Source organism: Malus domestica, chromosome 06, assembly GCF_042453785.1.
Source record: "Malus domestica chromosome 06, GDT2T_hap1".
Lineage (NCBI taxonomy): Eukaryota > Viridiplantae > Streptophyta > Magnoliopsida > Rosales > Rosaceae > Malus > Malus domestica.
This window is the reverse complement of record NC_091666.1, coordinates 26233084-26377262: the sequence shown is the minus strand read 5'-3', so window position 1 is coordinate 26377262 and position 144179 is coordinate 26233084. Positions and strand designations below refer to the sequence as shown.

The 144179-nt window shown below is 39.9% G+C and overlaps 9 protein-coding genes across 17 annotated transcripts; 3 read left to right on the top strand and 6 right to left on the bottom strand.

Annotated features, from left to right (window-relative positions):
• Positions 1–29092: 29092 nt before the first annotated feature.
• Positions 29093–31659, bottom strand: LOC103437482 (uncharacterized). Of its 3 annotated transcripts, none has more exons than XM_008375951.4 (4): positions 31475–31659; positions 30972–31258; positions 30234–30422; positions 29093–29354 (listed from the first exon to the last, which is right to left on the bottom strand). In XM_008375951.4, the coding sequence occupies exons 2-4, from the start codon at positions 31233–31235 to the stop codon at positions 29271–29273; spliced, it is 537 nt and encodes a 178-aa protein (XP_008374173.1). In that variant the 5' UTR covers positions 31236–31258; positions 31475–31659; the 3' UTR covers positions 29093–29270. The 3 variants fall into 3 exon arrangements, with proteins under 3 accessions (XP_008374173.1, XP_008374174.1, XP_017188188.1); XM_008375952.4 differs by having other exon boundaries at positions 30972–31253; positions 31475–31620; XM_017332699.3 differs by having other exon boundaries at positions 30972–31286; positions 31475–31616.
• Positions 31660–31767: 108 nt separating this feature from the next.
• On the top strand, positions 31768–35726 carry LOC103437481 (pentatricopeptide repeat-containing protein At5g61990, mitochondrial). Its single transcript, XM_008375948.4, has 2 exons — positions 31768–35157; positions 35284–35726. Exon 1 carries the CDS (start codon positions 31852–31854, stop codon positions 34930–34932), a length of 3081 nt encoding a protein of 1026 aa, XP_008374170.2. The 5' UTR covers positions 31768–31851; the 3' UTR covers positions 34933–35157; positions 35284–35726.
• A 13744-nt stretch (positions 35727–49470) lies between these two features.
• On the bottom strand, positions 49471–55039 carry LOC103437480 (ADP-ribosylation factor GTPase-activating protein AGD3). The gene is made up of 20 exons (XM_008375946.4): positions 54796–55039; positions 54178–54254; positions 53738–53838; positions 53591–53661; positions 53392–53454; positions 53177–53221; positions 52959–53024; positions 52792–52839; positions 52602–52697; positions 52484–52525; positions 52146–52361; positions 51925–52056; positions 51622–51846; positions 51430–51516; positions 51010–51345; positions 50787–50932; positions 50618–50711; positions 50353–50518; positions 50025–50274; positions 49471–49916 (listed from the first exon to the last, which is right to left on the bottom strand). Exons 1-20 carry the CDS (start codon positions 54838–54840, stop codon positions 49802–49804), a joined length of 2421 nt encoding a protein of 806 aa, XP_008374168.1. The 5' UTR covers positions 54841–55039; the 3' UTR covers positions 49471–49801.
• Positions 55040–56117: 1078 nt separating this feature from the next.
• LOC103437478 (uncharacterized) lies at positions 56118–61711 on the bottom strand. Of its 5 annotated transcripts, none has more exons than XM_008375945.4 (14): positions 61495–61711; positions 61301–61381; positions 61144–61210; positions 60914–61024; positions 60536–60731; positions 60269–60354; positions 59756–59951; positions 59533–59644; positions 58642–58769; positions 58303–58509; positions 58068–58177; positions 57386–57515; positions 56961–57113; positions 56118–56544 (listed from the first exon to the last, which is right to left on the bottom strand). In XM_008375945.4, the coding sequence occupies exons 2-14, from the start codon at positions 61362–61364 to the stop codon at positions 56323–56325; spliced, it is 1782 nt and encodes a 593-aa protein (XP_008374167.2). In that variant the 5' UTR covers positions 61365–61381; positions 61495–61711; the 3' UTR covers positions 56118–56322. The 5 variants fall into 5 exon arrangements, with proteins under 5 accessions (XP_008374167.2, XP_070680119.1, XP_028959624.1 ...); XM_070824018.1 differs by having other exon boundaries at positions 56961–57110; XM_029103791.2 differs by having other exon boundaries at positions 56961–57110; positions 61301–61403; positions 61495–61704.
• Positions 61712–62230: 519 nt separating this feature from the next.
• Positions 62231–71055, bottom strand: LOC139197205 (probable alpha-mannosidase At5g13980). The gene is given in 28 exon segments (XM_070824016.1): positions 62231–62565; positions 62667–62735; positions 62816–62863; positions 62968–63174; positions 63177–63279; positions 63473–63585; positions 63711–63776; positions 63879–63998; positions 64108–64155; positions 64299–64373; positions 64447–64506; positions 64593–64658; positions 64759–64889; positions 64996–65215; positions 65364–65420; positions 65518–65583; positions 65714–65803; positions 65885–66052; positions 66153–66246; positions 66336–66436; positions 66523–66636; positions 66750–66821; positions 66907–66993; positions 67147–67266; positions 67392–67566; positions 67663–67751; positions 68821–68904; positions 70780–71055. Coding segments are annotated over 28 exon segments (3054 nt in total). The 5' UTR covers positions 70996–71055; the 3' UTR covers positions 62231–62370.
• Positions 71056–71989: 934 nt separating this feature from the next.
• LOC103430729 (alpha-mannosidase At3g26720-like) lies at positions 71990–86095 on the bottom strand. 3 transcript variants are annotated; one of them, XM_070824013.1, is made up of 27 exons: positions 85747–86095; positions 85481–85653; positions 85207–85381; positions 84954–85077; positions 79169–79245; positions 78985–79056; positions 78777–78890; positions 78581–78681; positions 78391–78484; positions 78122–78289; positions 77945–78034; positions 77787–77852; positions 77641–77697; positions 74830–75049; positions 74582–74721; positions 74418–74492; positions 74275–74334; positions 74115–74186; positions 73974–74021; positions 73749–73868; positions 73546–73611; positions 73302–73414; positions 73107–73191; positions 72810–73016; positions 72661–72708; positions 72506–72574; positions 71990–72404 (listed from the first exon to the last, which is right to left on the bottom strand). In XM_070824013.1, exons 1-27 carry the CDS (start codon positions 86053–86055, stop codon positions 72210–72212), a joined length of 3138 nt encoding a protein of 1045 aa, XP_070680114.1. In that variant the 5' UTR covers positions 86056–86095; the 3' UTR covers positions 71990–72209. The 3 variants fall into 3 exon arrangements, with proteins under 3 accessions (XP_070680114.1, XP_070680116.1, XP_070680115.1); XM_070824015.1 differs by having other exon boundaries at positions 79169–79255; positions 84960–85077; XM_070824014.1 differs by having other exon boundaries at positions 79169–79255; positions 85747–86084.
• Positions 86096–97138: 11043 nt separating this feature from the next.
• LOC103437475 (magnesium protoporphyrin IX methyltransferase, chloroplastic-like) lies at positions 97139–98857 on the top strand. The gene is made up of 2 exons (XM_008375941.4): positions 97139–97807; positions 98224–98857. The coding sequence occupies exons 1-2, from the start codon at positions 97244–97246 to the stop codon at positions 98629–98631; spliced, it is 972 nt and encodes a 323-aa protein (XP_008374163.1). The 5' UTR covers positions 97139–97243; the 3' UTR covers positions 98632–98857.
• A 175-nt stretch (positions 98858–99032) lies between these two features.
• On the bottom strand, positions 99033–100413 carry LOC103437566 (trihelix transcription factor ASR3-like). Its single transcript, XM_008376051.4, has 2 exons — positions 99638–100413; positions 99033–99446 (listed from the first exon to the last, which is right to left on the bottom strand). The coding sequence occupies exons 1-2, from the start codon at positions 100371–100373 to the stop codon at positions 99157–99159; spliced, it is 1026 nt and encodes a 341-aa protein (XP_008374273.2). The 5' UTR covers positions 100374–100413; the 3' UTR covers positions 99033–99156.
• Positions 100414–102359: 1946 nt separating this feature from the next.
• Positions 102360–103905, top strand: LOC103437476 (protein MHF1 homolog). The gene is made up of 4 exons (XM_008375942.4): positions 102360–102594; positions 102684–102755; positions 103349–103429; positions 103609–103905. The coding sequence occupies exons 1-4, from the start codon at positions 102510–102512 to the stop codon at positions 103755–103757; spliced, it is 387 nt and encodes a 128-aa protein (XP_008374164.1). The 5' UTR covers positions 102360–102509; the 3' UTR covers positions 103758–103905.
• The last annotated feature ends 40274 nt before the right edge of the window (positions 103906–144179 follow it).

The window sequence follows — 144179 nt, the reverse complement described above, 5'->3', positions numbered from 1 at the left end:
GAATATGTCGTTAAAGTTACCTGACGGCATCAGAATATTCCGTCAACTTTGACGGGACATTCTCCTCCTTCTTCCTTGGTTTGCTGAAGTCCGGCGCCGGTGACGCTGCAATCGCCGGTTTCAGGAAAATCTTTAAAGCTTCATATCTCACTCATTTTTGCACCAAAATCCATGAAATTTGAACCAAAATGAAGCTTATGGCTAGAGGAACAAAACCTTACCACTTTTAGGCCTCGAAATTCACGAGATCTTTCCTGAGAGACCTCGATAATCTGGCCAAAATTTCAAACTTGTCAAACTACGCTTCCCAACATCCAAATCACTCCAACTTTTTTCCCCGAGCTTCATGAGGGTGTTTTAAGGCTCCCTCTAACCTTAAAACTCCTTGAAAACTTCACGATTATGTTTGCATGAACAGTACTTTAACTCGGGAATTCTGGTTCTCGGGTTTTCGAAGGTTTCACATCCCAAAAATGGTATGGTTGAATTCCTGGGCTCGCAAAGAACACATTCATTACCTTCACCGCCTTGATCCGTGTACAAAATGGTTGATTCACCAATTGACCATACAATTGTACGGAAGAGGAAGAAAAACCGAGAGGAAAGAGAGAGAAAGAGAGTCAACAAGAGGGGGAGTATGTGTGTGCTCCTGATTTTCTTACAACCAACCAAAACAATTAAAACCTTTAGTTCAAATTGGGCCCAAAAATTTAGAAACTTAACATACTGGTCCACCTCTAAAAGCATGTCACACACAACACACCTCAACGTCCAAGGGTAGAATAGACATTTCACATTGATGATGAAATAATTCAGGACGGGTTGTGACATTAGGTGCCAAAATAGAATTACCTAAGTACCCACTTAAGTTGTGATTCTGATTTAGACATAAAATAGATAATTTTCATTTTATATTTTAATAAAAATGTAGAAATTGACATGTATGGCGAAATATATGTATATTTTTGGAAGGGTTCTTATACCATTCATTTATATTCGAAGGGTTACTTTAAACAAAAACAAAAAAAACAAAAGTTGTTGTGAACCCTTATAAACGGGGTGTAAAATGGATTTACCGAAAACAAAATGAGTGAAATTAAAAAGAATCATCCTCCTTTGAAAAAAAAAAATATCCTCATATTTTGTTCCCTAGTAGGCAAGCAATTGGACCAATGTGAAAATCTCATGTTAAACGTGTTATACATGTATCACATGGTTCATTGAATACGAACATGTTCATTTGGTCTACCGATATTTAGTCTCTATTTTTTTCGATAAGATAGCTTAAGTTTCATTTTTATTTAAAATAGCATTCAACACATATCTCCATACTTTATACTTTCATCGCTACTATTATAAAACCAAGTCATCGGTTTGGGGTCACAAAGCTTCATGAAAAATAATTGAACATAAATGCCCATGAAAATTATATGATTTTCAAAAATGGTTTGGAAAATCTCCCCAAAGCTATCCACTAACGGTAGGTGGGTTAAGGTTTCGTCCACTTTTTCACCCTATAAATTTTTTTTTAAAAAAGAAAACAATTGGTGACAAGTTACAGTTACCCACTCATTTCCGGGACCAGAAGACTCACAGAGGCATTTCAGTCTCTCCATAACCACAAGTTTGGCTTCCACACCAGCAACGGGTTTTTTCACCCTATAATTTTGGCTAAATTGAATTAATATTCCTCGTGGTGATAAGGTAGTCGGAAAATAGTCTACGTGGTTAAAAACTTAGGATATAAATCCTCGTGGTGATAATCATTAGCAAATTTAATCCAGAAGTGACAATACCTTATACAACCAAGATATGATCTTATACCAGTCAATTATCAAATGTTGATGAAAATTCTAGATTAGAAAAATAGAGTACAAATGTGAAAAATAAATTGAACTTTATGGCATAAGTAGCGAGCCGAGATATAAAAAAAGCGGAAGTTCGTGCAAAAAGGCTATTATTAAGTAGTTTAACAATGACTTTTCTGTATTACTTAGTATTATGGGTAAACATAAATCTAAAAATGAAAAATGTAAATTACAAGTCGATACTAATTTATTCTGCCGCCCTTTTCCGTAATAATAGCTCAGAAGGGTTTAAAGGGAGAAAGGTATTGTTTTTGGTAAAGGAGGGCAGGTCACGTGTTGGGGGAAAGGTTGAAGGAGGTAGGGGGTACCAAAGGAGTAGAAATTGGGATACAAAGCGAGTGTGGGCCCACGTGCATTGTCCAATCGCAGGTGTGTATGGTCTAAACCAACGAATGTGGCGCCGCTTTCATAATTCAATGATGAAGATGTTTCCTCCATGTTTCAGGTATTCAGTGGAGTGGTGTGTTGGTAGAACTTATAGTATTTTTTTGACACACGAATTCAAACACGTTCACTTGTTTAAGAACTCCCTCTTACATTATCTTCCTAGACCCATCTATAAGTCATGCAAAAAGCTTCATCTTTTTTTCGGATCCAAGTCCTACCTTTCATTGCAGATGAGGCCATTTGAAAATTATTGAAAAAATTGAAAGAAATATTATTGGAATAGGTAAGAAAATATGAGAAATGAAATGGTGTATGAATAGTGAAAAATATGGTGTAGGAATAACTTACGTATTTATAGGAAAAAATAAGAATCTTTTAAAAAAAAATTTAAAAAAATTTGGCCTAAATTTTTTTTTTTGCAAATTCAACGGTAATTGACGTCAACTAGCCGTTGTGTTTGAAATTGTGGCCTGGCCAAGGCTGGCTGGCTGGTTCCTTTGGGCCAGCCGGTTGGCCCTTTGGCCATTTTTTGTCTAGTAGGGCCCACGAGCCATTTGGCCTGATCCTCGGTTAGAAACGGCTTTCGGACTATTTTCAGGACTCTGACCTTCTTGACCCTTTCAGTTGGAGATGACCTTAGTGAGAATCCCCAAGCTAAGAATGAGAATCCTCTTTGTGTTTGTGAGGATCTCGGAGATATTCCAATCACTTCCGTTTATCATACATCGTGTGGTCAGAAATCATTATAATTTTTTTATTTAAAATTGAATATAAACAGTACCTGACGAAAACTGGTTGCATGATGTGCGATGAACGGATGTGATTAAAGGATCTCAGGGATCCTCACAAATTGAATCCGGAGAGGAACCTCATTCTAAAGCAACAACCGGAGGAATCCCAATCTCTGTCCCGGAAAAGGTTGATATCCTATTCTGGTTCAATAATTAAAAAAATCGAAACATTTTACTTTTATTTTACGAGTAATGTTGCACTTATTACATATTTGTATCATTATTTTGATCATATTTCTAATAAAAATAGGATCTACCAACATATATATGTCTCATCTCTATTAAAAAGATGAAACAAAAATGTAGTAACAGTAACAATCTCAATTTTTAGGGACACAAATCCATTAAACAATTCGCCCAAGAAAAAACAAACCCCTACGTTCCTTCTTGACATTCCCTTTCCCTTCACCCTTTCTGTCCATCGAAATTTTTGGGCTATTCAAGCATCTCTCATGTTAGGTGGTTATAGTCTTGAAAGAATCATTCGGTGTTATAAAGTGTGAATGACGAATAACTCGTTTGGAATTGCTTCAGAAAGTAACACATAAAATTATAAACGTTTTTTATTTAAATAATAATGCTATGAATAAAATACTTATTAATAAGAGATTTAGAACTCGTTTTGATGTACTCTTAAAATGATTAAAAGTGTTTTTGGTGAAAGTATTTTTGGAAATAATCCTTGGTAAAAATGCAAGTAAAAAATCTTGGAAAAACACTTAAAATGCTTATTGGAATAAGCATATAATTGATGTTTCTTGTATAAAACATTTCAAGTGCTTATGAAACCAAACAATATTTTCTCCAAAAGCGTTTTCAGTCATTTTAAAAGTATATCCAAACGAGCCCTTATACAAAAGCAGTTGGGAAAAACATTTGCTTCTCCAAAGAGCCTTCTACGACCTATTAGCACTTAAAAATTTCCATATATTCAAGAATTTAGCAAGCTCTACTCAAGTGTACGAATGAGATTAACGAAATGGTATGTAGATTATGAACTCATTTGGAAGTGTTTTTAAAATGATTAAAAGTGATTTTGAAGATTTTTTTTAAAACCAATATTTAGTAAAAATTCAAGTGGATTGTCAAAAAAACATTTTAAGTGTTTCTTGCAATAAGTACAAAATTTCAAAAAAAAAAAAAAAAAAAACAGTTTTAGGAATCTAAACTCAATTTCATCAAAAGTATTTTTAATCATTTTAAAAGCACTTTCAAACGAACCATACACATTCGGTTGTTCATGTAACGAAAAAATGAACTATATGTCACACTAATTTATTGGAAATTAAGAAAATGTTATTGTTCTTTAAAATTGCCGTATAAATTGCATGCGATGCACATGTAAGAGATAAATGGAACCCAAACTTGCATGTGTTCGAGCAAAAGCTTGTATAAATTGTGCGGTGACAAGTGTGTCAAGTCACCACCCAAATTATAAAGCAATAAAAGTGAATAAAACGTGATTATTTTGAGTCACACTACAAGTCATTTCTACCTCCCTCACCTAACTTATCTTTTAAGGAAATTTTAATTGTTAGCATCCCCGCCACGTCAGTCTATTTTTTTTAGACCGACAAGATTCACAGAGACATTTTAGTTTCTCTCTAACCATCATTGTATGATTTATCAGAACGATAAAAGAAATCCAAGATATGTTATGTAGAGTACATGTCTGAAATTCGTTTCCGACCACTGAACTACTTGAATGAGTTTCCCTCACCTAACTTGGAGTGAGGCTATTTACAGGCCCACATATTAAAGCGACGTGGTACTCCCATTTTTGAGTGTAGTGTCACCTCCATTAGGAGAAATTCAACCTGTATTGAATCGTCTACAAAATTATCGAAGTTTCAGAGTTTCATGCACTGAATAAATTATATAAGGGTGGGTAAGGAGATAAGTAAGGAATAAATTAAATACATAAAGTTAACATTTGAATTATATAATTTTATGATATATACTACTCATACATGTTGACAGTTGATCAGATTAGTGTTATAGTTAGTTGCTCATGCACATATGACGATATTAGGCAAAATGACTTTTAGGCAAAGTAAAACGTAAAATGTTGGTCAAGGAGATGAAGGTTATAGCAACCGCCAAATGCAATGAAGGATTTGATCTTAATTTAGATAGCAGTTAGATAGTTTAAAGGAAAAATTAGGCTATTATCCCTATTTCTCATACTCCATTGATTAAAATTTTATTCTTTTTCAATTTTTGATCAATGTTCTTATATTTTAATATACGTCATTAATTATTTCAATAATAAAATATTTTTTATTTTTAAATATATTCATTTAGTGTTAGAAATGTTACATTTGGTATATTTATATTTATGGCTAATTTTTTTATCAATATTTTTATTTTTAGTTTGTACCCATTTTTAATTTGCAATCTTTTTTTTTAATTTGTACCAATTTTCTTTTTAGTTTTAATTTGTACCTTATATTAATTCTTTTTTGTGCCCATACATTTTAAACTTTTATTATATTTGTACCCTTATTTTTTAATTTATTTGTACCCATTTTTAATTTTGCTAAATGTACCCATGCTAATTTTATGCTTTAAAATATATCAATAGTTATTTTATAAAATATGTCAATAATTATGTGGGTACACTATTTTTTTGCTATAATTTTTGTGAAAAACAATTGTGAACACGGAAAATTCCTGAAACGAAAGAGACAAGAACAAACGTGCACAAACAAATATTTGGTGTTTGATGATGGTTTTGGGTTACAATCTCTCTCAAATTTGATCATCTGATTCGATCTCCGTAAGGTGTTGATTTATGGATGTTTCGTTGATCCAAGGGCCGTCGGGGCTTGATCTTGGATGAACTGTTTGGAAGTTTCTTCAAAAGGCCGTGGGCTTGATCTTTGAAGGTGGATTTGAGCGGATCTTCAAGGAGCCGTTGGGGCTTGATTTTGAGGATGAATGTTTCTTCAAGGGCCGTTTGAGGCTTGATCTTGAATAACGGTGATGAGCGGATCTTCAAGGGCTTTTGGGCTTGATCTTGAAGAAACAGTGATGAACAGATCTTCAAGGGCTTTTGGGCTTAATCTTGAAGAACGGTTGGATGTGTGTGGATTTGTCGACGTTGTTGATCCAAAGGGCCGTTGGGGCTTGATCTTGGATGAACGGATGATGAACGATGGTGCTTTCTTCAAGGGCCGTCGGGGCTTGATCTTGAATTGGTGGATGATTGTTGATCCAAAGGGCCGTTGGGGCTTGATCTTGGATGAACGATGAACGAAGAACGAAGAGAGCTTTCTTGATTCTTCGGGAACCTGGATGCTTGAGAGCTTCGGAGTTTCAGAGCTTCAAAGCTTCAAGGTGTAATATGAATTGGTTCTTCAAATGAATGAAATGGGCTTGTATTTATAGAATTTTCCAAGGCCTAATTTTGAATATAATATTCCAGATGAAATAAGTCGTTTCTGCCAGGTGTTGACACGTATCCTATTTGATGACTTTTCCAACTTATTTCAATTTTCGTTGAGTCACACGCTACGTGTAAAATTTATGTAATACATGAGCGTTGACACTTTGATTTATCGGTCAACATTTATTTACCGAAATTTCGATGTCTACAAATGCCCCCACTTCAAGGCGCGTCGTATACATGTGATTGTCATGTGTAGGAGATGCGTTTTGAAGTCCCTTACTGTAGATGTCGATCCAAGGGCCGTTGAGGCTTGATCTTGAATTGGGCTGGAGATTTCTTCAAGGGCCGTCGAGGCTTGATCTTGAACTTTTGTTTGAAATTTCTTCAAGGGCCGTCGAGACTTGATCTTGAAGGTTGAAATTGGACCACAAGGAGCTTCATGTGGTAGATGATCTTTGGCTTTGGTAGTGGGTGAATCGGCACGTATTTTGTTGCGCTTTGTTGACTTTCCACAGCTTTGATCTTGAACTGGGTTGGAGGATTTTCTAGATTCCTCCAATTGTTGATTTTCCACAGCTTATTCTTGAACTAGGTTTTGATTCAAGGGTGGTAGACACTTAATCTTGAATCGGACTTGTGATTTCTTCCAGGGCCGTCGAGGCTTGATTTTGAATTTGGCTGGAAGCTTCTTCAAGGGCCGTTGAGGCTTGATTCTTGAAGGCTAACTCGAACACACGGCAAGCAGGCACGAGGTGAAGGTGACGACTTGTTGCTTTGTTCAATCTTTCTAATTCACACCTGAGTAGTTTGGTCAACGGTATGATCTTCGAGATTGATGGGCTCCTCTTCCAATTGGTGACTTGGTCTTTAAGGATTTGATTCAAGGGTGGTGAATCGGCACGTGCAGCCCACAACGCCTAGTAAGTCGACCCAAGAATTTGAGGGTCAAAACGAGTTCACCGTCCTCGGGCAGATGCGGCATCTTCTCGAGTTTTTCATCTCAGACTCTTTCTGCTGAGTTGACTGTGCATGCTGCATTCTTCTCTGTTTGTTTCTTTAGGCAGACGTGGCAGCTTCTCGAGTTCCTCAGTTCGGACTCCTTCTGCTGAGTTGATCGTGCAGACCGCATTCTTCTTTGCTTGTTCCTTCTGCACCTTGTCTCCACATGCTGCAAGGTATCATTTTCACTTGCCTTATCTGTCCTCCAAGCAGATGTGGCAGTTTCTTTGAAAGTACAGCAGCAGTGGGAAACGAGTACTCGAGAGCAGTGCTAGGTAGGCAATCAGGGAAGGGTTCCAAGCAGTCGGTTCCTTACCCGAGTTTGAGTGGAAGTTCCGGCATATTGTTTTCTTTATCCTTGTCTTTGTAGGTAAGAACAAGGACAAAGGAAATGACAGGTAGAACGCATGATATGAGATACTCTTGCTTTCTACCCTGGTGATATGAGATACTTTTGCTTTGGAGTCATTGGCTTGTAGAGGTACCCCAAGGAATAAGGAACGCTGAATGACTCGAGAGGTTTCGTTGGGAAAGCATTTTTGGAGATGAAGAAAGGCTCTGTATGTCTGCCTTGCTATGGAAGGTGAAGGTGGACAGTTATAGGAGGTCCCTTAATACCTGTAGAGGTACTATTCTTTCACTCGTGTCGGCAACTAACGCGTGATTAAACAGTAAACTTCACGTGCTTTCTCCTTCACCGAAAATCTTCGACAAATTGCCCGTGATTTGCGCAAAGTTGAGTGTGCATATGACAGGTGATGACGCGGTTGAAAAAGACTGGCGCCTCTTCGATATCTGGGATCGGCGCTTCGATAAATTACCCGTGATTTCCGCAAAGCTGAGTTTGCGTGTGACGGGTGCTAACGCGTCTGGAAAAGCAAGATGCTTCTCCGATTTCTGAGCTTGCCTCTTCGATTTTTGAATCGGCGTCTTCGAATTCTGAGCTTGCCTCTTCGATTTTTGAATCGGCGTCTTTGAATTCTGAGCTTGCCTCTTCGATCTCTGAAATCCCGTCGAGTGCCGATTTTTTTTTTTTATAGAGGCACGCAGTTCGTTTCAAAGCACACTTGAATTTTCGCTTGTAGAAACTCCCTTCTTGCACTTCTAAGGTCTTGATTTGTCCGACCTCTTCTTTCTTCAACACTTTTGAAAATGTCTGGACCATCCGACCGTCGTTTTGACTTGAATCTTGGTGAAGAGGCAGTCCCGCCTTCTCTAGACAACATATGGCGCCCATCCTTCATATCCTCTACTGGTCCTCTCACCGTTGGGGATTCGGTGATGAAGAATGATATGACCGCTGCGGTGGTGGCCCGGAACCTTGTCACCCCCAAAGATAACAGACTACTTTCCAGGCGGTCTGATGAGTTGTCTGTTAAGGAGTCTCTGGCTCTTAGTGTGCAATGTGCGGGTTCTGTGTCCAACATGGCCCAACGCCTATTTGCTCGAACCCGTCAAGTTGAATCGTTGGCGGCTGAAGTGATGAGTCTCAAACAGGAGATTAGGGGGCTCAAGCATGAGAATAAACAGTTGCACAAGCTTGCACACAACTATGCTACAAACATGAAGAGGAAAATTGACCAGATGCAGGAATCTGATGGTCAGATTTTACTTGATCATCGGAGGTTTGTGGGTTTGTTCCAGCAGCATTTACCTTCGTCTTCTGGGGCTGTACCGACTGCTGAGGCTTCAAACAGCCAACCTCCGACGCCTTCTCTTCCTGGAGCTCTGCCGAGTTGTGAGGCGCCACCTGATCGTCCTTGAATATCCCCTGTTGTAAATTTGATTTGATTTTTTTTTTTTTTTTTAATTTTTTTTTAAGGTATGCATAATGCAAATTTGTGTAAAATTTCCAGAAAAAAAAATAAATAAAATGGACTTTATTTCTCTCGATGCATTTTTTTTTTTGTTGCTATATACATACATATATTATGTACATACACACCATATTATCATAACTTCATTTTCTTTTCTTTTCTTTTCTCCTTCTTTTTTTTTTTTTTTTTTTATATAAATATATATATATATATATATATATTTTTTTTCTTTCTTTTTCTGCACATGGTGCCAGACGAACCATGAAACCCCTTTTTTTTTTTTTTTTTTTTTTTTTTGTATTATTTTCTGTTTCTTTAGTTGGTGCCCATGCACCATTCCCTTTTTTTCACGTGGTGCCAGATGCACCACCACCCTCTTTTTTTTTTTTTTTTTTTTTTTTTTTTGTGTGTATAAATTTGGGTGATGGGTAGAGGAACTTGCAGGGAGCGGAGCTCGAGTTTGAGGAAGAGCTTCTCGGCCGGCCAGTCGTTTGACAGCGGTCTTTGAAGTTGGTGGCAGCTGCGAGGCAAGAGACGGAGGAGGGTGCAAGAGAAGAGCGGTGCAGCCTTGATGTCGGAGACTTTGATGTCCCCGTTGCTGCTTGGAACTGATGGGCAGAAGGGGATTGCCTCTCATTGTTGATGGGCCCATTCATGTCGTCTGAAACAACACCAGCTTGCCCGTGAACACCGTATTGATGAGCCACCTCAAGCCCGTATGTAGCTTCAGCCCAACCACAGAGATGGCTTGAAGGATCTGAGTGCCGGGGATGGGGGAGAGTACGGCAAGCTTGCAGAGGTTGAAGAGGAGCTCCGCCTAGGAGCGCTGATCGTTGGCGGAAGACATGAGGAGCACGGAGGAAGATGACTTGCTTGCTGCCGACGGTGCTACCACGGGAGGTGCGAGAGCAGCTGGTCCTAGAGTGAGCGACACCATTGTTGTTCGTCTAAGAGAGACGGAGAGAGAATTACGGTGGGCTTACGGTCTCCGAATGTCACCACTTTGCTGCTGCCTTTCCGTTGCTATCGGCCGAGACGAGGGTGCACGTTGCGGTATCAGGGCTCACGGATGGGACTCTCGCTGGGCAGAGAGGAACAAGGAGCAGCCGTCTGAACCTTGAGGGAGTCGACAGCAGCAGGGAGCGGAGAACATATCTCTTTCTTCGGCTGCTCTCATGATCTCCGGCTTTGAGTTTCTGTTTGGATGACATTGGATAACCGATCTCCATGTCCAACAAACATCTGCTCCGCATGGACTTTCAAAACGAGCTGCATGCGTAAGTAATGATCTTTCCCTGATCAGCCGACTGACCATGTTTCACCGTCGAGATCACCACGTCGACTTGCTTGATCACATTCACCGAGCTCTCGTGATCGTACAGATCACCCAGGACGAAATTGACGCCCAGAACCTTGAAGTTCTCGATGACTTTGGACTTTGCTATATTGGAGGAGGGTAGCTTATCGAACCAAAACGTGGGTGGGGTACTGCTGCTGACGGTGCTGCTACAGGAGGAGCGAGAGCAGCTGGTCCTTGGTCGGACCTTTTGACCCGGTGTCTTGTTCTTGCTTCTTCTTCCACTTCTTCTTAGGCTGCCAGAGGGAGAATGCAAATTCTCGTTTCCTTGGGCAAGAATCAAGCTTTTCGTACACAATCCCTGCCACCGGCGGGTTGTTTCTTCTGTTCTGCCGGTTTTACCTGGACCGTACTAGGAACAGCAGCATGTACATAAGGGAAGCCTGCAGGTACAAGCTGGTGTGGCCCGGAGGATTGTGCTGCAGCAAACTGATCATGCATAAGAGCCTGCGAGGATAACTTACCGCCTTTCATGTTGCTGGCAGCACCATTGAGATGATGACGCATTACGCTTCGCGAAGCTGGAACAGGCCATGGCTTCGATTGAGGAAAAGTCAGGTACATGAACACGCAGGCCACACAGCTCTCGGGTATGAGGTGACTTTCAAGTTGTCGTCCTGGTCTAGGAGGAAGTTCTTCGGCTTCAGATCCTGGTGGTAACGTCGCGGCTGTGGCAGGAATCTATGGCGGAGATGAGCTGCCGGAATATCTGGCAACGTCCTTCCTGAGCCGGCCCTTGACGAATTTGGCAAAGAGCTCGTTGCTGCAGACCAGATCCATGGCGAAGTCATAACGGAGATCACCCTTTTGATCTGCTCCATCATCCCAATGACAGCCATCACCGTCCTATCTTTCAAGCGCATCCGTTGCAGCAGAGACAGCAAGGATGAGATCAAGGAGAATTTCTCAAGACACCCACCTCTCCCAGATAATGCACTGTAGCACCACCACCTGCACTATGACGCCGCCGTTGCAGGTGAAGTTGGTCGAGAAGCCAAGGGCAGTTTCGGCGAGGAGCTTGTCCGGCTGCTGTAGTTTGCCGGGACGGAAACCATCTTTCCTGGTCTCGGATTCGCATTGGCAGTTGAAGTGGCAGTTGCAGCAGAATTAGCATTAGAAGATGAGCGTTTGCCCGGTGAAATACTAGTTCGTCTCTCCCTACTGCTCGACCGTTGCTGCTGATTTCTTTCTCTGCTGGGTGTCCTCCTTCTCCTCCTCCCTTGAGAAGAAGGAGAAGAAGGCCTTGACCTCGAGGATTGGCGGTGGGTTTTCTCTTCTGCAACAAGCTCCTAGAGATGTTCGCCGATTTCAGAGAGCAAAGAGGGCCGAGCTTTCTCCATCTCTCGAAGGCACTCACACGCCAGGGCACGCGCCTGACGGTCGATGCCATGATTGGGTCGGTTGATCACCGTTAAAAGCAACTCCACCAGCGATTCGACGGCGGAGATTGGCACCATGTTATCATCGAGAGAGACGACGACAGATGTGACGGAGAGCATCATCTGCTCCTTAAGCGGGTACGTGATGTGGACCCCATCGGCCGGTGTCTGGATTAAGGCTTGGTGAGCGAGGGAGCGGTCGCCGATGAAGACGGCGGAGCGGGGGCCAAAGCGGAGGGAGATGATGGGCCCGTGTTTGGCCTGTAGTTTGCAGATGATAAGCTCGGGCTCTGAGAAGGATTTGATGGCGGATTAGACGGGAGATTTGCAGGAGGAGGCGCATGGAGCTTGGATGGGTGACTGGAATGGAGAAGGGCTTGGTTGGAGGAGAAAACCCGAAGTGGGTTTTGAGAGCTGGGCTTATTGGGATTTAGAAAGATGGGCCGCCCCTTTTTTTTTAGAAATTGTGGATGGGCCTATATTTGTATATGCACACACACATACGTATATATTTCCTCTTTTTTTTTTTTTTTTTTTTTTTTTTTAAATACATAATAACATATGTATTCATTATTTTTTTTTCAAAGAAACTGCAATTTAATTTTGTACAAAGAAAATTGCAAATTTTCTTAACAAAATAAATTTGTAATAAAATTGACCTTCTTTAATAAAACATTTATTCTTTTTTTTTTTTTTTGATGTGACTGAACTCGAAAAATTGAACATTTGAGTTGCCTACGTACCCCTCCAAAGAAGGGATCAAGTCGTAACGTAGTTCAAATACATTTTTTTTTTTTTTTTTTTGGTATTTTCTTTTGGTGCCGTGTTGCAGTTTCAGTTCGTGCAGGCAAGGAGCGTTTGGTGCCGTGTTGCAGTTTCAGCTCGTGCAGGCAAGGAGCGTTGGTGTTGCCTTTTATGCTCGTGCAGACTAGGAGCGTTTGGTGCCGTGTTGCAGTTTCAGCTCGTGCAGGCAAGGAGCGTTGGTGTTGCCTTTTATGCTCGTGCAGACTAGGAGCGTTGTGCCATGCAGTTTAGGCTCGTGCAGGCGAAGAGTGTTGTGTCTTGCAGTTTAGGCTCTTGCAGACAAAGAGCTTTGGTTCGTGCAGTTTTAGGCTCGTGCGAACAAGGAGCATGGTGAATTTGTCAAGTAATTTTGGAGAGGCGTTCCTCACAATCTTCATAGCAAGGGGCCTTGACCGAGTGATTGAAGAAGTCTTCAGGAAAGAAATCACGCATCGTGATGGGGATGGACGATCTATGTGTCGAAATTTCATCATCTTCAACACGTTCATGTTGCTTTGAAGGTTGACAAGAGCTGCTTTGCCCCCTTTCCGATTGGCGGACATGTGGAGGAAACGTATGCTTCTTGTGCAATTTCTTAGGAGTGACTTGAGTCCATCCTTCAACTTTGCTTGTCTTGGACGATGCCCCTAGCGGTTGAGGTGAAAACTTTGAGTCGGAAGAGCCAGAAGTGAAGGTGGTATAGTTTGACTTCACCACATCGTCAAGATCTAGCTCGATGATTCCTTTCTGAGCCAGCTTCATGATGAGATCTTTCAGCACGAAGCACTTTTCTGTCGGATGACTGATAAAGCGGTGGAATTTACAGTATCTTGGACTGTCAGTACGATTCATCTCTTCCGGCCGTCTGCACTCAGGCAAACTGATCACCTTCTTGTCCAACAGGTCATCTAACATGGCAACCACATCAGAGTCGGGGAATGGATAAATCTTCTCCTCAAGCTCCTTCAAAGTGCGTCTACGCATCTCTTGATCACGAAAAGCTTCGGTTTGAATCGCCTTGCCTCGTGTGGAGATTTTGACGGGAGCTGTGTTGACCGTCATCGCTTCCTTGGTGGGTTTCCATGCAGCCTTTTCCACCTTTGTCTCAAGAGCTTTGTCGTTTTTGTAGTTGGCGATCGGTTCCTTCTTCCCATGATGGGCGATGCTCAACTCCATGTCATGGGCGCGAGTGGCCAATTCCTCAAAGGTCCGTGGTTTAATGCCTTGAAGGATGTATTGCAAACCCCATTGCATGCCTTGGATGCACATCTCGATTGAAGAGGTTTCCGAGAGCCTGTCTTTACAGTCGAGGCTTAGAGTGCGCCATCTGTTGATGTAGTCAATGACTGGCTCGTCCTTCCACTGCTTTGTGCTTGTTAGCTCTAGCATGCTCACAGTGCGGCGGGTGCTATAGAAGCGGTTGAGGAATTCCCGCTCTAATTGCTCCCAGCTGTTGATGGACTCAGGCTCTAGGTCTGTGTACCACTCAAAGGCGTTTCCTTTCAGCGAGCGCACAAACTGCTTTGCGAGGTAATCCCCTTCTGTTCCTGCGTTGTTGCAAGTTTCAACGAAGTGGGCAACGTGCTGTTTCGGGTTTCCCTTTCCATCAAATTGCATGAACTTTGGTGGTTGATAACCCCTCGGCATCCTTAAGGTGTCGATCTTCTTTGAATACGGCTTTGAGTACAACCCGGAGGTATTTGAGCTCCCTTCGTACTGTGCCTTGATGGTGTTGGTGATCATCTCTTGCAGCTGCTGGATAGAAAGAGATCCCATGAGTGCTGCTGCTTGGTCTGGCTCCGGCTTCGCATCGTTTTTCTCCACCTGAGGCTCATCTTCTTCGTCATCTCTTCTCTTTAGTGGATCATTCTCTGGGTCGGGTTTATCGCCGTCCTGCGCCTCCAGTCGGTTGACTAGTGCTGCAATTTGCAAGTCTTTTTCTTCCACAGTTCGGGTTAGCCTTGCGATTGCTTCATTCATTTGAGCCAGCTGCTCATCAATTGAAGTTGCTCCAATGGTCATGACTTGCATGGTTGCACTGCCGCTTGAATCGGCGTCGGAGAGCATGAATTCGGAGTATTTCCTTGGGCTTCCCCCCCTTGGTGCCCTTAGTGAGGCTAAGGTGATCACAGGCTCGCGTCTGGGGTACTCTCGTTCCCTTGGCAGAGTTGATGCAGAGGTGAAAGAGATGGCGGAAGTAGCTCTTGCCATGCTTCGAGTCGTGATGCCCAAAGTGACACCAGTTGCGGCGAGGATGCTCTTGTTCTTTGCGCCGGTTGCGGGAACAGTTCGAGCCTTCCTTGATGCCATTAATTTTGTAAGTGCGCTTGAATTTCTTGAACGGAGAAAGAGATGAGAGGTAGAGGTGTCCCACTGGGCGTGCCAATTTGTGAACACGGAAAATTCCTGAAACGAAAGAGACAAGAACAAACGTGCACAAACAAATATTTGGTGTTTGATGATGGTTTTGGGTTACAATCTCTCTCAAATTTGATCCTCTGATTCGATCTCCGTAAGGTGTTGATTTATGGATGTTTCGTTGATCCAAGGGCCGTCGGGGCTTGATCTTGGATGAACTGTTTGGAAGTTTCTTCAAAAGGCCGTGGGCTTGATCTTTGAAGGTGGATTTGAGCGGATCTTCAAGGAGCCGTTGGGGCTTGATTTTGAGGATGAATGTTTCTTCAAGGGCCGTTTGAGGCTTGATCTTGAATAACGGTGATGAGCGGATCTTCAAGGGCTTTTGGGCTTGATCTTGAAGAAACAGTGATGAACAGATCTTCAAGGGCTTTTGGGCTTAATCTTGAAGAACGGTTGGATGTGTGTGGATTTGTCGACGTTGTTGATCCAAAGGGCCGTTGGGGCTTGATCTTGGATGAACGGATGATGAACGATGGTGCTTTCTTCAAGGGCCGTCGGGGCTTGATCTTGAATTGGTGGATGATTGTTGATCCAAAGGGCCGTTGGGGCTTGATCTTGGATGAACGATGAACGAAGAACGAAGAGAGCTTTCTTGATTCTTCGGGAACCTGGATGCTTGAGAGCTTCGGAGTTTCAGAGCTTCAAAGCTTCAAGGTGTAATATGAATTGGTTCTTCAAATGAATGAAATGGGCTTGTATTTATAGAATTTTCCAAGGCCTAATTTTGAATATAATATTCCAGATGAAATAAGTCGTTTCTGCCAGGTGTTGACACGTATCCTATTTGATGACTTTTCCAACTTATTTCAATTTTCGTTGAGTCACACGCTACGTGTAAAATTTATGTAATACATGAGCGTTGACACTTTGATTTATCGGTCAACATTTATTTACCGAAATTTCGATGTCTACAACAATATTACTCTAAAACTGATTTTTAAGTATTTATTATATTTTAAAAATATTATTTGAATTTGTTTAAATTTCATAATTTATGGAACATTAAATGCAAAAATGCATAAGTTAAATTTCTTAAATAAGGCTAAGGACCTCGATCAAAATATTTAAACACACAAGGTTTCAAACTAACAATTAGATTGATTAGGAACCGAAACCAAAATGACCATATTTTAAAAATTACACGGTACAAAATGATATCCTTGATGGGCCGATAAAATTGATCTATTTAAAGCAGAATGACATGAATATAATTATTTTTCTTTAAAGTTAGATCGATTGAATATTTAAAAAAATGAACCGAACTGAACTGAAAATGAATTTACATCGGATCCCTAAGACGAGAGGTGGTGAAGGGTTGTGTATGAAAAATATGTTTGGCCGACGGGTGAAGGGAGGAAATCCGGTTAGGTGGGTCCCACATCCAGAAGGTGTCTCCTAATTAGATTACAACTAATCCAAGTTGTGGGCCCATCGTTCCTCTGCCTCCTCTCCCCTTAGCAGTTTGGACACCCCCCTAATCCCCTCTCTCCTGACCCCTAACCCACAGACCAAACCTCGTCATGTCTTTCTCTCACATACCAAATTTATCTCTAACTTTTTCTTTTTTTATTTATCCTTTTTTATTTGCTTTGCTAAAGTCACCGCGGAAATCTCCATCACCTTTATCACAGCCCCACGTCATCTTACGGACCACGGGCCCAATGGCGGTTACGGACCTGAAACGGAACTGAATTACGGTTTCCGGAATTCAAATGGGAATTCAATCCAGTTAAGGAACTTTATGGGGGAAACTGACCGCTTTGCGTCCACTAATAACGTACGGCCACGTGGAAGTGAAGTCATTTGGGGAACACGTGGGCCTCTCGGGTGAACGCCAGCGTGCGCAACCGTCTTTTACGGTTTCTGAAAATTTGGTTGCGAGTCCTAATCCTTGCACGGGGTTTGCGTGAGTGTTGGTTAGGTGGGGATGGAACGTTCCGGGTCTACGTCATTAATCAAATGTAGCACGTCATACTTATTGTTTTTATAAACTTTATGCGGTGATTTTCACGCGATTTTTTTTGTTTCTTACACGTTCCTGTTAACAACTGATTTTCCTTGATTTTATTCGAAGTATCACGTTGATTACGAATCAGGTACTTTGAACTTGGTCTAAGCGACACTATTGTTACAATGGTGTGAATTTGCAAGTTTTGATAGGATGTGCTACGACTATAAAATTAGTGATCAATTTTAAATGTGACACTCACGAATACGACACGAAGGTAAAATAAATAACTATCGCGAATAGTAATTTTTTTCTCTATTTATAATTTTTAAAGTTCACGCATTTATCTTTGTTTCATACGCGTTCCTGTTAATCCTGACAATTGATTTTCTTTGATTTTATTCAAGGTATCACGTTGATTAAGAATCAGGTACTTTGAACTTGGTTTATGCGACGCTATTGTTACAATGGCGTGAATTTGTAAGTTAGGATAAGACGTGCTAGGACTGTAAACATAGAGAATTATCATTAGTACTCTAAAAATCTCATTTGACACTCCAAACTTTCTACAATTGGAAAGAAAAATACACTTATGAAAAATGTAGAATGAGATTTTTGAAATGCTAATAACAGTTCCCTAATCATAATGTTCAATTTTAACTACGACACTCAAGAATATGACATCAAGGTAAAATAAATAACTTTCTCTAATAGTAATTTTTTTTTCTCAATTTATATCTCTTAGAGTAAATATATTGTTATATAAAAATGAATAAAAGAAAATAAATGAAATAATTTTGTGGGAGATGAACATCAAACAACTAGTGTAATCAAGCTATTACGGGATGACCTGTTAGTTGGGGACGAATTTCAAGTTCAGATTTCACACGAGATGTACTGGGTTCGATTCATAGCGCTAGTAAATCACACGATTATGACTAGAAAAGGCTAAAATGCTTCTATGAATTTTCCGGTCCTCAAAAAAATAAACTCAATGGCGGCCCACTAGCTGGTACATTTTAGAGAGAAAAAACAACTAGTATAATCAGTAGCATAATTCAACAAAATTGATAGGAGTTTCAAAATCAGTGATATAATAACATGAATAATGGAGACAGTCCCAATGAAAATATTAGACATCTTAAGTTCATTACTCAATTTTTTAAGTGTGATTAGAAGGAGATAAACATTAACAACAATAATTAGAAAAGAAATGAAACCTGATGCATGCATATCCTTTCTTTTCGTCGTGGGTGGCCTAGTGGGGAAAGGACTATGTCACATAGATTTGAGAAATTTTTATGGCATGGACCCTACATGCATGCCCTTCCTTGTTCTTGTGAGATTTAATTATTTTTGGCCATGTTGTGTGGATTTAGCAAAGAATCTGTATTTTCATGTAAAATCATGAAGAGCGTGGTGGCAGTGAGTTTGTTTGGATAAGCTTTTAAAATGACTAAAAACGCTTTTGATGTAAATATTTTTGGAACCAATCGTTAGTAAAAATACAAGTAAATTCTGGAAAAACACTTAAAGTCCTTCCCAGAAGAGACACGTAACTGGTGCTTCTTGCATAAAGCACTTTAAGTGCTTTTGGAACAAAAAAAACATTTTCTCTAAAAGCGCTTTTAGTCATTTTAAAAACACATTCAAATGAGCCCGCAATGTCAAAAGTGCTTTCAAATAACCAACAAAAACTTTGAAATTTTTATTTTTCTTAATTGGAGTTTCCTAGATAAAGCATGTGGAGCGTCTTCAATTAGCGTTTTTGACCAAATACATAGAAAATAATTCAAGTTTTAAGTACTTTTGTGCTTCTAATAAAAACATTTTATACGTGCCATTGTTTAAATACAACAACGGACTCAAAATTTTGATTATGTGAGAGTTGACAATAATTAGTAGGATCTCGAGTCTCTACATTTAGACTTTGCGCATTTATGCATTTCGCTCAGTCTCAATCATTATAATAATCCGGTGATCTAGGTCTCGACGCATCGCCTATTATAATGATACAGATTAAGCGAAATACAAATAAAATCACAAAACCTAAATGTAAAGACTCGTGATCCATAATTTAGTACGTACAATTAAGCCTTGTGTAGGTTTCATTTTCACCAATGATCAAATAGACTCGTAAGAGACTCTCATCTGTTAATGTAAAACATGTTTCACAATGTATCAACGACCGACATACACCCACTATCGCACGCACCTCATTCAGGTACACCGACTCTTACGCGGTTCATATTCCACCTTTGATGTCATGTTGGAGCGTCTAAAGGTCAATGGCCGAAATATAGATTCCAAATATGATCAAGTCATTCAGCCCTTCTGGTTGTCTGAACATAAAAGCGAGAAAAATTTTACACATGTGGAAATTTGGAGATATATAAAAGGGGAAGGGATCCTTTCTGGATTTCTTCCTCCTAATCCATCAAATAAGAGAATTTGTACCATTGAAAATTGATCAAACGGCTACAAACAGGGGCACACTTTAAAAGTTATAATAATTTCAACCGTTTGATCAATTTTCAACGGCACAGATTTTCTAATTTGGTGAATTAGGAGGAAGGGATCCGGAAATGATCCCTTTCCATATAAAAAGAGAAGAAAAAAATACTTTTGACAAAAGCCAATACAAAAAGAATAAATACTTGGCTACTCAAATGAGGAGTACGAGTTCCAACTCAAAAATTTTCGTTGTCCATTTATAGAATTTTGTTTTTATAATCATAACTGTTTATATTATAAATCACTCTATAAAGATTTTATTTGTAAAAGATCAATTAAAATTAAGTTCATTTAATCATCGATATTGTAAAAAAACAAACGAACATAATTGGTAAAAATATTGTGAACCTTCTATGTATTTGCTAAAATAGATTGACTAAACGATTTTGGTTTTAATTCGCTTTTCTTACATAGGTGATATTTACAGTGTGATTGATAATATGAACGATTCTGATCATAAGCATAAAACTCTGTGATTCGAACACGAATAATGTTGAAACAGAGTTCTTACTCATGTTTGAGTAGTCATGCATTGTTGTTATAAAAATAACCGGCCATGAAAGCAGTCAGCTAGGGAGGCGTCTCCTCCTCCTACCATGGAAGAAACTAGGGTTGATGGTTTTGTAGGCATATTTTTTGTTATCATTAACCTTCAAATCCCATTATTATATGAGTGGTCTGTGATTAATTATATATAATCAGAAGTCAGTGACACAATACTCCAACTAATTAAATACACATTAACAATAAGATAAAAAAACAAAAATTATACACTCGACAGCCACAAGATGTGCTGGTAAGATACCATCATTGTTGAGTACTAAATTTGAAGCAAATAATTGTTTAAAATATTCATCAGATGTGTGATTTGGTATTTTTAATCTTAAAAGTTACAATGTCCCTCAAATTTCAATGTTTAAGCGAGGGCGGTTAGTTTATAAATTGTTGTCTTTCGTGCATAAAAAACTTGTTTATTAATTTTTGCTCATAAAATAATATGCAGATAGAGATTTGAACAGTCAACTTGAGATTATTAGATTAATTAGAAATTAATGAATATAAAAATAACTAGCAAGAGGTTCAATGATCCTTGAAGTGGCACGTTTTTGGTGTAAATAGTTGTTAATTAAGCATCCATATTCTCATATTTCTTGTTTGCACGTACGTCTGAAACAATTCAAACTTAAGTTCTTCAAAGACTTCTTAATTTATTCAAAATTTGGGTATAATTTCTTAAGACTTTTTAGTTCTTATTACGCTTTCTTCTCAGATTAGTCTACCATACAAGCAACACATTATAAGTAGTTAAAAAACAGAAGACGTATAGCCGTATACACCCATTTTACTCTATATATAGTATATAGCTGTTTCCAAGTATAGTTCAAAAATAATTTGAAGTCAAGTCCAAAGAATAATTAATCAAATTAATTTTAAAGAGGATAACAAAAAAGAATATCAAAATTAATTTGAAGCTTTATAGCCAAAATGGTCTTTGAGAATTTCATAACTCACTTTGGTCACAGAAATTTAAATCGATCTAAGTGGTTTATGAGATTGTCCAACGTCAATCATTTGTCATTCTATGAAAATTTTGAATCCATCGTTGTATTTAAACAATGACGCGTATAAAATGTTTTTATTAGAAGCAGATAGGTACTTAAAAGTCGAATTATTTTCTATGTATTTGGTCAAAAACTTTGATTGAAGACGCTCCACATGCTTAATCTAGGAAACCCCAATTAAGAAAAAAAAAATTCAAAGGTTTTGTTGGTTACTTGAAAGCACTTTTGACATTGCTAAATACACTTCCACCGCTCTCTTCATGCTTTTACATGAAAATACAGATTCTTTGCTAAATCCACACAACATGGCAAAAAATAATTAAATCTCACAAGAACAAGGAAGGGCATGCATGTAGGGTCCATGCCATAAAAATTTCCCAAATCTATGTGACATGGTCCTTTCCCCACTAGGCCACCCACGACGAAAAGAAAGGATATGCATGCATCAGGTTTCATTTCTTTTCTAATTATTGTTGTTAACGTTTATCTCCTTCTAATCACACTTAAAAAATTGAGTAATGAACTTAAGATGTCTAATATTTTCGTTGGGTACTGTCTCCATTATTCATATTATTATATCACTAATTTTGAAACTCCTATCAATTTTGTTGAATTATGCAACTGATTATACTAGTTGTTTTTTTATATTCTCTAAAATGTACTAGTTGGTGGCCTGCCATTGAGTTTATCTTTTTGGGGATTGGAAAACTCATAGAGGCCCTCCCATAGTCACAATCTTGTGATTTACCAGCGCCATCGAACTACGTCTCGTGTGAAATTCGAACTTGGAAATTCGTCCCAACCAACGAGTCACCGTAATGGCTTGATTACACTAGTTGTTTGATGTTCATCTCCCACAAAATTATTTTGCTTCTTTTCTTTTATTCATTTTTATATAACAATATATTTAATTACTCTGAAAGAGATAAATTGAGAAGAAAAAAAATTAATATTCGTGATAGTTATTATTATTATTTTGTTACCTTGATGTCATATTAGTGAGTGTCGTAGTTAAAATTGAACATTACACTTATAGTCGTAGCACGTCTTATCCTAACTTACAAATTCGTTGTAACAATAGTGTCGCATAAACCAAGTTCAAAGTACCTGATTCTTAATCAACGTGAGACTTTGAATAAAATTAAATAAAATCAATTGTCATGATTAACAGGAACGCGTAAGAAACAAAAAAATTGCGTGAAAATCACTACATAAAGTTTATTAAAATAATAAATTGAAAATCTCCACTAAATTGAAGAAAATCATCAATTCAAGGGGAGAGTTTGACTTGATAAAGATACTTTCAATTTAACATAAATTTTTTCACGCAGTGACCAAAATAATTGATTGTGGACAATCTCATAAACTACTTCCATCGATTTTAAATCTTAGAGACCAAAGTGAGAAGTTATGATGATCTCAGAAATCTTATTTTTGACATTTCTATGTGCTTGCATGGGAGCTACATGCAATTATTGAAATATATATATGCTTGGAAAATCTTAGCAAGAAAAGTAAAAGAAAAACCCTAACGAGCAAAAGTAACTTTGTTTAATATTTTCAAACATGGAATACAGGGTATATAAAGGGTTGAAATTATACATGGATTTTTCTTCACATTTACGACCTTCGTGGTTTTGAAAATGGAGGGAGGGCCTGGTCAAAGAAAGCGTAAATTTGCGGGCTTTTTGTTTGTTCATATTTAAAGTGATTAAACCGACGTGCATGCCCGACGTTGAATGTATCCTAGGCGAGTTAATCCATCTTAATTTACCCGAATACAAAACCCTAATCAAGATAATTTGCATGCTTTGGTACGTCTACCACATCACGTCGGGTTCTAATAATAATGGTATTAATTTTTAACATAATGGTTAATATAGGTTGATATCTAGTTTTAACGTTAGTAGTCGTTCTTGTTATTAAAGCAGTCTATGTGTCTTTTTACACTCTAATTTAGTAAAGTGATGTGTTTAAATTATCAACTTGTCATATGTTTCTTGTGTTTATCTTTTTATATATATTTTTCCACTCGAATGTTAATTTCTTGGCTGAATATTTGAATGAATATCTTACATTTGAATGTTGAGTAATGAAGAGGAAAAATAAAGTGCATATAATAAGAAAACAAAATAAAACTTGGTCATGGTTCCTTGTAGTATACACAAAAGACCAAAAAAAAATCAGATATATCCATCCAGGGAATCATGGGCAAGATATCAATATTTTTGGGAGGGGATAACCTAAAATAATATTAATATTTTTGGAAGGGGATAACCTAAAATACTATTGGAGTACAATCCTTTTTTTCTTTTTACTTAAGAATAAAAAAATACTGCATCTAGGTGTCTAAAATTTTGTTATTAATTTGCTTATTTTCCACCCACTTGTAAAGGAGAAATTTTATGGTCAGATGTGGCGGATCATGTAATTCATACGGCTCCAGACACAAATAAAACCACCCTACTTCATCTCCTTTTTTTTTTTTTTTTTTTTTCATATTTATCAGTCTCATTTGTGTCCCAACCTCTCTCACATAACATCATAGCCCACCGCGCTGACCTCAAAAAAGAACTACTTGGTAGAGCTCATTCGAGCAATTTTGGCACCTGTTGGAGTATGCTAATTAAGTGATTAAATTAAGGAGAAATTAGGTTCTCATTCTTTTTTTTTCAACTCAATTGACTGAAACCTTATTCTGTTGGAGTATGCTAATTAAGTGATTAAACTAAGGAGAAACTAGGTTCTCATCCTTTTTTTTTTCAACTCAATTGACTGAAACCTTATTCTGTTGGAGTATGCTAATTAAGTGATTAAACTAAGGAGAAACTAGGTTCTCATCCTTTTTTTTTTCAACTCAATTGACTGAAACCTTATTCTTTTTTAATTTTTAATCAAGATCCCTTGGTTTTAATAAAAATCATTAATTATTTCATAATAAAATATTTTACATATCAAGATAATTAAATTTTATTTCTAAAAAAACGTTACATTTGATATATTTATATTTATGGCTAAATTTTGTATCTTATATTTTTATTTTTTAGTTTGTACCCATTCTAATTTGCAACCCTCTTTTCAAATTGTGCTAATTTTCTTTTCAGTTTTAGTTTGTACCCATATATTAATCTATTTTTGTGTCCATATTTTTCAAACTTTTATTTGTACTCATATTTTTTTTTATCATTTATCAGTACCCATAATTTATTAATAATGTACCCATTTGTCTTTTAAAATATACCACTTTGTTATATGTAATATGTACCATTGTTTTAATATGAAATGTACCCATTTTTTTTATATATAAAATGTATCACATTTTTTGTATAAAATTTACCAACTTTTTTGTATGTAAAATGTAGCGTATAAAAATTACCAATTTTCTGTATGTAAAATATCATTAATATAAGTAATGACAAATCATGGGCTTTATTTAAGTATATATATTTTTAATAATTTCAAAAAATTATGGATTTTATTTAAAATCTCATTAATATAAATAACTACAAATATCAAATTTTAATTTAAAAATTATAATAACATACATAGAAATGCATTATTGCATTAATTTCAGGAACTTCAGTAAAAAACCGAAAATCAACAAAGTTTCAATAAAAAAACGTTGATGAATAGGGACTGCATCCAAAGTCATCCTTAAATTAAAGACGAAATCGGTATTGACTAGTAGTTTGTCATTGACATGTCCCGACCAAATCTTAATGTGAGCGGGTTACTAACCTAAACGGAATTACTGGTCTATATACCTTAAGCGTACATGATACTCATGTATTGTGGCTTTAACTTAAACCCGACCTTCTTTAAGGAGTTTATGTGCATGTCAGAATCAGTAACACATTAAAAATGGAGGTTGGTGCCGCCTTCACCTCCCTTAACCCATTCTTCCCACCGCCACTATCGGCAGGCGAAATGACATTAGTACGGTCAAGCTCACCAATTTATTTACCAAATTTGGTTGGCAATGTAATGTGAAAACATTTCATTGATTCAACTTTGGGCGGATTCTAGGTTTTATATATGGCATATTTGTTGATTTGCCTCCTAAACTTGTATGAAGTTGTCATTTTTCTCCTTAAACTTTAATTTTAGCCGATTACCCCCTTGAACTTTTATAATTAGCCAATTTCCCCATTGAAATTTAATTTTAGCCGATTATCCCCTGAACTTTTATAAATAGATAATTTCTCTCTTGGCGTTAGATTTTAAAAAAATTCATCTAATTTTCCATCAATTTGGATCACTGAAACAACTATGAGGGCAAAAAAAAGGAAAAAATGGATGGATGAAAAATTGAATGAAAAATTTTAAATTCTAACACCAAGGGGGGAGTTGGCTAATCATAAAAGTTAAGGGGGGTAATTAGCTAAAATTAAAGTTCAAGAGGGAAATTGGCAGCTCCATACAAGTTCAGGGGGAAATCAACAAATACCTCTATATATATAGGAAATCTTTAAGGAAGGGATCCCCATTTTTTTTATAAATATGGAAATTAGTTGTGGGGTCCACACTGCATAAACTTTAACGATCCGAACCGTCTATTTTTCAAGTTGCACTTCATAAATCATCCATGCAAAATATTAGCCAAATCGGAAATGTTTAAGATATCTATTTGGATTCAAAGAAATTAACGAATACTTTGTTATATAAGAAACAATGAAAATTTATCTTAATAATTAAATAAGCAAATGGTTTCGAATTAAATTGAATTTTTGCAAGGATGATCTATGAATCAAGACTTACAAAATAGACGGTTCGAATCGTTGAAGTTCGATGTGGAGTGAGCCTCACACCTAATCCCCATTTAAAAAAAAAAATAGAGATCCCCTTGCATAAAGGGCATGTGTGTATGTGCGTATATTTCTAACATATAAGATACTGACATGTGTACAGGTTACCAGTACGTATTTTGATTATAAAATTTAGTAAACATAATGTCACCGTACTTGAAGTCATAACTTTGCAATTTTGGACACCTCTTGTTGGAGAAATTTTTCTATATGCCTAAAACACAGGCGAAACACCACATATTATTATACAATTGGATGAATTGTTTTTTTTTTCTTTTCAAGAGTCCTTCCAATTGTATAATGACACATATTGTTTCGTCCGGTGTTTTGGACACACTAGAAAGTCTCTCCTCTAGTTGTATCTTAAAATTAGAATTGGAATTGGAATAGGAATATATCTTAAAATCTTGAAAGTTTCAAAATATATTGTGTTATTCAAGTTTGAACTATTTAGAATGACAAACTAGTAGTCAGTACATACCATAGCATGAATGTTGAAATTCCAAATTTGAAATAATTTTTTTTTCAAAAGTAACACTCCACTAATTATATTTCTTCTTGCAAAATGCGACTTTGTAGCTCCTGTGTAGTTTCTTCGGGGTTTCACTCAGTTTTCAATTTTGATCTTTCAAATTGTAGGACATACTCAAAATTTTGAGTAAGTAATAAAAGAATTATGAAACAAAAATGCTACTCTTATTATATTTTTCACACATATTCATAATAATGCTCTAATAAAAGTGGGACTTGTGTGTATTGGTGACCCTACCTCTAGTAGAGTAGTGATACAAATGTGGTAAGTGTAACATTACTCATAATGAAATATGTTGCTTCGAAAGATTCCAATAAATTCTGAATTTTTTGAAATTATAATGGATGTTGAAATTCCAATTTTTTATTTTTATTTATTTTTAAATAATATTGGAAGGCAATGCTCGTTCGAAATTCTTTTGATTGGATTTGAAACTCCTTTATTCCGATTCGATTTATCCAAAAACTAGGCCACAAACCATAAGGTGCTGACATGTATACGACATTTGATTAGCAAATTTAGTGATTCTCACGTTACCGCATTGAAAAACTAAATTTTAAAATTTTAACCACCTCTAGGCTCTAGCATGGGCCATATTTTCAATAGATGAATAAACCTTTTAGTGAGGGTGGAATATATGTGGTCAGGAATAGCATAGTGTAAATTGCATCACTGCCCCCACAATCTCAATTGAGAAACGAGTGGCCTTTGAGGAGCAAGTTCTAGTTCTTGTACTAAAAAGTGCACTCCAAATGCTAAAAATTGAATAAAATCTCTTTTTTCCTGTAACGAGTTGGAACACACATATCGACTTGCACTTTTTGAAAGGGCAAAAATTGAGTTCTATTTGAAAGGGTAGTGGCAAACACAAAAACCCAGTGAAAGATGTTGCAGACTGACATTCTTGGCTTTCCGATTCTTTACGACTCAATTGGCATAATTGGTACTCACCGAGCAAGTCGTGGATTGTTTTGATAATCTTTTTCTTCTCTTTGGTAGTTTAGAATAGTAATATCATTTGTAATGATAAAAATTTGGCGTAATTGGCAACCGAGGGTTGAACGTTTTACTTTTTGATAAAACAATACTAAGGAAGGGAGAGTCGAATATTTGCACTAGGTTCGGCTATTCGGCTCCTTGAGTTCTTCCTCCATGGACTTCGGTTGAAGGAGTGCTTTGGATTTCTGTGGCTGCTAAAGTGCAATTCACACTACTTGGTAGGATTATGGGAGGCTTTTAGCGCAAGTGGCTTGCGCAACCCCATTTTCTGTTCATCCTTTCGCTTCGTTGGGTTTTCTTACCAATGGCGGCGGCTTAGCGATGGTGGTGTTGGTACTTTGGTGGAGGAGGCTGACTCTCGTTTCCAAATCTAGGGTTTCAATTAGGGCATTGTTTTGGACTCGCTTTTGGAGCTTGTTTTTTTACTTTACTTTTGTAATGGGCTGCACTTTTACTTCAGTGTTGTGGATTGTCTTCGAACTTGCATCACTTTGTATTAGTGTGTTTTGTCTTTAATAGAATTAGTTGTTTCACCCAAAAAAAAAAAAACCCATGCGTAAGATAAGTGCTCTTAATCACTTAATATCAGAAGAGAAGGGTGGTGAATCAAATATAAGACATCGTGTGCAGGGGTCGCCACTCTTAATCAAATATAAGACTTCCATACAAAACTGTGGCTGTACCACAAGTTAATCACGCATTGCTTGAGTAAGTTAAAAATCATGATATTGCGTGATTGGCTTGAAATACTAACACAGTCACATCTCAGGTGGTACCAAAGGTTTTGCTTTTTCCTATGAAGATAGGAAAATGAGATAATATTTGATCAGCTGCGGCCCAAGATATCAGAGTTTGCCTTTAGAAAGCAAACATAACAGAGCAAGTAGGCCCAACAAATTGAACAAAATCGTACACTTGCCTCTGCAAGCTCTGGCTACCATCACATGGAACGTGCAAGCAGACTGCATCCTTTACCACCTGCCTTTGCAACCATTGCTTTGTGGTGGTTCTTTGAAGTATATTTTCTGCATTAAAGCATCACAAAATTATACCAGAAATCGAATCCACATGACTGCAAGATATCCTTTCAGAAGCAACTCATAGATGCTATCTTCTGGAGGCTCGTAAGTACGTAGAATTGGTCCAATGTAGGCTATGTGTATGACTCTTGATTAAAAAAATTCGATATTCACTATGTTACATAGTCGAAAGCAGGGCCGGCGCTGAGGGGGTGCAAGTGGTGCTACCGCACAAGGCCCCAAATCGGAAGAACCTCCTATTTTTCAATTTTGCATGCATTTACGTATATATAGTAGTATGTGTAGAATCTTACAAACCTCAATTTTAGCGCAAGTGGAATTGTTACATTGGCTTAGGGGATGGGTTTGAAACTCATCTTCATCATTTTTTCAGTTTATATTTTTATTAAATGCATAAGCTTCCACAAAATAATATAAAAATTCCACACAATAACATGAAAATTCAAACCCTGACCCTCTAAATAGTTAAGGAAAAACAATGCGCCACCTTTCCACTTGTTGATTTGTTAAATTTGTTTGTGCTATTAGAATTTATAGAAGCTCAATTGAAAACTAAAGTTATTATTTTGAACAAAAAAATAAAAAAATAAAATTCTTAATACTTTTTAGGGCCTCCAATTCATTTTTGTACAGGCCCCTGAAATCTCAGGGCCGGCTCTGGTCAAAAGATGGGGAACAAGTCACTTGGAAGTGTGTCTAACGCTTTCTTCAACCCGAGCAAATGCATCTGTCAGCACATCTATCGTCCAATCCTTCACATCCTCCTGCGAGAAACGTATGAACAAACATTTATTTCCTGCTCGGAAGTAAAACATAAAGGGTAGCAGATGTACAAAGCATCAAACCGTTTTCATTCGGGACAATGGAATGTACATTTCCTACTTATGCTCCTTCAGAGAAATCCATTAAAATCAAAATATTTAAGATCTATGGTTTTCTACATTCTAGTGCAGTGTAAGACCCTTCCCGTCGGCAATGAACCAAATTATGAAACAAAAAGCACCGAAGTAAAATATCACAGAGATGATACTTTCTAAAGCAGTTAAGCATAGCAAGGTCGCAACAGAAAATTTTACGCCGGTTGGAAGCTATTAAGGGTGAGAAACATGATACAACTTAAACTCCTCAGATCAAGAGGCAAATATATGGTTCAGAACTTGTGAAAATGTCAGCAAATTTGTCACCAGTGCAAGTCTAGGTACGCAAATATCCAAGTGCTAAATGGCCAATTGAAAACGAAAAATAAAAATACGTGGTTGCTAAAGCACTCACGTATGTTAGGAAAACCAGTAGTAACGTAACGTTCATGTACATTAGAAAAACCAGCGGCAACCTAACATTAATGTGCAGTAGAAAAACCAGCAGTAACCTAACATTCATGTGCATAAGCAGACCCGCTAAAACTAGACTCAAATTCTGTAAATGGCAGCTTGGGGGAGAACATCAGCTGGTGCCATTAGTTATAAAACTTGAGATGCTATACCATTTTTCATTGCATATATACCAAAATGACACTGCAATTTGATGTAGGAAAACAAGACTGATCCTAGCCTATTATCCAACGATCAGCAAGACCAAGACTGCAAAAACAATGTTACAAATATGTAGCACTGGTTAAGAGTAAAAAATAACTTATGCCTCACCATGCGTAATGGTTCTCCAGTTCTTAAGCGTGCATTTGGACGAGCAAGTTTGGATTCAAATGGAGTCCTCGGTCTTACTTCACGAATTTCTTCCCATTCCTCTCGGGAAAGCATCCTAACAGTGCCTTGCTCAGCAGGAGCATTCTTTATTTTGCGTTCAATCAATTCTTGGGACCTTGAGTCATCGTACTGCCAGCGATGAGAGGCCGTTACATAAGTCACTATATAGACTTAAAACCAACGAAATCCAAAACATTACCTACATCAAACAAGGTAAGCCATTCCCTCTATTGTCCGGAAAATAAAACCTTTACAAAAAAGCTCTACACTTCAACAAGGTATAATTCATTTACGTATTTCATCTTCCTTTGAATCAAACATGACCAGTGACAGGTAAGAAGACAAGATTTTAACTTCCAAGATCTAATCTTTTTTATCTCATTTTCGGCCTTGATCTAATCCTTTTTATTGGTACGAGAAACTAATATTCTCAAGCATTTATAACGTGCAAACAAGTAGGAAACCATTATTTTCTTGGAATACACAAGCAGCACTAACAATGGCAGAACAATGCAGTGTGCAAAAGACAGCTATGAATATCATCAAAATCAAAATTTCCACAAGATGCGATTTCTATTCGGAGATTACAATAAAGCAACAAAATTTAGGAAACAGAAAGCAAATAAACAAATGGGGTTGTGGAAACATTGATAGAAAAATGTTGTTAATTTTTCTTACCATCATGAGGAGCTTGGCGAAGAGGGCAATGCCAACTGCAGTGAGAATCTGGGGCATTGTGGCTGTGTCGAGGTAGGTCATGGACTCCGGAACCTCGACGAACACCGAATGTTTATCTTTCTTTGAGCTTCTCCTCCTCCTCATTTTCCCCAACTCTGCAATCTTCATCTTCAAGCTTTCGCTCGGCGCATCGTAAGTATGCAGCAAACGCCTCTGCCCCTGCCTCCCAACTGACCACAGCACTCTCTGCCTCACCCAGTTCATACCCGCTGGCTTCTATCACTTTCCTATGCAGCAATAGTTCAAAGACCAAAGCTTCAAAGTAAATTTCACATTTCTTATTGAACAAATTGTATAATACCCACTTCATGACTTCATGAATCGAAAAGGAGACAAAAGTCCATTGAACAAAATAAATGAAAGAAAATTAGCCATTAAATATACGATCCAAAATTGCATAACCCATCAAACACTTTGAAAAAACAGATTGAGCAAGCATGTACCTGATGTTGATTAGATAGGAAAATTACAGAGCATCCATGGATTTTTCTGCAGAATTCAAAGGAGGGTTTGTTGTTTGCAGTGCATTAATGGAGGTTACGAGTTCAAGAAGCTTTGAGGAGAAAGAAGGAGGAGGGAACCCAGCTGCAACCAACCGCAGATGAGAATTTGGAGCTGAAGAAAGTACATGGCCATTTGGGTTCATTTGGGTTTTTGAATTGGGCTTCAAAGTTCAAAACTTTACAAAATAGTCCAGCCCAATCACAATCTCTCTTCTTTCTCTCTCTTACTCATTTCACCCTGGTCAGATGACTTTGTGTTGCTCTCATGCCTCCATTGCCATAGCTGAGTGGCTCACAAGTTGGGTTATCAGGAAAAAATGGGGTTATTTTCTCATGGAAATCTCTTTGCATTTCATCTGAGCAATCGAATTGGTATTGCAAAAGCAAGACTTGCGATTCATATCAAATATTGCACCACCACCTCGCAGCAATCAGAGACGTTCAAACAGGACGATGACGAGACAGTGAGAGAAATCTCCACCATCCTCAGAAACCACAGCGACTGGCACTTGGTTCTCAACTCCTCGCACCTCCCCAGGAAGCTGAACCCACATGTGGTCCGAGCCGTTCTGCAGCAGAACCACCAGGTTGGTGACCCAAAGCGCCTCCTCAGTTTCTTCCTATGGACCGATACCCATCTGGGTCTTCCCCAAAATTTGCATTCCTTTTCGATTCTTGCTGTTGTTCTGTGCAATTCCAAGATGTTTGAGCAGGCTAATGCTGTGTTAGATAGAATGGTTAAGACCCGAAAACCGGTTTTTGAAGTTTTGGATTCTGTTGTTAGTTGTTTTAGAGATGGTGAGTGTGATGGATCTGATAAGATTGTTTTTGAGATTCTGATTAGAGCTTTTATGGCGGCGGGGCGGTTGAATGAGGCTGCTGATGTTTTTCTGGGACTTAGGAAAGTTGGGATTTTGCCAAGATTGGATTGCTGCAATTTTCTGTTGAATGATTTGTTGAAGTGTAATAAAATGGAGTTGTTTTGGAAGGTGTATGATGGGATGTTAGGGGCGAAAATGAAACCCGATTTTTACACTTATTACAATGTGATCCATGCCCATTGTAGGGCAGGGAATGCCGGGCAGGGAAAGAGGTTTCTGTTTGAGATGGAGGAGAAGGGTGGTAATCCAGATTTAAGTACCTATAATGTGGTGATTGGTGGTTTGTGTAGAGCTGGGGATGTCGATGAAGCCTTAGCGGTAAAGAAGTCTATGGTTGAGAAGGGATTGGTCCCGGATAGGTATACTTATTCGGCACTTGTTGATGGGTTATGCAGACAGAAGAGATCAACAGAAGCAAAATTGATGTTGAAATACATGTATGATGAAGGTTTGAGTCCTGACAACACCTGCTACGCTGCCTTGATTGATGGGTTGATGAAAGAAGGTTACTTGGAAGAGGCTCTGAGGATCAAAGATGAGACAATTGATCGTGGCTTTAAGTTGTGCGATTCCACATGTAATGCAATTTTTTCTGGGATGTCTAAAATTGGTAAGATGGAGAAGGCAGAAGCTCTCTTGAATGAGATGAATGTTATGGGCACTAGACCTAATGCCCAGACATACAAGTTCTTAATTGACGGGTATTGTCGAGAGCAAAATATGGTCAAGGCTTGTGAGTTACTTAACGAGATGAAGAAGAGGAACTTTGCACCCAATGTGTACACTTATGGAGCTATAATCAATGGCCTAAGCCGGTGTGGAGATATGCAAGGGGCTAATCAACTTTTGAAGGAAATGACTAGCAGAGGTTTGAAGCCAGGTGCTGTTGTCTACACAACTGTAATTAGAGGTCACGTCCAGGAGGGAAAATTTGGAGAGGCAATCAAAGTACTAAAAGGAATGACGGAAAAGGGGGTCATGCCTGATGCCTTTTGCTACAATTCTCTTATAATTGGCCTCTGTAAAGCCAGGAAAATGGACGAAGCCAGGACTTACTTCGTGGAAATGGTTGAGAGAGGATTAAAGCCTAATGTGTATACTTACGGGGCTTTTATTCATGGGTACTGTAAGGAGGGGAAAATGCAACTTGCGAATACGTATTTCCAGGAGATGTTGAGTTGCGGTATAGCTCCTAATGATGTTATCTATACAGCCCTGATTGAAGGGCACTGCAAAGAGGGTAACTTAACGGAAGTATATTCTACATTTAGGTGTATGCTTGGACGAGGGGTGCTCCCAGATATCAAAACTTATAGTGTCATTATTCATGGTCTCTCAAAGAATGGAAAAATTCAAGAAGCAATGGGGATTTTCTCCGAGCTCCTTGGCAAGGATCTGGTTCCAGATGTTTTTACTTACAGCTCTCTCGTATCTGGCCTTTGTAAGCAGGGAAATGTGGATAAGGCTTTCGATCTTCTTGAACAGATGTGCCAGAGAGGCGTTGATCCAAACATTGTTACTTATAACGCCTTGATTAATGGATTGTGTAAGTCAGGTGACACTGATAGTGCCAGAGAACTGTTTGATGGAATCTCCAGAAAGGGTTTGTCTCCTAATGCTGTGACTTATGCTACAATGATGGACGGATATAGCAAATCCGGAAATATAACCGAGGCATTTCAGTTATTAGATGAGATGCTTCTACGTGGGATCCCTACAGATAGCTTCATCTACTGCATCCTCATTGATGGGTGCTGCAAGGCAGGTGACCTGGAGAAGGCCCTGTCTTTATTTCGGGGTATGGTGGGGAAGGGCATTGCTGCCACTTCTCCTTTCAATGCATTGATTGATGGCTTCTGCAAATTGGGGAGGGTGATTGAAGCTAAACAGTTGTTGGAAGATATGGTGGATAAGCATGTGACACCAGATCAAGTCACGTACACGATTCTGATTGTTTCCCTCTGCAAAGAGGGATTGATGAGAGAATCAGAACAGCTCTTTCTGGAAATGCAGAAAAGGAATATGACGCCAGATGTTTTAATGTATGCTTCACTTTTACACGGATACAATAGCACGGGAAGCAGATTTAAGATGTTTGCTCTCTTTGAGGACATGGTGACGAGGGGACTCAAGCCTAATGAAGTTACATATTGTATGATGGTTGATGCTTATTGCAAAGAAGGTGATTTGGTAAAATGTTTAAGGTTGGTGGATGAAACTTTGGTCAATGGTGCAATCTCGAACAGTGTAGTGGTTGATGCACTGACAGGTACACTATTCCAAGGGGAAGAATTTGCTGAGACAATGAAGGCACTTGATGAAATGGGAGAACAAGGATTTGTGCTCAGTCTTGCTACATGCAGCACATTAGTTCACGGATTTTACAAATTAGGGAATGGGGAGAAAGCAGCAAGGATTTTTGAGAGCATGCTTAGGTTTGGATGGGTTTCACAGTCCACCAGTTTAGATGACTTAATTCATGAGGACCAAAGTGAGGCTAGCTCCGGAATATGCTGAAGCAAGAAAAGGTGGCGATCAGGCACAAGTCTAGTTGATTGTGACAGAATTTCTGGTTCTCTTCCTATTCATTGCTTCATGAACCAAATTCAAATGCTGGCTCGAGGGTGGACTTAGCAAGTTGTGGTGGTGGAAAAGGTCTGCTTTTGCCAATGCGCAGCTTCCTCATTCTGGACCAGTGATTGTGTTCTCCCTAGGGGATAAAGCAAAGTTGTGGATTCAATGGTTAGACAGGGAACCTCTTACCTGTGCAACTTAATAGTTTACTGCATAATGGTTTGGAATGTTTCGGTTGATTTAATTTTAACCTCGTGAATACTTGGTGCAACTTTCTTTTTTGGTTTGAAACAGATGTTGATGTAAAGAGGATGGGGAAGGGACAGCAATGGGAGGATACAAAGTAGTCAGTACACTCGAAGGTCAGTGTTGTGGGTTAATTCAGATGATACAAAGATGGGTGATAAAAGCAAGATCAGGTAGCAATGTCATGAGGTGGTTGTACAGGTAACAGACCTTGCAATTTTGCTTGTGAAAGAAGCAACTTAGTTGGCTGATATTTTCATGCTGGAAGATTTCTGCTTCTTCGTGCTCATTTGTTTAGAACTTCATAGTTCCTCCCCTTAATAACGTCTGATATTACGTAGCAAGTGCCCTTGTATTGTACAGAATGAATGCAGATTAGATACGAAAGAAAATCATTTCGAGTCAATGTAAAGAGGATCTGTTTTGAACGTTCTACTTTCTTGTATCTCAACAGTCAGATTTGATGAACGACTAAATTGCGTCTTACTCAATACTCATGATGCATCTCAGCTGTTGGCGTATTAAATCTTAATTACCGTTATGCAAATTTGCAGATGATAGAGCTGTCTGAAGCTGCTGGTGTTTCTGGACAGATTGAATTCAACAACAACAACAACAACAAAGCCTTTTCCCACTAAGTGGGGTCGGCTATATGAATCCTAGAATGCCATTGCGCTCGGTTTTGTGTCATGTCCTCCGTTAGATCCAAGTACTCAAGTCTTTTCCTAGGGTCTCTTCCAAAGTTTTCCTAGGTCTTCCTCTACCCCTTCGGCCCTGAACCTCTGTTCCGTAGTCACATTTTCGAACCGGAGCGTCAGTAGGCCTTCTTTGCACATGTCCAAACCACCGGAACCGATTTTTTCTCATATTTCCTTCAATTTTGGCTACTCCTACTTTACCTCAAATATCCTCATTCCCAATCTTATCCTTTCTCGTGTGTCCATACATCCCACGAAGCATCCTCATCTCCGCTATGATAACGCTGATAACAAACTATGAAGAAGAACTTATGAAGAACTCAAGAAAGCTTTCGACGAGAGAGAATGTAGAGAGAGAAACTGTATTATCATTATATCCAACTATTACATCATACATCCTTATAAATACAATGACACATAACTGACTTCTAGAGTTCCCAATACAATTGTGACACCTGGCAATGTAAAACAATACTAATCTTTTATCCTAACATTCCCCCTCAATTTTATGCTGGGCATTGGCTAGCATAAGATTGTTACAATGAGAACTAAACAAAGGAAAACAGAGACCCTTTGTAAGAATATCAGTAAACTGTTCAGATGAGTTAACAAACTGCAACATAATGGTGCCTTGCTGCACTCTTTCCCGCACAAAATGACAGTCTATTTCTATGTGTTTAGCTTTAGAATGGAGAATGGGATTGGTTGCTAAAGCCATGGCTGATATATTGTCACAATGGAGTAAAGGAGTTGTGGAAGGAGATAAAGATAGATCCTGAAGTAACTGTTGAATCCACACAACTTCAGCAGTGGTAGTTGCCATTGCGCGATATTCTGCCTCAGTTGAAGAACGACTAACTGTATGTTGTTACTTGGAACTCCAGGAAATTGGATTATCACCTAAAAACACAACAAAACCAGTGGTTGACCGTCGATCATTGGGATCCCCAGCCCAATCAGCATCTGTGTAAGCTCTTATATCCAAATTACCAGGTTGAAAACACAAACCAAGATGCAGAGAACCTTTGAGATACCGCAGTATGCGTTTGACAGCAACAAAGTGACTGTCAAGAGGAGAATGCATAAACTGACATACCTGATTGACAGAATATGCTATATCAGGGCGAGTGAAAGTCAAATACTGTAATGCCCCGACGATACTTCTATAAAGACCGGGATCATGGAATGGAGGACTACCATGATTTAAGAGCTTTTGATGTGGATGACAGGGAGTGGTACATGGCTTACTGTCAAACATATGTACCTTATGCAGCAAGTCCCTGATATATTTGGACTGATGAACTAACAATCCCTGAGGTTGATACTCAATTTGCAGCCCAAGAAAGTAGTGGAGGACCCCTAAGTCCTTCATATCGAACTCCCTGGTTAATTGACTGATCACAGACTGAACATGTACATCATCATCACCACTGAGTATAATATCGTCAACATATAACAGCAACACAACAAGGGAAGGACCATCACGTTTTACATATAAGGAAGGATCGGCATAAGAGGATGTGAAGCCCAAACCGAGAAGGAAGCTCGAGAACCTTGCATTCCAAGCACGAGGGGCTTGTTTGAGGCCATACAAAGACCTTTCTAATTTGCAAACAAAATCTGGATGATCCTTGTCAATAAACCCTTGTGGTTGAGACATATACACTTCTTCATCTAGAAAACCATGCAGAAACACATTTTTAACATCTAACTGCTTAAGTTTCCAGCCCTTTGTTGCAGCCAATGAGAGCATTAACCTAACAGTAGTAGGCTTAACCACAGGGCTGAACGTTTCATAGTAATCAAGGCCGGCTTCTTGAGAGAACCCCTTGGCCACTAAACGAGCCTTATACCGAGCCACAGATCCATCAGGATTTCTTTTGACTTTATATATCCATTTACAACCCACCAAGTTCTTATAAGATGGGAGAGGAACAAGAGTCCATGTATGCTGTTTAATAAGAGCATCCATCTCTTCTGTCATTGCTTGTCTCCACTGAGATGATCGAGCAGCAATACTAAAAGACTGAGGTTCCTTGACATCTTCGTGAACAACAGCAGAAAAAACCTTCTTTTTGAAAATCCCTGACTTGGACCTTGTTTGCATATGATGAGTATTAGAACTGACTACAGAAACATGTTGCAAATCTGGAACTTGAGAACTTGTTACATCAGGATGAGACTCGGACAGCAACAATGAAGATGCAGAACGTGAAGCAGAATTGCCTCCAGTAGAACCAAGATCACCAAGTTGCTGAAAATCGGACTGAGTAACTGATGGGTGAGAAGATATGTGTGGAAATGGTATTGGAATAAATGGAGGATGAGAAAAGGTAGTAGGAGGAGCTAGCGAAACTGGAATTGATGCAGAAGAGACAGTAGAACTGAAGGATGAAGAAGACAGACCATATGTACTAGGGAAGACAGATTCATCAAACAAAACATGCCTAGAGACAATTAGTTTATTATCACTTATAGCATAACAAATATACCCCTTATATTGAGCAGCATACCCCAAAAATATACACATAGTGGTCTTAGGATCAAGTTTATTGGTTCGATAAGGTTTTAAGGAAGGGTAACAAGCACAACCAAAAACCCTCAAGTGATCAAGTGTAGGTGGGGATTTATACAACACTTCAAATGGAGAGTGCATCTTCAACACGGAAGTAGGTAGTCTATTAACAAGATATGTACTTGTGGCACATGCATGAAACCAAAACTTAGATGAAAGAGAGGCTTTTTGAAGTAATGTAACAGCAGTTTCAACAAGATGCCTATTTTTCCTTTCGGCTAAACCATTTTGCTCAGGAGTGTATGGACAAGATTTTTGATGGACAATGCCTTTGGTGGTGAGAAAGTTTTGAAATCGAGTACTAACATATTCCCCTCCCCCATCACTTTGCAAAACTTTGACAGTTGCAGAAAAATAATTTTGAATATAGGCATGAAACTGAACAAAAATCTCAAAGACAGCAGCTTTATTATTCATGGGAAAAATCCATGTATATCTGGTACATTCGTCAATAAACGACACATAATAGCTATACCCTTCTATAGACTTGGTAGGAGATGGACCCCATACATCCGTATGAATGACCTCAAGTGGAACAAAAGATTTGGAAGCCATTACAGGAAAAGGTAACTTGGTGAACTTGCCTTGGAGACAAGCAGTACAAGTTTGAGATGGGGAATTACAAGAGGAAGTAATAGCTGACTTACTAAGAGCTACTTGTAGAACAGAATTGGTGGGATGACCCAATCGACAATGCCAAAGAGAATCATTTATTTTCTGTCCAAGAAAAGCTGCAGGATTAGTCTTTGGTGGTTTGAGCAGTGGAAGAGGATAGACAGCTTGGTTACTCAGTCCTTGATAGAGAACCTTGTTGGTGACCTTGTCCTGGATACACACAGAAAACTCATCAACAATACACCTACAATTGTTGTCTTTGCATAATTGATACATAGACAGTAAGTGCTGTGACAATTGTGGAACATGTAACACAAAATTTAACTCGAGTGTATGAGAAGGAGTGGATAAGCAAGCTTGACCAATATGAGAAATTTGTAAACCTTCACCATTAGCACCAGTCACAGTTTCCAATGAAGCATATGGAGTAGCAGCTTGCAGATTTGACAAATCAGATGTCATATGATTAGTTGCTCCCGAATCCAGCAACCAATACTCATGTGTGGGGGCGGATGGTGAGAAATTAGTGCGTGCAGTAAAAGCAGCCTGCGAATTATTGGGAGGAGACATCATTCCATTAGGATACTGTGATGAAGACATCATAGTAGGATGCTGCACGGGAGATGAAAATGAAGGTGAAGAGTGAGGATGGGGCTGCAACTGTGAAGAATTCTAAGAATATGAATGCTGCGGAAACATCATAGGAGATGAGGAGAAAGTAGACATAGGCAGAGATCCAGTATTGTTCCTGTCAAAGCAAGTGGCAGCTGTGTGCCCTTTTCTGTGGCAGATTTGGCAGCCATTCTGAAAGCAGTTCAAAGCTACATGGCCCTTTTTATCACATATTTGACAAATCAGCAGTGGTTGAAAAGATTGTCCCGAAGCCATTTGAGATCCAGAATTCTGAAACTGAGACTGTGACGGAAGAGAGGGTTGAGCAAAGTGTTGATGTCCAGAAGGTTGTTGAAAACCAGTGTTAAACCTTTTCCCTTTACCCTTGTTTCGATAGTTAGTCCCCCTAAAATTGTTGTAAGTTCCAGAACCAGTCTGAGAAACAAAAGCAACCTGACCATTGGGAAATGGCAATTGTTGAAACTGAGCCATTGGTGAAAATGAAGAACCACCAGTATATGGACCAGTATGAGAACCCAGATCAAAGTTTCCAGTATATGGACGAGAATTGGAAGATCCACCAGTTTCATAAGTTGTGTTGGAAGCATTAGCAAACATAGCTGCCATTAAATGTGGTTGTTTAAGACCTTCTTCCAAAGTAGACTCCTCTGCCTTCAATTGAGACCGAAGTTCCTTCAAGGAGACCAAACTTTCTCTGCCCCGAATCACAGACTTAATGGTATTGTAGTCTGTAGGTAATCCTCTTAAAGCCACAATCACAATATCTTCATCAGAAATCACAACACCAGCAATAGCTAACTGATCCCTACATTCTTTAATCCTCTGCAAGTAAGCATCAATCGATTCTGACCCCTTCTTAATGTTCTGCAGATCAATCTTCAGTTGAACAATACTAGTGCGAGACATATGAGCAAATCTTTCTTTCAAATGATTCCACATATCACTGGAGCTTCGACATCCAATAACACAAGATAAAGCAGCAGTAGATAGTGTGGCAGTTATCAAGGTCATAAGAGCTTTATCATGAATTTGCCAAACTTGATAGGCATCAGTCAGTGGAGAATTATGTACAATCGACTCATCATCAGACTCCAACTCAGTATATTTCTGAGGACAAGGAATGGTGCCATCAAGAAATCCCATAATTCCATTCCCTTCTAGTAACAAAGAAATCTGGAAATTCCAAGTAACATAATTGGAATCATCCAATTTCACAGTCACCGTGTTTCCAACACTAGGTATAAGCGACGAAATTGGAGATTGAGTGAGGGCTAATTGTGCAGCCGTAACCATAATGCAAGAACAAGAATCAATAGATCAAGAAATCAACAGAGAAACACCTCAAGAATCACTCAGCAAGAAGTACCACAAAGCAATAATTGTGATAGACAAAATCTTGCAAATATCAATACGGAGAAATCGAAAGAAAACACCTCAAGATGATCACGACGGCAGCTGCAAAGATCAACGAACAAATCAACCGTTGACGACTACAGAACAAACAACCAATAAGAAGAAACTCCACCGACTTAGAGCACCAGACTACACGAATCACGGCACAGCAGTAGCTGCACAGAACGACGAACAGATCAACAGTCTCCAATGACAGAACGAACAACCGACAAGAAGAAATGCCACCGACTTAGGGTTTGAGAAATCAACATTTCTCTGAAATTGCGAACAACCAGCAAGGATCCGATGTCGGTCACCGGAACAACCACGACCACGACCACTACGACTACAACGACGACGACGACGACGACGAGCGGAAGCACATGAATCGTTAATCACAGGTGTTAACCATGGCAGGCGAAGATACCATGATAACGCTGATAACAAACTATGAAGAAGAACTTATGAAGAACTCAAGAAAGCTTTCGACGAGAGAGAATGTAGAGAGAGAAACTGTATTATCATTATATCCAACTATTACATCATACATCCTTATAAATACAATGACACATAACTGACTTCTAGAGTTCCCAATACAATTGTGACACCTGGCAATGTAAAACAATACTAATATTTTATCCTAACACGCTACACCTATTTTGTGTACGTGTTGATGCTTCACCGCCCAACATTCTGTGCCATATAACATTGCGGCCTTATTGCCGTCCTATAAAATTTTCCCTTGAGCTTCAGTGGCCTACGACAGTCACACAACACGCCAGATGCACTCTTACACTTCATCCATCCAGCTTGTATTCTATGGTTGAGATCTCCATCTAAGTCTCCGTTCTCTTGCAAGATAGATCATAGGTAGCGAAAACGGTCACTTTTTGTGATCTTCGCTAGATTGCTCCGGTCATTAGTGTGGATAAGTATATAAATGGATAGAGATAGGAAAGCAAACACAAGATGTACGTGGTTCACCCAGATTGGCTACGTCCACGGAATAGAGGAGTTCTCATTAATTGTGAAGGGTTTACACAAGTACATAGGTTCAAGCTCTCCTTTAGTGAGTACAAGTGAATGATTTAGTACAAATGACATTAGGAAATATTGTGGGAGAATGATCTCGTAACCACGAAACTTCTAAGTACCGGAGTGTGGTATTGTCTTGACTTGCCTTATCTGTCTCATAGGTAGATGTGGCATCTTCTCTGGAAGTACTCTTCCTCCATCCAGGGGTGGTATCTGTAACTGGTGGAGATGCACAAGGTAATGTATCAATTTCACTTGAAGCTTACTTGTAGTTTCAGGCTTGGTCAAGCGCGATACAAACCATGTAGTAGGAGTCCCCCAAGTTGCCGAGCTAGGGGATCTGCTGAAAAAGGTGACAGACAAGGTAAGCAATCAGAGCTCCGGCTGATTGTTCACATTCTCCCTATCTTGCAGGCAGCATGAAGGATAAAGAGAAGAAAAATGAGAAGAGATGATATGGGATACTTTTGCTTTTGCAGAAGTAACTTTCCACAGGCTTATTCTTGAACTGGGCTGGAGGGTTTTCTGGTTTCCTCCAGAGTATAAGGCCGACTGAAGAATTTGAGGGTCAAAATAAGTCCATCAAATCTAGAGTACGTTCGACCCTGCTGATATGAGATACTTTTGCTTTTGACAGAGTAGTGGATGTATCGGCACGTGTGCTGTTATGCTTGTCTCCACATGCTTCCTTGTATCCTTCTCACTTGCCCTATCTGTTCCTCAGGCAGATGCGATATCTTCCCTGGAAGCATAAGATGTTGAAGATGAGTACTCGAGAGCAATGCCAGGTAAGTAATCAGGTAAGGGGTTCTAGGCAGTCAGTTCCTGGCTGAAAGCTTGATTCCAAGTGCTGACTGATTGCTCTCTTTCTCCTTGTCTTGCAGGTAAGAACAAGGCCAAAGGAAAAGACAGGGAAAAAGCATGATATGGGATATTCTTGCTTTTAACCCTGATGATATGAGATATTCTTGCTCTAGTATAGCTTGTTTATAGAGGTGTTATCGTGGGGAAAGAAAGCTGAATATTTCGAAAGGCTTCGTTGGGAGTGCCCTCTCAGATAAGAGGAAGGGTTGAGCATTTTTGCAGGTCTGCCTGTCCGTTGGGGATGGAGGTCGACATATATAGGAGTCTCCCTAACATCAAGTAATAATGCTATTCCTTTACCCTGCTTGGTCATAGCACGGTAGTGGGAGCTGCCAGCTTCACATGTTTTAACTCTGTCAGAGCACTTTGAAAAAGTGGTCTGTGGTATCTGGAAAGCTGATGTTGCGTGTGAAGATTACAGACAAGCTTTATCCAAGGAGATCCAGCTCTTGAAGTTGGGAAAGTGGTGCCTCTTCGGTTTTTGAACAAGCAATCCTGTCGGGGATATGGCTCTCGAGATTCGGAGAACGATGCCTCTTCGATTTTTGAGAAAGCAATCTTGCTGGGGGTCTGGCTCTCGAGATTCGGAGAGCGGTGTTTCTTCGATTTTTGAGAAAGTAATCATGTTGGGAGTCTGGCTCTCGAGATTCGGAGGGCGGTGCCTCTTCGATTTTGGAGCAAGCAATCTTGTTGGGAGTGTTTTCTCGAATGTGAGTAAAGGTTGTGCATGTTTGCTAGTCTACCTTGCCACGAAGCACAGAGGTTGACACACAGAGACTTTCCAATTATCCAGCAGTGGTATTGTTCCTTTACCCTCTCTTCGATTTTTGAGAAAGTAATCATGTTGGGAGTCTGGCTCTCGAGATTCGGAGGGCGGTGCCTCTTCAATTTTGGAGCAAGTAATCTTGTTGGGAGTGTTTTCTCGAATGTGAGTAAAGGTTGGGCATGTTTGCTAGTCTACCTTGCCACGAAGCACAGAGGTTGACACACAGGGACTTTCCAATTATCCAGCAGTGGTACTGTTCCTTTACCCTTTCTTCGATTTTTGAGAAAGTAATCATGTTGGGAGTCTGGCTCTCGAGATTCGGAGGGCGGTGCCTCTTCGATTTTGGAGTAAGCAATCTTGTTGGGAGTGTTTTCTCGAATGTGAGTAAAGGTTGGGCATGTTTGTTAGTCTACCTTGCCACGAAGCACAGAGGTTGACACACCGGGACTTTCCAATTATCCAGCAGTGGTACTGTTCCTTTACCCTTGTGGGTAATAATATGGTAGTTAAAACTTCAAAATTTATGTGTCTAAACTTTGTTAGTGTTGTTTTTTTGCTATTCTTTTACCCTTCTTGGTCAGAGCGATGTAGTGGGAGCTGCAAGCTTCACGTGTCTCAACTTTGTCAGAGAACTTTGGCAAAGTTATCTGTGGTACCCATGAGCTACTGTTGCGTGTGGGAAGTGGGTGATTGAACAGTACGATTCATGTGCTTTCTACTTCGCCAGAAATCTTCGACAGAATGCCCATAATTTCCACAAAGCTAAGTGTGCGTGTGACAAGTGCTGACAATGCTGGAAAAGTAGGTGCCTCTTCGATTTCTGAGATCGGCCCTCGTGGTCTCTGAGCAGCCCAGCTTTTGAGAAAGCAAGCCTTTTCGATTTCTGAGATCGGCTTTCGTGGTCTTTGAGCAGCCCAGCTTTTGAGAAAGCAAACGCCTCTTTGATTTCTGAGATCGACCCTCGTGGTCTCTGAGCAGCCCAGCTTTTGAGAAAGCAGGCGCCTTTTCGATTTCTGAAGCTTCGTCGAGTGCAGATTTTTATAGGGGCTGACATTAAGTTCCCAAGCACACTTGAATATCCACCAGTAGAAGCTCAATTCTTGCACTTCTAAGATCTTGATTTGTCCGACCTCTTCTCTCTTCAACACCTTTGAAAATGTCTGGCCCTCCGACCGTTGTTTTGACTTGAACCTTGTTGAAGAGGCAGTCCCACCTTCTCCAGACAACATATGACGCCCATCATTCGTCTCCCATACTGGTCCTTTTACCGTTGGGGATTCCGTGATGAAGAATGATATGACCGCTGCGGTAGTGGCCAGGAACCTTCTCACTCCCAAAGATAACAGACTACTTTCCAAACGGTCTGATGAGTTGGCTGTTAAGGATTCTCTGGCTCTCAGTGTTCAGTGTGCAGGTTCTGTGTTTAATATGGCCAACGCCTATTTGCTCGAACCCGCCAAGTTGAATAATTGGCGGCTGAAGTGATGAGTCTCAAACAGGAGATTAGAGGGCTCAAGCATGAGAATAAACAGTTGCACCGGCTCGCACATGACTATGCTACAAACATGAAGAGGAAGCTTGACCAGATGAAGGAATCTGATGGTCAGGTTTTACTTGATCATAAGAGATTTGTGGGTTTGTTCCAAAGGCATTTATTGCCTTCGTCTTCTGGGGCTGTACTGCGTAATGAAGCTCCAAATGATCAACCTCTGATGCCTCATCCTTCTAGGGTTCTGTCCAGTACTGAGGCTCCGAATGATCCCCCTCCGGTGCCTTCTCTTTCTGGGGCTCTACCGACTGCTGAGACTTCTCCTAAGCAATCTTTGTGAAGGCTCCCTCTTGTTTGTTTATTTTGACTCAGGTATATGTACATATTTGTAACTTATTGGGGATATCAATAAATAAGCTTTCCTTCATTTCAACGTATTGTGTTAAATACACCAAAGCCTTCTTCGCTAAGTTCTTTGAATTTTCTTTTGTTGAAGCTTGTATATTGAAGCTTTGTGAGTGGAGCATGTAGGTTGAGGTAGTGTTCCCTTAATTTCCCGAGTGAGGAAAACTTCTTGGTTGGAGACTTGGAAAATCCAAGTCACTAAGTGGGATCGGCTATATGAATCTTAGAACGCCATTGTGTTCTGTCCTGTGTCATGTCATCCGTTAGATCCAAGTACTCTAAGTCTTTTCTTAGGGTCTCTTCCAAAGTTTTCCTAGGTCTTCCTCTACCCCTTCGGCCCTGAACCTCTGTCCCATAGTCGCATCTTCTAATCGGAGCGTCAGTAGGCCTTCTTTGCACATGTCCAAACCACCGTAACCGATTTTCTCTCATCTTTCCTTCAATTTCGGCTACTCCTACTTTACCCCGGATATCCTCATTCCTAATCTTATCCTTTCTCGTGTGCCCACACATCCAACGAAGCATCCTCATCTCCGCTACACCCATTTTGTGTACGTGTTGATGCTTCACCGCCCAACCTTCTGTGCCATACAGCATCGCCGGCCTTATTGCCGTCCTATAAAATTTTCCCTTGAGCTTCAGTGGTATACGGCGGTCACACAACACGCCGGATGCACTCTTCCACTTCATCAATTCAGCTTGTATTCTATGGTTGAGATCTCCATCTAATTCTCCGTTCTTTTGCAAGATAGATCCTAGGTAACGAAAACGATCGCTCTTTGGTATTTCTTGATCTCCGATCCTCACCCCTAACTCGTTTTGGCCTCCATTTGCACTGAACTTGCACTCCATATATTCTGTCTTTGATCGGCTTAGGCGAAGACCTTTAGATTCCAACACTTCTCTCCAAAGGTTAAGCTTTGCATTTACCCCTTCCTGAGTTTCATCTATCAACACTATATCATCTGCGAAAAGCATACACCAAAGAATATTATCTTGAATATGTCCTGTTAACTCATCCATTACCAACGCAAAAAGGTAAGGACTTAAGGATGAACCTTGATGTAATCCTACAGTTATGGGAAAGCTTTCGGTTTGTCCTTCATGAGTTCTTACGGCAGTCTTTGCTCCTTCATACATATCCTGTATAGCTTGGATATATGTTACTCGTACTCTTTTCTTCTCTAAAATCCTCCAAAGAATGTCTCTTGGGACCCTATCATACGCTTTTTCCAAATCTATAAAGACCATGTGTAAATCCTTTTTTCCATCTCTATATCTTTCCATCAATCTTCGTAAGAGATAGATTGCCTCCATGGTTGAGCGCCCTGGCATGAACCCAAATTGATTGTCCGAAACCCGTGTCTCTTGCCTCAATCTATGCTCAATGACTCTCTCCCAGAGCTTCATTGTATGACTCATTAGCTTAATACCCCTATAGTTCATGCAATTTTGTACATCGCTCTTATTCTTGTAGATAGGCACCAAAGTGCTCGTTCGCCACTCATTTGGCATCTTATTCGTTTTCAAAATCCTATTGAAAAGGTCAGTGAGCCATGTTATACCTGTCTCTCCCAAAACTTTCCACACTTCGATTGGTATATCGTCTGTGCCTACTGCTTTTCTATGCTTCATCTTCTTCAAAGCTACAACCACTTCTTCCTTCCGGATTCTACGATAAAAAGAGTAGTTTCTACACTCTTCTGAGTTACTCAACTCCCCTAAAGAAACACTCCTTTCATGTCCTTCATTGAAAAGATTATGAAAATAACATTTCCATCTGTCTTTAACCGCGTTCTTCGTAGCAAGAACCTTTCCATCCTCATCCTTGATGCACCTCACTTGGTTTAGGTCCCTTGTCTTCTTTTCCCTTGCTTTAGCTAGTTTATAGATATCCAACTCTTCTTCTTTGGTATCTAGTCGCTTATAAATATCGTCATAAGCCGCTAACTTAGCTTCTCTCACAGCTTTCTTCGCCTCTTGCTTCGCTTTTCTATACCTTTCACCATTTTCATCGGTCCTATCCTTGTATAAGGCTTTACAACATTCCTTCTTAGCCTTCACCTTTGTTTGTACCTCCTCATTCCACCACCAAGATTCCTTTTGGTGTGGAGCAAAGCCCTTGGACTCTCCTGATACCTCTTTTGCTACTTTTTGGATACAACTAGCCATGGAATCCCACATTTGGTTAGCTTCCCCCTCTCTATCCCACACACACTGGGTGATTACTTTCTCTTTGAAAATGGCTTGTTTTTCTTCTTTTAGATTCCACCATCTAGTCATTGGGCATTTCCAAGTCTTGTTTTTTTTTCTCACTCTTTTGATATGTACATCCATCACCAACAAGCGATGTTGATTAGCCACGCTCTCTCATGGTATAACTTTGCAATCCTTACAAGTTATACGATCCCCTTTCCTCATTAGAAGAAAATCTATTTGTGTTTTTGACGACCCACTCTTGTAGGTGATCACATGTTCTTCTCTCTTCTTAAAGAAGGTGTTGGCTAAGAAGAGATCATATGCCATTGCAAAATCCAAGATAGCTTCCCCATCTTCGTTCCTCTCCCCAAAACCATGGCCACCATGAAAACCTCCATAGTTGCCTGTCTCCCTGCCCACGTGTCCATTTAAATCTCCTCCTATAAATAACTTCTCCGTTTGAGCAATTCCTTGCACCAAGTCTCCAAGGTCTTCCCAAAATTTCTCCTTCGAACTCGTATCCAACCCTACTTGAGGTGCGTACGCACTAATCACATTGATAAGTTCTTGTCCTATTACAATCTTGATTGCCATGATTCTATCTCCTACCCTCTTGACATGTACAACATCTTATGTCAAGGTCTTGTCCACGATGATGCCAACACCGTTTCTCGTTCTATTTGTGCCCGAATACCATAGTTTAAACCCTGAGTTTTCTAGATCCTTTGCCTTACGACCAACCCACTTAGTTTCTTGTAGGCACATAATATTTATCCTTCTCCTCACTATAACTTCTACTACTTCCATAGATTTTCCCGTTAAGGTTCCTATATTCCACGTTCCTAAACGCATTTTGCTCTCTTGAACTCTACCCTTCTGTCCTAGCTTCTTCACCATTCCCCGTCTAATAGGATTAAAGTACTTCTTTTGTGTGTCCCGTGTAAAGTTGATAGGAGCATATGCTCCCAAACAACTTTGAGTGGAGTCGTTCGAAAAGAAGTTTCTATAGCCCCTTTGCTCATTTAATACTGCATCCGGGTGCCGATGGAGATACAGCGACCCTTGCTCACTTATCACTGTGCTCGGGCCACACAGCGCGCCACGTACGGGTGACGCCCTAGCTTTAGTGCGATTTCGTTCTGGATTCATTTTCATAAGGATTCGACGTAATCATGGAGTGCCGGCTGTCGACTACCTGACGCCCACAGATTGAATTCAACACTCTTTCTAAATTGCTTTTATGCTTGATGTTTATCGTAGCAGATCATTTTATTTATAAACCATGTTTTCTTTTCTTATCTATTCATACAAAAAGGCCATCACTACTCATGGACGATAATTAGTTAAAATTAAGATAGGTAAATTGATTTTGCAATGAAAAAACGATAGCTAAAACCCTTAATTCCTTCCAATATTAAATTAAAATTTTATTTTCACGCACTCATTTTTCTCTTTTTGCACACCCATGTTTATTATTGATTCTTGATTCTCTTTTAATTTTTTAAATCCGAAAACTAGAAATAAACAAAAATACATAAGAAAGAAAAGGTTGTGCAGAAATCACTTCTGAAAAAATCGACAATTCTTAAAAAAAAAAAACACAAGAAACAAACAGTTACCTAATTGATACAAAAGCAAATGAAATTGCCTAAACTAAACTGATCATCTACATACAAGTACAACAACAAAACAACTTTGCCAAAACCTCCTAGCATTCCTTTTCTATACACAACCAAATTATAGAGAACAAAATAGTACATAAACAGATACAAACCAAATCAAACTGCCTCTATTTGCCTCAACCCACAAAACTAGACTGATCCTACATTTCGAAGAGGTAAAACATTCTCACGTTTTCGATCAGTTCTTGTGTTAAGTATGCCGGTTTTAAAACATCATCTGCCGGAGTTTGTTAAAAGAGCCAGCATCCCATTGTCTTTGGAGGCTGAGTCTGATACAAGCTCACTTGGTGTTTTACCTTCTCTGTCAGTGGCTTTTGGATCAGCTCCCCTGCAATGAATTAAACAAGCGGAGCATTTAATAAAAGCACTTCTAGAAGAACCAGTTATGAGCAGAAGTGCTTCGTACAGAAGCAGTCCCAAATGCACAAAGGCTTACCTTGTTAGAAGCAACTTTGCAATAGCAATATTCCCTCTTATAACGGAATAATGAAGTGGTGTTTGACCTTTTGAATCAGTAGCTTTTACGTTGGCACCGTACTGTAAAAGGAGCTCTACCATGCCAATATCGGCACTTTGGCAGGCTAGGTGAAGCAGGGAACAGCCTTCAGCAGTGTCTTCTGCAGGCTGAATTTCAGTTTGAGTGACGGAATTTAAGTTACTCGAGGAGGGCTTGTCTCCAGAAATATCTGCAAAGCGACCAAATTGGTATCAATTATTTTCTGTTCAACCAATCACATTGCATTTTGTAGATTATAAGAGCATACCATCTAATGCTTGCACAGATCTAGAATTAACATCTGCTTCATAACCAATGATATAGCGGTAAACTGCTTTCTTGTCATTAGCACGGACGCTTTTGCACAACTGTTGCCCCATGACATGAAGTTTGTGATTGTTTTTTGTACGACGAACAAAAAGTTTTTCTGCATACTGCATTTAGAAGGAAATCTCAGAGGTTCTGAACAACACATCATATTGAAATTATGCAGTTGAAACAAAAAGGAGTGAGCAGACTATTTAGAAGAATACCTTTGCTTGAATATACCTCTCCTTTGTCGAATTAAGATCGTCATTACATGGCTTTATCATAAGAAACGGCTCATTCCTATCAGCCTTGGAGAAACTACATTGCACGAACTGACGAGTTATTAGCACACTAAAAATATTAGTTTTAAAGATTTAAGGAATCCTTAATTACCCTATAGGCATGTTATCAGCCTGCAAACTACTTCTTGAATACAACATCTCCTCCCAAATCGAGTTTGCAAAAGCATTTCCCAGTGATTGAAACAAGGTTAAGACAGAAGGTTCCCATACTTTCACATCAAGTGTTAGTGATCGAACCTGCATCAAAGCAGTATTAAACAAACCGAGACATCCATAACCATTTCACAGAAAAAATCTTAACCTAGATAACTTGCCTTTGATACATGTACACCAAGATTACGATGAACACCAGAGCATTCAATGCAAATAAGAATTCCAAGGTTCAAAGATGCCCAATCTGGTTCAGGTGCACCACAATCAGCACATTTGTCATTACCGCACACTCTTCTCAGTATGTCAATTGGTTTCTCACTTTTCTCTTTGAGCTTGTGCGGCTGCATACTTTTAGAGATTCGTAGATAATTGTAAGCTGTGATCTTAGGTGAGAGTTCCTGGATAGCTGTCTGCTCAGCATCAGAAGCGCTTTCTAATAAGTTGCCCTCGTTTCCAGAGAATTGATCGTCGCTTCCTGTAGGGCTAGTTGAGAGACGCTGCAAAACAATTGTTATAACCATTTCAACAACTATAGATTCAAAGATTGCATGTCTGAAAGAATGCACATTCTGTAAAATTACCCTCTCAGGTGTCTGGAAACTCAACAATGAAGCTATTACTCCAGTTATTTTCTCAATCCAATCCATTTGGTCAAGTGCATTCTCTGCCTGCATCACCGAAAAAATTTGAGAACCTACCGTCATATGTTTAACGTGTTAAATTCACTATGCATCTTGCATTACCCCTCTGAGAAATTTTTGGAAAAGAAATACCTGTAAAGTGTAGATTTTAGCAGGTGATATAATTCTGAAGCAGAACCTTAAGTCCGTCTGGTCTGCATCAACCTTTATCGTTGATGTCAGCAAGTTCACAGTGTGGCTAGCAACAGATTTCTCATCATGTACACCGCCATGGTAATGAGATGAAAGCCATCGACTCAAAAGCCCGGAGCCATTTTCAGAGGAATTATTCTTCTGTGGAGAAGATGGACTACCATACTGTAACAGTATGATTAACATCAAGTAAGCAGTGGGAGGCACAAAACAAGGTTTACATAACGTATCCAAATGACTTACAGATGGCCAACTCCATGGTTTGCGATAGTAGTACAGCATCCCTCGACTATCAAGAATGAAATACCTTCTTTTCCAGTCACCTCTCAAATTGGAGGAACGCTTTGATAGATATCCTTGCCGAATGGTTTGTACCTGAAGAGGATATTCATATCTATAGGGATGCAACTTGAAAGTATATCGAAACTAAAAGATATCCAAAAAATATCTGCAACTGCAAGTACCTTCCCCTTTGCAGCAGATTGCATCACTTCCTCGATCACTTTATGTGATTTCCTAGAGAAAGGTTGCGGGCCATCTCCTTTGGTAGAACCATGGATACCGCTCAAGGACTGTGTACTTTCCCTATCAATCTGCTTTTTGTACTCTTGTATCCTTTCGTTGAGACACATCTGTTCCTGGTTGCAACTTTCTCGTGTCTGTTGCGCGTAAGCCAAAACCTACACCGAAAAAACAGCAAAAACTCTTACAATCAACAATTAACAGAGAACTTTGCCATGTGACGGGACCGAGCCTCTTCACGAAAAATACCAAGTGATGAAGAAAGTTTGTAATTGCAAACCTGATGAATGTAGGGTTCCATTGCATGCAGTAACTCATAACTCTGCAAACGGAGGGGGACAATATCATAAGCAGTGTATATGTTGGATTGCAAATTACGCTAGGGTTGTGTCCTATACCTGTTTGAAGTAACGAAGATGAGCGTCCATCACCCCGCTAACAGCTTCCAGAAACTCAAACCTCTTTTTGGCCTCGATATCAGAAAGAACAGCAACCTGGATAAATAAGTGGACTATACGTTGAAAGCCTAACTGCTTTCTGCATTGTATCTTTCTTCAACACAAAATGTCGTTGTGAAACTTATCTTACCAGGCTGAAGCGGGCTTGCTCAAACGAGGATCTTGCATTCTGCAGTTCCTGGAATGTCTCTCTACCAAATTAGATTTAAATGGTCACCCATGGAAAACTATCTTAATTCAACCTATACAACAGACTAAATAATACTGGAATTCGGAGGTAAACCATTGCAGATATACCTCCTCTATACTAGCAGCTATATCCATCCTCGTGCTCTTCCTCAATGACAGAAACTTCTCGCGTGCCTGTGCATAGAATACACATTACCCTTGTAAGTCTGACAAAAACACATATGCTTGCTGCACAAGAAACCATATTTTGATTGAAGAAAAATATTGTGTTCTACAAACTTCAACAAGTAACACGTATGTATGAAATTTTCAGAACAGAAGACCACCTGATCATATACAAGTGAAGTCTTGTCAAAACGCTTTCGGGATTCCTGCATCAATAAGATACTTTAGCGAAAAAGGGAATTTGTTAGACAATTAGAGGGATGAAAGGCAGTACAACACATCACAGTTCATTATATCGAAAGCAATGCCATGTAGAAGCAACTGCTGTAAATATAGTGCATATGTAAACAAGCCTACTTAACCGTTCGCCTTGTACCTTGACTTCATGGAGGTCAACATGGACAATGTTCACCAGCCTATCATTTACCATGTGCTCTATCTGAGAACGAACATGAGATTTCAACACATCAATCATATATAAGCATCGAGAAGGTTAAGGTTGAAAAAATATGATCGCTATCGACATATATTGTTCAGATTATGATTTTGTTGAGGAAACCAGAACAAATTACTACCTGTGAACGCAAAACTTCCTTGTACGTCGCGATTTCTCTTAATGCAATTGTGAATCTGGACATAACCTGGCCTGAGAAAATTAATGTGGAATTTATAAGTACTGACAGAAAACAGGCAGACATAAACACAACCATACACAGACAAACCTCCTAAAGCTGAAAAAATAGGATCATTGTGGCCTCCCCCAAAACTTTCGAGGGCAGTTATAAAAGCGATTTCACCATCATACGCTTCTCCAAGTCCTTCTCTGAAAAATTAAATTGGATACAAATTATAAGATACATATAACAGTTGCTAATAATTATCCAACTACAAAAACAACCTCCGCAATTCCATCTACTTTTCTTAAGAAGTAAAAAACTCCGTGGTTTGAACGGGGGGAGATTGTGGGGGAAGTTTTGGTTTAACTTCTTCATATGAAGAGGGAATAGTTTTCCTCTGTGCATTCATGGATACTAAAATTCCTAAGATTTGATGTTTCGACGTCACAACAAAGACACGACTGCGAAAGAAAACTGTTCAACGAGGAAGTGGTCTCATCATTCAGCTCGAAAGCATTAGGAGATAGAGAGACTTCTCATCATACGTGTACTTTCGGCATCCTTTGTAGAACTTATAACATCTTCCCCTCAGTGACTCTGCACTTTCCTCCAAGCCTTGTATCTGTTTCCAAAGTAGCAAACATCAGTAAGCAAACATCAAAACTTCAAGAGTCCAGATTGTGCAGAGTAACGAATATCGAATAAACAACAAATGCATAACTTTCTTCATCCCACGTAATTTCTTTTTCGGTGCAAGGAATTTTAACGACAGGGTTTCGAATATGATTAGAACATCAAGGTTGCTGCGTTAGCTATCTATATTATGCAGAAAATGTTTCACTATATGCGTTTATTTATGAAGAACATCAACCAAACTGGCAAACTCTGATACAAGCAAAAAAATGTCACACCATTGTTAACCATAATCCATAAATTCAGAAGAAAAAAAAGGAGGTGAAATTTGTAAATTATAACGATAAAATCAGCTACCAAAACAAACAATTTGATTCGAGTTTTTTTTGGCATAATTTAACACACAAAAGTAATTACAATAAATATAAAAATATAGAAAATGAAGAAACTTATCGGTGCTAATTTAATATCTAATCTAACAAAATTTATCGTTTGACCAAAAAAAAAAAGAAAAAAAAGAAAAAAGAAACCTGTTGGCGGAACATAGGCGAATCATCGAGCTTTGCGAAATGCATGTTTGGAAGGATACAGAGATGGCCTTCGTCTTGAATTTCTGCACAGAGAGAGAGGAGGGGGGTGCCAAAAGCTTCCTTCTTTATTAGTCAGAAAAAAAAAAAAAACCTTCTTCTTGTGTTGCTGTTTTTGGTTTTTGTTTGAGAGGGAGGGATCGAAAGTGAAGGGAGGTTTGTGCAGTTGGAGGACGAAGGTGTCTGCGATTTTTCATGGCCGTTACTAAAACTTAAATTACATGTCACCAAATCTCACCCGCCTTTTTCCTTTTTACTCTCTCTCTCTTTTTTTTTTCTTTTTTTTTTTATAAAATTTATTACTATTATTCGAAACTATTACAATAGTTTAGGTTAGGGAGGTTCAAACTCAGAATGCACAGGTGAAAATTCAACACGCTATACACTAGGATATTAAACAAGATACAACATATTTGTTTGAACCTATACAATGCAGTATTAGAGGAGGGAAGTCTAACATAGAACATCGGCTGCAGGAATAAATGCTATTTTCTACTCGGATTCTAGGGTAAATCTCTCAATGTTAAAAGAGGCATAAGTTATAGGATCTTATCCCAAAATGATTAAAAACACTTATTTTACAGTCAATATAAATTTAGTAGGATAATTCGGGATATGAATGGCCGGTCGATCAACGAAATACAACCGGTGGACCGGCCTCTCACATCCCGCAAGATTTGTCATGCATGAAATTCAGGGTACCTAATTGTACTTAAAATCCAAGTTGTTAATATAATGAAGGTAATAATAATGTTACGTTGGCCAAAGCCAACTACTTTTTTCCAGCAATTGATGACATTGATAGAAACCTCATTGTCGGTGACACCAGTCTCTTTTGCCACTTGCCGGTGTTAAGTAGTCATGCTGTGATATCTGATAACCAAGTTTCTCTAGAGATGGATATTTCCCCGACAAACCCGACCCCCGCCCCGCACACGGCGGGTTTGGGCAGACCCACAGAGAAGGCCACAATCGCATTTGACATCGATATAACTCTTCATTTTGGTCATTGAGATTTGAAATTGATATAAACCGTCCCTGAGTTTGCCCACCATCAATCATTTTGGTCATTCCGTGAAAAATCTCTATTAAATAAAAATAAAATGATAGAAATACCTTCAATTTCACAGAAGGAACAAAATAACTGACGCTGAACAAACTCATGAACTACTTCTCTCGATTTTAAATCTTACGCATCCAAGTGAGGATTTATGCCAATTTCAGGGACCATTTTAGCTAAAACGCCTAGGAATAATAACCACCACTTTCCCCTCTAAAAATTTCATGTTGTGATTATATAATTTTTCCATCATTCGACAACAAAAGTAGAAGCTGCATATCCATATTCCCTGCTGGCTAATTTCAAAACTTGTGTCTCCAAGGCCGCCGCCGAGGACAGTACAATTAACAGAAATCCTCAGATTCTTCCGAGTATGTAATGAACCTATCGAATAGAAAAACTCAGAGAACTCATCCCCAAAACCTTTTAAGGAAGCCGCCGCTTTTGTCTTTCCTCAGCCGATGTTGAAGTGACGGGAAGTCGATGTGATTGTAGGCAAGGTCGAGCACAATGGGGTTGCGAGGAATTGATTGAAAGGGAGGAGGGAAGGCTTCAATACGCGGAGCACTTTTCACGTTTGCATCGCCAACTGCAGACTCGTAGACGTTGAGTTTCTCAAGGAGGAATTCCACCTGAAAAAATATCCAAATCAGCGTATCACATAAAGTGATAATATTAAGAGCAGAATCACAGAGATTAGTACACAAAATTTCAGAGAAACTCATCCAAAAGAAGGTTAGCATCACGGGTTAGGAGTCCCGGTTTCTCACAACCTAGATAATACATAACAGCTTGAACATCTATAGAAGCCTAAGTAGTACATAAGGAAAGGGCCAGTTCTTGAATCTGGATGGTCCAATGTCTGGGCAAGCCTAGACAACCCAGAGACGGCCTTAAATGGTCCAGATTAAGTAGACCTCTTCACTTTTGGCCTCACTATCTTGCCCAACACATTACACACTAACCAGAAACACACTGATATGATTACCAGAAATTTTTGCACAATTCTGGTTTTTTTTTAAAGAAGAGGAAATGATTTAAGTGGTACCTTCTTGTCAATGCCACTTAAGTTGATACTAGATATCTTCTTTGAAAGGTTTTCAGGAGCCTTAAGCTCTTCCATGATCCCCGTGGCATGTTCGATGCAACTGTTGGATCTGCACTCATCACACAATGTCTTCAACTCCTTGATGATCGCCTGCTATAAATATAGAACCGATCAAACTTGTATTCATCTTAGAGCTCATTCATGAAAATTGGTATTTGGTATGACAAGAGGTCAACTAATTGAAAGTTTTAAATAAAAAAGATTGGACTCCCCAGTTGCATGGGAACCAAAGGCGATATACTAAACAGAAACCTAATGTAATGTAACCCAAGATGCATCTGACAAAAGAGTATTAATTTAAAGTACAGAGGTCAATGTTTATGCAAACATATTTCAAAAAATAAAAAGCCTACACTAATACGCACCTCATCACCGTTATTCACAGATTGGAATTTCGCTAGGGCATTCTCTGCAAGGGAGCGAGCATGGCAGTACAACACATAAGCTTCTACCCTCTTACCGGCCAAGCTGTATGATTTGCCCAGAAAGAAACACCTGCGAAAAGTTGGAATACTGATAAATTTATAGAATAGACAATATCCCTTGACACCTATATACCAAATCTATTGATAAGAGTAGAACCTTGGTTGTTTGTTCAAGCAGAGCAATATAACAAGCATGAAACCGTAAACAAGATATAGTGAATCCTCGATATCATGTGCCTTAGTTTTTTCTAAAGGGGTGAAGAAGACAAAAAACACGTAATTTGGTAACTGCAGAAAATTTAAAAGTCAACCTAAGTACAAGAAAACCACTTTGTGATATTAACTTTTACGTAAGAGTTCCTACAATGGCAAGAAAAGTTATCATGATACATGTAAACTTGGTATTTTAGGGCCACTGATTTTGTAGAAGATAGGGATGTCCTGAATTCAAGATTTAATGAGGCATAGGCGTCATCTGAAAAAACAAGCACAGAAGCAATCCCAAGAACATAGCGTTGATGAAGAGAAGTATGCCAGAGTTCATAAAACAATATATACATATATATATATATATATATATATATATAAATAAATTAAAAAGATAGCTCTGCTGAAAAAAAACCTCTCTGCCCGGAAGGCTAAACTTTTTAGTTCACATTCGTCAGCAAAAGCCACTTCTTCTGGTTTTTTGTCTCTTCCTGAGCTGACTAAATCTGATAGATCAGATGTATTCTGCCAAATATCACAACACACATGGTATTCTATTTATAACCTGAGATATCAGCATATAGTAAAAGTAAAGCATTTACACATGATGAAAGGCAAGTAGGAAACAATTCAAAACAGAGGCAACTAACCTGTAATAGTAGATCATACAACCGAACAAGCTCTTCAGGCTTAGTAGCTTTCTCGTTTTTGTCATCACGTCTTTTGGTAAGTTTACTCTTCGCAATGGTAACCAACATTTGGTTGCGCTCAATGGTTCGCTCTCCCAATACAGCACTAACAGCTTTATCAAGGCCATTCAGGTCATCCTTCACATTTTCAGAATTACCTGCACTGGCCTATATACAGTGCATCAGAACAGCAGCATGAAAAAAAATACAAAATAATGATGAAGCACAATACAAAAAGACGAATCCCTGGGGGCATCAGAAAAGGAAATGAAAACATCTTATATTGAGAAACTTCCATACCAAGTCACTGCGAATGGAACCCCTTGCCTCATGGTATGCAGTAAAAATTTTGTCAAAAATGCCTAGTTTTTTCTCTGGTGGGAGTGAATTAGTTGATGAACCAAGCAAATCTTTCTCCAATTCTTGAGCTGAACAATTTTGTCACATCAAAACAAAGAATAGCAGTTAGTGGAATTAAAGTATGCAAAAAGAAAGAGACAAATAAAACAAAAGATAGCACTTTATTGGAATTATAAATGTGCAAAAATAAAGAAAGAAACATGACATGATGAATCACACCAAATTTGCACAAAAAATTCATAGAATCTGTAATTTGTGAAATCTAAGGAGGATAAAGGCTGCATATCTCTCAATTGCAATGACATATGACAAGTATCTGGTTCTGGCTAGGACTTTCCCTACCTATAACTTTTCTAAGTCAAAATTAAAAGGATATCTCTCTCGTAACAGTTCCCAGAAATATGCATCAAAAACCTTGTCTAGTTTTTTTCCCATTCTGAAGATTACAAAGAGCCCACCCCACACAGTCCTAATGAATGGTGCACATTTTCAAATTCCAAAGAGTAGTTCAGTTTTGTAATTCTCAGATCCTTTTAGACATACCATCATTTTTTCAGTGAAAAACAAATCTCCATCTTCAGCTAAAGGTTCTCATCATACAAACAAATCACTCTCATGAGACCTTACTGGCACATACATTTACACTCTCACACACACGGAGCATGAACAACAAGAGATATGATCTGCTATGCAATGTCCTCTACCAATTAACAAAAACCTAAAACCAGTAGGATTTTTTATTTTTTATTTTTTTATGAGGACAAGAAAAACAAAATTCTTTATATTGGTGCCATGACTTAAAATAGTAAACAAACTAAACAAATTACTGACCTTTTAAAATGGAAACTCGAGTTTTTGGATTTGATATTGGAAATCTATGACCAAGCCAATGAAACTCTGTCATGGAGGCAGCCTGTTGAGATCTTGCCTCGGCCATAACAGCCTATATTTCCAAGTTTCTTCAAGTCATCAGTAAAATAAAAAGAAGCCTCTGAGGGATAAAGGGAGGAAAAGCATCAAATGTATGGTTTACTTTAAATGTAACCAACCCTACCTCCAATTTAGCCTTGAAGAGGTCCAGCGCAGGTCCTTCCATCTCACCAATCTGTAGAAGTTCGGAGGCTTGTAGATTTGACTCTCCAACCTTGTGTAGGCAGTATCGAATACTAGGTTCTAATTCCTCAACACGCTCACGGCACAAAACTTGATTCTCCAGGTCTCCATATTTAGCAAGTTCCTCATAAACAGCCCTAAACATATTAACACAAAGTTATACGTACACTATTCATCGAACCAAAAATACTTGACTCCTACATGCATAACCGTCTAATTCAAATGCTGTATCTGTTCCATTAGAATTGTATTAATGGAAAGCTTAACTTGTAGCAAAAAGCAACTAGAGAAATTATATTCCGTTTTGCAGCATGTATTTTAATCGGTTAGTGCTTTTGAACATTGATAATTTAGACTTTTGGGGCAAACACAAAATGAAGGCATCAAATTACCCATGCATTTCTAACATAAAAGCAGCATTAATTAATGTATATAATTTGAGACAAGATTGAACCTGGCACTTTTGAAATTCATCAATGCGGTGTCCCAATTTTGATCTTGCTCAAACAACAAGCTCCCCTTCATAAAGGAGGCATAAGCCTACATATTAAATTAAAAGTTGCAAGGTGAGAAGAAAATAAGCCATGCCACTTGAAACAAAAGCTCTATTAAATCAATGAAAATCACATGTTAATCATACCATATGATATTATGACCCAAAAATATTATGAATTTGGGACAGGATATGCACATGCAACTGAAACAAGAAAAAATTAAGCACCTCGGCTTCTAAAGAAGTTCTGGAATCTCCCTTGATTGCACACAACTGTGCAAAAAGTGTGGCCCATTTTACTGCCTTCCTCAGCCTACCAATTAGATAGATTCGCTGACGAGCATTTGGACCATCCAGAACCTGTCTCTTTTCCATGGCATGGCTCCACGCTCTCTCCGCCGTATAAAGAACCACATGAAGATACCTATCACAAATCCAGAAAATTAAAATGTTAAAGCATGAAAATAACTCAATGAACTAAAAAATATTGTTCCTAGTTCCTACATACTCCAAAATTCGTACATTTTCGCTAGTCCAGCAATAAAAATAGATGACCAACATATAATTCAATTCCAAAAACAAAATTCATGAGAAAATAAGACCCACCTCACTTCGGTGACAGTAGATTCAGTAATGGCCCGGCGGTTGTATTTACCGCGGCCATGAGTGAACTTCAACGACTTATACAACCTCCTCAACCTTGCAGTGCAATACCGCCTGCGAAAAAATTCAATTCCAGCAACAAAACATATCAATTTCTACTCACAATGCACACAAACACACACCATGAACAACAATAAAACACAAAATTAAACCAAATGACAATGAATATGTACCGATAACGAGTGTAATCTCCGTGGCGCAATCCGTGCTGCATCTGAGCAGATTTCAAGAGCAGCAGCACTGTGAAAATCGAAATTAAATCAAAATCCAGACGAAAAAAACCGACGACGGAGATAATGATTTCAGAAACGAAGGGATTGGAGAACGAACCGTTAATGGAGAATTTAGGGGAGATCTGATCGGAACTGTTGGGCTTTGGATCCTCGATTTCCATGGCGGACGCCTGGCTCTCTTTCCTCATCTGAAAAATTCTCTCATTGAGAAAAAAAACACAGATAAATCAATTGATAAGTAGAAGCATTTCACAGAGAAACGGAGGCGTTTGGTTGCCGGAAAATACCTACCTGGGATAAGGTGATGTCTCGGGTAATGTAATTCGATGGATTGCTCCGGCGGCGGCGGCCTCGCAGTCGCAGTGCTCTCGGTATCTCTCTCTGTGGCTCGTACTACTTTTGTGGATGGTCTCCTTGGCGCTGCTACAGCACGTGCCCTTCACGTGAATGGACAATGCGGCTTGAATTCACGATACCACAATATAAACAATAATTCAAATCAATCCAGACCATCCAATATTTGTAGTATTTAATGCTATGTATTTATGTAGTATGGAAGAATTTTAGATGGTGAATGTATTAGGTAAATGCACGTAACTTAGCAAATATTATTGTCTATGAGTTTGATACGTGTGCAAATGTTTTTAATTTTGTGTTTTGAATGAGCAATTTATGCTTATGTGCCAAATTGTGTTAATAGTTGTGGATATGATTTATCATCACATGACGTCTCGATTTAATAATGCATTGCGTTGGACAAAAATGCTACAATAATAGTAAACATGTTTCATTCAAGTCATTTTTTAAGTAAGAGTCAAAATTTCCCAATTCTACAAGTATTGCTCAAAATTCTTTAGTTTTAAGTTTTATATCATTATTTTTAGAGCGTTTAAAGCTTAATGATAAGAGGTTTCGCACAAAATACTACATTTTAAAGAATATAAAGACGATAATTCAGTGTCGTGAAAAAAAAAATTAGAACAAAAACCCAAAAATAAATAAGTAATCTACAAATGGATCGATGTACGAGCCGATTCTCCCATATTACTTATTCATTTGGTTCCTCATCTTCTCCATGACCAACGAGACATGTCAATTCAGAGCGCCCTTGACAAACGAACTCCTCAACATCGCACATTCTTACTTTTCAGCGGTCGAATATCTGAACTACAAGTCGATGATAAGCGTTCGAATTTCCATTGGAGCAAGATCAACCACCAGCTTTGTTGGATCAACAGGTCCTCCCCTTAACACTTTGGCTTCTTTGTCGGAGGAGCCTTCTGCTTTCCACACTAGTCTCTTCTTCTCCATTTCCGCTCTTTCTTGGTTTGCAGATAAACTCATTTCCGTTACTTTTCTAATCTGAGTTTCATTGGAACGAAAAATGTGTTACCAGAAGTATTTAGATGGTTAGTTTTTCGGATCAGTGTTTATCTTCGTGGACCGATGTTTATGTTACGTACCTTCTTATCTGCAAACACTTTTTTGAGCTCTACACTTGCCATAACCGAAAGATCCTTGTCCTCATCAATCTAGCATTCGATACACCATATAAACATCAGTCTTATTAGAACTTGTTGCTGAAAATGTGGAGTAAGGAAGAAACTAAAACCTCGTATAAATGTGCAAGGCGGAACAGAAGTTTTTCATCTTCCAGCTCCTACAGAGTTTTAAAACAGGATTAACAATGTTAATCTGATGAGAGGAATTTTTTTTATTTTCCAGTAGGATGCTGCTTCCATGTTCTCGAGGAGAGATACGAACCTGGAGGGTTATTATCGCGACATTATCAGGTAAAGTGTAGGAAGGATCCATTCCGGAAAAGGTTGTGACATAAGAGCTTGTCCAGCTATCTTCATCTTGTTCTGTGAAGGCCAAAAGAAATGGAGAGTATATCTCCTGACCAAATGATCGACGCCATTTAGGGGGAGTTATGGTCTTTATGAACACTAAGAACCCTAGCTAGCTAGGGTGAGTTTTTAGGATCATACAATGAGTCCTTCACAATCATCTCGAATGCACACAGTTTCGTTTAGGGCTTCAAATATACCTTTGTCATCGTCACTGAGCAACCTCCTAATAAAAGTGGAGTGTAATCAAGAAGATATTAACGAATTCGTTGGTATTCCAGCATTTCAGAATAAGAGTTAGGAAATTGATTCGTTTCCAAAACAGATAGATTATAGCGTTCTCACTAACCGCGTTATTAACTAAACAACGAAGATAGATCGAAAAAAGAAATGTAGATCCAGAGTAAAGGGAAGAAAACCTATGGAGCATGAGTTCCAATTGTCCATCCACAATGCTGGATCCACCCACAGATCTATCTACTAGTACTGACAGCTCTGTGTTGTTATCTTTCGTGTAGATTCCGAGATTAATCTGTAATGACAGAGAACTTTGTCATGTCTTGGCTGAAGATACATACTTGTCGTAAAAGGTAATTTTCCAGAAAATTCGAACATGAGACAACGAGACACATTGATCGATGTAGTAATTACACATACTGGATAATAATTTCCTGCAACAGGTTGATTCACTTCAAGATCCCAGTCTTTTCTATAGTCTCGAATCTGCGAAACAATAATTTCTGTTAAAATTTCTAGCAAGTTGCAGACATTGAACAAGGCTGGTCAAAAACCGGAAAGACAAATGAGATCAAACACACAACATACTCTTTCGATAAAATCGCGCCCATTAGAGTCTGTGTAGAATCGTTTGTTCGTTTTCATGCCGGTTGTAATCTTGCTTACAATGTCTTTGCCAACACCGTTATCGATTGGTATAGGGCCAATCTGAAAAATCAGAACATTGTTGTAAAAGGAAAATTCTCGAAACTTTTAGTTCTTGGATCTTCAATTGTCTTATCCAGTGGAAACACACAGTACAGTGCAGTTAACTCACAATAAATTCAATCTCAGCATGCTCTTTTTCCTTGTACACTCTAGTGACCTGTTTAAGCATATGCAACAAATAAACTGTTGTTAGTATCGATCACGAAATCTTCACACCATGAAAGAAAACTTATACACACACACACACACACACACATATAAACATATGATCCCATATTTTTATTAAGATTCTCTAACCACCTGGTAAATCCAAGAGTTTATCCTCTGATGTACTTCATCGAGCAATGGTCCTCTCAAAACAGTAAAATGATCAACCTGCAATTCCTAATGGTGAATTTTCTATTTCTTACTGTGATTGCATATGGTAAAATGACGTTCATTTACCTACCTTCCCTCCTGATTTAATGGGATATGAACCATTAGGGCGGAAGACATACGCTCCCTCGGCCTTCAGAAAATAGAAGCATTCCCTTTTCAATCTTCGTCACATATAATCACGTTTAATTACATTTAAAATGTGTATTACTTCATTACCTGTAAATCGACATATCCATTATCTCCAGCGTAGTAGCTAAATGATTGTTTTATCTGCTTTTTGACCTATATTTATAGTACATATCAAATTATACGCACGGAGAAAACCAATTTAGCGAATATTTTTGCAGAAAACAAGTACTGTTTGAGTGCAGAAGTTACATACCAAGCTTCTGCTGTTCATATATTTAGTAAGTTGTCCTTCATTCCCAGAATAAATAAGTCTCAAGTTGCCTCGCCCGACTTCTATTGTATCATTTCGACCTGCTTCTGACCTGTACACTTCTGAAGTAGTAGCTGCATTTGTAAGGTGGAAACACAATATCTGAGCCGTCATTAAAAGTTAAATCTGGTTCTGATATGTTTCTTCAGTATCATACGGTAAAAAATTCACATAGTCAACCTTTTCGTGTGGCACTTGAGATGAAGTAAGTGCTAAAACCAAGAGGGGGTACAGTTGCCGAAAATGCAAGCCAATAATATGGAGTTTCTCCCAGGGATTTACCAAGATATGCCTTGACATGGTAATTTCTTATGGTCGCGGACGCATTAAGCAGAGGTATGAGCTGTGACTCAATTTCTTTTCCTGTAGAATCTCTCACAGCGACGTTCGCATTGATAACCTGTAGAAAACAAGTATCCAGAAAGAAAAAAAAACAGGAAGAACATATACTTACTTACGTAGAGATATGCACACGTACGCGTGAGAAATATAAAAAAGTCTTAAAACACAGTAAGGATTTCAACATGGAAGAGGAAATAACTACTCACAGGAATCTTTATGACATCCTTTCTTTTCCATCCCAGAGAATTATAGACAACAATAACCTACAAAAGAGAAATGCATAATCACGAAATAATTCGTACTTCTTGATTGAAACATAAGCATGGCAGATGGTAAATGTCATCGTTAAACTATCCTCACCAGGGATTTCCCAGTTGACAGATCAGCCTCTGAGGGGGGGCAATAGCTAATGTTCAGAAGTGGACACTGAAAAAAAAAATATAACTGGAAGAATATGAACAAAAATTGTAAAGTGATAGGAAATAAGAATCTGTTGTTAATCCAGTGGTAAAGTGAAACAGCCGAAAAATGTAGGACAAACGGTAGTTTAATTTGCCTGTTGAAACTTAGTTAACAGATTCTCGCAACCAGCTCTTGATTTGGATTCTGTCATGCAAGAAAGCGATTCTGCAATAACCTTCTCAGCCTGCGAGAAATCGAAACCATTTCGTTATGCAAAAGTAAAGAAACTACTGAGAATATCAGGAATGGTATAAGTTTTATCTACCTCATTGTAGCCTATTGAAAGTCGTTTTGCATAATCATCCGCCACATGCTGCCTCTCCGTGCCACTGACTGCATCGTGATGTTGAGCGATTGCTAAGGCGTCAGCCAGAGAATCTGTCTTAGACCCTGATTTACTCATTCCCTTAAAAAATTCGAGTTGCCTCGCTGCCTGATCATAGATTGAAGAACACAACTACCTTATACTCTTTGAAATCTTACTCAAAATATAATTATTACCAACGCAGGCTAAAATGTTCAGAAGAATATACCAAATAGTAGCCGCTCATCATTCTAACATAGCCTTTGATGGCTGGCCTGCTTGTAAAATATCCGGTCCAGTAAATATTTTCTTTGTCAGCGTATCTGATGGATACGCGTTGTTATAAGTTAACAAGCTGGAAAAGGACCAGGGTACCTGTAAATGACGATGAATTTCAAAAATTTGAACTCACGGAAAGAAGTCTCCAGTCTTGATTGGCCAGGGTTCATTTGTTGCATGTTTGGCATCAGTGTATATTGACGGAGTTGAGTATAGCGCATTCACACGCCCATCCTACGAACATTAATGCGAAGTCTTCCATTAAGAGGGCAGAAAATGTGAAACGACAACAATGTTACACTTTACAGCCATGGACTAACTTGATTCACGTAATGAATGAACTTATCCATCTGCAGAAACCATGAATGCGCGTACTGATACTTGAAATCCGATCCCATTGTCCACATGATATGATTCGTACGAGTTATGTTTGCCTGAAAACCAACGAGTGGTTTGCATAAGCCCCGACAGATCTCAACTCTTTTCTGAAAGTAAAACTTAGGCAGAAATGAATCACTGGCAGACAATCTAATAGGATACATCTTACTTGTGAGATTGCAGCAGATACGAAATCATTTACACGCTCGAGCACATTGTAGTCAGACAGATCAGTATCATCCTTCAAACAAGGAAAGCCAAAAGAAAATAGATAAATGTGTCATTACGTTACTACGGACTACATAGGCATTAGACTGTGGACTCACCTGAACAATAGGGGATATGTCATCAACTTCAAAGTAAAAATCATTTGTCGGAGGTCCATAATTCTCAGGGAATGCACCGGCGAAAATCTACAAACACAAAGAAAAGAGGTTGATTAATGGTACATTTCCAATCTTCAAAAAGTTCAACTGAAAGAAAGAAAAAAACATGGTTTCAAAGCTGAAACACCAATCCATCCAGAACTAACAACACAACTTTGTGGCGCACACATGCACACGCACCTGTGCAGATGATCCGAGACTCTTAGAACCTCGCCAGACAACCTCGAGGCTTTTCTCATTCTTCCGTTTAGCTCTGTCTTGGTAGTCAATTCGAGCAAAGAAAAGAGAGTCAAATCCAACCTATGCCAACAGTATAACTGATGTTCAACAAATGGTTTCACAAATATCATTCACTAAATGCATGTTACGAATAGAGTAACGAAATGGTTATAAAACGGGCCCTAGGAGTTTCAAGAAACGCGGACCTCAGCTCCCAACAGGTAGGCCTGCACTGCAGAATGTCCGAATGGATCGATCTGCCAGCCAATTCTGGGAGTCACATTGAACTCTTGTTTGATGAACCGATGCCCGAGAGTCGTCTGATCAATCATATCGATGTAATGAGCAGCAGCCTCATCATGCATGCACATCCCCCCATTTCTGCAAAACAAACCCAGATCGTAAACAACAGCAAGACATTTTAAATAAAACGATAAAAATTGAAACTTGGACTGCAAGGCATTGCAGATTTTGTACATGAGTTCCAGTTGACCGGAGCTAACTAGTTGCTTGACCGTGTTTTGGGTCGCCTCCGTTTGGTCTCTCCACCAACGTTGGAAAAAAACCTGCATTAATTAATCAACTAATCCATTTACATTTCTGATTCCATTTTCGTTTTTCTTAAAAAAAAAAACACATCAACAATCAGACGCTAATGTAATTAAATTGGCTAGAGCGGATATGCTCTCCGTATACACTTGAGCTTAAATCCCCCTCCTAAACATTAGATTAGATTGGTTTTAAGTAACATCCCCTCTCTCCCCACTTGAGTTCGAACCCATTTGGCTTGTTATATAAAAACACATACTATTATTTATACATATAAAATTAGCACATAAAATAGCCACTAAACCCGGAAAAGGATCCTCGCCGGATCCTTTTTGTAGGGATCCGGGGATCAAGCAATCACAGCCGTTTATTGGATATCGTGCGGTTAGAAATCATTTTAAATTCAAAATTTTAAATTGGATATAAATAGTATCTAATGAAAACTGACCACACGATATACGATGAACGACAGTTATTGCTTGATCCCCTAAATCCCCACAAAGAGGATCCGGCGAGGATCCTTTTCCACTAAACCCAACCCTTGACAGTGGGACCCATAACCATACCCCAAATTTTGCTCCCACCTCCCTCTCGCACCACCTCTAATCCAAATGGCCGGATACCCTACAAAAGAACCTGTGTGCTCTACTATTGTATGCGGTAGAGATGACAAATCAACGCATTGAGTTGTTAATGGATACCCATTAAGACATATTTAGTTTGATTCACCTTATATCCTCATCACTACCAATCCCACCTCTATATAATGATGATAACAATTTTGGATACCACACCGCTCCAATTCATCAATTCTTCTTCACCCACTTTCAAATGGTGCTTGTTGCCCACCCTCTTTCTCTCAAGACCTTGGTAAGTAAATATTGTCCCACTTTCAAATGGTGCTTGTTGCCACCTCTCAAGACCTTGGTAAGTAAATATTGTGTATCTGTGCGTACGTATTTTCTAACATACAATACACGTATTATACACATACATATATACTTTTTACGTTTAAAACCCGTTATTTTCACACAATTTTGAATCATACGTCACATATTTTCAACTAATATTAACGATATTGATTGCCTGTTCAACATATATGAATTTGCGGTTCTTATCGGCCAACAAAGCGGGAACCAACGAATCCAGCACCATCCGAACACAAGCTACCTGAAAGCAGTAGTTTTAATTATTATTATTAGATTATTATATCATAAAAGATCGAGTGTTCATTAGCAATTAAGCATCCAAATTTCAAATTAAGAACCGGAAGATAAATTAAAATTTTAAAAGTGAATGAAGAAAAATGGGTAAATCTCAGTTTACTACTCTCAAGTTTCGTGGTTTTCAACATTTGGTACATTAAGTTTTTTTCGTCCCAGAGTCATACCTAAAGTGTAAATTTTGGGACAGTCTCATACATCAATTAGTCAAACTGTTAAATATTTCGTTAACTGATGATGTGGCGCCCACGTGGACAATGATTGGGCGCCACGTGTCAATATAAGGCCCACATGAATATTAAAAAATAAAAAATAAAAAAATATTTATGGGCGATCAACCCCTCATTCTCCCTCCCAACCCCCACCACACGTCCATCATCACACCCTCCACCCCAGCGTTCTTCAGCGCCTGCAGACTCGTGTTCATCGCCTTCTTCCGATTCACCAAGTTGTGCATTGTCACACTGTCCAACGGCATCATCACGTAAATCGGCACTCCCATCCCCTTATCGTGCGTACCCCTCACTTGGTGCTCCAGCACCGGCGATTTTGCCTTAGTCGCGAACGCCCTGCATGCCATGGACAAATCCGGCTGGCTAGACCTGAGAAACAGCGATCTGCACGAACTCAACGGCGGCGACAGCCCGTCAAACCCTTCCAGCTTTTGAATTTTGCAAGTCAGACCCGCCGCCAAAGACTTCCACATTGGCGACACGGTGACCAATTCTACGGATGATGAGCTGGCTTCGGTGGTCCTAATCGGAGTCCTGGAAAGCGCGCTAATCTGGTGCGTCATGCTCAACGCCATTTTCTTTGTAGCCAAACATAAATTAAGCCCAAAGGTGAGAAAAAAATAAAATTGAATTCAAAAGTGTGCGGAGGAGAGAAGGGAGGGAGAGGGTCGGGGGTTGAGGGAGGGAGAAGGTTAGGGGTTGAGGTCAGGGGTTAAGGGAGGGAAAGGGTTGGATTTGCACATATGGGTGGAGGCCGAGAAGGGAGGGATAGTCGAGGTTAAGGAAGAACGGCCTTTTTTTTATGTAATTTTGTAATTTTTAATTTTTTTTAATATCCACTTGGGACCCTTATTGACACGTGGTGCCCAGTCATTGTCCACGTGGGTGTCACATCATCAGTTAACGGAAGACTTAACAGTTTGACTAATAGATGTATGAGACTGTCCCAAAATTTACACTTTAGATATGACTCTGAGACGAAAAAGACTTGATGTACTAAATGTTGAAAACCACGAAATATGAGGGTAGTAAACTGATATTTCCCAAGAAAAAATGTTCATACGGGATTTTTCTTAATAATTTCCTATAATGAAAGCAATACAATTAACTAAAGAGCACAAGTAAATTAATATGAATAATGCTTGTGTACCCTCACGGGAACCTACTTGTCCCCTACCCGTCCTCATCCTACGAACATCATAATCGGAACCGTTCGTTTACTTTATTATCATTTAAAGATCATATATGAAAAAAAATCATTCAGTGTGGAGATCTTTTAGCCATTCTTATGCACCAAAAAATGGATGTTTCATCATAAGAGCATTTCCATTTTGGTCAAAACGGTTGATTGGTTTGACACTTATGGAACGTTAAATGATATCCAGATCAAATAATTTTTTACATATATAATCTTCAGATGATGAGAAAGAGAATGAATGGCCATGATTATGATTTTCGTAGAGTAAAAACACGTTAATCATAAGTGGGAGGTCACGTCATAAGTAGGTTTCCCATGAGAAATACGAGCATTATCGAATTATTAATTAAAAGTAAAATGATCAAATTAAAGAAAGGGATGGGAACCCCACCTGAAGGGAATTGTTGGAGCCAGTATAGTACTGATCAACGGTCTTCTTCCATCCGACGTCGTCGTGGGTGTGAGGGACTAAATGAACGTTGAGCTTCCCGGGAACAAGGCGCGACGTCGTATTGTAAACCATGTACTTGGACTCCCCACGTAGAAACACTTGAACTAGCAGTACCATAACCAAAAGAAGCCGCAAGCAATTAGATTCAACCGCCATCGGACTCGGAGCTCAGTTGTTTAATAGCATTCACGCTTGCACCTGACGTTTCAAGTCTTGAAAAACAAAAGAAAGAAAATATATTAAGGTGATGAGAAAGCTCATGAACTTATTTAAGACGTCGTAATACCAAAGTCTTGGTCGTTGTGGAAAATATACTTGTCTTGGTATTTTGTGGTTGGCATTGGGCCTGTCTGTGATTAAGGATGTGTTATGGAGGTAGTCAGAACCCATTTTTCTTTTCTCCTTTTTATTGGGTAAAATCTGCAAACTACATCACTTTGACCGGAGCAGATGTAACGTGTTGTTTGATGTGTAACCAGTTATATGCTAGCGTAGCACTGGGGTTTCGTTTGACGGGTTGGATGAGATAGGTTGTGATCAATTAAAATGAACTTGAGTCTGATCTGTTGTTTGTTGTGTTAAATGTGAGATGATAATTAACTGAATATGATGGGTTATGAGTCCACAATAAAATGGGTCATATCTTTATACATGGGTTACAAGTCATGTCTTACAAATCAATGCCAATCTAATTCTATCCCCTTGAGGCCAAATTTCATCCAGCCCACCAAACGAATCCTAATAGATGTTTATTTTAGTAGCACAATGATTGTGATTTAACGAAATATTTAGCACTTTCTAAGGGGGGGTGTATGATAGCTCTCTTCTTTAAAGCTTATTCCGTAGAAGCTAATATCAGGCTATTAGCGTTGCATCCGCATCTTTTCGACCAAGACCCGGAAGGGGTTCACTTTGCTTGGATTTCATAGGATTTTAATATATCCTTTTTAAGTGATATTTCAAAGAATTTTAAGTGCTTTATGAATAAAGTACATACATGTGATGTGATCCTACACCAAAAAATGCTATAAAATCAATCCTAGCACAGTTGTGCGTTTTCATTTGCCATAAGCGTTTGTGGTTGTTTGAAAACGTTTTTATATTATGAATCAGTCGTCATAAAAACTTCTGAGAATTAGAGCCAGGCTAGTGATCCACATGACATTATCTTATAACACAAGCAATAATGTATAACAATCATAAAGGACTCTGAACTTCATCCTACATTGCTTCCTCATGTTGATTCAGTGCCTTCTGAATCCAAGTTATCCGAGCAACCTTGGGTGTTCGAGCTTAGTATCGAGCGAAAGCAATGTCTCTAAGACTCTCTACGTCGCACATTCTTACATTTCAGCCGTCGGATATTTGGACTAGAAGTCGATGATAAGCGTTCGGATTTCCATTGGAGCAAGTTCAACCACCAGCTTTGTTGGATCAACAGGTCCTCCCCTCAACACTTTGGCTTCTCCTTCGGAGGAGCCTTCTGCTTTCCACACTAGTCGCTTCTTCTCCATTTCCGCTCTTTCTTGGTTTGCAGATAAACTCATTTCCGTTACTTTTCTAATCTGAGTTTCATTGGAATGAAAAATGTGTTACCAGAAGTATTTAGATGGTTTGTTTTTCGGATCAGTTTTTATCTTCATGGGCAGATGTTTATGTTACGTACCTTCTTATCTGCAAACACTTTTTTGAGCTCTACACTTGCCATAACCGAAAGATCCTTGTCCTCGTCAATCTAGCATTTGATAAACCATAGAAATATCAATCTTATTAGAATTCGTTGCTGAAAACGTAAAGTAAGAATAAGGAAGAATCAAAAACCTCGTATAAATGTGCAAGGCGAAACAGAAGTTTTCCATCTTCCAGCTCCTACAGAGTTTGGAAAACAGGATTAACAATGTTAATCTGATAGAGGAATTTTTCATCTTTCATAGGATGCTGCTTCCATGTTATCGAGGAGAGATACGAACCTGGAGGGTTATTATCGCGACATTATCAGTTAAAGTGTAGGAAGGATCCATTCCCGAAAAGGTTGTGACATGAGAGCTTTTCCAGCTATCTTCATCTTGTTCTGTGAAGGCTAAAAGAAATGGAGAATATATCTCCTGACCAAAAGATCGGCGCCATTTAGCACCCTCTCCCAATGGATCGAGTCTGAGGTAGTACTTTCCGATGATCTGTCAGTATTCAAATCAATCACATTAGATGCAAAAAAATCTGGTATTTGTGAACACGAAGAACCATAAGGCTGGTTTTTATGATCTTACTGTTAATCCTTTGCAACCATCTTGAATGCACACAGTTTCGTTTAGAGCTTCTCCAACGCCTCTGTCATCATCATGGGTCAACCTCCTAATAGACGGATGGTTGCAACATCAATAACCATGAAATTTACTCAAATATAAATCGACGTAATTAGGCGTAGTTAAACATGAAAATTCGAAGTAGCGGAGAGAACAAACCTATGAACCATGAGTTCCAATTGCCCATCCACAATGCTGGATCCACCCACAGATCTATCTACTAATACTGAAAACTCCGTGTTGTTGTCTTTCGTGTAGAGTCCGAGATTAATCTAAAATGACAGAAAACCAGACTTTGTCATGTGATTAAAGAACCTAAGCACTTCATAATTTACAACAGTTTGAATGATTAATTTGGGAAATTCTTGGCCACTTTTTTGTTGTCCTGCTTTATCCTACATACCGGATAATAATTTCCTGCGACGGGTTGATTCAATTCCAAGTTCCAATCCTTTCTATAGTCTCGAATCTGCAAAATAGTAATTTTTGCTAAGAAAATGTATAGCTGCACCTTACATTCACTTGTTTCTTTCGAGTTGCAGATGCTTCATACATGTTCTGTAGAGGATATTTTTGCACTACAAATGAAACAAGTATACGACATACTCTTTCAATAAAATCGCGCGCGTTAGAATCTGTGTAGAACTTTTTGTTGGTTTCCATGCCAGTTGTAATCTTAGTCACGATTTCTTTGCCAATTCCATCATCGATTGGTATAGGCCCAACCTGCAAAATGAGAATCTGTTGTCAAAGAAAGTTCTCCACATGGTAATTCTTTGATATCCACATGAAACGTGCAATGGAAATACGCAACACAATGCAGTAACTCACCGTAAATTCAATCTCAGCATGCTCCTTTTCCTTGTACAATCTAGTGACCTGTTTAAATTTGCAGCAAATAAACAATTGGTAATATCGTTAGCGGAATCTTCACACCATGAAAAAGAAAACCCATAAATCATTTCCACAGACCTGATATATCCAAGAGTTGATCCTCTGATGTACTTCATCTAACAACGGTCCCCTCAGCACAGTAAAAGAAACCTGCAATTTCTAACGGTAACTCGCTATTTCTTATTGAGATTGCATTTGATAAAAGTTGAAACACTCATCGAAGATATTATGTATGTACCTGCCCTTCGGAGTTAATGGGGACTGTACCATTAGGGCGGAAGATATAAGCTCCCGAGGCCTTCAGAAATTAAAATGTATATCAAGGTTAGGGAAGTAACAACAACAGCAACAACTGAAGACTTCGATATATCTTTGTTTTACCTGTTTATCCGCGCTTCCATGATGTCCATCATCTCCAGGGTAATAACTAAAAGCTTGTTGTATCGACTTGTTGACCTTCAGTTGTAAACTAGACGTTAAATCAGAAGCATTGAGAAATAGCCTCAAGAATCGAAACACAGATGCAAGTTGGCAAATTTGCTTACCAAGCTTCCAGTGTTGATGTATTGAGTAAGTTTTCCATCATTTCCAGAATAAACAAGTTTCAATTTTCCTGGCCCGACTTCTATGGTATCATTCTGACTCGTTTCTGACTTGTAAGCAGTTTGTCTCTCTGAAGTTGTAGCTGCATCAATAGTAAGGAGGAAGCATGAGAAACAAAATTGAGCCACTATGCATAAGTAGTACGGTATGTTGAATGAGTATTGTAAGCGTAAAAATTCTCATCGCTAACCTGTTCGTGTGGCACTTGACACGGTATAAGTGCTAAAACCAAGAGGTGGTACAGTTGCTGAAAATGCAAGCCAGTAACTTGGTGTGATACTTGGTGATACACCCAGATATGCCTTAACATAATTGTTTCTTAGACCCGCTGATGCCTTAAGCAGAGGTAAGATTTGTGATTCGACTTCTTTTCCTGTGTAATCCCTTACAGTGACGTTTGCACTGACAACCTGTACCAGGTCGGTAAGATGAGATCGTTCACTCGAATAAACAAGACCAGTATTCAAAACAAGATTACATTGAATAGATTGTTGTGCCTTGGCCCGTTTGTCAGTGCGGAAACGAGATTCAGATTACAACCTCACCAAAATCACACTCAGTTGAACAGAATAAAATACAAGAAATAAAGACACCGAGAAATTTACGAGGTTCGGCAAAAATCCTGCCTACGTCCCCGGAGAGATATTGCTCTTCACTATGAGAATAACAGTACAAGTACACATGAGTTAAATCAACATAACCCAATCCCAAATCCCTTGCACACCCACTCATAGAATTTTCCCAAGAGCCTCACTTTACCCCAAGAGTTCTTTCACTAGAATACTTTTCACTCTAGCTCTCTTGATTTTTCTCTCACCCATGCCCATGCTTTCCCATGGGAGAGCCGAATGCTCTCCCCCTTTGGATGCTCTTTGATGCGGAGAGAGCCGAATGCTCTCTCTCTCTCTCTCCACTTCGGCTCTTTGCAGTTAAATGGAAAGAAAATGAATCAACCTCTCCTTTTTTGCACAGACATAATGATGATGCATCATGCTCCCTTTGCCTTTTACTCAAAACCCAAAGCCACTTTCGTGGCATGCAAATGGGAAATCAATAAAAAAGGCCAAAACAAAAGAATCCCATGAAACATCATCATTGTCTTCCACTATTAGCCAAAATGAGATATGGACACATTTGGTCACTATTCCGAAAGCATAACACACAAAGTCACTTAATTGTTAACAGCTCAAAATATGAGCCAATCACAACAATCTCCACCTTGGCGAATATACTGTGCAAAAATCCTTGCACCCATCACCAAAGTCCATTGGCCTTACGTACCAGCATACACACCCTGGATCAACCTCTTTGGTCCTGTTTCGATTCAGTCACTGCCAATGCATGTGCAGCTGTTGCAAGCTAAAAATCACCATTTAGCTTCAGACAGGATCTCGACACATCCTCGTCTCCTCCAGCAGGTTTTCCTCCTCTTCATTGTCTGCAACCTGGAAACTCGTCAGCGCGCCCGTTTCCAGCAACAACCCATCGAGCCAGACAAAATTCCCACACTTCCTCCTACCTCAGGACCATTTCATCACCTGTGAATCCCATAGCTCCACCTGCTGCAAAACCCCTGCAACACTCGAGACTAAACATCACCAGGAGAAGTGTTGCTTCGAGTACCTAGATGACATACTCAAAGTCTTCCACCACAAACTTGCTACAACCCGGCCTTGCACTCGTAGCACTGTGGACTCTTGCCTCCGGAACCGGATCTAAACCTGTTGTCTCTCTCAGATCCTCTTTCCAATTTTCTTCCACGATTCCAACCTTTAATAACTTAAGCAGTCTTGTGCCCACCATCATCCATGGTCTCCCTTGTGTATCATTCCACACCAAAGAAGTTTGCACCTGATCCAAACTTACTGTATTTTTCTATGTAGTAAAGTTTCACAAGGTTCTCGTACAAATCTGAAAGTGAGGTAAGAAGAAAGAGGCCTTTGTCTTCTTCCTCAACATCAACTTTCGCAGTTGATCTAAGCATCCCTGAACACGGCTTCCATTTCTTCAGGCTTCCATTACTCTCCTTTACCTAGAGTAAAACAGCCCCTCCCATTAAACTGCTCAACTGAAAATTCCATGGTGAACAACAAATCTGGACCTCTAACGAACCAAGCGTCCAACGATACTCTGATACCAATTGTTGTGCCTTGGCCCGTTTGTCAGTGCGGAAACGAGATTCAGATTACAACCTCACCAAAATCACACTCAGTTGAACAGAATAAAATACAAGAAATAAAGACACCGAGAAATTTACGAGGTTCGGCAAAAATCCTGCCTACGTCCCCGGAGAGATATTGCTCTTCACTATGAGAATAACAGTACAAGTACACATGAGTTAAATCAACATAACCCAATCCCAAATCCCTTGCACACCCACTCATAGAATTTTCCCAAGAGCCTCACTCTACCCCAAGAGTTCTTTCACTAGAATACTTTTCACTCTAGCTCTCTTGATTTTTCTCTCACCCATGTCCATGCTTTCCCATGGGAGAGCCGAATGCTCTCCCCCTTTGGATGCTCTCTGATGCCTTCTCAGGAGAGAGCCGAATGCTCTCTCTCTCTCTCTCCACTTCGGCTCTTTGCAGTTAAATGGAAAGAAAATGAATCAACCTCTCCTTTTTTGCACAGACATAATGATGATGCATCATGCTCCCTTTGCCTTTTACTCAAAACCCAAAGCCACTTTCGTGGCATGCAAATGGGAAATCAATAAAAAAGGCCAAAACAAAAGAATCCCATGAAACATCATCATTGTCTTCCACTATTGGCCAAAATGAGATATGGACACATTTGGTCATTATTCCAAAAGCATAACACACAAAGTCACTTAATTGTTAACCGCTCAAAATATGAGCCAATCACAACATAGATTGTATGCGAAGCTAAAACATATTGCTAAATTTAATCCAAGGCAAAAACAGTTCAGGACTTGAAGTAATGATTTCCATAAAAAATCAAAGGTGAGGATTAGAACATAGAGCCGGAAATAATTACTTACAGGAATCTTTACGATGTCCTCTCTCTTCCATCCTAGAGAGTTGTAGACAACAATAACCTACGAAAGAGAATGTGTCACGAAATAATTCTTACTTCTTAATCAAAACACAAACATGGAAGTAAAGGTCGTCGCCAAATTGTCGTCACCAGGGTTTTCCCATTTGATAGATCAGCTTCTGATGGGGGACAATAGCTAATATTTAGAAGTGGACACTGAAAGAAAGATAGATATAGTGTCAGCTTATTAGTCTAGTTTTTAAGCGAAGCGCCCCAAAAGTGTACGATAAGGGGTAGTTATAATTTGCCTGTTGAAACTTAGTTGATGAACTCTTGCAACCAGCTTCTGATTTTGACTCTGTCAAGCATGCAAGTGATTCCGCAACAACCTGCTCCGCCTGCATGAGACAATTGAACAGAAATCATTTCATGAAGCGAAACTAAAGAAATTAACTACTGAGAGCATCAGGAGAGATCAAGTTTACCTCCTTGTAACCTATTGAGAGCCGTTTTGCATAATCATACGCCACGTGCTGCTTCTCTGTGCCACTAACTGCATCATGATGTTGAACAATCGCTAAAGCATCAGCCAACGAATCTGTGTTAGGCCCCGACTTGTTCAACCCCTTGAAAAACTCCAATTGTCTTGCTGCCTGTTTGTAATTAAAGCACAGTTACCTCAACAGGCTTCACATTTACTAAGAGCATAAAACGTAATACTTTACCGAGAATTAAAATGGTCGTAAGAGTTTACCATATAGTAGCCGCCCAGTGTTCTAACATATCCTTTGATGGCTGGCCTGCTCGTGAAATATCCAGTCCAGTAAGCATTCACAACGTCAGCGTATCTGATAAATAAGCATGGTTAGAGCCTTAGAGGTCAAGAGACAGGAGAAGGAATCGGCACCTGCAAGAGAATTTGAATTTCTTAAATTTGAACTCACGGAAAGAAGTCATCGGTCTTGATTGGCCAGGATTCATTTGCTGCATACTTGGCATCAGTGTATATAGACGGGGTTGAATATAGCGCATTGACACGCCCATCCTACAAGGATTCATATGAGTACTTCAATTAACGCAGAAATCATAAAAGGGGCAGAAGATGCAAAATGACACCAATATTTTCAGCTATGGACCAACTTGATTCACATAATGGATGAACTTATCCATCTGTCGGAACCATGTATTAGCGTATTGATACTTGAAGTCCGTTCCCATAGTCCACATGATATGATTCGTACGCGTGATGTTTGCCTGAAAAAGAGAAGCAAGTAATTCATATAAGCGCCGAGAGACTCTCACACTTAAAACTAATTAGCCTAAACTGATGAAAATTTGATCATCTTACTTGTGACATTGCAGCTGATACAAAGTCATTAACGCGATCCGGCACATTGTAGTCGAACAGAAACGTATCATCCTTCAAACAAGGAAAGCAGAAATGATTGAATATTTATAAAACTACAGGGAACGTAGTCGATACACACACACATATAGAACATCGTGCCAGCTTCATTTGACAGTGGACTCACTTGTACAATAGGTGAAGGGTCATCAACTTCAAAGTAGAAATTATCAGAAGGAGGTTCATAATTCTTAGGAAATACGCCTGTGAAAATCTACACACACGACGGATTGATTAATAACACAATTCCAATCTTCAAATTCAAGCAATTAAGAAAAAACAAAAACACGGTTTCGGAGCTGAAAGGCCAAATTCAACACTGATAATTTTGATTAGTCCAACATCAGAAGAACATAAACTTTGTGTTACACACACCTGTGCAGTGTTGTGCTAGGATAGCACCAAACCCGTTGGAACCAACTCAAGCTAACCCACAGGAAATTTATCAAATGAAAATGCAAGAACAAAATATTAAAGACACCAAGATTTTAACGAGGTTCCTCAACAGTCAGTGTAACTGGAGTACGTCCTCGGAGCAGTAGGAGCTCACCCAATAATCCACTATCAACCAAATGGGAGTTTACAAAGTGTTGGCAATCTCACAACCCTCTAACCCAATACACCCAATACACCCAATATCTCTCACACACCATAGAAACAAATAGAGGAAGAAATATAATGAATAATTTCTTCTCTATACATATAGCTCAAAGCTATTACAACAACACCTATTTTGGTGGATGATTACTAACCAAATGAAGCAGCAGCTTCTTCTTCCTTTTGGGCTCTCTGCAGAAAAAGAGCTCTAACTTCTCTTTGCAGCTCTCACTTCTCTCTTCAGCTCTCTCTGCTGAAAAAATGAGCTTTTCATCTCTTCACTTCTATCCGAAACAAACCTCAATAATTATGGTTAATAAAAAACCACAAAAGAAGAAAACATCATCATTTGCTTTTCCCTAAAACAAGGAAGAAACATCATCATTTGTCTTTTTTCTTTTGAATTGTTTATGGCCAAAAGTTGGCCACTTGGCCACATACTCCAACAATCTCCACCTTGGCCAAGTTCCGAAATCACCATGATAAGCCAACCAACACAAAAACACTCCCAAACACTAGCAAGAGAACAACTCATGCAGAGCCAAATGCTCCAAAACTCCTACTGCTCAACGCCTTCTTTATATAGGCATAATGTGAGCCAAGTTCAAACAGTGAACAAACTTGGCTACACCAACAACCTTAGTCAACATATCAGCGGGGTTATCTTTAGTTGGAATCTTCTGGAGAATGATTTCCCCTTCACCAACAATTTCACGAACAAAGTGATAACGCACATCTATGTGCTTGGTCCTCGCATGATGAACCTGATACTTAGCCAAATAAATGGCACTCTGACTATCACAATGTACCTCCACCTGCTTCTGATCAACCCCCAAATCTCTAATAAGCCCATGTATCCAAATTGCCTCCTTTATAGCTTCAGCAACTGCCATATATTCAGCCTCTGTAGTAGACAAGGCAATAGACGACTGCAAAATGGACCTCCAACAAACTGGCCCTTTAGCCATAGTAAACACATAGCCTGTAGTAGACTTCCTTCCATCCAGATCACCTGCATAATCTGAATCAACATAACCAACTGCAAAATGACCAATACCAGAGTCATCTCTCTCAAAGCATAAACCAACATCTCGAGTACCATGGAGATATCTCAATATCCACTTAGCTGCTTGCCAATGCTCTTTACCAGGATTATGCATATATCGACTCACCATGCCAACTGCATGAGCAATATCCGGTCTAGAGCATACCATTGCATACATCAAACTACCAACCAAATTTGCATATGGTATATTTTTCATTTGCAGCTTCTCTTTATCAGTTTTAGGACATTGTAGAGAACTCAATTTAAAATGAGGAGCCAAAGGGGTACTAACCGGTTTGGTTGAATCATGAACTCCAAACTTCCGAATCAACTTCTCAAGGTATTGTTTTTGATTCAAACTGACGAAACCCTTTGCTCTATCTCTAGTGATCTCCATGCCAAGGATCTTCTTCGCTTCACCAAGATCCTTCATCTCAAACTCATTCTTCATTTGCTTCTTCAATTTCTCAATCTCTTCGACATTCTTTGAGGCAATCAACATATCATCAACATATATCAATAAATAAATGAAAGACCCATCTTGCAACTTCTTGAAGTACACACAATGATCATATTGACTTCTAGAATAATTTTGGCCTCTCATAAATTTATCAAACCTCAAATACCATTGCCTTGGAGATTGCTTCAAGCCATAAAGTGATTTCTTCAATTTGCAAAACAAATTTTCCTTCCCTTTCACTATATACCCATCCGGTTGACACATATAGATCTCTTCATTCAAATCACCATGTAGGAAAGCCGTCTTCACATCAAGTTGCACAAGCTCAAGATCATATTGTGCAACAAGAGCTAACATAATACGAATTGAGGAGTGCTTCACAACCGGAGAAAATATTTCATTGTAGTCAATGCCCTCCTTTTGTGCATACCCTTTAGCAACTAATCTTGCTTTGAATCTCACATTGCTTTTCTCATCAGCATCTTCCTTCTTGGCATACACCCATTTGCAACCGATAGCTTTCTTGCCCTTAGGCAATTTAGCTAACTCCCAAGTCTTGTTTTTCAAGAGAGAATTCATCTCATCACCCATGGCATTGCACCACCTCTCCTTTTCTTCACTCTCAATGGCTTCCTCATAATTGGATGGAATCTCTTCAGTGATAATAGGAAGAGCAAAAGCAACATAATCACTATACCGAGCTGGCTTGGTAATTTGTCTCTTTCCTCTGTTCTTGGCAATAGACTCTTGAGGTGAAACTTGCTCTTCAACTTGAATAGAATCTTCAAGTTCAACTTCTTCAACATCCTCATGGTCTCCAACTTCCTCACTTGTAGTGGCTTTGACATCAGCGGAAATAGGATTTGAAGTACCAGAGGCAACTTTCTCAAGCTCCACCTGTTGGACATCTTTCACATTCTTCTCAGAGACTTTGTACATACTTTCTTCATCAAATGTCACATCTCTGCTGATTACAAGTTTTTTCATCTCTGGGCACCACAACCTGTAACCTTTGACACCACTACTAAAACCAAGAAAGATAGCCTTTTTGGCTCTAGGATCAAGTTTATTTTCAGTCACATGAAAATAAGCAGGTGAACCAAAAATACGGATATAGTCATAATCAGAAGAAGGTTTTCCAGTCCATACCTCCATTGGTGTTTTACCCTGAATAGCAGCTGAGGGTAACCGGTTGATGATGTGACATGCATAATTAACTGCTTCTGCCCAAAATGACTTGCTTAAACTCGACTGAGACAACATACATCTAACCTTCTCAAGCAAGGTTCGATTCAATCTTTCTGCAACTCCATTTTGTTGTGGAGTTCCCCGAACACTGAAATGTCTCACAATTCCTTCTTCTTTGCAAACTTTAAAGAAAGGATCGGATGTGTATTCACCACCATTATCCGATCTCAAAATCTTAATCTTTCTCCCAGTCTGGTTCTCAACCATTTTCTTCCAACCCAAGAAAATGCTTAACACCTCACTCTTGTGCTTCATAGTGTAGACCCAAGACCTTCTTGAATAATCATCAACAAAGGTCACGAACCAATGTCTACCACTCAAAGAGGGAGTCTTTGTAGGACCCCAAACATCCGAATGCACATAATCAAGAATGCCCTTCGTCTGATGTACAGCGGTACCAAACTTCACTCTAGTTTGCTTCCCCAAGACACAATGCTCACAGAAATCAAGCTTACAAGTCATGGCACCTTTTAGAAGACCTTGTTTCACAAGCCCTTGTAGAGCTTTCTCACCGGCATGGCCTAATCTCATATGCCACAATCTAGTAGTATCTGAATCAGATGTGCCCATATTTTCAGAGACTACAGATGCTTCACCTGTCACAGTGCTTCCCTGCAATAAATACAAATGGCCACATCTAGGAGCTTTCATCACAACAAGTGCACCATAAGTAACTTTCAATGTCTGTCCATCTGAATGAAACCTGAAACCCTTGGATTCCAAAGTACCCAAAGAAATAAGATTTTTCTTCAAATTCGGTACATACCGAACACCTGTCAACTCTTTAACCATGCCATCATGCAACTTCAAACGAACTGTACCAATCCCTTTTGTTGTGCAAGGATTGTCATCTCCCATGAACACAACGCCACCATCAAACTCTTTCAAGCTTGAAAACCAATCTTTGTGAGGAGTCATATGATGAGTACAACCCGTATCCAACACCCACTTAGTAGCACAATCAAATGATGAGGAAGTGGTTAAAGCAAAATCAGAAAAATCTGTTTCAATCTCAGCAACATTAGCTTCAGAACTTTCTTTTCCTTTGGTCTTCAATTTGGGACAATCTTTCTTCCAATGGCCCTTATTACGACAAAAGGCACATTCATCCTTTTCCAAAGGTTTTCTACCTTTAGAGTTTCCTCTAGGTCGAGACTGTGATTTTTTCCTGCTAGAAGATGACCTCCTCTCCGATGATCTACCTCTAACAAATAAAGCTTCAGAGGTACTATCATGATTTTTATCTCTATGCCTCATTTCATAATTCATCAAGGCATTTGACACATCTTCAAATTTCACAGTTTCTTTACCATGCATAATAGTGGTAACAAAATGCTCGTAAGAGTCCGGCAAGGAATTCAACAATATTAAGGCCTTATCTTCATCCTTAATATCTTCATCTAAATTTAACAAGTCGGCAATCAACTTATTAAAAGCATCAAGGTGTCTAATCATTTTTGTACCTTCTTTGTATTGGAAGCGGTAGAGCTTTTTCTTCAAGTGTAGCCGGTTCTCTGCACTCTTTGTCATATACTTGTCTTCCAATTTTTGCCACAACACACTTGCTAATGTCTCCCGCATCACAAAATACTTCTGAGTTTTTGCAAGGCACAACCGAATTGAAGAGCAAGCCCACAAATTTAATTTCTCCCATTCTGACTTCGACATGGCTTCTGGCTTCTCTCCCAAAGCGGCAAGTAGATCTTGTTGAGCCAACACATCTTTGACCTCACATTGCCACATCCCGAAGTTGTTTGTGCCATCAAACTTTTCCACTTCGAACTTTGCATTTTGCACCGTAGTTCTTGCAAACCCGGAGGTGCTTCCAAAAGGATTCTCATCTTGCCCGTCTGACATCTTTTGGCAACTAGACAGTACCCAAGAGCAACCAGTGCTCTGATACCAATTGTTGTGCTAGGATAGCACCAAACCCGTTGGAACCAACTCAAGCTAACCCACAGGAAATTTATCAAATGAAAATGCAAGAACAAAATATTAAAGACACCAAGATTTTAACGAGGTTCCTCAACAGTCAGTGTAACTGGAGTACGTCCTCGGAGCAGTAGGAGCTCACCCAATAATCCACTATCAACCAAATGGGAGTTTACAAAGTGTTGGCAATCTCACAACCCTCTAACCCAATACACCCAATACACCCAATATCTCTCACACACCATAGAAACAAATAGAGGAAGAAATATAATGAATAATTTCTTCTCTATACATATAGCTCAAAGCTATTACAACAACACCTATTTTGGTGGATGATTACTAACCAAATGAAGCAGCAGCTTCTTCTTCCTTTTGGGCTCTCTGCAGAAAAAGAGCTCTAACTTCTCTTTGCAGCTCTCACTTCTCTCTTCAGCTCTCTCTGCTGAAAAAATGAGCTTTTCATCTCTTCACTTCTATCCGAAACAAACCTCAATAATTATGGTTAATAAAAAACCACAAAAGAAGAAAACATCATCATTTGCTTTTCCCTAAAACAAGGAAGAAACATCATCATTTGTCTTTTTTCTTTTGAATTGTTTATGGCCAAAAGTTGGCCACTTGGCCACATACTCCAACATGCAGATGAACCGAGACTCTTAGAACCCCGCCAGACAACCTCGAGGCTTTTGTCAACCATCCGTTTAGCTCTGTCTTGGTAGTCGATTCTTGCAAAGAAAAGAGAGTCGAATCCAACCTATGCAAGCAATATTGCTGATGTTCAATCGGTGGTTTCACAAATACAACTCACTGATGCAAGATACGAATAGAAAAACCCTAAATAAATTGGCAATTTCGAAAACAAAAAGTTTCGAGAAACGCAGACCTCAGCTCCCAACAGGTAAGCCTGCACTGCAGAATGTCCAAACGGGTCGATCTGCCATCCAATCCTCGGAGTCACATTGAACTCTTGTTTGATAAACCGATGCCCGAGAGTCGTCTGATCAATCATGTCAATGTAATGAGTAGCAGCCTCATCGTGCATGCACATCCCCCCATTTCTGCAAAACAAACCCTAATCAACAAATTCACAACCCAACGTAGCGAAACACCAACGAAATGATTCGAAACAACGTGAAAGGCATTGCAAGATTTTGTACATGAGTTCAAGTTGACCGTCGTTGACTAGCTGTTTCACTATGTTCTGAGTCCCCTCGCTCTGCTCTCTCCACCAACGTTGGAAAAAAGCCTGCTCAACATATATGAACTTGCGGTTCTTATCGGCCAACAATGCCGGAACCAGAGAATCCAGCACGTTCTGAACGCAAGCTCCCTGCAAATATTCATAAACATTATTGTTATTTTTATCATAATAAATTAATTTGAACGTAAATTAATTTGAAGGAACATAATAATTTAATCATACCTGAATGGAATTATTGGAGCCAACGTAGTACTGATCGATGGTCTTCAACCATCCCACGTCGTCGTGGCTGTGAGGGACCAAATGCACGTTCAGCTTCCCGGCGACAAGCCCCGACGTCGTATTGTACTGCACGTACTTGGACTCCGCATACAGAATAAACTCAAACACAACTAGTACTACTACTACTACTAACAACAGAAGCCGTGGGACACGGCAGCGAGCTTCAACGGCCGCCATGTCGTGGCAAATTAATGGTGTCGGTGTCGGTGTCGGTGACGGAATGCACTGAGACCCCAGAAAAGTGTTCATATATAAATATATTATATATATGTATATATATTGTGATGGGGCGACAATATTAAGGAAGAAGACGTTGCAAATCAACAAAATCGGATGGATTTTTGTCTTGTAGTTTGGTTTTCGTTGCCAACAATGCTAAAATATAAGGAAAACTAATGAAAAATGTTTGAAAACTTTGAATTTTAACGATAAGGATAAAATAACCATAATTAACTTTTTAGTGTAAAAATATAGTTTTTCGTTAAAATGAACAGTATCATAAACTTTTCATTAAAGTTCTCTAAAATATATACCAAGTTTTGGTCTTTGGCTGCTGGCAGTTAGCCTTTGGTATGGTGCTGCTGCATGTGAAGTAGTATTTCTCAGTAACAGTAAATTCTTCTCTACTAGGACCAACGAATCAATTTAGTTATAATTTAGTTTAAAAAATTTGATCTATTATTCAATTCAAAAATTAACTCACATGAAATAAGATCTACTGCCATTATTAACTGACCCGTGATCTAATAATCCAATGTGACGTGTAGATATTGAAAATTAGTTTTCGGTGCAGGCGCCGGGACCATTGACAAGATAAATTTGGGTTTTGGGAATTGAGATTGGACCATTGGATTGGCGTCATCAGTGTGGCCCTATGAGTGCTGGCTGTTTCTTAAGGCTAAGGGCTTGTTTGTGTAACAATTTTGACTTTTCTAATGAACTCAACTATTTGGATGATTACATCTGATTTTTTTGTTATTTTATATTTTTTATGAAGATTACATCTGATTTTTTTGCTTTTTTGTATTTTATGAAGATTACATCGGTTTATTTAAGAGAGCACCCCTGTTGAAATGATCTTTTAGTGCAAATCGTTTTGAAATAATAATAATTTTAGACTCATCCCTCCCTTATTACAACCAGAGCTAAGACGGAGGACATGGTAATCCATTTTTATTTAACATTCTCACGAAGGAAGATAGTGTTTATCTATCCATTTATAAATACTAACATGAGGATCATGGAGGGAATATGAGAATGACATCTATAATTAAACTTATTCTCCTAAACAGAAGAAATCGAGTTAATATCTCAAGTCAATCAAACACGATACTAGAAAAAAGTTAAACGAGAAAATCTTAAATCCAGTCATACCATGTCACCATCTATCAAAACACACACAAGAAGAAGACCCCTAAGCATTATGGTCAAATACGAGTATACTATGATGGAGTGAATATGCAAGGAGAGAATTTCTCACGTCTTTATACCAATAACAAGTGAGTTGTGATTTCTTCTCTTTTTTTTTTCTCTCCTCTTAATTTTCACTTTCCACCAATACAAGCCTAGGAGGCGCGGATGAAATTTTTCATTGGATGCATGTAAGATTCTTTTGAAGGAAAATGTGACGAATGACGGCTTTGGTATTATTTTAGATGCGGGAGAGTGAAAAAAAGGAAGCATCATTTAAGTAAGAAAAGTGATTGGAGAATTGATAATTTAGGGGTTAAAAAATTATTTGATACTGTCATATCCTGAATATGGATGTTATGGACTTTTCAGACTGTTTAAATGAACGATACTTTCATTTGGCGTAACAGATTTCTCTCCGTAAGCCATAACGCGGTCGTAGAAGAGGTGGTTGTGGAGCCAAAAATAATCACAAGGCGACACGTTGATTTTTGGGTAAAAGAGAACAAAAATACCCTTGAGGCATACCGGGATTCTTACGCGCGAGCAACGGACAATCATCCGTCAATCAAGTCAAAAGTGTCCAAAATAGGTAACAAATTCAAAGATATTCTCATCCATCCTCATCTTAGGTAATTATTTTATAACCTACATAACATTCCATTTAAATGGAGGTTAATTGGCTAATTAATGGATTAATTCCTAATTAATCCATTAATCACCAATTAAATCATCCATTACACCCCCAAAAATACCCAAGGGCCGGCCACTCTTTCTTCCAAAGAGGGTCGGTCATGCTCTATAAATAGGACTCCATTTTCTCTAAAAAGCTAGTTCCAACACTCTTGCAAAACTCCCAAAAACTCTCTAAACACTTTTCTCTCTAAATTCTAAATTTGGCATCGGAGGTTCTTCGACCAAAGCCCCCTTATTCATCGTGGGCGCGTGAGGCTTTTGGCCTTAACCAAAGATATTAGTTGTTTTGTCGGTGCAATTTTGTCCAAGATCAAGGAGGAATAAATTTGCATCCACAAATTGGTGCTTTCATTGAGAGAAGAAATCCACACTCGTAGAAGACTCTCGCATAAAAAAGGTTTTTCTCTATTTTCTAGTCTACTTGTATTTTTTCGTACGTTCTTATTATTAAAAAATTTTATTTGCAAAGATTCTTTGATAAAACGTAAAAGAAGAATACAATGGCTAGAAATTTAGAAAATTCCACGAGTGAAAATTCCAATATCCAAGGAATGGGACCACAACGATCCACGAGGCTAAATGCGACAATAAATGGAGCTGCACCTCCACCACGAGTTTCCACCACAGGAACCACCACGGTGGCTACCTCGATAGCCACCCATGACGAGGTCCATGGTGCATTCACCACGGCCCAAGCCATGCCATCCAAGGCTCACGGCACCAAGGCCACGGCCTAAGCCATGTCACTCCAAGCCCAACGTGAACTCAATGCGTTGCCAAACCGAGCCCAAGCCTCGCACCCATGTGCATCACACTCTGAGCAGCCTTCTCCCGCCGAGCAACCCACTCTCGTGGCCCAGCTTGCTCCAGCCAAGCAGCCCACTCTCGTGGCCCAACTTGCCTCCGCGACCCAGTCTGCTCATGTGGCCTTCCAAGTAGCCCAAATCGATCCAAGATTAGTTCAACTATCCCGGCTCCAAATTTCCAGACTGACGATCAAACTAGAAGCATTTTCACCACATTTTTCTTCGGATTCGACATTTCCCAACTAAAATCTCACGCCCGAAGTCTACGACACTTCCATTACTCAAGAAGACGCATTCTTTCCAAGCTATTCCAACCCATATAGAGAACAACACTTGTCTCGACAAGTCATAGAGTTGATGAGCGCCTTCGCACATCAGACGACCTTGGTGAACCAACTCTTGCAATGCACCGAGATGCAATATGCCCCAGACGAGGTGTCCCGAAGTAGGACAATGGCAGACAAAGAACCTCTCCATCAGCGTCCCAGCAAGTAGCCACTCGACCAGGCCCAACCACGAACCGAGCGTTCAGTCAGTGTACACTCTCGATTGGGCCCCTGAGATAGCGTATACTTCCGTCTTAGAGCGCGGATGAGCGTGCACTCACGACTAGGCCCACAGACGAGCATACATTCATGGTTGGGGTCACACTCCGATAGTCAACATGAGCAATTTTCCAAGCAAAGTGTTCAATCACAGCTAAGCCCGCAAGGAGCATCATCCACCTCACATCGGAGTAGGTAACACGACGGACGGAAAGAAGCAGTCACTCAATTCGGCTTAAGTTCAACCGGCAGCCTGCGAAAAACTCGCTCACCTGCTAGGAACACGCTACATGCACCGCATCCACAGCATAAGTGAGCCAAACACATGAAAAAGCAGCTTAGACCAACAAGTCGTGGTTGGGGGCAGCCGAGAGCTCCACTACCTTAACAAAGGAAAATTCAGGAAGAAGTAGAGAGACTCTTGACCAAGCGATTACGTAATTTCCAACGCAACGAGGTTATTGATGAGACATTACGACGGAACATGACCAATATAAGCAAGTCACCCTTCACGGACGAGATCGAGCAAGCAGAGCCTCCACGCGAGTTCAGCATGCCACATTTCACATCTTTTAAAGGGGATGAAGACCCGAAGAAACACTTAAAGCACTACCGAAGCGCAATGATCCTCTATCGAAACAACGATGATCTCATATGCAAGATATTCGCCATCACTCTACAAGACGAGGCGCAAGATTGGTTCTACACCCTGCCGTCACAATCCATCCGGAATTTCGACAAACTTTCTTTGGTTTTCACCAAAGAATATTCATCATGTCGCTTAATAAAAAAGAAGTCCGGCCATTTGTTCGACGTCAAGAAGAACCCAAAGGAGTCGCTTCGCGACTATGTGAGGAGGTTTAAAGTAGAGAAGGCAAGGATAGTCGAATGCAACGACTCGATAACTAGAGCAGCCTTCCAAAAATGACTTCCAGCAGACTACCCGCTATTCGGAAAATTGATCATGAAAGAAGATCTAACTCTGGCAGACTCTTTCGCTATGGTAGAGAAGCATGCACTTTGGGACGAGGCTCGCCAATGCATATTCAAGGACTTGAAGAAGTACTCGACATCACTTTCTTACTATCCAAATCGGAAGCAGCAGAGGACTCATTCGCATGTTTAACAATATCTGAACCAACAATAAGCTCTACTATCATACGAGAAGAGTTGGGGGCCCAACTACATGTATACTACAGTTCAAAAGCTCGCATCGATGCTATTAGAAATTCAAAAGCTAACTTTGGCGATAGTTGTTGTAACTCAAACGCTCAAGTTTTACCTTCAAACGCACGCAGTCATCATCATGACGCATTATTCCGTCGAATCCAGACGCGCGACGATAAAGGCGTAGACCCTGGCGGATGCAAAGTTTTCTAACGAATTCAACAACTTGGCCTAAAAGACACTCCAAAGGCAGATGAACACTGGAATGAACACTCAAAAGCAAGTTTTGTCCTCGTCGTCCCAGAAGATTATACATAAGAGCAACATGTACCGACAGTTAAGCACTACCTGCTGCTGCGTGTCACACGACTCTAGCTCTCCATTATTCAGCTCTAGAGTGGCCCAATACCAGCAGTTGAGCATCTCCTGCTACATGTAACATGGCCTCAGCTCCACGGCTCCCTACCGTGCCTTTACGCCTAGCCTTGACAACCCAACAGAGCGGCCCAACGACGCCCCGAAGGCAGCCGAGCACACTTTAGCCGCACCTGCTCCCTCAATAGAGATTTTTGGCATTTGCATGTCGACGGCACATCCAACTACAAAGGCTCGCGAGCAGCCGTGATTCTTGTCACCCCAGACGGCTCAATGCTTGAGCAGGCGATCACTCTAAGCTTTAAAGCATCTAATAACAAAGCAGAGTACGAGGCCCTACTAGCAAGCCTCCGAATGGCAAAAGACTTGGCAGATAAGAAGCTCGCAATTCATTCTGATTCCCAGCTAATCACTAGCCAGGCTACTGAGGAGTACACGACAAAACATAAAAGGATAACGCAATACCTAGAAAAAGTACGCAAGCAGCTTGAGGCATTTCAAACTTACACTCTCACTCAAGTTCCCCGGGCAGACAACGCCCATGCAGATGTGCTAGCCAGCTTAGGACTCCGCTCTCGACCACCAATTCAAACGCTTTATTCCGGTGGAATATCTAGACAAGCCAAGCATATAGACGGAGCCGGAAAAATTCTACTATAGACTACTTGGTCAATGGCACACTCCCCACTGAAAGATTGGAGTCTAGGAAACTCCAAATCAAGGGGGCACGCTACTACATGTGGAACGACATTCTCATCCGAAGATCCTGAACCGAACCACATCTCCGTTGCTTAGTGCCTCTTGATGACTTGAAGGTTCTAAGCTCAATCCACGAAAGCATTTGTGGAAATCACTCTGAAGGTTGATCCTTGGCACAAAAGGCTTTTAATACAGGTTACTATTGGTCTACCATGCACCAAAATGTTAAGGAGTTAGTATAAAAGTGCCACCGCTGCTAACGCTACAAGCTGGTACCAGCACTGCCTGCCAGTGAGCTACACATGCAGACGAGTCATTGGCTGTTCATGCAGTGGGCAATTGACCTGGTAAGAATTATGTCGCCTGCTACTGGGGGCAGATGTATAATGATCGTGGCAACCAACTATTTCACCAAATGGGTAAAAGCAGAGCTCATGATGATCACGATTCAGATGGACATAGAGCGCTTCATATGGAGGAACATCATTTTCTGATTTGGCACCCCTCAGTCCATCGTCACCCACAATGGCCCGCAATTTATGGGCAGAGATTTAGAGAAGTTCTTCCAAGAATATGGCATCAAGCAGCACATGTCCATGCCGAGATATCCTCAAAGCAATGGACAGGTCGAAGCATCCAACAAAATGATTCTCGACTGCCTTAAGAAATCCCTCACCAACAAGAAGGAAAAATGGCTAGACGAACTCCCCGGATGTCTATGGGCATATCGCACCACCAAAAGACGAGCAACTGGTGAGACTCCTTTCTCTTTGGCATTTGGTTTGGAAGCAATCATTCATCACAATGTCATCAAGCCAAGTATCACCGCTTTGCTACCAAGCATTGAGTAAAATAGTAAGGAGATGGTCACAAGCTTAGATCTAGCAGAGGAGAAGCGTGAGCAGACCAGCACCCGCATTATAGCCTACTACCAGCAACAACTCATCTCCAGCTACAACAAAAGAGCTAAGATCCTGTAGTTTTAGCCCGGAAATCTTGTCCTAAGAAAAGCCTTCATCACTGCCCGCGGAGAAGGCTCCAAAAAGATGGATCCTATTTGAAACGGTCCGTACAAGATCAACAGAGTAGGCAGAAGAGTAATTACACCCTCACCACCATGAAATGACAAAAAGATCGAAAAGCAGTAGAACGCCTACAATCTGAGGAAGTACCATGTGTGACCTCCCACTACATCAAAGCCCAAAGACTCAAGCAGCTCGACGGGCACTACCTTTCAAGCCGATGACTATTCGGTTGTTATGCAGTTCCTACCTTACAACTAAGTTCTCGTTTGTTTCACTCGTTTTTCAATGAGGAATTCAGAAGTAATCACAACTTGGCTCGGCTACATGCTTACAACAACTGATCACTCATGCACTTCAAAAGAAGATCGCGCCCTTCTTAGGGACTCATCGTAGGAATTACACCCCTCGATGGACCAACCATGCTCTCTTGTGCGAGAGGGTAAACCACGTGGATGAACCTGGCTGCTCTAGTATAACTAGATGCACGATGGCTTGCGTCGCGATTCCTAAAAGTAGCCACAATGGTCTTTTTCAAGGCTTAGCTAACTAAAGGATTTTGGGTCTCTTGGCCTAATCTGCGGGGAACCGGGCTCTAAAGACGGAGGGGGCACATTATGCAGTACGCCCTACAGATGGCTGCCCTGGAACCCTAAAGTTGCTACTGAGTGCACTAAGGTAGCCTACGGTTTCCGGAAGACTGCTTACGGCTTGCTCTTCGAGCAGTAAAACCACACTAGACTTATGCAACTGCACATTCTTATGAAAGGTTAAACAAGCTAGTGTGCATATACGAATCATTATCCATTGCCCGACATGCTACGTAGTCGATAAGCTTCACCTCTGCCAAGCGCAAAACAACCTACACCAAGTCTTAAAGTGTTGTGATACTTGCTACGCAACCTACGGAACTGGAGAAAGCCAAGGTTAACAACCTATTGGTTACGCGGACTTGTCTACTTCTGTAAGTAAGGCATCCGGCTGCCAACCCTATGACTAACAACTTTGCAAAGTTCTACACCAACATTTACGACTGCATAAGCTACGCAGACCTATCTGCTTATAGAAAAGTAGCACACTTGCCATTGGTTTATAAAGTCTAAAGGTTAAGGTATGAACAAAATAAGTGAAGATGAAGAAAAATAAAGGAAACATGTTTATAAACAACTAGCAAAGGTCGAATGAGTTCAAGCAAAACAAGAGCTACAAGGAAAAACAAAGAAAATCCTCAAACCTACCTAGAAAACTACACTTCAGCAGCTTGGACATCCCACGACTACCTGGTCACCACACCTTCAGCAGTCACGACACTCTTAGCAATGGTATCATCCAGCGCTTCACCTCTAGCTGCCCCAGCCTGGGCACCAACTTCTCCAACTACTTCACTAATGGAAGCCTCAAAAGTAAAAGAAAGCAAGTCTTTCGGAGAAATAGAGAAGGTCTCGAAACCTCGAGCCCATCATTCTCACCCTTCAACTGTTCATCCTCATCGAGCAGACCAACACGAACGTGTTACAGCTCATCCACTTCCTTCTTCAGATTTTCGTTGATCTTCAGTACACCTTGAAGTTCCAACACTTGGGTTCAAACCTATCAACGATTCTTTTGAAGTGGATCACTTGGTTATAAATAACAATTAACTCTTCATCCTTTGCATAAGCAGCGGAACGAAGCTAAAAAACACACGCTCAAGATCTTGAATCTGAGGTATGTGACATCCGATCTCATTCTTTGCACTTTCATACTTAACTTGGATCGCGTTAAACCTAGTCTTCAAGTCAACAATCTCTTGGCGAGTGGTCTCAACCTGCAGAGAAGTGGGGGCAGAGATATTAGACCCCTTCAAAACGACGAGCTCATATTTCAACCTCTTGATCTTTTCAGCAGAAGAATAAGTTTCACTTGCCACAACCTTTGCCACCTCATTGGCAACCTTGGTATCTTCTTGGTCAATGAGCATAGACTCGGCTGCCAGAATAGCCATCTTCTGTATCATTAAAAGTAGAGTAATCTTCGTATACTCGGCAATATGCTTCGCAAAGGAACTTGGGCAAACAACCTTTCTAACTCCATCAACAAACTTGGCACAAGCGTCATTGCCTTCAAGCAGATCTGGTTGCAAAAGCGCATGGATCTCAATAGCCTTCCCAAAAGCAGGCTTAATGGATTTCTCACAGTTGCCCACACTAGCAGTCTCCTCCTTCCCAGCAGACGAATCAATCTCAGCAGCAGAGGGAATGGGCCTTAGCGCCACTTTAGCAGCAGAGTCTACCTTATCGCTCTTCATAATAGCAAGCTTTTCCGAATGAGAACCAGACTTCGGCACTGAGGGCATGCCAAGACCTATACACTGAGCAATACTATCAGCAATTGTACAAGTCATTCTTGACATGGCAGACGCCACATGCTCAGATCTAGCAGCCTCATTTTTCTTCCCATTGGAAGAAGTCATGTCAATCATAGGAATCTCGGCAACAAGCAGACCCATACAAGTAGCAGATGAAGTCTTTAGTTTTCTCAACTAGCATCTCTTGAGCAAGCGGGGAAGATCTCTTTTTTCCACCTTCATTAATAATAGGCTCCACGACAGAGTTTAGAAGAGCCAATGCATCCGCCTCGATCATTTTTACCTTCTATTTCGATAGCAGCCCATCTTTCTTCCGGCGAAGAGAACTAAGCAGCCAACGCCATTCACGGTACTCAGCAGGGGAGCTCAACCTAGCATTCCAGCAGGCAAGAGGCCTGCATACCCAACATTTCAGCAGCTCATAAAGCCCGCGACCTCCTCATTTCTCTCAATCGTCGGCCTGGCCCGCGTCAGGTCCAAGAGCCCAAAAGACATGAGCTATGCAGCTTACTTAGCACTACATTTCAGTGCTTCAATCTGCGGTCCCAACCGCACAAGCTGCCCATGACTCTAGCCAAGTTGAGCAGCCTAAAGCAGTGGTCCCTGCCACAACACCTTCTCGGCCTATGCCGAGCCAACTCTTGGCCCCTGCCAGCCGACGTGCTGCACCACCCCCACGGCTGCCCCGCGACAGCACTATCCAAGAAGAAGACAAAAAAAATTAAATTTTTCTTACATTGGTGCGGCACAGAAAAGACGAAGAAATCAACGAAAGACGGTCATTTGCACGGGCAGGATGTAAAAGATTGCTAGAGAAGGGGGAACAAATATCCTCTAAGCTCTATTTCTCTTGTAGGGTAGAGTAAATCGCTCTCCAAAGTTGATTTAATAACCCACTTAAGGTGGACTTAAATAGACTTTGAGAGAAATTTATTTCATTTTCCTAGAAGGATCTAATTTCCTATTAAAGAGGGAATCTACATCAAAAAAGGAAGCAGTCCTATGTTTCATAAAACAAGAAGATCTCTACACCTGCTGCCCTTTACTGCGAGCAGCTCAACAGGTGTAGGGGCATTTGTGGAGCCAAAAATAATCACAAGGCAACACATGGATTTTTGGGTAAAAGAGGACAAAAATACCCTTGAATTATGCGCGAGCAGCGGACAATCATCCGTCAATCAAGTCAAAAATGTCCAAAATAGGTAACAAATTCAAAGATATTCTCATCCATCCTAATCTTAGGTAATTATTGTATAACCTACATAACATTCCATTTAAGTGGAGGTTAATTGGCTAATTAATGGATTAATTAGGAATTAATCCATTAATCACCAATTAAATCATCCATTACACCCCCAAAAATACCCAAGGGCCGGTTATGTTCTATAAAATAGGACTCCATTTTCGCTAAAAAGCTAGTTCCAACACTCTTGTAAAACTCCCAAAAACTCTCTAAACACATTTCTCTCTAAATTATAACTTTGGCATAAGAGGTTCTTCGGCCAAAGCCCCCCATTCATCTTAGGTGCGTGAGGCTTTTGGCCTTAACCAAATGTGTTAGTTGTTTTGTAGGTGCAATTTTGTCCAACATCAAGGAGAAAGAAATTTGCATCCACAGTGGTCCTTTCTAGCCACTTGTCGCAAAAATCTGTTAATGCAATTCTCCCACAAATGTGCCTTGAACCATCTTCGCAGAAATTCGTCAAAACTGCAAGTTCCTAACAAATGAGGTTCTTTATTTTTCAAGGGTTTTATGTTCTTTATAGTTTGTCTTTTGGGATTTGAAGGATTTTATTACCTGCCTTTTATTTTTCTTGAGCAAGCCTTTATAATATGTTCTTAGGCCTTGTATTGAGCAACCTTTTCATTCAATAAAATTTTCAGAAAACGAGAGTCTCTCACAATCTCTGGTATTCCAGAGTTCTATCTAAGGATGATCGTTCGTAATCTCTAAACTCATCACTTCCGCTATGACAACATGTTAAGAATACCATGTGTGAATTACCTGTATAATAAAATTGGGACCTACTTGTATTAAGATTCCTAAAAAGTGATTTACATGTGAACTATAAAATACGGTTTCTCTAATATTATCACCCTTCTTTCGAATGCAAAGGGATTTCGTATATGTATTTTAAACTATCGAGCGTACGAGTAACGTGGCACGACGGGACGCAATCGAAAATTATTCCCAAACCAAACACAGCCCAACAAAGTGGGGCCCGCGGGAATCGGGAAGCATGATGTCTCTTATCATATGGAGGATAAGCTCATCAACTAACCAACGGACACGCAGACACAGTTACACTCCCACTCTCCCTCTCGCCGGTCGGAGAGAGAAGAAAACCAAAACAAAAAAACAAAAAAAAAATGGCGTCCTCCGCCTCGCTATCTTTGCCACTCCACTTCCCCAACCCCAATCCCAGGCCCATATTCTTCCCAAAGCCCACAAAATCCACCACCCTAAAACCCCCTGCCCGCACCACCACCGTCAAGCCCCTCTTCGCCCTCCCACCCGCCGACGTCGACAGCGCTACTATCGCCGCCATTGGCGGCGGCTCGGTGGCCGCCCTTGCCGCCGCGCTCTCCTTATCCGACCCGGAAAACAGGCGCCGCCTCCAGGCCGAGGAGGTCGGCGGCGGCGACAAGGAGGTCGTGAAGGACTACTTCAACAAGTCCGGGTTCGAGCGGTGGAAGAAGATATACGGAGAGACGGATGACGTCAACAGGGTTCAGAGGGACATCAGGCTCGGCCACTCCAAGACCGTTGAGAATGTGATGAAGATGTTGACCGATGAGGGCCCACTTCAGGGGGTCTCTGTGTGCGACGCCGGGTGTGGGACCGGGTGCTTGGCCATTCCGCTGGCGAAGGAAGGGGCCGTTGTCACGGCTGCTGATATTTCGGCTGCCATGGTTGCAGAGGCTGAGAAGCAGGTGAGTTTTTAGTGATTTGGTTAAAAGCTGCTTTTTGTGGTTGTGGGTTTTGGAGGGAAATGTTGAATTCGATGGAATTGCGGAAATTGGCAATGTGGGTTATGGTAGAATTGGGTTTTGCTATTCTGGGTTAGTGTCTGATACTGCTTCTGGCTAAAAGCACTTTCTCACCACATAAGCACTTTTGACCATATTAGCATAAAAACCTAAAGTACCTATGGGTCCTATAAGCATTTTATATTGAAGCACTTGATAAAATTTTCAATCTGTTTCTAATAAAAACATTTCTAGCTAAAGCACTTGTGAGCAGAAGTGCTTCTTACAGAGGCAATCCCAAATAGTCCCTTAGTCTTGGTGATAGTTTTGCTTGAATGTGAGGGCTGTGGTTTAGTCTCAAAGTTTTGATTTTTGTGCAGGCAAAAGAGCAGCTTAAGTTAAGCAATGGCTTCTCAGCAGGGCCAGTACTGCCGAAATTCGTAGTGAAGGATTTGGAGAGCTTGGATGGGAAGTACGACACAGTGGTCTGTCTTGATGTTTTGATTCATTACCCGCAGAGCAAGGCTGATGGGATGATTGCCCATCTTGCTTCATTGGCGGAGAATCGCTTGCTTATAAGTTTTGCGCCAAAGACATTGTATTATGATGTGCTAAAGAGGATAGGAGAGTTGTTCCCGGGGCCTTCGAAGGCAACGAGGGCGTATCTACATTCGGAGGCAGATGTGGAGAGAGCCTTGAAGAAGGTTGGGTGGAGGATAAGGAAGAGAGGACTAACCACTACACAATTTTATTTTTCGAGGCTGGTCGAGGCTGTTCCTGCTAATTGAGGAAGAATGCCATATTTGAGTTCTGCATTTTGCTCTGATACCGAAAATTCTTAGGATCTTCCTCTAACTGGTTGTAAAGCTCATTTACATGTACGTTCTCACGAATCTCATCCTCTTCGTGTATGTATGGCTTTTGTACTCTTTATATACTAGATGTTCATGTATCAATCCTAATTGTATGATGACAATTTTGTGTCTTTATATGAAATTTAAATTCGTTGCCTTAGATCCCAAGAAACAATTCTGAAATTTTATTATCCTGGTTTCGATTTGCATAGCTAGATGGCAAAAACTTGATAACCATAACAGTAAGCAGATGCAACGATCAAGTTTCCGAAGCTAACAATGATCTGTGTATCTCTTATGGAGTCTGATGTTGTCTGTAATTAACTACTTAAGACTCGAAGAAAGAAATTCGATAGCTTTATGTCAATAACTGGTACAAGAAGAAAATCAAAATGAGCCTACTAAGATAAAGATGTGTCTGCAGCTTCCTAGGATTTTTCGCTTTACCACGAAGTTTGATCATAGTTTGTCAGCAATTCTTGCTAGAACATCTGTGACCTTGCCGAGAGCAGCGAGTATGCTGTTGTTTTGCTCCTTCCTTTGTTCCCTTTCCAAATGGCAATTTATGTTATGAGCTTCAAGTTGCGCACTCAGCATGTTGCTGCTCCTTTCCAGAACTTTGACCAGCTGGTCGATGTTGTTGCTGTGTTCGCTTTCATCTGTCGACACCCGCCTCTGCTTCCATTTCTCCTGATAAATATTTTCTCCGGAAGTCTTTGAGCCTAGACTTCGTTTCTCCTTTACCGCACCTGTATGATCGAATCACAACAAATAAACAAAATTCAAGTTGTAAGTTTGCTTCAAGCCCAATGTGTCATGTTTTGACTAGGTATTCAGATAGACCTTTTGCATTCAGATGAAGAATCAAAAACCCGAAAGCTTATAGGATGATGATACACGATTGTAATGAAATGATTTCGATGCAAAGAAAATAAATCACCTGAATTAGGCATTGGAGTTGTGACTGTTTTTGTTGGACTGTCTTGCATAATGTTTTTGTTCTTCGATTTCTTGGCTGTCTTGTCTTGCCCAGACTCTTCAAAATCTGAACATAATCCATCTTCTGCCATATCATCTCGACCACCATGTAAATCTTTCTCAGGTCCTTCCTCCTCCTCTTCCTCTGCAGCCGCCTCCTCTGTTCCATCACCATCCATCGCATCTGTTTGCCCCGGCATAAACAATGCCAGTGGACAGGCTTCCGTTGCAGTCACTTCCTTTCCATCCAACACATTGTAAACCTCCCGATCAAAGAACCCAGGCAGCCTCCTCTCCCTCCTCACATCATTCCTCATCACCCAAAAAGACTCAGCCTCTCGCTCTATCTGTGCCTCCCAGTTCCTGATTTTCTTAAAATCCACAAGCAGATTGCTCCATCTTTTCCTGCACTGAACAGGCAATCTGCTCATGCCGCGCTGCCTGCAGTAAGATGAGACCAAATCCCACTTGGGTTCGAAATTTTCTGCCCCCAATGCTGAAGTAGATCGCCGCCCCCTCTGGACCGCATTCTCCACGACCCTCTTGCCCTCTATAAGGACAAAGGTCTCGTGTCTGGTCCATCGAGGATGCCTCGTGATCTTCGTTTTGTCTTCGCTGCTCCCGTTCGGCGTTTGCTGCTTGCCAGCTTGGTCAGGTCTAGGACTGGCAGCTTCATGATTCATAGACTCCAATGCCATCAGGAGACAGAAGGGTCTTCTTATCACACAAAAGTTTTGGTTAGAAATGATGAGGACTGTGCTTTTGGGACGATGGCTTCTCCTATAAGTATTTACAGCCCATATATTGCAAGTAAATCCTACAAATTAAGTAAAATTTACAGCCTAATCTTCAATGTATAGGCACTCTCAGTGGACAAATAATTCAATGTGACCGTAACTCTGCTACATCAGGTTACCAATCCAGTTATTTTGTAACACGTATATATCTATTAAAAATATACTCTAGGAGTCGGGAGTGTAGAAGCTTGTCAGCCATTGATGTTATGACACGTGAATTACTTTCACGGTGTATCATATGGTTTTGGGTGTAACCTAATCAGTTTTGGCAGAGTTAAGGAATTGCCTTGAGCCCAGATGTGGTACGAATCGCCAGTTAAGGAAATCAAAGATTTTGGTGGTTACATATATGGTATATTATTAATTTTGTGATATGCAAAAATCTGGGTTTGGAGACAACGGCAGATGCAAAAATGATTTCATTATCTTCCAACCATCATTACATAGCCATAATATAAGGATAAATTTTTATTTTTATTTTTAAAGAAACGATATTATCTACATTAAGGGGACGGGGGAGTGAGTTAAGCCTCACAATGGTTCAACAATGATGTGATTCAAATTTACAGAACTGAACCTAAAACATCTCACTTACAAATGAAGAAGAATATCATTAGATCGTAATATTAAATGACGCAAGGATAAACTTAATTATGAAAATATTAGCACCTATCCGAAAATCATGAATTTAATTTGCGAACGTTGCCCTGTTGAAAGCGCACGTTGTAGGAACTTCATGCCACATATTCATTAGATAAGCTTAAACCGTACTTCGAACATGTTTACAATTAAAATATATCAAAGACATTAGTCGTAAGAGACAATTGGAATATTGGTCCTCGAACTTTGATCCAGTTAAAGCTTTGGTCATTGAACTACAAATTTCTGAGTAGATCAATCATATTTTTGAATAACATCGTTAAAACTCCAAAATGAAGGGTTTCAAAGGGCAAATAATTGACTAAAATTTTAACGGAATTACACAAAAGAATCAATACTTCATATTATAACAAATTCAGGAACCAATACTTCAATTCAATTTAACATCAACACTCTGATTTTTTAACTGTAACCATAATGATCAAATGAAAAAAATTAAAGTAGGTCAACGTTGCACAACTAAAGCGGACAACATCCACACTAGCAACTACGAAGCCTTCATCACCATTACATCATAAACCTAGTCAAACCCATGGAACCTAAAACAACCAAAATTCCAGATTAACCTATCATCCTAAACCTTGATTGCGACCACGAATCAAAATCACATTATTATCAAACTCATTGCATTTAGCCAACTGCACATAAAAAAGGGTGATTCTAAGCCAATAAGGCTTTTCGCTTTTCAAGGGTCGAGAGACGAACATACATCATACGCAACACTACCCTTGCTTTTGCAAAAAGATTACATCCACGACTCGAAACCACACTGTTATCAAACTCATCGCATCTAGCCAACTGCACATAAAAAAAAGCGCAATCACATGCCAATAAAGCTCCTCACTTTACAAGGGTCGAGGAGGGGCAACGTATATCTTACGCAACATTACTCTTATTTTTGTAAAAAAGTTATTTCCACTACTCAAACCCACGACCTTTCAATTACAAAAAAGCAACTTTTATGCTGCGTCAGGGCTCAAAGGAATGTATATGAGGCTTCCAAGTTGAAATCTCCGTACTTGGAATATAGAAAAACAAAGAGTAATACTAGGGAAATCAAATTTTTTAAACCAAATGATGTGTCACAAATAAGAAATAAGCACATTAATCGACACTTAATTAATAATCCAATCATCTACAACTATATTATTTATTTTACAAATTTGATTTAAAAAGTTTAGTCTACCTAACATTACTAAAAAAACAAATACCATGAGACGACAAAACACAATAGCTGAGCAAAGTGGTGCGTTTAAACCCGCGAAGTTCAATCTCCATTTCAATTTACCAAACGTTGCGTTTGATCCGTTTTCCCGCGCGCAACTGGTACGAGTAAACGGAACCCTAGAATTTCCCACAGAGCAAGAAGAGTAAAAAATGGAGAGGGAGGAAGACGACTCGGTGAGCGAGCTTCTCAGGGATCGATTCAGACTCTCCACCATCCATATCGCCGAAGCCGAAGGTAAACGCACGCATTCTCCAATTTTCCACAATATTTCATTAATTTGGACGGTTCCGATTTCGTTTACAAATTCCCCATTCGCTGCGCAGCGAAGCGAAACGACATGGAGATTTCGGGCCCAGTGATGGCTTGCATTGCCGATTTGGCCTTCAAGTATACAGGTATTTTGTCTCTAGCTGTGATCTTTTTGCATCTTGCTATGTAATTAAGACTTTTGGGAAAATTGCGATGACCGTACGGTTTCGTTTAATCGATGATAGAACTGGCTGGAAAGTGGTGAGATCCTTGTGCTTGTGTGATTGAAAATCGAATCGGAATGCCTAATTTGGTAGGGATTTTAGTTTCTGAACTGGGTTTTTGGAGTTTGATAGAGAAATGAAATGTCGGATTAGGAATTGGGCTACTGCCTTACTCGGAGCAGAAATGAATTTTGATGAACGAATGTCGTTTGTGTGGACCGAAGCAATTCCAGTTAGATTTGTTTGTAGGAGGTGATTGAAACTGCAAAATGGACTGCCTCTTTTGGTAGGAACATTAGTTTCTGAATTGGGTTTGAATGAACCGAAGCAATTCCGATTAGATTTGTTGGTAGGGGGATTGTGAGAGATATTAGGTGATGATTTGAAAATTGTGACATTGCTTTTGATGTACCATACAATTCACCCTAAGAATTTTTATGCCATAAATTTCCTGAGCTTAAAAATTCTTGTGAAAGATGGGTTTCTAATGGAAGATTTGCAATTTTGCAAAGCAGAACAGCTGGCAAAGGACCTCGAGTTATTTTCTCAACACGGTGGTCGTAAAACTGCAAACATGGAAGATGTCATACTCTCTGGTGAGTCTTCGAGCCTTAGAGTTCTCGTTGATTTCAGCTCCACCGAGATTGAATGTTACAACAATGTGTCCCAAATTCTTATGAACCTAGTTATTATGTTCGGTCATCTATATTTTTTGTTTGAACTTTTTTCTTTGGACTCTGGATGTACTGATTCTTCTTGGAAAACACGGATTCAGTGCATAGAAACGAACATCTGGCCGCCTTGTTGAGGTTGTTCTGCAATGATCTGAAAGCGAAAGAACCACAATCCGAGAGGAAGAGAAAGAAAGCATCAAAGAAGGAAGACCAAGCAACTACCAGTGTAGTACATATTCCAGATTCTTAGCTTGGGCATGTCTCTGCCTTAACATGATTTACTAATGCACACCGGGATAGAGGGATTCCGAAAATCGGATAGAGGGATGAATCCTTGTTGTCCAAGTTTGCCAAATTTATGTCTACGTAAGAAATCTGCAACTTGCTTTGACCTTTTAGCACCCTCCAACTTCTGCATCATGTGACTTTCTGAAGAATCCTGAGTAAATAGTAAATACATATGAAAAGCAAAAGCCATTTCAGATTAAGCACCTAGCTGGTGCTTAATCAGGAAGCAATTTAAAGTGATTTTTAGGAAACACTTGGATTTTTAATTAACTTTTTAACATGTTTCTAATGAAAAATTAAAGAACTTTAATTGATAATCAAGGACTTGTCTGAGATTGCTTATGGAATGTGAAAAAATTGTTTTTTTATTAAAGCATTTTGAACTGCACGGGTAGAAAAATTTGAAAGTGTTTATAAGTCTGTTTGGATCCAAATTTACACTATCGGCCCATGCAATCAAGGTCATTGAGTGAGCATAACTTTACACCGTCAGATAAAAAATTGAAGATAATTTTAATAATGAATTATCTTAATATTTTCTTATGCAAAATAAATGGGATGGAAACAAGCAGAATAGTTCAAACTGATTTGTGAATCTGTGATGTTTGGCGTGGGGACGTGTGGTTTGAATCAGTTTGGCCTGGTTGCCAGACATGCAAGTATGCGATAAAGATAATTTTAATAATGAAATTCTAAGCCAAATCTGGCTAGAGTGGGACAGCCCAATCTGAATTTCGGTACTTTTCCACTGGCCCAATGGAAAATACCTAAATTGCACCCACTAAACGGAATTTTATCCAATGTCCCCACTTAAACCGATTTTCAATACTTAGGCTAAAGACCACGACAGGTTGTTGCATACCTGCATACAAAGGGTGGGCACGCCATCTATTTACAATTCTACAATAATTGTTATGAGTGACGATCATGACTCATGCGAACAATTATCGTAAGAAACGTTACATATACATTCGCTGTACTCAATAATAAGTGTTTTGGATCAAAATATTAAGAGTTGGTTAATTGAATAGGTCAACTAGGCCAGATCATGAGTGAATAGAAAACTCGAAAATGTACATAGCAGTTATAGCCGAAATACTTGGAATAATTCTACCACTTCTACTAGGAGTCGGTGGTGGATCTAGGAAATAATATTACGGGGTTAGTAAGAATAGTGCGCTTAGCGCTCAAATTTTTTTTTACCAGAAATAGCATGTATATCGCCATTTCATCGAGTCTTGGTAGGCTTGAAGTCATTTGGAAAGGCACATCTGCTAATGCTTCATTTGTGAGGGTAACTAACATATTCCAAGGCTGCTCCCATATGAATGCTTAACAAAAAAATACACTTATCTTGAACACACTAACAATGTTTGATATCATTGCATCCCATTAATATGTTTATCCAAGAATGATGATGTTTTGTTATTCACTGAGATCACCATTTCATTCACCCTTCTTTCAGACATTTTATCAAACAGTTGGAGGGCATGTATGAAGCCAACTTTAATCTTCAAAAGGGCAGTACCTAAGGTATCCATGGACATTCACCGAAGTTTGAAAGGTCAGCACCCAAGGTATTCATGGATGTTCACCGAAGTTCGGGAGGTCAGCTCGCCCGCCCCGCCCCACAATGCATCTACCACTGCTGGCAGTAGCCTTTTTAGTGCTAGCATAGTAGGAAGGAGGGAAGATTTTCAATCTTATTTTTAAATTTTGGGATTGTTTTTGTTTCCATAATGAAATTTATATGAAATGAGTTTATCATTACGTAATGTTTCAATCTAATAATACAATATAATATGAAGAAAAAAGTCACGATTTATATTATTTGATTAGGACATCACGACAACGGTAATGTTGTTTTAAGTAATACGATTCTAAGTTTTTGTGGTTGTTAAAGAAGGGTTACGAAATTGGGTTACTTTTTGTCAAGGTCATAGATTTATTTTTGGGTACAAAGGACCAAAGATATTTTGAAAGCAAAATATGTAGCGAGTTTTCAGGAACTGAAACCTTTGTCCTTGGTCCCTCCCCAAGGCAAAAAATAAAAATAATAAAAATAAAAAGGTCCTTTTGTGGTTCCAGTTGTCCCATCTGTGTCTCTTGCAGCAGAAGCTATGCGCCTTTTATATGTATAGTTTCTTCATCTGGATTCTGAAACCTGCAAAATATGTACATCAGCATTTTAAATATTTATTTACTTTTTCAGAAGAAGAATAAATTGTAAAAGTGTATTTATTTAATTTTATTTAATATTTTTGTGATGGGTGATTGATGGATATATTTTGTCCTGCCATGCAATCTGAGGGTCAGGATTCCTTCAGGAATCACAGCATCGGTAATAATTGGAATTGGATAATCTCCGAGGCAACCCCTCGCATCCTCCTAATCGGTGTTAGTGAGCCGTTTGATTTTTATCTGACGGTTATAAATATGAAGTTTTATAAAAGTTATAATAATTGTAGCTGTTTGATAAAAATTCAATTGCCTACTAATCCTGGTCAAGAGGATCACGAGAGTTTGTTTCGGAGAGGATCCAATTCTATAATAATTAACTAGTGTCCACAGAAACCCAGAAATGAACAGTAATGTGAATGCATTATGCATGCGTGTGGGATTGATTTACTTGTCCTCTTTGCATCTCAAGACTCTCTTTCATTGTAGGTGTGCAATAATGCACGACGGATTCACCGTAACGTTCGATTTAACAATATTATTATACAAAGAAAATTTAATGTCTAGCGATATGTTATTAGACCGAAATGTCACGTTGTGGTGAATCTGTATATAAATAGTTCACTTTGCAGAATCAATGATGGTCTTACAAATTGTACCAAAGGTACGGATGAATGTGTTGCTCCATACACATGTGTAAAAGATGATAATCACACTTGTTAATAATTTTAAAGTGCACTTCCGATTTAGTTCTTAAATTACCACATTTATCTAATTTTTTTTTCAATTTAAGTCATACGATACATTTTAAAGGGTAATAATGTCACTTTCTTGCCTATAAGGCTTTTTCTTTTTTGAACAAACGACATTATATATTAAGGGGTGAGAAAGTGAGCTAAGTTTCACACTGGACTAGCCATAATAATATGATTCAAATTTGTCTTTGACAATAATAGAACTTAAGACCTCTCACTTACAAATGAAGAGGAATATCACTAGACTATAGTACTAAACGGCAAATTATCTTGCCTATAAGCCTTCACATTGCATATATGTTGCAAAACTGACGTCTAAAATTAACTCATACACTATTTTTAAAATAAAAACTCATTAAACTATGAAAAACTACCAATCTACGTGACTTAAATTGATGAAAAACTAGATAGAATAGTTTCGAATCTAATATTAGGAATGTATGTAATTGGCAATTTTTATTAGTTTAAGGACTGATTTTTTCGAAAAAATAATAATTTAAGGACTTAATTTCATGCAGGTGATAATTTAATAACTAAATCGGCAGTTTATCCATAATTTTATTGACAAAAATACACCGCCACAATACTTATCTATATGTATTATGAAAATTTGTCTCTTAATTAATTTTGTTTATACCATACTTGACCAATCCCGAAACTACTGAGCACCGGTCAACGTTATACCGTCAAGGACCCATAAGAGTTTCCCTCAAACCAGGAGGTCAATCACAGCGCGACACATGTCGACATCAGAAGCCAATCATAGTGCGACACGTGTCAACATCAGAAGTCAATCACAACACGACACGTGTCAATGTCAAAATGAAACTAGAAAATCTCTTCTATAAATAGATATCATTCTCCCACAATATTTTCGAATGTCGTTTGTACTAAATCATTCACTAGTACTCACTAAAGGAGAGTTTGAACCTATGTACTTGTGTAAACCCTTCGCAATTAATGAGAACTCCTCTACTCCGTGGACGTAGCTAATCTGGGTGAACCACGTACATCTTATGTTTGCTTCCCAGTCTCTATCCATTTGCATACTTATCCAGTGACCAGAGCAATCTAGAGAAGGTCACAAACTTGACACTTTCTGTTGTACCAAAGTCTTCGCTGATTTTGTGCATCAACATTTCGCACCGTCTGTGGGAACGACACTTATTCCCACTTTCTTCAGCTTTGTTAAGCTGGTTTCTACCATTCGTACACTCTCTTTTGACCAGACATCCCTTTCCAACATGGGGAGCGAAGGAAGCCACAACACACAAAATGACACCCCTCTTGCACTTGGTGCGAAGCAACAAAAAAAGTTTGTTCTTCAGGCTAAAGTCGATGAGCTGGAGGCTCAGAATAACAAGATAGCGATGAATAATGAGATCCTCCAAAAGCAGTATGAGAAGGTCTTCGAGATGCTCCACGAGGCTACATATACTAAAGCACACGAGCTCATCACCCCTATGGAAGTCAACTATCAACTGGGTGCCCCCCAACACGGAGGGTCATTTGCCCTCGACATGGGTATTCCGGTTGAGGAGCGAGCTACTCATCGAAATGGTGACCAACATGAGACTTCTCTCAACCCAGCTGTTTCGACCCGAAGTATGAGAAGTGAAGGAAGGCACCTTCTTACAGAAGGAATGGAAGGATTGAAAGCCGTCTTTCGCGACTGTCGAGACTTCCTAAAGCAACGTCGAGACAATCTCATCCATGTAAGCTCGAAGATCAATGACCCAAGGGTCTCTGAAAGACTCGGTCCCCTCTCATGTCCCAGGCTGGCTACCAATTTGGGGAAGGGGCAACAAGTCCTAGAGAAACACGAAGGTATAGGGGACTCAGAGATGTTTCGACAGACATACCTTGGAAGTTAGTACGACGAGTCCAGGGAAAAATCACATGCTCTTGATCAAACATTCCTACTTCCAAGAGGAGATGGATATTTACGAAAGAAAGCTCCAGTGGTACATGACTCCACTCAGAACCCTCTTGTCCTACAACTCCTTAATGAAGTAAACAAGTTGAAGACCGAATGACAAGCTGAGATACCTGATTGGAACCAACCTAGGCTTGGCCCTCTTACAAGGAGGATCCTCGACACCCCCTCCAAGCAAAGACAAAGCAAAAGCTTAGCTTGCAACTCTATACTGGAAAGGAGGACCCGATTGAACACCTTAACCTCTTTGAGTCCACCATGGCTTACCGGATGTATACCGACGAAGAACAATGTCTTCTCTTCCCCTCCACCCTCTATGGCGGAGCTCTAAACTGGTATTGTCGTCTTCCACCTGAGACAATAGACTCATTTGAGGAATTGAGGAAACTGTTTGTTTCTCAACACATTTTCCAGACCGATCGCTTGCACTCTGCGAATGACTTGTACACTATTCGCCAGAAACTAGACGAGTCATTACGTATGTATGCTGGTTGCTTCAGCTATGAGTATTCCCGTTGTGCCGAGGCAGACGACAAGACTGCCCTCAAAGCCTTCACGGCAGGCCTACGTGATTGTTTCTTCAAGTACATGATCAATGCCAACACTTGGAAGACTTACTCTGAGGTGATGGAACAGGCTTACAACCATGCCTCCGTCGAGGCAAAGACATATCAAGGGAAACCCCGCACAGCCACCCTTTATCAGCAAGTAGGGAGTGGAAGCCAGATCCAACCAAATGAGAAGATCTCAACCTTCCAAACGGCAGCGGTGCCTCCCCCTGCCTTACTTAATACTTTGCCAAGTCAACAGACATATCAATCTCAGGGCAAAAGGAAAGATTTCCATCCTCACCAGTCTCATTTTAGTAAAAGGAGTAAGGGACACTACTGCGATAACCAAGGGTATCGCCATGATAATCCTCGACCCCAGGCAGTCAACACACTGGGTCAAGCACGTGTCAGGACAACCTCTACCTCGAGGTATGAGGCATACACACCTTTGAACGCCACATGCGTGGCCATTTACCCCAGCATAGCACACCTGATACCGAAGCCAAAGCCGAGACACCCAGATTACAAGGCCACGAAGAACACGGACACGTTTTGTTGCTACCACGAGTATAATGGCCATAACGGCGAGAAGTGTATCACCCTTCGTGATCATTAGGGGTGGGTTCAAAAAACCGAATACCGAACCGAACCGAAATCGAAAAAATCAAACCGAACGAAAAAACCGAACCGAACCGAACTCTTTTGGTTCGTTTCAGTTTTGGTGGTCTAGAAACCGAACCGAACCGAAATAATTAAATTAATATTTTTTTAATTTTATTTATTTAATTTTATTATATTAGAATATGATACTTCAGACTGCTGCTTTGGTAGAACTTGTTTGCTTTCCAATTCAAATTGTCTTCTCAGCTTCTCCATCTACAACAAAAATTAGAACTTATACCATTACATACAATATTTCTAGTTTATATCATTAAGTGCAACACATATATAAGAACACATATCTCAACTGCACTGCAGTTGATTAGGGAAAGCAAATAGCGTATAAAAGTCTCATGAGTTTATTAAACACTACGAGATCAAAAATAAAATTCAAACTTTCTCACCTATGGCCAAGTATAGTAGCTTTCGTGGCCTAACAATTTTGAAAAGTATATCAATATATTCAAAAATATTGATGAACACCTCTTCCAAATTTGCTGGTGGTAGAAGCTGAACACAGAATGTAGAAAATATATTATGTAACCACATATATGGATAAAAAAATTCGGACCATAAAGATAATGAAAATATCAAAAATTGTTACCTAGACAATAATCAAAATAAATAGTATATTATAGAATGTTTATCTTATTGCTAGTGAAGAATACATGTATAGAAAGAGAGAGAGAGAGAGAGAGAGAGAGAGATTAAGAGAAAGAGATGAATGAATAAGGTCGTACTCCATCATCATCGTCTAAAAAAAAATCTATTTACAGTTAAACTTTAAACCTAAAATATTTAAAAAAAAACCTTTATGTTATAATTCTAGTTGAACTTTAAATGTTTATTTTCATTATCTTTAAGTCTAGTCGGAATATTTATGTTATGATTGTGTTGGATATGTTAAAATTTAAGATTTCAATTTTTTTCATTTTTTGAAAAAAAAACTGAAACCGAATCGGAAAAAACCGAACCGAAAAAAAAACCGAATAGAAAAAAAATTGAACCGAACCGAAATTTCGGTTCGGTTTCGATTTTGGCAAAAAACCAAACCGATTTGAACCGAACCCACCCCTAGTGATCATATTGAAGCTTTGGCATGTGAAGGAAAAATTGATCAATTCCTCCTTCACCTCCAAGGGGTAACCATAACCAACGCCAGGTGAATGTGATATATTCCATAAGTGGTGGCACACCCATATCTAAATCTTCCAACAGGGCCATGAAAAATAGTGAACGAGCTTTAAGGTCTGGCCACCACGTGTTTCACATGGAAGACATCAAGGGAGGTAAGTATCAAAAGCCTAACTGGGATCCAATATGTTTCTACCTTGAGGAAGAAAGAGGTATCATCTACCCTCACAATGACCCACTGATCGTGGAAGCTCACATAGCCAACTTTGAAGTACGACGAATCCTGGTAGACACGGGGGCTTCGGTCAATATCATGTTTGCTGAAGCTTTCAAGGCACTTAATGTAACTGAACACTTGCTCGATCGCGCGATTTCCTCTCTAATAAGCTTATCCGGTGATATCATGCAACCTGCACTTACCTTTCACCATTGGTACATGCCATTACACAGCTACCATTACCACTAACTTCCTGGTGGTTGATTGCCCAACGGCATACAATGTCATCTTCGGACGCACAGGCATCAATGATCTCAAGGCCATGGTATCCACACATATGTTGTTGATGAAATTTTCAACCCCCCATGGCAATGGTTACGTCAGAGGAGATCAACTTAGTGCACAATCATGTTACAACACTTCGGTCAAGCAACAGCACCTGCCTGTGCCCAAGGAAACCCTTTCTATACATGACCAAGTCATAAAGACCAACCCAGACGAAGCCAACTTGGATCTTCACGGTGGCAACAGTCAACCCCACGATCATCGAGATGACTCTTTCACCCAGCAAGCACAACCCGCTGAAGAGTTAGAAAATGTCTCTATCTCAAAAGATTATCCGGATCGCATGGTGAAGATTGGCACCACCTTATCATCACCCATTCAGTTGGCATTGATCTCTTTTTTGTAAGAGAAAACTGAGGTCTTCGTCTGGTTATACGAGGATATGCCAAGCATCTCTCCCGATATCATCTGTCATCGCTTAAGTATTGACCCCAAGACCAAGCCAGTCAGACAGAAGTGAAGATCCTATGACACTGAACGGTATGAGGCAATGAAGGTAAAAGTTGAAAAACTCAAAGGCATAGGCTTCGTCCGCAAAGTCAATTATCCAACGTGGGTAGCAAATGTTATCCTTGTTAAGAAGAATCCAACCAAGGAAAGTCTCATGCTCCAAAAGGTTTTGTGGAGAATGTGTGTCAATTACACCGACCTAAACAAAGGATGCCTGAAAGATAGCTTTCCTCTTCCTCTCATAGACAGACTTATAGACTCTATGCCGGTGTTAACTCCTGAGCTTCATGAATGCTTACTCAGGATATAACCAAATCCTCATGAACTATCCGGACCAAGAACACACAGCCTTCACTACTGACAGGGGACTATATTGCTATAAAGTCATGCCCTTCGGCCTAAAGAATGTATGAGCGACTTATCAGAGACTGGTCAATTCAATGTTCGCCGAACAGATTGGGAAGAGCATGGAAGTTTACGTTGATGATATGCTAGTCAAGAGCAAAAATGATGACCAACACATCACCAACCTATCTGAAACTTTCACCATTTTGAAGAGGTATCGAATGAGGTTGAACCCTAACAAATGTGCCTTCGGCTTAGGCTCTGGCAAATTCTTAGGCTTCATGATAAGCCAACGAGGCATTAAGGCTAATCCCGAGAAGATCAAAGCAATCCTCGACATGAAGGAACCGATAACTTCAAAAGACATCCAAAGCCTTACTGGCAAGGTGGCAGCCTTAACTAGGTTCATCTCTAAGGCCACAAACAGATGTGCTCATTTCTTCAAAGCACTTAAAGGAAGTAAGAAGTACATTACATGGACCGATGAATGTACTGAGGCATTCAAGAACCTCAAAGATTACATGAGTAAAGCCCTTATTCTCTCCAAACCTGAGGTTGGTGACACTCTCATTATCTATCTGTCGGTATCGACTTTAGTAGTAAGTTCCGTTCTCATTCGAAAGGATAGTAATGTCAAACGGCTTGTCTACTATGCTAGCAAGGCCTTACAAGATGCGGAGACACGATACTCCAACATTGAGAAATTGGCTCTAGCATTGGTCATGTCTGCTCGAAAACTTCGCCCTTACTTCCAAGCACACTCTATCATCGTGCTTACCAATCATCATCTTCGATAGATACTCCAAAGTCCTGACACTTCCGGGCGAATGATCAAATGAGTGATAGCATTGGGTGAGTTTGACATCTCCTACTAACCAAAGCCAGTTGAGAAGGGCCAAGCAGTGGCAGCCTTCATCGCCGACTTCTCATATCATGTTGACATTGTTTCTACGCCTAAAGAAGTGGTTTCATTACCCTCGGAAGCTCAGAAAATAGAACCAACAGTCCCAGCATGGAGTTTATATGTTGATGGCTCGTCCAACCAACAGGGTTGTAGAGCAGGACTAGTCCTTACGACCCTTGACAAAGTGGCGATGGAGTATGCTCTTCGTTTCAAATTCAAGGCATTGAACAATGAGGCTGAATATGAAGCCCTCATAGTAGGCTTACGTTTGGCCAAACACCTTGGGGTTAAATGAATTGATATCTTCAGTAACTCCTAATTGATGGTTAACCAGGTCACCAACAAGTTTGACGCTAAGGATAGCTCCATGGCAGCATATCCGGCACAAACACAATTGCTGCTCAAGTACTTCCACTGCCAGATCACCCAAATTCCTCGTGCGGCAAACAATCATGCAGATGCTTTGGCTCGGCTCGCCTCAGCGGTGGAAGACAAGATTGGAAGAAAAATTCAGGTCGAATTGTTGGCAGCACCAAGCACCAGAGTTGCGGAAGTGTGCAACTTACAATAGAGGGATAGTTGGATTACCCCGATTTATAGATTTCTTGCTTATGACACCCTTCCAAATGACAAAGTCCAAGCTAAGCAGATTCGATACAAGGTTACCCGCTACTTGATCATTAATGACCCAACTCTACAAGCGGGGTTTTAACCTACCATATCTAAGATGCCTTACGCCCGCAGAGGCGGAAACTGTCATTCGGGAAATACATGAAGGAGTCTGCGGAGATCATGTTGGATCTTGATCCCTAGCACACAAGGCTTTTCGCCAAGGATATTACTGACCAACACTCCACCAAGATGCCATCAGAATATCCCGCTCATGTGATAAATGTCAACGCTACGCAACTATTCTTCACTCCCCTCTCGAGCTACTCACTCATATGATCAGCCCTTGACCCTTCGCCCAAAGGGGACTTGCTTTGATCGGCCTAATGCCTGCAGGGAAGGGTAAGGTTCACTATGCAATCATTGCAGTTGACTACTTTACAAAGTGGGCCGAAGTAGAACCCTTGGCAACCATTACTGAGGCAAAAATAGAAAACTTCGTATGGAAGAACATCATTTGCAAAGTTAGCATTCCCAATGCGATAGTCACTGACAACGGGCGACAGTTCGACAACAATAAGTTCAAGATGTTCTGCTCTAAGTTCAACATCAACTTATGTTTTGCCTCCCCAGCTCATCCCCAGTCTAATGGACAAGTGGAAACCATCAACAAAAGAATCAAACGAACTTTGAAAACTAGCTTGGACAAGGCTAAAGGTTGTTGGCCAGAATTTGTACCCCAAGTTCTTTGGTCATACCATACTTCGTATCGGACAACAACAGGAGAAACCCCATTCTCACTTGCCTTTGGTACAAAGGCAATTGTCCTAGTTGAGCTTGAGCAAGCAACGTTCCAAGTCCAGAACTAGGTGCAAAGCGAAAATGACAAACAACTTACCCTTAACTTAGATCTAGTCGAGGAACACAGAAACCAGGCTCACTTGAGGAATGTCGCCTACAAGCAACGCATCTCCAACTATTATGACTTAAGGGTTAAACCTCATTCTTTTAAAGTAGGGGACTGGGTATTGAAGAAAAGATTACTCTCTAACTACAAGTGTTAAGCTTCAGCCGTTCGGCATCCTATGTAACGAAGACTATTTGGCATGAATTCAATAAAAAAGTGATTTAGACAACTCGGTCCTGATCCTCTTACATTCCTAGCAAAGAAACACTCTGGTTCAAAGCTTCAACATGAATGCTTGCAACATGAAACAAGGTTTAAGTATATGTCAACACGACTATACAAATAAACGAACAGCTTCACAGTATATTCGTTCAATCATACATTCTAACACATTCATACATAAGCCAACTGTGCTTTGAAATGGTTCAACATACTTTGTGTCATTCGACATTTGCTACAATGTGCCTAGACACCTTGCCCTTATTCTCACAAACCAGGTGATGAAATGTGAAGAAGGAACTTATTTGTACCATAGTTGACTAATCCCGAAACTACTGAGCACCGGTCAACCTTATACCGTCAAGGACCCAGAAGAGTTTCCCTCAAACCAGGAGGCCAATAACAGCGTGACACGTGTCGACATCAGAAGCCAATCATAGCGCGATACGTGTCAACATCAGAAGCCAATCATAACACGACACGTGTCAATGTCAGAATGAAACTAGAAACTCTCTTCTATAAATAGAGATCATTCTCTCACAATATTTCCTAATGTCATTTGTACTAAATCATTCACTAGTACTCACTAAAGGAAAGCTTGAACCTATGTACTTGTGTAAACCCTTCACAATTAATGAGAACTCCTCTACTCCGTAGACGTAGCCAATCTGGGTGAACCACGTACATCTTATGTTTGCTTCCCTGTCCCTATCCATTTACATACTTATCCACACTAGTGACCAGAGCAATCTAGCGAAGGTCACAAACTTAACACTTTCTGTTGTACCAAAGTCCTCACTGATTTTGTGCATCAACATTTGGCGCCGTATGTGGGAACGACACTTATTCCCACTCTCTTCAACTTTGTCAAGCTGGTTTCTACCATTCGTACACTCTCTTTTGACCAGGCATCCCTCTCCAACATGGGGAGCGAAGGAAGCCACAACACACAGAATGACACCCATCTTGCACCTAGTACGAAACAACGAAAGAAGGAAGGAAAGAGGATTGCTCTTCAAGCTAAAGTCGATTAGCTAGAAGCTCAAAACAACAAGATAGCAATGAAGAATGAGGTCCTGCAGGAACAGTATGAGAAGCTCTTTGAGACACTCCATGAAACTATGTGTACTAAAAAATGGGAGCTTGTTGCCCCTGTGGATATCAACCATCATCTGGGTGCCCCCCAACACGGAGGGTCACCTTTCTTCGACATGGGTATCCCAGATGAGGAGCAAGCTAATCATCAAAACATTGATCAATATGAGACTTCTCTCAACCCAGCTGCTTCGACCCGAAGCAAGAGAAGTGGAGGAAGACACTTCCTTGCAGAAGGGTTGGAAAGATCAAAAGCCGTTTATCGTGACTACCGAGATTTCCTAAAGCAACGTCGAGAGAATCCCCTCCACATATGCTCGAAGATCAATGACCCAAGGATTTCTGAAAGACTCGGTCCCCTCCCACGACCCAGGCCAGCTGCCAATCTAGGGAAGGAACGACATGTCCTAGAGGAACATGAAGGTACATGGGACTCTAAGGTATTCCGACAAACTCGTTCTAGAAGTCAGTACGACGAATCCAAGGAAAAATCACATGCCCTTGCTCAAACTTTCCTACTTCCAAGAGGCGATGGAGACTTATGAAAGAAAATCCCAGTGGTACATGACTCCACTCAAAACCCCCTTGTCCTACAGCTCCTTGAGAAAGTAAACAAGTTGAAGGCCGAACGTCAGGCCGAGATACCTGACTGGAACCAACTCAGGTCTGGCCCTCCCACAAGGAAGATCCTCGACACCCCTCTTCAAGCGAAGACAAAACAAAAGCTTGAGGTTTACAACTCTATACTGGATGGAAGGACCCAATTGAACACCTTAACCTCTTTGAGTCCACCATGGCATATCGGATGCACACCGATGAAGAACGATGTATTCTCTTCCCCTCCACCTTCTCTGGCGGAGCTCTAAACTGGTATTGCCGTCTTCCACCTTAGACAGTAGACTCATTTGAATAACTGAGGAAACTATTTATCTCTCAACATATCTTCCAGATCGATCGCTTGCATTCTGCAAATGACCTGTACACTATTCACCAGAAGCCAGACGAGTCACTACGAGAGTATGCTGGTCGTTTCAACCATGAGTATTCTCGCTACGCTGAGGCAGATGGCAAGACCGCCCTCAAGGCCTTCACGGCAGACCTACGTGATTGTTTCTTCAAGTGCATAATCAATGCCAACACTTGGAAGACTTACTTTGAGGTGATGGCACGGCTTACAACCATGCCTCCGCCGAGGCAAGGCCATATCAAGGGAAACCCTTCACAACCACCCCTTATCAGCAAGTAGGGAGTGGAAGCCAGATTCAACCAAATGGGAAGACCTCAACCTTCCAAACGGCAGCGGTGCCTCCCCCTGCCTTACTTAATACTTTGCCAAGTCAACAGACATATCAATCTCAGGGTAAAAGGAAAGATTTCCATTCTCACCAGTCTCATTTTAGTAAAAGGAGTAAGAGACACTACCACGATAACTAAGGGTATCGCCATGATAATCCCCGACCCCAGGCAGTTAACACAGTGGGTCAAGCACGTGTCAGGACAGCCCCTACCCCGAGGTATGAGACATACACACATTTGAATGCCACATGCGTGGCCATTTACCCCAGCATAGCACACTTGATACTGAAGCCAAATCCGAGGCACCCGGATTACAAGCCCACGAAGAACACGGGCACATTTTGCTACTATCACGAGCATAACGGCCATGACGGCGAGAAATGTATCAACCTTCGTGATCATATTGAAGCTTTGGCACGTGAAGGAAAAATTGATCAATTCATCATTCACCTTCCAAGGGGTAACCGTAACCAACGCCAAGTAAATGTGATATATTTCATAAGTGGTGGCACACCTATATCTAAATCTTCCAACAAGGCCATGAAAAATAGTGAATGAGCTTTAAGGTCTAGCCACCAAGTGTTTCACGTGGAAGACATCAGAGGAGGTAAGTATCAAAAGCCTAACTGGGATCCAATATGTTTCTACCCTGAGGAAGAAAGAGGTATCATCTACCCTCACAACGACCCACTGATCGTGGAAGCTCACATATCCAACTTTGAAGTACGATGAATCCTGGCAGACACGGGGGCTTCGGTCAATATCATGTTTGCTGAAGCTTTCAGGGCACTTAATGTAGCTGAACATTTGCTCGAATGCTCGATTTCCCCTCTGATAAGCTTCTCCAGTGATATCGTGCAACCTTTGGGGAGCATACACTTACCTTTCACTATTGGTACAAGCCCTTACACAGCTACCATTACCACTAACTTCCTGGTGGTTGATTGCCCAACGGCATACAATGTCATCTTCGGACGCACATGCAACAATGATCTTAAGGCCATGGTATCCACACATATGTTGTTGATGAAATTTCCAACCCCATATGGCAATGGTTACATCAGAGGAGACCAATTTAGTGCACGATCATGTTACAACACTTCGGTCAAGCAACAACACATGCCTATGTCCAAGAAAACCCTTTCTATATATGACCAAGTCATAAAGACCAGCCCAGACGAAGCCAACTTGGATCTTCACAGTGGCAACAGTCAACCCGACGATCCTCGATATGACTTTCACGCAGCAAGCACAACCCGCTGAAGAGTTGGAGAATGTCTCTATCTCAAAAGATTATCCAGATCGCATGGTGAAGATTGGTACCACCTTGTCACCACCCATTCGGTTGACATTGATCTCTTTTTTGGAAGAGAACACTGAGGTCTTCGCTTGGTCATACGAGGACATGCCAGGCATCTCTCATGATATAATCTGTCATCGCTTAAATATTGACCCCAAGACCAAGCCAGTGAGACAGAAGCGAAGATCTTATGACACTGAACGGTACGAGGCAATGAAGGCAGAAGTTGAAAAACTCAAAGGCATAGGCTTCATCCGCGAAGTCAATTATTCAACGTGGGTAGCAAATGTTGTCCTTGTTAAGAAGAATCCGACCTAAACAAAGAATGCCCGAAGGATAGCTTTCCTCTTCCTCTCATAGATAGACTTGTAGACTCTACGGCAGGGTGTGAACTCCTGAGCTTCATGGATGCTTACTCATGAACCCTCCGGACCAAGAACTGATGCGAAATATATAAGCACACAAATTAAACCTTCTTTTTATCAATTGTAGTAAAGTATGTAAGTAGGGATCGTTCTAGGCCGGGGATTAGGAGGGATTGCTAAATCACTTGGAAACTGACTTGAAAACGTAAAAACAAAGTTTAAAACACTAACTAGACTCAAAGAATGCAAAACTATACTTTAAAACACTAAAACAAACCAAAAGACTCAAAACAGCCCCTAAACACTCAAAACTACCTTAAACACACCATCTGGGCAGTTTTGGGACTCTAACACAAACTTGGACGAATTTTGATTTTCTAATGAACTAAAACACTTAAAAACATAATCTAAGACAAATTCTAATTAATATGACTCAAAGAAATAAGATGGGGTTGATTTTGGACAAAAATAATTAAATTAAGACAAGAACAAAGTAAACAAATTCTTAGACAAATTTAAGTGAATCAAAACAGATTGTAAAATGAATTTGAATGAAACTTATGGATGGAAGGCTAGCTAGGAGGTTCTTCTCCACACATGTCACACTTGCATACAAAACGATTTCCAGTTGCTTTTCGATAAGCTATGAATACTCAACGCCCCAAATTAACCGTGAATTACACTAATTAACCCTCAGTTTTTCCACAAGTTATTGGATTGGATGATTGCATACGACAACCCAAAACATTCCCTACAAGTTCCCTACATGAATTGCATAATAGAGATACAAGCAAGAATCATTAAGTTCTATGAAAAACATAAGCATTGACGAGGCACTCGTTACTATGATTTGCATGAAACTTATGCCAAGAATTTACTTAACGTGATTGTGACTAGCAACCTTCACTACTTGTGAATATAAGTTCATAACGATTAGGTGAAACTCCCTTATATTCTAGCGTTAAATTCATGCATGAAAATTAAGCGTGCACTCTCAACCAACATACACAAATCATTTTTTATACGATCGGATAAGTAAATTGAATTCACAACTTATGAATCACAACTGGATGTAATCAAATCATATTGCAAGTATGAACATGGTTTCGAATCACCCCCTAACTAAGAGGGGTTTAGTTCCTCATACTCACAAAGCAAAGATACATAAAATTAGACATTAAAATCAAAGGAAAGAAAACACCTAAAATGCTCCAACTTGGGTAGCAAGTGCATCCAAGAATTCTCATTTGCTTGCTTGCGGCAGATTGCTTTGTGGACGGATTTTTGGGTAGTTTTATGATGTAGAATGGATGGGGAATGGTATGGAAAGGTTTAGGGTAAGTGTGGAGGAGTGTTTGAGGGTTGGAGGGTGGTGGAGAACTAGGCAAAGAGGGTGGAAGAAGGTGGAGTGGCTGTTATGTTTTCTAGGCACTAGAATGGTGTTTTTGGGGTGTTTTGCTACCTAGGGTGAGCATGGACGAATTTCTGTGATGAATGGTGAATATGAGAGTGTGAACCCTTTGCCAAGGGGTGTAAACATGTATATATAGGCCCCAAAAACCTTAGAGAATCAGGTTAGGCTAGGGAGAATGCATGGCAAAGAGTGTATGTGGTGTGCAATGGTCCAAGGGTGAAAATGAAGTGATGATGCAAAGTGTGAAGGGTAAAATGGAGTGGTCTTGTAGCTAGGGGGCATGAATGATTGTGTACATTGCATAGAGATGGAAAGGGAGGTGAAAATGTGTCAATAAATGGGTCAAAGGTGCAGCAACATGTGGTACACAAGGCATGGGATTCCAAATGTGAATGATGGAGCATCAATTGGTGCATGTTATGGTTGTGAAAGTTGTATAAAATTTTGTGGGTGAAAGGAACAAGAGGTATCAAGCAATTAAGTGTAATAATTAAATGAATTGAAGCATGAAATCAGAAATTATGTAGGGGACAAGAGTGATCAAGCATGGCATGGGAATCCAAAGGGAATTCTATGTTGTTTTGCATGGCAATGAAGGCAAGTTGGGGTGACAAATTTTTGGGCTGAGTTCTTCATCTTTTGGACCATAATTCTTCACATTCTTTGCCTCTTTAGTTCTTAAATTCGTCCATCCACTTTGGCCTAAATATGTGACATGCATTCCAAGCTCCATTTTGCTCCAAAATGCATCTTCTTGCCTACTTTGTCCATAAAATCTGAAAACACACAAAAATGACTTTAAACATTAAAATAACTAAGGAAACACGACATAAATGCACAAGAACAAGCCAACTAAGTCGCATAAATATGCTCCTATCAAATTCCCCCACACTTAGCTTTTGCTAGTCCTCGAGCAAAACAAAGAGATAAAACGAAACAAAGTAAAAAAAAACACAACCTAAACCTTCCAACATTTACCTCAGGGATTTCCAATGCACATGACATGTTAAAAATTATTATCCCCACAGATTTGAGTCATCTTCACACTTAAGCACGTACTTAATCATAGTCACCACTTACTTGTTCACAATTAATCGATTAAAATAATGTTTTTGATGTAGTAACATGCCTTAGAGAAATCACTCAATTCCTTACAAGATATGCACTCAATTTTCACTCAGATTTTCTAACTACACACCCTATACTAGTTATATGTGAGAAGATTGATGTAGATATGAAAACGAACGCTCACATATATGTATCACAAAGAAAGCAATTTCTGGAGTTAATAAGCATGTTTAGATATGATCTCATGAATGGAATGCTACTACTTAGATGCGAGAACCAGTGACACCATATGCTCATATCAATTTCAAACTCCACATATTGAAACGCATGACACTCAAGATGAAGTTAAGGGTTGTAACGGGGCTTGGGTGATGGCTAACAAATGAAGGATAAGGATAACAATCGTTCTTAAAGCAATAGCAAGTAAAGTAATGAAATTGAAACTTAGAATTCACTTAGATTGCAGAAATCAGTTTTTAGACACGAAGGGAAAATTCAAGCAATATTTAGGGCCGAATTCTATGTTTTGGATCCTTTCTTCAACAAGCAGCACTTTAAAACTCTTTTTCGCATATTTTTCAACTCCTTTTTTTTTTTTTTTTCTTTTCAACAAGCATAATAACTCACACTTCCCCCACACTTGTTTTCTGCCATACATTAATCAAAAGAAATTCAATTTGAATCATACTTTACTATGCTTCAAGAATAAGGATATGGATGGTCCTAAACTAGGCTAGGTAAGGATAATGTTGTTTAACAAAGAATGTAGGCTATCAAGGCTCAATGGGGTTAACTTAAACATATAACGATATGGGATACACGGCAGTTTGGCTTTGGTGGTGGTAACTACACAACTTCATCTTGAATATGTTTTATGCAAATCAATAACATGCTTTGAATGAAATAGGCATGAGTTCTAGCATTTGGAACTAAATGATGAAACGCCTTCTAAGTAATAACCAAGCAAAGAATAATGAGATCATGCAACGACTTTAGAAAACAAGAATGCACAGATTTTAACTCTCCAAATAAACATTTAGGCTCAAGTCTCACAAGGTTGTAGCATTAGTTTGAGTTCTTTCCTTCAAGCATGTTACAAAAACTAATTTTTTCTTTTATGATTACATGTGATTTTATAAGTTATAACCACAACCACGCATAAATAAAGAGTAAATCAAACTTTCATCCATGTTTATAACTCTCTTTAACAGTCATGCAATTACAAACCGAATCCTCATCATTGTGTTGGAAGGTACCCTAAGACACAAATAAGCACACAAAAACAACTCTTTTTGGGATTTTCAAAAACAATTTTTCAAATTTTTATGAAGTTTCGGATTTTTATGTCAAAACACACTGAAACACTCCAAAACAGCTTAAAAAAAATACTTAAAACAACAAGGAACAACACTAGAAGTAATGGGTGATAAATTTCTACGAATTTCATGCAAAACAATGGTTACCCCCCCCCACACTTAAATCAAACATTGTCCTCAATGTTTCAAGCATATACTCACACCAAAAACAAGCAAATAACAGACGACAAATAAACATGACAAATATGGCAAAGTAAAAACCAGACAGAGTAGAGTTTAAGAACGCAAATCTGGTTTTGGAGATAGTTGATCTTGTTGACTTTCCACAGCTTTGATCTTGAACTGGATTGGAATTGTACGGCGAAGCTTTGCTCTTTGGTGATGTTGCAATTCCTTATTTGTTCTCCAAGCAGATGTGGCAGCTTCTCTAGTTCTTCATCTCAGACTCCTTCTGCTGGGTTGATTATGCAAGCTGCATTCTTCTCTGCTTGTTTCTTCTGCATGACGGGCATGCACGAGGTAAAGGTGTTGGTCTGTTTCTTTCTTCAATCTTTCCAAGTGCCCACCTCTTGCTTTCTTTCTCCTTGTCCCTAGTTGAGGATGAATCAGCATGTTGTCTCCACATGCTTCGAGGTATCATCTTCACTTCCCTTATACGTGAGAGACGAAGAGAAAACACAAGATGATGAGTACTCGAGAGCATGTGCTGGCTGGAGAAAGGACAGGGAGAAAGCATGATATGAGATACTCGTGCTCTCAACCTTTATGATATGAAATACTTGTGCTCTGGATGGGTTGTTTGCAGGGGTATCCCAGGGGATGAAAAATACAGAGTGACTCGAGAGGGTTTGTTGGGAAGCCATTTCAGAGAGGATGAAGGGTTAAGTGAGGCTGAAAGTTGGGTGAGACTGCTTCACTTTGAAGTTCAACATTTATAGAATTTTCTTAATGGCTGGGAAGGCATTGTTCCATTACTCGTGTCGGCAAGCCTGGGATAATTTAACAGTAGTTTTCACGTGCATTCCGCTTCTCCAAAAATTGTTGACAGATTACGCGTGATTTACGCAACGCAGATGTGCAAATTGACAGATGCTGACACGTCTCGATAAAGCAGAGGCCTCTTTAATATCCGGAATTTACGCTTCGAGTTCTGAGCTTCGTTGAGGGAAGAGATTGCATGTGACAAGTGCTGACGAGGCTGAGAGAGACAAATGGTTGGAATCGGTGCTTCGACAGACTGCCCGTAATTTTCGCAAAGCTGAGTTGCGTGTGATGGGTGCTAACGAGGCTGAGACAGTTGACACTCTTCAGTATCTGGAATTGGTGGTTTGTGAGCAAGCCCAACTTTTGAGAAAGCTGGCGCTTCTTCGATCTCTGAATGGCTTCTTCGATTTCTGAGCTCACCTCTTCGATCTCTGAAATCCCATCGCGTGCTGATTTTTATAGAGGTATGCAGGACGTTCAAAGCACTCTTGAATTTCTGCCTGTAAAAACTCCCATTTTGCGCTTCTACGATCTTGACTTGTCCGATCTCCTCTTTCTTTAACACCTCTGAAAAATGTCTGGCCCTTCCGACCGTCGTTTTGACTTGAACCTTGGTGAAGGCGCAGCCCCTCATTCTCCAGACAACATATGGCGCCCGTCCCTCATATCCCCTACTGGTCCTCTTACCGTTGGGGATTCAGTGATGAAAAATGACATGACCGCTGCGGTGGTGGCCCGGAACCTTGTCACCCCTAGAGATAACAGACTGCTCGCTAGACGATCTGATGAATTGGCGGTTAAGGAGTCTCTGGCTCTTAGCGTGCAGTGTGCGGGTTCTGTGTCCAACATGGCCCAGCGCCTATTTGCTCGAACCCATCACGTTGAATCGTTGGTGGCTGAAATACAGAGTCTCAAAGAAGAGATTAGAGGACTCAAGCATGAAAATAAACAATTGCACAAGCTTGCACACAATTATGCCACAAACATGAAAAGGAAAATTGACCAGCTGCAGGAAACTGATGGTCAGATTTTACTTGATCACCGGAGGTTTGTGGGTTTGTTCCAACAGCATCTGTCTTCGTCTTCTGGGGCGGCACCGCGTAGTGAAGCTTCAACTGATCAACCTCCGATATCTCCTCCTTCCGTGGCCCCACCGACTGCTGAGACTCCGCCGACTACTGCGACCTCTCCCAAGCAGCCTTTGTGAAGGCTCCCTCTTGTATTATGCTATGTTTCTTTATTTCCCAGTTTGCTGTTCATTTCCACGAAGTTTAATGTTAAAATCCTTTGCATAATTGTTAATGTTTCAAAATAGAAAATCATAACCAAAAATAATTAAACAAGTAATAAAATTGACAATCAAGCAGAATAAATGGGTTGCCTCCCTTAAAGCGCTTGCTTTAACGTCTTCCAGTCGGACGATGAACACCTTGATCAACCTTCATGGGAACCCACGGCATAGTGGGTTGTCTTCTCCACATCATGTTCTACAAAGCTCTCATACATTGCATCCTTGAACGGAAATGGATAGTGATGTTTGTTGATGGGTGCGTTGTGTTACCTAAGGTTCACGTTCATGTGCCCACCGTCGGGTATCTGCACCAAAGAAGGGAACCACCTATCAACTTTAATGGGAATTGGATTTGGATTAGGTGGCTTACCTATGTGATGTGATGAAGTGGCAGCAATGTGAACATTCTTCCCCATGGTGCTTTCGGCCAATTTGAGCACTGTGAGGGCAGTGGCCGCATGGTCTTTGTACTCCACTCCAATTCCCTCGTCTTGCATGGTTGTTGATGCATCCTTTGTGCTTGGTGCTGAACGGTCCGGTCCTATCTTTTCAATTTTATCAATGGCACAACAAGAATGAACAATATTAGGAGTCTCAATGGATTAGGAAATTTTAAAACTAATCATGTCACCACCAAATGCCATAGTGACTAATCCTTTGGCCACATCAATCTTCGTTTGAGCCGTTTTCATGAATGGCCTTCCAAGGAGGATGGGCAATGAAGGGGCATGGTCCGATTCATCCATTTCGAGGACATAGAAATCCGCCGGGAAGATTAAATGATCAACCTACACTAAAACGTCTTCCAAAACTCCCTTTGGATAAGCGTTAGATCTATCGGCCAATTGTATGATTACACCATCATTTTTCAATGCTCCTAAGTTCATAGATGCATAAATGGAATATGGCATAACATTTATAGAAGCACCTAAATCAAGCATGGCAGATTTGAAACGGGTATTACCAATGACACACGGAATTGTAAAACTCCCCGGATCTTTGCATTTGGGGGGTAGTTTATGTTGCAAGATGGCGGAGACATTCTCAGTTACATGTACCACCTCTTTCTCCCGGACACGTTTCTTTGTTGTATAAAGCTTCTTTAAATACTTGGCATACTTCGGGATTTGCTTTATGGCATCAAGGAGGGGAATGTTGACATGCACCTTTCTAAATGTCTCTAGAACATCTTTTTCCTCCTCTTCGTTCTTTGATTGCAAAAATCTGCTAGGAAAGGGGACATTCAAAGGAAAAACATTAGTCGGAATTGAATTTAACACATTCTTACCCTTATTGGATGAATTGGACAAATTTGGAGCCATGGGGGCTTACGGCATAGGTGTGTCCACCTTTGCCGTGGGTGGGCATGCTTCCTCCTCCTCAAATTGAAGTTTTTCATCCTCTTTGTGACCTGTTTTTAATGAAGAACCTGCCCCAATCTCTTTTCCACTTCTCAAGAGTATGGCCTTTGCACTTTCAAAGCCTCCCTTCGGGTTTGGAATGGTAGAACTAGGAAGCCTTCCTTGGTCTCTAATCTGCCCAACAACGTCGGCAATCTGCCCCATTTGTTTCTCTAGTTGGTCCACTCTTTTGTTTTGATTTTCCTGCCCATTAGTCAAAGTGGTTAGTAACTTAACAAGTGTATCATTATCCAAAGCATTACCTGAATTATTTGGGGCAGATTGTGGTTGGACTTGAGGGGGTGCGTATGGTTTGTTGTAGAAGCCCGGGGGTTGTTGCCTAAAGCCTCCTTGTGGTTGGGCTTGTTGTGGCTCTCTCCATTTGAAGTTTGGATGGTCTCTCCACCCCGGATTATACGTGTTGGAATATGGATCATGTCTTGGCTGATTTTGGCTTTGAAACCCAATGGCATTAGCGCTCTCCCATCCACCATTCTCAATGAGTTGAGGACACTTTTCGGATGCATGTCCTTGGATAGAACATACGCCACACACCATGGGTCCTTGAATCTTCATTCCCTCGGCCATCTGTGAAACAAGAGAAGTAAGATTAGCTAACTGAGATTGAATATTGGAAGTGGAACTTACCTCATGCACTTGTTGCCGTGGGGGTCTTCTTTGGCCTACACCCTCGTATTGTTGAGCGTTCAATGCTCGATTAGCAATCAAGATTTTTGCAGCCATGGGCGTTTTGTCTACCAATGCTTCACTCGCCGAGGCATCGAGCATTTGACGTTCTAGTGGTAGGAGCCATTCGTAGAAGTATTGCAAAAGCAATTCCTCCTTCATCTAATGCTGTGGACAAGAAGCAACAAGTGATTTAAATCGTTCATAATATGTAGGAAAAGACTCACCTTCATCTTGTTGAATTCCACTTATTTATTTACGAAGAAGAATGATGCGAGAAGTTGGGAAAAACTTCTCCAGAAACGCCCTCTTCATACTCTCCCAAGATGTAACTGTACCGGGAGCCAACTCGTATAACCAATCCTTGGCTTTGTCCATTAAATAGAATGGAAAAGCCTTCATCTTTAAAATACTTCCGTCAACGGTAACCGGAGTCATACTTGAGCACACCACTTCAAATTCTTTCAAATGTTTGTTCGGATCCTCCATGGACAGCCCATGGAACTTTGGAATGTGGTGGAGCAAACTTGACTTTAACTCGAACTCTTCTGTTTTACCTTGAGCAGCCATGGGATATTGGATACACAATGGTGCGGCATTATCCAAACCCGAGGCGGCAAGCTCCTTGAGCGTACGGTTGTTCATGGCTATACCTTGCTCTTCTCCACCCACTTGTGCTGTGGCCTTCTCTTCAATCTCAACTTCTTGCTCTTCTAATTCAGGCTCGGGACTAGGAGGATTAGACTCTTGCAATTTCTTCTTCCTTCTCAAAGTCCTCTCAAAATCACCGTCAAAGTCGGAGATATGCTCACGAACAGGTTGTGAGCTACGGGTCATAAACTAGTACCTAAAAACAAAGAAAACAAAACAAATCAGCAACTTAAACAGAAACTTAAACAAAATACAATAATTCGAAAGAAAACAATCCAAGAGATTAGCAAAGTTGCTAATCCCCGGCAACGGCGCCAAAAATTTGATGCGAAATATATAAGCACACAAATTAAACCCTCTTTTTATCAATTGTAGTAAAGTATGTAAGTAGGGATCGTTCTAGGCCGGGGATTAGGAGGGATTGCTAAATCACTTGGAAACTGACTTGAAAACGTAAAAACAAAGTTTAAAACACTAACTAGACTCAAAGAATGCAAAACTATACTTTAAAACACTAAAACAAACCAAAAGACTCAAAACAGCCCCTAAACACTCAAAACTACCTTAAACACACCATCTGGGCAGTTTTGGGACTCTAACACAAACTTGGACGAATTTTGGTTTTCTAATGAACTAAAACACTTAAAAACATAATCTAAGACAAATTCTAATTAATATGACTCAAAGAAATAAGATGGGGTTGATTTTGGACGAAAATAATTAAATTAAGATAAGAACAAAGTAAACAAATTCTTAGACAAATTTAAGTGAATCAAAACAGATTGTAAAATGAATTTGAATGAAACTTATGGATGGAAGGCTAGCTAGGAGGTTCTTCTCCACACATGTCACACTTGCATACAAAACGATTTCCAGTTGCTTTTCGATAAGCTATGAATACTCAACGCCCCAAATTAACCGTGAATTGCACTAATTAACCCTCAGTTTTTCCACAAGTTATTGGATTGGATGATTGCATACGACAACCCAAAACATTCCCTACAAGTTCCCTACATGAATTGCATAATAGAGATACAAGCAAGAATCATTAAGTTCTATGAAAAACATAAGCATTGACGAGGCACTCGTTACTATGATTTGCATGAAACTTATGCCAAGAATTTACTTAACGTGATTGTGACTAGCAACCTTCACTACTTGTGAATATAAGTTCATAACGATTAGGTGAAACTCCCTTATATTCTAGCGTTAAATTCATGCATGAAAATTAAGCGTGCACTCTCAACCAACATACACAAATCATTTTTTATACGATCGGATAAGTAAATTGAATTCACAACTTATGAATCACAACTGGATGTAATCAAATCATATTGCAAGTATGAACATGGTTTCGAATCACCCCCTAACTAAGAGGGGTTTAGTTCCTCATACTCACAAAGCAAAGATACATAAAATTAGACATTAAAATCAAAGGAAAGAAAACACCTAAAATGCTCCAACTTGGGTAGCAAGTGCATCCAAGAATTCTCATTTGCTTGCTTGCGGCAGATTGCTTTGTGGACGGATTTTTTGGTAGTTTTATGATGTAGAATGGATGGGGAATGGTATGGAAAGGTTTAGGGTAAGTGTGGAGGAGTGTTTGAGGGTTGGAGGGTGGTGGAGAACTAGGCAAAGAGGGTGGAAGAAGGTGGAGTGGCTGTTATGTTTTCTAGGCACTAGAATGGTGTTTTTGGGGTGTTTTGCTACCTAGGGTGAGCATGGACGAATTTCTGTGATGAATGGTGAATATGAGAGTGTGAACCCTTTGCCAAGGGGTGTAAACATGTATATATAGGCCCCAAAAACCTTAGAGAATCAGGTTAGGCTAGGGAGAATGCATGGCAAAGAGTGTATGTGGTGTGCAATGGTCCAAGGGTGAAAATGAAGTGATGATGCAAAGTGTGAAGGGTAAAATGGAGTGGTCTTGTAGCTAGGGGGCATGAATGATTGTGTACATTGCATAGAGATGGAAAGGGAGGTGAAAATGTGTCAATAAATGGGTCAAAGGTGCAGCAACATGTGGTACACAAGGCATGGGATTCCAAATGTGAATGATGGAGCATCAATTGGTGCAAGTTATGGTTGTGAAAGTTGTATAAAATTTTGTGGGTGAAGGGAACAAGAGGTATCAAGCAATTAAGTGTAATAATTAAATGAATTGAAGCATGAAATCAGAAATTATGTAGGGGACAAGAGTGATCAAGCATGGCATGGGAATCCAAAGGGAATTCTATGTTGTTTTGCATGGCAATGAAGGCAAGTTGGGGTGACAAATTTTTGGGCTGAGTTCTTCATCTTTTGGACCATAATTCTTCACATTCTTAGCCTCTTTAGTTCTCAAATTCGTCCATCCACTTTGGCCCAAATATGTGACATGCATTCCAAGCTCCATTTTGCTCCAAAATGCTCCAAAATGCATCTTCTTGCCTACTTTGTCCATAAAATCTGAAAACACACGAAAATGACTTTAAACATTAAAATAACTAAGGAAACACGACATAAATGCACAAGAACAAGCCAACTAAGTCGCATAAATATGCTCCTATCAAGAACACACAACCTTCACTACTGACATGGGACTATATTGCTATAAATTCATGCCCTTGGGCCTAAAGAATGCAGGAGCGACTTATCAGAGACTGGTCAATTCAATGTTCATCGAACAGATTAGGAAGAGCATGGAAGTTTACGTTGATGATATGTTAGTCAAGAGCAAACATGCTGACCAACACATTACCAACCTATCTGACACTATCACCATTCTGAAGAGGTATCGAATGAGGTTGAACCCCAACAAATATGCCTTCGGCATAGGCTCTGGAAAATTCTTAGGCTTCATGATAAGCCAACGAGGCATTAAGGCTAATCCTGAAAAGATCAAAGCAATCCTCGACATGAAGGAACCGATAACTTCAAAAGACATCCAAAGCCTTACTGGCAAGGTGGCAGCCTTAACTAGGTTCATTTCTAAGGCCACCGACAGATGTGCTCCTTTCTTCAAAGCACTTAAGGAAAGTAAGAAGTACATTACATGGACTAATGAATGTGCTGCGGCATTCAAGAACCTCAAAGATTACATGAGTAAAGCCTATTTGTTCTCCAAACCTGAGGTTGGTGACACTCTCATTATCTATCTGTCGGTATCGGCTTCAGCAGTAAGTTCCGTTCTCATTTGAAAGGATGGTAATGTCGAACGGCCTGTCTACAACGCTAGTAAGGCTCTACAAGATGCGGAGACACGATACTCCAACATTGAGAAATTGGCTCTAGCATTGGTCATGTCTACTCGAAAACTTCGCCCTTACTTCCAAGCACACTCCATCATTGTGCTTACCAATCATCCTCTTCGACAGATACTCCAAAGTCCTGACACTTCTGGGCAAATGATCAAATAGGCGATAGCATTGGGTGAGTTTGACATCTCCTACCAACCAAAGCCAGCTGAAAAGGGCCAAGCAGTGGCAGACTTAATCGCCGACTTCACATATCCTGTTGACATTGTTTCTACGCCTAAAGAAGTGGTTTCATTACCCTCGGAAGCTCAAAAAATAGAACCAACAGCCCCATCATGGAGTCTATATGTTGATGGCTCGTCCAACCAACAGAGTTGTGGAGCAGGACTAGTCCTTACGACCCCTGACAAAGTGGCGATGGAGTATGCTCTTCGTTTCAAATTCAAGGCGTCGAACAATGAGGCGGAATATTAAGCCCTCCTAGCAGGCTCACATTTGGCCAAACACCTTGGGGTTAAACGAATTGATATCTTCAGTGACTCTCAATTGGTGGTTAACCAGGTCACCAACAACTTTGACTCTAAGGATAGCTCCATGGCAGCATATCCGACACAAACACAATTGTTGCTCAAGCACTTCCACTACCAGATCACTCAAATTCCTCGAGCGGCAAACAGTCATGCAGATGCTTTGGCTCGCCTCGCCTCAGCAGTGGAAGACAAGATTGGGAGAAAAACTCAGGTCGAATTGTTGGCAGCACCAAGCACCATGGCTGCAGAAGTGTGCAACTTACAACAAGGAGATAGTTGGATTACCCCGATTTATAGATTCCTTACTCGTGGCACCCTTCCAAATGATAAAGTCCAAGCTAAGCAGATTCGATACAAGGCTACCCGTTACTTGATCATTAATGATCAACTCTACAAGCGGGGTTTTAACCTACCATACCTAAGATGCCTTACGCCCGCAGAGGCGGAAACTATCGTTCGGGAAATACATGAAGAAGTCTGCGGAGATCATGCTGGATCTCGATCCCTAGCACACAAGGCTTTTCGTCAAAGATATTACTGGCCAACACTCCACCAAGATGCCATCAGAATATCATGCTCATGTGATAAGTGTGAACACTACGCAACTATTCTTCACCCCCTCCCGAGCCGCTCACTCCTATGATCAGCCCTTGGCCCTTCGCCCAATGGGGACTTGATTTGATCGGCCCAATGCCTGCAGGGAAGGGTAAGGTTTGCTATGCAATCGTTGCAGTTGACTACTTCACAAAGTGGGCCGATATAGAACCCTTGGCAATCATTACTGAGGCAAAAATAGAAGCCTTCGTATGAAAGAACATCCTTTGCAGATTCGGCATTCCCAATGCGATAGTCACTGACAACGGGCGACAATTCGACAACAATAAGTCTAGGATGTTCTGCTCTAAGTTCAACATCAACTTATGTTTTGCCTCTCCAGCTTATCCCCAGTCTAATGGATAAGTTGAAGCCATCAACAAAATAATCAAGCGAACTTTGAAAACCAACGTGGACAAAGCTAAAGGTTTTTGGCTAGAATTTGTACCCCAAGTTCTTTGGTCATACCGCACTTCGTATCGGACATCAACAGGAGAAACCCCATTTTCACTTGCCTTTGGTACAGAGGCAGTTGTCTCAGTTGAGCTTGAGCAAGCAACGTTCTGAGTCCAGAACTACGTGCAAAGCGAAAATGACAAACAACTTACCCTCAACTTAGATCTAGTCGAGGAACACAGAAACCAGGCTCACTTGAGGAATGTCGCCTACAAGCAGCGCATCTCCAACTACTATGACTCAAGGGTCAAACCTTGTTCCTTCAAAGTAGGGGACTGGGTATTGAAGAAAAGATTACTCTACGACAGAATCCCGAGTGAAGGAACACTTAGTTCAAACTGGGATGGACCGTTTGAAGTTGTTGGCATCAGTCGCCCTGACTCCTACAAGCTTAGAAGCTCCGATGGCAAGACCCTTGGTCATCCATGGAACGCTGATCACTTGAAGTACTATTACAAGTAAACTCACATTGTACAAGTGTTAAGTTTCAGCTATTCAGCATCCTATGTAACGAAGACTATTTGGCATGAATTCAATAAAGAGGTATTTTTAGACAACTTGATCCTAATCCTCTTACATTCCTAGCAATGAAACACTCAGGTTCAAAGCTTCAACATAAATGCTTCCAACATGAAACAAAGTCTAAGTATATGTCAACAAGATTATACAAATAAACGAACAGCTTCACAGTATATTCGTTCAATCATACATTCCAGCACATTCATACATAAGCCAACTGTGCTTTGAAAGGGTTCAACATATTTTGTGTCATTCGACACTTGCTACAATGTGCCTAGACACCTTGCCCTTATTCTCATCAACCAGGTGATGAAATATGAAGAAGGAACTCATCTTTATGCCACCAACCAGGTGATGAAATGTACAACCCGTACTCTCCTTCATGCCACCAACCAGGTGATGAAATGTACAACCCGTACTCTAATATCATTTGGCAACTTGCCACTCATGCCACCAACCAGGTGAAGAATGAACTAATCTTCATGCCACCAACCAGGTGATGAAATGTACAACCCGTACTCTCATTCATGCCACCAACCAGGTGATGAAATGTACAACCCGTAGTCTAATATCATTTGGCAACTTGCCATTCATGCCATCAACTAGGTGATGAAATGTACAACCCGTACTCTAATATCATTTGGCAACTTGCCACTCATGCCGCTAACCAGGTGAAGAAGGAACTCATCTTCATGACACCAACTAGGTGATGAAATGTACAACCTGTACTCTAATATCATTTGGCAACTTGCCATTCATGCCACCAACCAGGGGAAGAAGGAACTCACATTCGTACCACTAACCAAGTGATGAAAGCAACTCACCATTCATTCCACCTACCAGAAGACGAGTGGTACAACTTGTACATGTGAACTCCTAGCATTCACAAATAATAAAAAACCCTCAAGCTTGACAACTCAACTAGGGGAGTACTTATGCCCAACAAGAGTTATAGTCACCAACAAAGTCTTATTGCAAGCCAACATCAACTTCAGTGCATGACATAAGAAGATCGAGCTATTCAGCTCTCTTGCATCTACTTCAAACATTTCCTCTCTGTAACAATGCAAAGACTACAACTCGTAGAAAGCTTCACACACTCTTGATCAAGACAGTGTGAAGCAAAACCAATTTATGGTGCCAACAAGAGCTTCATCAAATGAGTTCAACCACAATTCTCAAAAGCTTCACACACTCTTGATCAAGACAGTGTGAAGCAAAACCAATTTATGGTGCCAACAAGAGCTTCATCAATAGAGGGCAACCACAATTCTCAAAAGCTTCACACACTCTTGATCAAGACAGTGTGAAGCAAAACCAATTTATGGTGCCAACAAGAGCTTCATCAAAGGAGTTTAACCATAATTCTCAAAAGCTTCACACTCTCTTGATCAAGACAGTGTGAAGCAAAACCAATTTATGGTGCCAACAAGAGCTTCATCAATGGAGGGCAACCACAATTCTCAAAAGCTTCACACACTCTTGATCAAGACAGTGTGAAACAAAACCAATTTATGGTGCCAACAAAAGCTTCATCAAAATTCTCAAAAGCTTCACACACTCTTGATCAAGACAGTGTGAAGCAAAACCAATTTATGGTGCCAACAGTGTGAAAACAAAATTTGTATATGTTGTCTCTCCCACATTTTCAAATTTCTAGTTTCCAAAAAAAAAAAAATTGGGAAATTCAACAAAGTTTCATCAATAGAGGACAACTACAAATTCTCAAAAGCTTCACACTATCTTGATTAAGATAATGTGAAGCAAAATCAATTCGTGGTACCCAACAAAGCTTCACCAACAAAAGCTTCATCAATGGAGGACAACTACAAATTCTTAAAGGCTTAACACTATCTTGATCAAAATAGTGTGAAGCAAAATCAATTCATGGTATCCAACAAAAGCTTCAACTCCAAAGTTTCACCTACAAAAGCTTCATCAATGGAGGACAACTACAAATTCTCAAAAGCTTCACACTATCTTGATCAAGATAGTGTGAAGCAAAATCAATTCATCGTACCCAACAAAAGCTTCAACTCCAAAGCTTCACCTACAAAACTTCAACTCCAAAGCTTGACCTACAAAAGCTTCACCCACAATAGCTTCACCTACAAAAGCTTCACCAACAAAAGCTTCACCCACTACAAAAGTTTCACCTACAAAAGTTTCACCTACAAAAGCTTCACCCATAAAAGCTTCACCAACAAAAACTTCACCCACAAAAGCTTCCCCCACCACAAAAGCTTCACCACAAAAGCTTCACCAACAAAACCTTCACCTACAAAAGCTTCACCTACAAAGCTTCACCTACAAAGCTTCAACACAAAAGCTTCACACTATCTTGATCAAGATAGTGTAAAGCAAAATCAATTCATGGTAGCTTCAACCTCAAAGCTTCACCTACAAAGCTTCAACCTCAAAGTTTCACCTACAAAGCTTCAACCTCAAAACTTCACTTACAAAGCTTCATCTATAAAGCTTAAAAATATATATATATATATATTTTTTCTTCAAAAATTCGAAAATTCAAAAATTCAAAAAAAAAATCGAAAATTCAGAAAAAAAAAAAATTGCCTAGGCCTCCTCTTCTTTGGGCCTAACAACTTTCATAACAAATATATATGAAGAATGAGTTTTGGGCTACCACAAAATGGTGAAGTTTTGTTACTTTGGAAACTTGGCTCCTAGCAAGACACCTCATTCGTCCACTCCCTCGACCGGAGACTTAGGGAACTCCTACCATATGCTACTGCACCTTGATACTCGGAAGTCTCACGACCACTTAGTGACTTGGATTTTTTCAAGTCTCCAACAGAGAAGTTTTCCTCACTCGAGAAATTAAGGGAGCACTACCTCAACCTACATGCTTCGCTCACAAAGCTTCAACAAAAGGAAAAATTCAAAGAACTTAGTGAAGAAGGCCTTAGTGTATTTAACACAATACGTTGAAATGAAGCAAAACTTGTTTATTGATATCTCCGATAAGTTACAAATATGTACATATACAGGAATCAAAATAAACAAACAAGAAGGAGCCTTCACAAATGTTGCTCAGGAGAAGTCTCAGCAGTCGGCAGAGCCCCAGAAATATGAGGCACCAGATGGTGATTATTCGGAGCCTCAGTACTAGGCAGAACCCCAGAAGGAGGAGGCATCGAAGGTTGATCATTTGGAGCTTCATTACGCGGTACAGCCCCAGAAGACGAAGGCAATAAATGCCTTTGGAACAAACCCACAAACCTCTGATGATCAAGTAAAATCTGACTATCAGATTCCTGCAACTGGTTGAGCTTCCTCTTCATATGAGAAGATGCCAGAGAAGATGCCACATCTACATATGAGACAGATAAGGCAAGTGAAAATGATACCACACTTCGGTACTTAGAAGTTTCGTGATTACTCAATGGCTTAGATCTTGCAAGTCCCAAACCGAGGAGCTTCCCTTACTCGGGAACTTAGGGAAGCACTGTTTATACCATACTTGACCAATCCCGAAACTACTGAGCACCGGTCAACGTTATACTGTCAAGGACCCAGAAGAGTTTTCCTCTAACCAGGAGGCCAATCACAGCGCAACACGTGTGGATATCAGAAGCCAATCATAGCGCGACACGTGTCAACATAAGAAGCCAATCACAACACGACACGTGTCAATGTCAGAATGAAACTAGAAACTCTCTTCTATAAATAGAGATCATTCTCTCACAATATTTCTGAATGTCATTTGTACTAAATCATTCACTAGTACTCACTAAAGGAGAGCTTGAACCTATGTACTTATGTAAACCCTTCACAATTAATGAGAACTCCTCTACTCCGTGGACGTAGCCAATCTGGGTGAACCACGTACATCTTGTGTTTGCTTCCCAGTCTCTATCCATTTGCATACTTATCCACACTAGTGACCGGAGCAATCTAGCGAAGGTCACAAACTTGACATTTTTTGTTGCACCAAAGTCCTCACTAATTTTGTGCATCAACAAATTTGTTGCGTCACATATCCTACCAACCACATCTTCTCCTATCTCTAGTTCTATACAATTTCTCTAGCATTAACTTGTCATGTGACCGATGTTTAAAATGTTACAACTTACTTGTGGTGAAAAGTATATGTATGTTAGGTTATTTGATACGGTCACATGTCTTTTATCTTGCACTCGTGTTCGAGTCTTTTCCAGGTAAATTAGAGTATGTTAATACGCACTGATAGAAAATTCAAAGTCACACGAGGTAATGCTAATTGGCTAGCTCGATTATGAATTCAAAACTATAAGTGATATTTGAAAAGAAAATAATCGTGTGGCCTTACTCAACTTCGATCATTTGGCATTGTATATGTCACTTGTAAAGATTTTCTCGCATGTCGCTTCTTAAATGGGATATTTGTAACGTTGGATATCAGAGATACCAATCAACCAAAATACTCAATTGTCATTGGCAATGTTGACATATACACAAGAATGACCATTCATCCATTTAAGTAAGAAAAATGAAAGCAAATGTATTACACAAAGGGCAGACATGAAAGTGCACAATAGTCAAATGCTTACTCCCAAAACTATAAGTGCTTTGCGAAAAAGCACCCTAAATTCAAAAGCGCTTGACTTTTTCACAATTTATGAACCACAGCCACAAACAAAAGCCACAGTTGCGTGGTCCTAAAACAATTAGGATGTGAAGATTCTGGATATCTTCAAATTTTAATTGTTTATCGTATATCGTACAATCAGTTTTTATCAAGTACTATTTATATCTAATTTTTCCTTAAAATCCTCATAAAAAGGATCCAAAAAGGATCATCATTCCTACGACAAAAACAAAACAGAAAAAACAAGTAGCTCCGAGTATGGAAGCCCATGCTTAATTATCAGATTACTTCGTTGGTACGTACAAGGAACAGCTTTGGCCTGCCACGTGTCCATCTATATTATTCTCTTTTTGTTTTTGTTTTCTAGTGTTTTTATGGGCAACACTTTTCTCATTCTCAACTCACACGCATGACCTTATTTTATCATACAAATTTTATAATCGAAATAGATTATTGTCTCTATTATCTCTAAAGGTCATCTATGAATACATTCGATTAACGATTGTTCCATATGAACCACTTAAATTCATGATTCATCATGAGGATATTACGTATAACTACAATTATCTGTTTGTTCGAAATATATAGGGGCAAAATAGTTTTCAAACTGAATGAATTTTTTCTAAAGATAATATTTAGATGATGATAAAGACATATCGAACATCTCTCAGGGAAGAATAAAGATTTTCCTTCTTATTAGAAATGATAGAAGTAACATCCTTTTTTTATATTATTATTTCAGTTTTGCTTTGGTTGCCATAAATAATGCCGATTAGCATGTCACTTTCATGCAAGAACAATAGGGTGTAGATCTAACGGCCAGGAGGCCACCCATACCACGTGAACCTTTTATCTTTACCCGTTTGCCTTCTGCGTTTCCCTGTCTTTCGCTTTCACAACGACCGTCCGATTTACCGGAAACCTGTTGGAAGCTGCAGAACCATAGCAGCAGCTCCTGTTGCCCTGCCTCATTTGCCTGCTATGTGGTGGCCCAACTTCCACTCTCAAGACTCAAGCATATGCTATGAACAGTAGTTTTTTTGTTTGTTTGTTTTACTTTTAGAAAGAAATGAGCGGTTAATTAATTAATTAATTAACAAAATTATATTAGATTTTGAGTAATGGTAGGTAGACTAAATTTGTAAGCTAAATGATATGTCAACAATGAGAAATAAGCATGTTAACACTTAAGTAATAATCCAATGAATAATTTCAATCATCAATTTATGTGTAATTTAGTTTACAAATTTAGTCTCTCTAGCATTACTCATCTTAGATTTTCAAATCAAATGTTTGATTTTTGTTAGGACGCCTAGTGACATGGTTTGGGATTGCTTAATTTTTTTTTTAAAAGCAGCTTCGTAAAAAGGTTTGACCTTTTATTGTGTTTGGTAAATGAATTTTTTATTTATTTTTTTTCAAAATTATGAGGCCAAACAACAGAAATTGTGACGACCCGTCCCGAAATAAAATATATTCTATCCCTGAAAGCGTGGAAAGGACAATTTTACTCTTGAAACGATGTGATGTGAACGTATAAGCTGGCTAAGGAAACAAACCAATTATTTCATCTCCTATTTTCTTGGGTTCGAATAAAAACTTGGTAGGGTTGTTTTAGATCTAATGGTGGTCCTAAGCTTGCAGCCTAATAGAAATTATGGCAATTTAAAATTGTCCAATCCGTGACAAGGACACACACACGTGCTCCATCTTTCCTACTCTCTCCTCCTTTCTCGAACTCTATCTTTTCGTACAACCCGAGCTCACAGCTCCCAAATCCTTCCAAAACTTCACAGATCGAGTGTAAGGTTAGCATTATCGTGCTTCCTTCGACCTCACGAGTCGAGCCGTACCCTTGGTTTGAGGAGAGGACTTATAGAACTTGAGATACCCGAACTCCGGCGATGAGTGTGAATTTCTCCGACGTGATCGCAAAGGTTTTAGCTAGTTTTGAGACTTAAGAAGGTATTTTTTCTAACTTCTCTGGTACGTTGGAATAATTTTGGAGTAGTTTTGACGTTGGGACACTCGGGTTTATTGAGTTGCAAGCTTAGTCGGACTGTCGAAGGATTTTCTGACCATATTCCGTTGATTTTAGAACATTTGAAAGGTAAGATCGTGTTCTACTCATTCAGAGCTTCAATTTGGTAAAAATTTCATGAAATTTGGTTGAAAAATGAAGAAGATATCAAGTTTTAAAGATTTTCCATAAACAAGCGAGTGCAGCGGCGACCGGCGATAGATTCCGGTGAACCACTGGAGAAGACAGAGCATATTCCGTCAACTTTGACGGAATATTACTAACGGTGTCAGGTATATTTAACAGAATATTATATTATTTAATTGAATATTCTCTAACGGCGTTAGGTTTACCGTCAGCGTGCCAGGTATGTGCATGCGCATGGCCGGCGCGTGAAACATCGAAAAAAATTTCTGAAAATATGGGGATGTTCGTGGTGTTGAGTAGGCCACGATGGTATATTCAAACACCTCAATTGAGTAACGTATGAGAAGTTATTACATAGTTTTGAGTATGTGCTTAAAATTAATGTTAAAATAGTTGTTTCATATATAGGTGAGACGTTTTCGGAGGTCCAACGCAGTCAGGCGAGACTCAGGGGTTACAACCCTACCACATACCAGTGAGTGGGCTTTTGGTCTTTAATAAATGTATATATGCCTTACGTTTTTCCCATAAAAATTGATTTAAATGATTTTGCATTTAGATGCCATGTCAAATGCTTTATATTTTGGAATATGCATTAGTAGTTATGTATGTTAGTATTTGACGCTGCGGACGCTCAGGTAAGTTCCAAGTGAGTATATGTGTTATTGATTATGAGTTGCATTATGATGGTTATACATAGATGCATTTAGAGCTCATAAACCTGCACCCCAGTGTTAGTGCTCCTGCTCGTGGCCAGGGCATAATTCTTCATGTGATGTTCATCTACCGCACCGCACGCTCACCTTGGATCCAAGTTTGGTGCATAGCCCTGTCGTACAGACCATAATAGGTGGTTCTAACTCATAGGTGACCCACGATTTATCACAAAGCCTTCACATGATCGTAGCACTTAAGCGTACTTATTACACATAGCCCTATAGTACATACCACACTAGGTGGTTCCGGCTTGTGTGCATGCATACTTGATAAGCTATAGGTTCAGCCATATAGGCCACATTATGTGGATCCGCTGATATATCACTTTACATTGATTTACTTCACCTGGTTTACTTAATTATTATGCTGAGTTATTTGACATGGCATATATCTGGATTTCACTATTTTCAAGTATGGTTTTGATATATGTATGTATTCTATTTTCTGGGAAACTATACAGGTTTTACGGCGAGGGGTTATTACTGTTGGAAAGAGAAATGGTTTTGAAAAACTTTGTTTTTGCCCACTTATACTTTATGTTTTGAGCCCCTCCGGGTTCTAGGTAGGCGTGCTTGTTGGTGGCTTATGAGGAGTCGACAACGGTTCTGTTAGACTATAAATATTGTAAGATCATCTCTCTGTTGACCTGCTGGACTGCACTTAGGTTACCTACGCTCTGAATAAGTGTAACTATACTTAAATATCTTCACTCACACTTATATATTAGTATAGTGTAAATTAGTTAGTTTGGTTTTTATTTATTCACATTTTCGCATCGCTATCACTTCCGCACCGAGCACATGGCTACGTCACCCTCACGTGATGGCCAGCACACCTTGATTTAGGTCGGGGTGTGTTAGTTTGGTAGCAGAGCCTCGTTTGGAAGTCCTGCATATTTTGTGAGTATTCTAATTATTTTGGTGTCTTCTGTCAGAACCATGCCGCCTCGTAGAGAGCCACGTACTTCAGCTGAGTCTAGTTTCCCTGATATTGCTCTACTTGGGGAAGCAATTGCCAATGCCATTCAGTTTTCACTTCGTCCTCCCCAGAAGATTCCCCTGGAGACTGTGTACAATCTAAAGTTGAATAATTTTGTGGGTATTGAGGGATCTAAGGGAGCCGAACGTTGGCTCAATCACATCGAGAAAACTTTTCGATTGCCCAATTTGTGACAAAGACCCACACATATGCACACACGTGCTCCATCTTCCCTACTCTTTCATCTTTTCTAGAACTTTCTATTTCCGTACAACTCGAGCTCACAGCTCCCAAAACTTCACAAATCTAGTGTAAGGTTAGCATTATCGTGCTTCCTTCGACCTCACGAGTCGAACCGTACCCTTGGTTTGAGGAGAGGACTTGTAGAACTTGAGATACCTGAACTCCGGCGATGAATGTGAATTTCTCCGACGTGATCGCAAAGGTTTTAGCTAGTTTTGAGACTTAAGAAGGTATTTTTCTAACTTCTATGGTACGTTGGAACAATTTTGGAGTAGTTTTGACATTGAGACACTTGGGTTTATCAAGTTGCAGGCCTAGTTAGACTGTCGAAGGATTTACCGACCATATTCCATTGATTTTAGAACCTTTGAAAGGTAAGATCGTGTTCTACTCGTTCAGAGCTTCAATTTGGTGTAAATTTCATGAAATTTGGTTGAAAAATGAAGAAGATATCAAGTTTTTAAGATTTTCCAGAAACAGGCGACATGCGACGAATTCCGGTGAACCACCGGAGAAGACAGAGCATATTCCGTCAACTTTGATGGAATATTACTAACGGCACCAGGTATATTTAACGGAATATTCTATTATTTAACTAAATATTCCCTAACGGCGTTAGGTTTATCGTCAGCGTGCTAGGCACATGCCTTGGCTGGCGCGTGAAACATCGGAAATTTTTTCTAAAAATATGGGGATGTTCGTGGTGTTAAGTAGGCCACGATGGTATATTCAAACACCTCAATTGAGCAAAATATGAGAAGTTATTACATAGTTTTGAGTATGTGCTTAAAATTAATGTTAAAATAGTTGTCTCACATATAGGTGAGACGTTTCCGAATGACCAACGTAGTCAGGTGAGACTCGGGGGTTACGACCCTACCACATACCAGTGAGTGGGCTTTTGGTTTTTAATGTATATATATATGCCTTACGTTTTTCCCAGAAAAATTAATTTAAATGATTTTGCGATTAGATGCCATGTCAAATGATTTATATTTTAGAATATGCATTAGTAGTTATGTATGTTAGTATTTGACGTTGCGGACGCTCAGGTAAGTTCCAGGTGAGTATATGTGTTATTGATTGTGAGTTGCATTATGATGGTTATACATAGATGCATTTAGAGCTCATAAACTGGCACTCCGGTGTTAGTGCTCCCGTCCATGGCCAGGGCACAATCCTTCATGTGATGTTCACCTCCCGCATTGCACACTCACCTTGGATCCAAGTTTGGTGCACAACCCTGTCGTACAGACAACAATAGGTGGTTCCGACTCGTAGGTGACCCGCGATCTATCGCACAGTCTTCACGTGATCATAGCATATGAGCGTACTTATTACACCTAGCCCTGTCATACAGACCACACTAGGTGGTTCTGACTCGTGTGCAGGCATACTTGATGAGCTATAGGTTCATCTGTACATGCCACATTAGGTGGATCCGGCTGACATATCACTGTACATTGGTTTACTTCACCTGGTTTACTTAATTATTATGCTGAGATATTTGACATGGCATATATCTGGATTTCACTATTTTCGAGTATGGTTTTGATATATGTATGTATTCTATTTTCTGGGAAACTATATAGGTTTTACGGCGAGGGATTATTACCGTTGGAAAGAGAAATGGTTTTGAAAAACTTTGTTTTTGCCCACTCACACTTTTTATTTTGCGCCCCTCCAGGTCCTAGGTAGGTGTGTTTGTTGGTGGCTTACGAGGAGTCAACGGCGGTTCTGACAGACTATAAATATTGTAGGATCATCTCTGTGGTATTGTATAATTAATACTTGACATGCTAGACTGCACTTAGGTTACCTACGCTCTGAATAAGTGTAACTATACTTAAATATCTTCACTCGCACTTATATAGTATAGTGTAAATTAGTTAGTTTGGTTTTTATTTACTCACATTTTTGCAACGCTATCACTTCCGCACCGTGCACATGGCTACGTCACCCTCACGTGGCAGCCATCACACCTCGATTTGGGTATGGGTGTGTTAGAAATAACTCTACACATGCTTCTAAAAAAACAATTTTTTTTCATTGGAGGCATGTTAACAGTACTAGTTAATGAAACTTTCATATTGACAATCATACCCCCGTTTTTTTTTTTTTTTTTTGCTATAAGAACTTTTAGCATTATAGTTCACCAAATACTTACCTTTTTTGTATAGCTATTTATTTTCACAACAAATCATAAGCAATTATGAAAAATAATTCAGCTCAATTATTGAGTTGAAGATCTTTAGCCTGCAACCAGTTATATAAATTTA

Coding starts and splice junctions, on each gene's coding strand:
- LOC103437482 (XM_008375951.4), bottom strand. CDS start 31,235: ATGAACTGGGTGAGGCAGAGAGTGCTGTGGTCAGTTGGGAGGCAGGGG. Junction 30,423..30,971: donor TCGCCAAGCTCCTCATGATG/GTAAGAAAAATT, acceptor CATCGCTGGCAG/TACGATGACTCAAGGTCCCA. Junction 29,355..30,233: donor CTGGAGAACCATTACGCATG/GTGAGGCATAAG, acceptor CGTTTCTCGCAG/GAGGATGTGAAGGATTGGAC.
- LOC103437481 (XM_008375948.4), top strand. CDS start 31,852: ATGGGGTTATTTTCTCATGGAAATCTCTTTGCATTTCATCTGAGCAAT.
- LOC103437480 (XM_008375946.4), bottom strand. CDS start 54,840: ATGCATTTCGCAAAGCTCGATGATTCGCCTATGTTCCGCCAACAG. Junction 51,517..51,621: donor CTAAAATCTACACTTTACAG/GTATTTCTTTTC, acceptor TCGGTGATGCAG/GCAGAGAATGCACTTGACCA. Junction 50,519..50,617: donor AGAGGTATATTCAAGCAAAG/GTATTCTTCTAA, acceptor TTCTAAATGCAG/TATGCAGAAAAACTTTTTGT.
- LOC103437478 (XM_008375944.4), bottom strand. CDS start 61,391: ATGAGGAAAGAGAGCCAGGCGTCCGCCATGGAAATCGAGGATCCAAAG. Junction 60,732..60,913: donor TCTACTGTCACCGAAGTGAG/GTGGGTCTTATT, acceptor GATTTGTGATAG/GTATCTTCATGTGGTTCTTT. Junction 57,516..58,067: donor TTAGCCTTCCGGGCAGAGAG/GTTTTTTTTCAG, acceptor AACTTTTCGCAG/GTGTTTCTTTCTGGGCAAAT.
- LOC103430729 (XM_070824013.1), bottom strand. CDS start 86,055: ATGAACACTTTTCTGGGGTCTCAGTGCATTCCGTCACCGACACCGACA. Junction 85,078..85,206: donor CTTACCTGTTGGGAGCTGAG/GTCTGCGTTTCT, acceptor TTGCTTGCATAG/GTTGGATTCGACTCTCTTTT. Junction 77,853..77,944: donor CATCAACTAAGTTTCAACAG/GCAAATTATAAC, acceptor TCTTTCTTTCAG/TGTCCACTTCTAAATATTAG.
- LOC103437475 (XM_008375941.4), top strand. CDS start 97,244: ATGGCGTCCTCCGCCTCGCTATCTTTGCCACTCCACTTCCCCAACCCC. Junction 97,808..98,223: donor TTGCAGAGGCTGAGAAGCAG/GTGAGTTTTTAG, acceptor ATTTTTGTGCAG/GCAAAAGAGCAGCTTAAGTT.
- LOC103437566 (XM_008376051.4), bottom strand. CDS start 100,373: ATGGCATTGGAGTCTATGAATCATGAAGCTGCCAGTCCTAGACCTGAC. Junction 99,447..99,637: donor AACTCCAATGCCTAATTCAG/GTGATTTATTTT, acceptor TCGATCATACAG/GTGCGGTAAAGGAGAAACGA.
- LOC103437476 (XM_008375942.4), top strand. CDS start 102,510: ATGGAGAGGGAGGAAGACGACTCGGTGAGCGAGCTTCTCAGGGATCGA. Junction 102,595..102,683: donor CCATATCGCCGAAGCCGAAG/GTAAACGCACGC, acceptor TTCGCTGCGCAG/CGAAGCGAAACGACATGGAG. Junction 103,430..103,608: donor GGAAGATGTCATACTCTCTG/GTGAGTCTTCGA, acceptor ACACGGATTCAG/TGCATAGAAACGAACATCTG.